The sequence below is a fragment of the Eschrichtius robustus genome, chromosome 2 (genome assembly GCF_028021215.1).
Source record: "Eschrichtius robustus isolate mEscRob2 chromosome 2, mEscRob2.pri, whole genome shotgun sequence".
NCBI lineage: Eukaryota > Metazoa > Chordata > Mammalia > Artiodactyla > Eschrichtiidae > Eschrichtius > Eschrichtius robustus.
Genome location: NC_090825.1, coordinates 101,783,931 through 101,928,109, shown reverse-complemented (window position 1 = coordinate 101,928,109; position 144,179 = coordinate 101,783,931). Strand labels below are relative to the sequence as shown.

At 41.7% G+C, this 144,179-nt stretch overlaps 1 protein-coding gene across 1 annotated transcript; it reads right to left on the bottom strand.

Annotated features, from left to right (window-relative positions):
- Positions 1-40,443: 40,443 nt before the first annotated feature.
- On the bottom strand, positions 40,444-138,475 carry PRDM6 (PR/SET domain 6). The gene is made up of 7 exons (XM_068534350.1): positions 137,845-138,475; positions 128,569-128,876; positions 71,774-71,901; positions 68,109-68,233; positions 56,703-57,045; positions 48,017-48,193; positions 40,444-41,331 (listed from the first exon to the last, which is right to left on the bottom strand). The coding sequence occupies exons 1-7, from the start codon at positions 138,449-138,451 to the stop codon at positions 41,217-41,219; spliced, it is 1,803 nt and encodes a 600-aa protein (XP_068390451.1). The 5' UTR covers positions 138,452-138,475; the 3' UTR covers positions 40,444-41,216.
- Positions 138,476-144,179: the final 5,704 nt, after the last annotated feature.

The window sequence follows — 144,179 nt, the reverse complement described above, 5'->3', positions numbered from 1 at the left end:
CCATGTACCCCTATATCTTCATCAATCTGACTCATAATTCTTTTTTAATGTGGTCACTTATTAAAACCAAATATGTTCTGCTTCTATCATGTAGTAACAGTGTGTGTTTGGATTACATTCATGCATGTTATTGAGAAAAAACTGGATAGTGTCATTACAAATGAAATTCCTCTGGAAGCTGATAACTTGCACACTGTGATTTCATCTTTCCACCTACAAATGGGACCAGTTCTAAAGATCTGTGACATTAAGTGAGGAGTTGTACAGAAATTGCTTGGGGATCATCTGGTTAATAGCAACTAGCATTTGGGGGTTTGTTTCTTTTTTTTGTTATGATTTTATTATAATTATTTTGGCTGAATTTGTTTCTTCAATTTATAAACTAGACACTAGACAAAGCAACCCAGACAGGAAATTCTCCACCAGTGAATGTGCAATTCAGATTCATTACCCTAGGTTTAAACTACCAATAAGATTTTTCTTCTCCCGAAAAATAAATGGGTATGTACTATTTCATCCAGGGCAGCAGGAAGAGAAGTTGGTCTTTCATCATTTTTATATAATTAATGTGGTACTCTCTAACTATAACTAAATAACAATATATGGCAGATGAGTGGTCAAAATCATTCATCCAATTTGCTTTAAGAGTTAAGTATGGGGCTTCCCTGGTGGAGCAGTGGTTAAGAATCCGCCTGCCAATGCAAGGGACACCGGTTCGAGCCCTGGTCCGGGAAGATCCCACATGCCGCGGACCCACTAGGCCCGTGCGCCACAACGACTGAGCCTGTGCTCTAGAGCCCACGAGCCACGACTACTGAGCCCGCGCACCACAACTACTGAAGCCTGCGCGCCTAGAGCCCGTGCACCGCAACAAGAGAAGCCACCGCAATGAGAAGCCCGTGCACCGCAACGAAGAGTAGCCCCCGCTCACCACAACTAGAGAAAGCCTGCGCGCAGCAACGAAGACCCAGCGCAGCCAAAAATAAAAAAATGTTTAAAAAGATAAAAAAAATTAAAAAATAAATTAATTAATTAAAAGAAAGAAAAAGAGTCAAGTACATACATTGTTTGAGTGGAAGAAAAGCTTAGGCTAAGATAATTCTTTGTTGGAAAAATAAAGTTTTTTTTTCCTTCACTGTAAACATTACATACTTTACATACTTAGACAGGAAAGTAAAAGGAAAAACCACCCATAATCCAAACACCCAAAGAGCAACAAATCACAAGTGTTGGTAAATTATGTCCGTTCTTTTCTCTATTCATGGCTATTGAGTTGAATGTTTGTGGTCACACTGTATTTAAAATTTTACATTATAAGTTAACATGACAACATGACAACTTTCTAAGCATTTATTAATTCTTTGTACACCTTATTTTAAAAGGCTGCATAATATTGCATTAAGCAAATAATTAATTTAAAGGTATTAGATTGTTTTCCTCTTTTAAATAAAATTACATTGGACGTCTTTGTGCATGAAGCTTTCTCCATCATTAGGATTAATTTTCACTGGATAAATTTTCAGAAGCGAAAGTACAATACCAGTATGTTTTTCATCTTTATTTATAAGACTGTTTGAGGTCTACAATTATTTTAGTTAAGTAGAATTTTTTCCCCTGCCCTAGGGAGCACTCACTTGTCTGCCATAAGAGAAGTGATCTCAAGTTTGCAATAAATAATTTCATAATTTCAGAGGATTCCCTTTTCAAAATGTCCCTGTTTTTAGGAAAATCATATCTTGATATGATCGCACTGTTTTTTTTCAAAGTCAGGATTTCAAAGCTCCGTTTTGCAAATATCTAGGGCTTGATTCAGTGCTTAGTATAGAGAAGGGAACTCATTAAAGATTGGAAGGAAAAAAAAGAGAGACAACTTCTTTTGGCAATATTAAAGTCTTATTTATGTGGCGGGACCAGACTAATTTTCTTTTGTTTTTGCACCATTATGTTATATAGTCCCTGGAAGGGTGTGACACCAGGGTATGGGAATGTCCCCACGCACACAATTCACATCTGCTTAGCCATGTGAATATCACTGTGCCAGGAGGCCGGGATGTCAGTTGCAGCACAGAAATCATGCTGTTGAGATTTAGTTCCTGAGCAACTGGAAGAGAGATTCCAGAGGGCCAAGTTCAAGAATGACTTAGAAATTATAGACCAGATCACACAACTGTCATAAAGCTATCATCAGTTAATAAAACAGGGTTTTCTTTTCATCAAAAAAAAATTGGCTTTTGTTCCCCCCTTTAAAGAAATTATTGATGTTGGAGGCTTTGGGAACTTTGTCTGACCTTCTTTCTGCTGACTTTTTCATTTCCTGTTTCTCTTTTTTTTTTCTTTTTTGCATAGCGTGGAGATCTCTGAAACAAGCTCCCAATGTGTTAAAAACAAACATACATTCCCTAAAAATAATTGAGCTTCAATGTCCTCGCTCCCAGAGCCCTGCTATTCTAGGGTCCATTGCTTCTGTGAACAAAAATGCAGTCTCCCTCCCCTCCCTCTCTTATCCTCCCCTCCTCCCCTTTGCTCCCACAGAAACCAGGCTGTGCAGACATTTGTAGGAGGAAGTCCAAGAAAAAGTATGAGAATCTTCTGAATGAAAAGCAAATCTCTAGTAAGGATGAATATAAGTGTCTGTAAAATGTTTCATAGATGAGCTTGGTTTAAATTCAAATCCTTACTCATAGCTCCACAGGGGGAAAGGAGGGCACAGATAAGCCAGAACAGAAAATCACAAACATACTCGCTCCAGTTCTGCAGTGCATCAAGTTAACTAGTAGTAAGATGGCATTCTAGGGCCTTCTCCGAAGCACTGAGAAAGTGCTTCTCAAGTAGCCAGGCCCCTTGCTCAGCAATGGGAATAGAGCAGTCAATATGGCAGACACCATCAGCACCCTTGTGGGCCTTCCAGACACTGAACAAGCACACAGCCCAGCCAGGGAAGGAGCCGTACAGGTGCTGCTGTGAGATCCCAGAACAACGGATCAAACCTTGTCAGTGCAGGGCAGCCTCCCTGAGGAACATGTGTCTTGGCCCAGATCTGGAGCTTGCTAAGCAGAGAGCCAGGTGGGGAGAGGGGCAAGCAAACAACATTCCAAGCCCAGGACCCATGTATTTGGAGACTCCACACCTGGTTTACTGCAGGCAGAGAGGGCTGTCCAGAGTGTCTGAGAAAAAGGAAGAGGGGGATTAGAGAAGTTGCAGGGGGCGGGGGCAGGGATGCTATCATGCAAAAGCCCCCAAGACTGTGAGATCCATTTGAACTTGATGCCAAGGGCAGTAAGGAGCAATTAAGTGGGGATGCAACACAAGCAGATTTGTACATGGGGCCAGAGAGTATTTTGAAATAGTAGTTTAGGCTTTTTTTCTTCTGTCCACCATTTTCTTCTTTATCTTTTTCGTTTTTAAACAAATATCTGACTGTGCTTTCCAGTATTTGGGGGAGGTGTGCTACTTGCAGGGTAGTAAGAAGATACACCATGCAAGAATTTCTGCTTTAATTTTTAAAGCCTAAGCACTTAGGGAACTTGGAGATCTGCAAAGGAAGTAGGAAGGCATTGTAGGGTGAAGGAGGATGGAGATAGGGGCTTCCTTGCAGGTTAGAAAAATCGATTCCTTTGCACTTGGGGAAGAAGAGAGTGATTAGTAGGTTCTGGAGTGGTGGGTGTATGGAGACAACCTCTTAGCAGCAGTGAGACACCAGGGGGCTCCTAAAAAAGAAACAGAGATGTGGGCGATGGTCATCCCAGAGGACATCTGTTGGCTGCCCCTAAACCTTGATCATACAAGAACCTGGAAGACTGACACAATTCCAGGGAGCCAGAGAAATCTCAAGAATGCCTGGGGATAACATTTCTATCGGCCTGGAAGGATTGGCCTTCAAAATTAAGAGAAGGGTGATCCATGAAAAATAAAGTCCCGTGATATTTCTTACACAGCTGACGTTGTGGGCCACAATTCATACCATTTATGCATATCGAAAGGCAAAAGGCTCAGTCTGGCTCCTGTGTGAAAAATGGATCGGAAGGAGGCAGGTGAAAGATAATAGCGGCCTGTCCTGGAGAGAAAAATGTGGGAATGAAAAGAAGTGGATAGATTTGCAAAATATTTAGGAAACAGAAGAGCAAGTACTTGGTGATGGGTCAGATGTGGCAGTGAGTGAGATGGGGGAGTCAAGGATAACTCCCAGGTTTCAGGCCTGAACAATTAGGTGGGTGGTAGAATAATATATGAGTCCATTTCCTTCAGTGACTAACTGTGCAGTGGGGCTGAAGAAGGTCTTTTGGAGATTTTATTGGGTCAGATGCAGCAATGAGATAGGGAGGACGTAACATTTTACCAATAGCGTATGAACAAAGACGTAGTAAATGCTCCCAAAGGCAGAAGATGCAGTTATTAGCTAAGGAGAAATAATCTCAGAGGTCAACACATTGCTGGAGATATCACCAATCAAAATCCTTTCTGTCCACTGTCTCAAATACAGAAAATGAAATATTAATGCTGAAAGAGGACTCAGGAGTCCTCTGGCTGGAAGTGTTCCCTAAAGCAGGAATCTTCTCTCGAAGGATTTTGACAGCAGTCTCTGCTTCTGCCCTCCCAGTGTCCCAGCACTTGCTATCTTTCAAGCAAGACCACATTTGGGATTCATTCCTAATTATAAGAAAGTTCTCCTTACCTTACATGGAAAACTGCCTCATTCTCCTGCTGCTCCCAGTTTTGCCCTCTGGAGCTACGCTTAAGTCCAATTCCTCTTTTACATGACATTTGAAAGCTGTTATCATGTTTCCTCTAAGTTTTCTTTACTCCAGGCTAAAACTATACATCATTTCCTTCATCTGTTCTTTTCAACGGACGTGTAGTAACAGAAACAGCAACTAATATTTATTGTGTGTTGAGAATGTGGTAGGGGCAGGAATGTCTTCCCTGCTGTAGCAGGATGTCTTTGTCTTCTGCCTGCTGAATAGAGAGGATTCTGAAGCCCAAGAGGTGGGTGGAGGCAAAAAAGAGCATGGGAGCCTGGGTGCCTGTTCGCGGACAGCCACTCCACCATGATACTTGCGTTAGACTGTGATGTGAATACAAAATAAATTTTCCTGCATTAAGCCATTGACAATGTGAAGTTTCACTGTTACAGCAACCAGCGTAACCTTAACTAATACAGAGATTTGTAGGGGAAGTCAGATGCCATAACAAAAACCTAAAATGTGTGGCAATGGCTTAGCAGCTAGTTCCAGAAGTTCTAGAAATCGTAGAAAGGGTCCAGAGTGCTGGTGCAGGTTGGCTACTAGCTGGCTTTAGCAAGGTATCACAAGAAAGAGATGAGCTTGGGAAAGAATTGGCCAATTTTCAAGCAAGATTGGAATGAACAGAGAAAGTCTAGGGATCAAGGATCTTACAAGGTTGGAAAGATCAATCACTTCTGGACCCCAAAGGTTAAGAGATGAAATTGAAGAATGCTTTGGGCATAATGGCTCAGTAAGACTTCTCAGTTGAACAAAGTGACTCAGTCCTGGAGCAAAAACCAGATTAAAGGTATATTACCCTACACATAACGACCTCAAAGAAGCTGTCATTTAATTGAGAGAGATGGAGACAAGAAAGCAAAGAAATATGAATGCTGGAGAATAATATCTGACAAAGAACTTTGTGTATGGTTACTAGCACAAGGAATTCACAGAAGCAAATAGATCAGAAGGCTTCCAAGCTTCTGAGAATATTCTCTTGCCAGAGAAACCCTGAGCCTGAACCAAAACACAAAAACAAAAACACTTTTGACTGTTTAAATGATAAACATCCTTCAGGTCCCTGAACTTACAGCATCAGAAAGCTGAACAGACTGAAAGGGACACTCCTCAATATCCAGCTTAGGTGTACTTACGGGGATAATGGAGGAATTTTCAGAGGGTGGAGCCAGATCCTCAGGTGGAGGGCAATGGGCAGAGGGTTTCTCGTAGAGAGTAGGACCATGAGCAGCCTCTTCTAGACCTGATAGAAAGGGTTATATATTTCAGAGATCCTGGACTCTGAGCCAGATGCAGTAACTGGATGGGTTTCAGAGCTGTCTCCTTTGGGAAAGAGGTAAGTGTAGAGGAAGAAGGAAGTGGGTAACTGGTGACCAGAATGCTGGACTGTGGCAGAGACTGCTATGTGTTCACCAAAACTCATTTCCTTTCTTCTTGGGCACTTGCATTTAGTATACTTCCCAGAAACCCTTGCACTTAGGTATGGCCACAGGATTGAATTCTTGACAATGGAATGTGAGTGGAAATGATTTGTCACTTCCCTGCTGATGAGGTTAAGAAGAAAGTAGTCTCTCACCTCATCTGCAGGTACAACCATGAGATAGAAGGATCTTGGGTCCCTTGAATGACCTCATGGAAGGCCATCTGATGAGATGAACCCCATTGGACTGTGATATGGGCAAGACATAAACTGTAATTACATTGGGTCACTGAGAAGTCAGAGTTTTTTCTGTTCCAGCAGTAGGTCTTACCTTAATAAATACAATGCATTATCTCACTTAATATCCATTTTATAGATGAAGAAATTAGAGAAGTTAAATGACGTGTTCAGGATGACTCATTTAATAAGAAGGACATCCAATGCTAGAACATCAGTCTGTCAGGTCCCAAAGCCCGTACTTTTAATCAATGTGCTATACTGTTTCCCAGGAGAGCAGGCTTCTAGATCCTGTACCCCCTGGCTCACGATCCCTGGATGTTCTGAGTTTGTCCACCTTTTTTCAGAACTGAGCACAATAATTTACTTAATAATTTAGGGGGATGTGGCTTAAATTACTTCTCTCTTCTGGAATCATCATCTATGAATGAAGCCCAGGAGCCCTCTAGTTATGTTAGTGGCCAAGCCTCATCCTAGGACCACTGACTTTAATCAACCAACACTCCTAGACCTTCTCACCACTGCTAAGCCCCTGCCCCAGGTGGAACTTAAATAATTACTTTTAATCTAAGGGCAGATTTTAGAATCCATCCTGTTTAATTTCTTCTTGATAATTTCAACCCAGTGTTCTAGCCTGTCCACATTTTCCTTCAATCATCCAGATGACTATCCCATCTGGGACTAGCCCATACTGGGATGGAATCAGCCCCGTGGGAGGAACAGTGTCTTAGGATTCATACTATGATGAGTCATTGTACTAAGGACTTTATGTGCTTACTTCCTTTAATCTTTTCCTCCTGCCCATTTTAGAGATGAGAAAAGCAAGTTTTAGAGAGGTTAAGGTTTCACAGTTAGTAAGTGGAGCCCATCATCAGCCCTAATCACTGAGCGATCTGAACTGGTAGTTAATGTACTATAATGACTTTTTCCCCTGAAAGGGGAAGAGAACAAATATTTACTAAGCACAAACTTTGTGTAAGGTGCTTTACTCACCCTACCACACTTAATCCTCACAATGATCCATGGCATGGTGGAACGTGGAATAATTTTAAGAGATTTTAAACACAAAATAGAATTATTTGGGGAGGTTCCCTATGTAGTAAAAGAGTCTATATAAATAAATAATGGCAGCAGAAAGAAGTCACCAAGTAGATACCTTGGGACCAAGCTAGCTAGAGTGGAATTCTGTGAAAGCAGAGATTTTTTTCTCCTGAACACTGCCTGGCACAAAGTAAGCGCCCGATAATGTTTGTTAAAATGAATACATGAATGTGGACCTTAGTGGGCACATATAAAATTCTTCCTGAGACAAAAGCTTCACTCATACAACAATTATTTATCAGGCAGCTACTGTATATGAGACAGTTTGTGGGGCGGGGGATGGCTTAGGGAAAAAAGAAATAATCCAAATACACACACACACACACACACACTCACCCTGACGCTACATAGATATTGATTATCCCTGACTAATTTCCTTGGAGGTTGTGGAGCTGAGCTATACCCAGGCCAGCAGCGTCGTGAAGTAGATATGCAGATTACTGTTCAAGAAGCCCTGCATTTAAACTCAATACAAACACCCAGACTTAGCATGGTGTTGGGTGTTGATCCTCTTAAATCAACATTGGCAGATGTTCCATTGGATTGGAATAATTTAAGCATAACCATACCAGGGAGTGGGTCAGAAGACAATCCAGCTAGCCAGGCTTTCTCAATGCCATGGAATGTTTGAGCTCTCCAAAGTTCCCCTGAAACAGACACTAGGGGATGGATTCCACATACACCAGGCCTTGTTTGACTCTCCTAAGTGTCAGCCCTTGTCTGCAGGGGTTTTCCTCCATCCTGCTCCTATCTGTGTCCTTTCTTGTTCTGCTCCAGTCTCCTCCTCCCCACCCCCACCCCCGCTACCATTCTATTTCCTTCTTTCTGAGTCTCTTTTTCTCTTTTCTTCCTTCCCCCTTCTCCCTCCCTCTCTTCCCCCCTTCCTTCCCTCCTTCCTTATTTCTTTTCTATATCTTCTTTTTTAGTCTCTTCTCTTTTCTATCACACTATTCTTTACCAGTCTCTCTCTAGAAGACACTGGAATTTAGAAGCTCCAAAGAGGAGTTAAGAACCTCCTTGTCCTTGCTTTGGAGGCTGAGATTAAAGCTGGCAGGGAACAATCAGAATGCGATTTTAGCAGCAGCCATTCACAGGCTACATCATACTTCCCGCTGAAAATCTACCAGCTGAGCTATTCACATGCTGTCATTTCAGGCAAAATTGTTTATGCATCGCATAATGCTGGTCTATGTTGTGTCTGTTCAAGCCCTGGCCAGGGCTCTGTCCTGGATTGGGTAGTTGGACCGAGACACATGGTCCACACAAAACATAAGCGATCCATATTTGGTCATGAGTATGCCTTAAACACAAATGGAGTTTGGCACGACCGTGGCTCTGCAAATCCAGCCCACAGATCAAGTCACACATCAGGGAAAATCAAAACAGAATTAAGTTGGCCACTTTTTCTTTGCACAGACACGAGAGGTATTTTGAGTTAAGTCTGTGAAACCTTGTTTTTCATGTTCAAGTCAGCCTTTGGGCATGGCCAAATGTTATCAGTGCCCTTTCTTTATACAACTTTTTCCCATACATAGATGAAGGAGGCCTGGACCCAGACTCAAAGCATGGATTCAAAAGCAGCCCATGATCAAATGGTAGTTTCTTTCTGAAAGAGTTTTGAGATAACCGGATAAACACCCATTTGCCCAGGACAGTTTGCATATGTTCCTGCTCAATGGATGGGGAATAAACAGGGTCTGGCCCATGATCCTCAGAAATGAAAACACTTCTCAGAATAGAACACAGGTTATGGACTCTCCATTGTCCTTGGCCTAGCCTTCCATGGACCTTGATTGACATTTGGAAAATTTTTGGACTTACCGTCCATAATTCTTTTCTAGGCACTCAAAATTTCAGTCACATTGGGTAACTCTTTGTTTGCCTGATTCTCTTTCCTTCCAGGTCTTAGCTAATGTGATCCTTTCTCCTTGCACTTTCAACATTTCCAAACTGTAGTCATCCTTCAAGTCCCAGATCAAATGTTAGTTCCAAATGGAAGTAATCACTCCTCTCTGTAACCTTGTAGCACCTTATGCCTCTTTAAAGATGCTTGTCATTTTCTATGTCCAATTGTAACCTCAGAGAATTCTGGTGTCACTAGAGGGAGTGCTAGGCAAAAAGAATGGACAACTCCAGGACCTGCTGGTGACTCTGATTCCAGAGATAGGAGTTTGTGTTTCTTGGTGCTCCCAACACCCCACTCCACTCCAGCATCTACTCTGTACCTCTCTTTCGTAAAACACACATTTTTCCTTCTTAGTATTTTGGAAGGTGGGAGAGACAAATTGCCTGAACTGCAAAGGAAAAAAAATAGCAGCAGCTCAGGAATGAAGCTACAACGGAGTTTTCCCCCTACCGTACGTTCAACGTGAGGGCTTGCCTAGTAACCAATTTAGAAAATTAAAAGATCAAGGTCACCAGTGAGGGAGAGAAGTACAGATATTAGATGAGACCAACACTGAGTCTTTAAGCATTCCAGGCAACCTAGAAAACTGGGGACTCAGCTACCCAACCACTAGTCACAGTCAATACACTGGAGGTGGTCTTGAACGAGAACCCTGGATGGGAAGACTCCCCCTCCCCCCCCCTCCCCCTGCCCAGATATGGGGAACAAGGCTGATGGACACAAAGTACAAGATCTCCGGCTTCTCATGAAATCCAAAGACGTGGTGTCAGTTAAATGCATTTCTTTACCCAGTGTTAAAAGTTTACTTTGGAGGTACAGGCATGGTGATAGGAAAAAAATGGTACTCATGCAGGTCCAATATAATAAGGAATTTGGCTAACTTTTGTTCCTGGTTCCTGGGAGGAAGCCTCTAATCCCTTAGACTTTCTGGATTGACAGTGGTATCTTTGTTATTCACAGTGCCCCCCTTTCCCATCACAACCCTGTTTATGCCAATGGGATGACTCAGGATGGGGCTGCTTCTGTCAGAAAGACCAACCATGTGATTCAAGGGTTGGGGCTTTGAGCCATGTGATGTCAGCACCATCTATGAGGACGGGGACTGTGGACAAAGATTCACTCATTCATACCTGCATAACCAAACCCTAATAACAACTCTGAACATTGGCGCTGGGGTGAACTTCCCTGGTTGTCCTACATCGATGTGCCAGGAAGGTGATGCTCACTGAGAGCTCAGAAGCTTTGTGTCTGGGAACCTCCCAGACCTCCTCCTGTGTGTCTTTTCTTTCTGATTCTGATTTGTATCCTTTCACCCTATGAAACTGTAATCATAAGTAAAGCAGCTTTCTCAGTTCTGTGAGGCATCCTAGTAAATTATCACACCTGAGGGGGTAGTGGGAACCCTCAAATTTGTAACCAGTTGGTCAGAAGTGCAGGTGGCCCGGGGGCCCTGCGTTTGTGGCTGGTGTTTGAAGTGAAGGTGGTCTTGTGGAGGACTAACTGTGCCCTCAACCTGCGAAATCTAACTCTGGGGAGTTGGTGTCAGAAGTCTTTGCAGCAAGGGAGTAAATATCCACAGAACAAGATTTGTGACAGAAAGATACTATTCCTAAATCTAGAGACCTGAGTTTCCCATGCAAGAATCAGGACCCAAATAAGATCTCTATGTTAATGCATGCAAGAGGCAGGGCTGTGCCTAAATAGCCCTGTGGTTCCCTAAATAACCAGAGCAAAGTCTTAATCTGTTTGCTGAATGAAGTAAAGAAGTCTCAAAAGAATAGACTAATTCTATCACTGTCACCAATTTTAATGGGATCAAAGTTTTGTAAAAAGTCATATGCCTTCTTTGCCCAGGTTAAAAACAGAGAGTGGAAGTATATGCATCAAAATGTTAACCATAGTTATTTCTGAGTAGAGGAGAGGGAATTTTCCAAAATATATATTACTTTCTGCTTGCTGGTTTGTTTGTTTACATTACGTTTTGCTTTTATAACCTATTAAATAATGTGGGTTGGGGGGTGTGTGTGGCAAGCTTCTGGGAACAGAAGGATGTCTTCCAAGGGCTAGATAAAACATTGGGTTCTTTCTAGCACTGCTGATGCAGAACCTATGTAATAACAATTTTTTCCTGTTGGTGTCACTTTGGCTCTGTGATCTTGGACAAGTCATTTCACCTCAACTTCACCATATGTTAAATTGGGGCTTAAATAAGATGGTGGCTAATACTTCTTCCCATTCTAAAATTCGAAGTGTACATCTAAAAACTTAAGGTTATGTGCCCATAGCTCCAAAACATCCACAGATGCTGGAGATGAGGAAGAGGAGTTTCTGAATAGGTGAGCTCCGCTAGGGGAATGAATATTTGCATAAAGCTGATTTAGCAAGTGAAAATTGGACTGTGACAGATTAATGCTGGGAGGCTTGATCTGCTCAGTGTCTGGCCCACACAGCCTGGGTCTGATCAGATCTTCAAAGTCACATGGTCCCTACTGGGTTTTACAATAAATAACTCAGACTTATGAGTTAGACACCAATTAATGAAATCGTCCAAGCCAGAGGAGAGCAATCCTCTTGGGCAGTCATTTTGGAAGCACAGACCATCCACTCGGTTTGCCAAGCCTGGGGTTTTTATTCCTGCCGGTGATAGAAATGGTAGGATTCCTCTTAATTCCAGATGATCTTTGCTCTGAAATACACCATTGGTTACCATGGAGGTCCATGAGGGACTGACTCCCACAGGCTTTACTGATGATGAAAAGCCATTCTAATTCTACTCGGAGTTTGGACTCATTACTGGGAAGTACTGGGGGTCTGTATAAGAAGGACAAGAAACTTCTGATAAAACTACGTTTACTTACTTTTTTGTTTATATCCATCCTGAAAGGATATAGGAATGACTCCAGGTAGCGTTGTCTTGGAAAGTACTGGACGCAGCGTCTTGAGGCATCATGTTTCTGGTTGAGAAAGAAAACTATTGACGTGTTCATATATATCGAGAACTAAACCCACCACGGGTCCTCAACAAATATCAAGCAATCAGTCAATTCTCCAGCACAGAGAATCTTTCTGTTCCAAACATGCAGTCATGGAAGGGAGCTTGGCCCAAGACCTATCTCTCTTTTCCAAATGATGTGGCTTCCATCTCCAGGAAAAGTTCTGGGTGTTTTTTGTTTGTTTGTTTGTTTGTTTGTTTGTTTTCGTCCCACAGCAACTGACAGCGCAATCCTTGGCAGCCCTGGAAACAGTGATTTCCAGATCAAGACACCAAAGGAGTGAGATTCTGCTGTGTGTTGGTCAAACTTTTACAACTTAATGGAAAGAGAATCTTAAATTATCACCAGGCAGCTGATTGGAAGTGGCTGTACTTGTTTTCAGAAATGTTCTAAGTAAAAATTGATGTGATTTTTATAATGGAGATCTATTGTATGGAACTCTTTAGCATGGAAAGCACTTGCTGGAAGATAGCCATAAGCTACATTTATTTGATTCAATTTTGCATCAATCAGTATGCCTCAAAGATGACATTCTGCATTTTTTATTTAATGATATGTATATTATATTATAAATTTTACCTCTAAGTGTGGGGCAAGAGAATGTTAAAAATCCACTGTAATGTTTGACAAGCTCCTAACAATTGTTAAACACTGCTACTGCAAAAACGATTACCAGTGAAGCTTGAACATTTGCAGTTACCCACTTTTCGACTTATAATACTGAGGTTTCACCAAATGTGAAATTCACTTCTGAGGGTTCCGCTTTTACATTGCCCTTTAAAATGATGCATGTTTTAATGGTTCCTTGGGCACATATGATTTGCAAGACTGTTTCAGCTGTAACTTTAGAGACCTTTTGATGGACCATTTGTCTTTGCCTTTTGGAGAAGAGAACTAAAGTTATGTGTTCATGTATGTTTTCTATTTAATAGCCATGTATCAAATCCCTACATACTTTTTAGTGTGGTGGGATAATAATTTGATATATTAACCATGTGAGGCTTTTTTTGTTTGCATTTTTTTAGCACTGTGACCCCGTGAGCATCTCCCATTAGGGCCATTAGCCATATGGCCTCCACTGGAGGGCAATTTCAGAGGGGATAGGTGAACAAAGGGGTAAATCATGAGTTTTTAAATTCAAAAGCTGCTTATCCTTGAGTCTGACAGAGGAAGCGATGAGACCTAATTAATCTCTGTGGGGTTCCACAACTCACCCTCACCCAAAATAGCGATCCTGAGAGCTGGTGAGCAAAACAGAGCTGAGAGGATTTGTGATTGGCCATAAGATGGGGTGGACACTTTGCCCAGGTTGGGGGGTGAGTAATTAGATATGGAGAATTGGGCATGTTTTCCACTGTGGGTACTGAGAGGTGGCCAAGCCCCTTAGAATTCCTTTGTCATCGTGCCCCTGGAAAGCAAGCTAATGGCGTGCAGCAGTGGGAACACAGGGAAGAGAAAGGCAGTGTTCAGGAGGTCCTGAGGCCAGGGTAACCAGCCCCTGCAAAAGGAGATACGGCCTGGGGCTTCCAGCCAGGGCTCTGATGAAGCATCATTCACTGTAGCAGATGCCAGCATGGAGAGGTGAAGACCAGCTAAGACCCAAAATACATGGCATCTCTTAGCAGAAGCCAGATCTTTTGCACAGATATGAAGAAGCCCGAGCACTTTTCACCCTCACAATCTCATGCACCACCCTAAACTCACCCCAGACACCCTATCGCTAAGGAAGACTCTCTCAAATCAACTGAGATGATTCGTTGCTAAGGAAGACCTTCTGAACCCATAATCCCTCACTGGACAAGGAAAGAAAAAGGAAACCTTTAAGTGACTGAATCTGCCCTTAAAATTACGGATCAAATGTTAGAATTGACTAGATTGTATTCCGGCTGTCAGATGAAGGCAGAAATGAAATGTAAGGAATGGAGCCACAATTCTTACAAGTCTGTGGCCTGAGAACTCTATCTTCCACAAGTGTAGTGTGAAACAAATATTCTCCTTATCGCCTGCACAAACAGCAACAACGTACTGTGCAGAAAACAGAGAGGCCAAGTAAACTTTGACTTAGTAAGATCATAAATGAAAGTTTCCCTGGTGAGTGGAAAGTCACCAGAAGACTGGAGTTCCAGTCTCAGCCCTGCCACTCACTAGCCGTGTAAGCTTCAGTGAGTCATCTGGTCTTTCCCAGACTCTGTTTTCTCATCTGTAGAGTGGGGATAACACTGCTGTATCTCACAATGACTTGCACAGGGTCATGGTGAAGGTCAAATAAGAAAGTATGTGCCTCTTAGGCTACAAAACACTGCATAAATGTAAGGTATCTCAACTATGTCTTTCTGAGGAACAGAAACACGGGGAGATCAGTTCCAAGAGGCAATAAGAGCATTCGACTGCGTGTATGTAGGTCATTCAAATGGTCTGCCCTCAAGATCTAAGAAGCAAAAGCTTACTTGGGATTTTAAATAATTCTTCTTCACTGGTATATTAGGAGAATGATTGGTAGTCTGACTATTTTTCAACACTATGATTTTAATCACATCTAAATCAGGTAAGTGTGGAAAGCATTACATCTCCCTACCTGACCTTCATCCAACATGTAGGGGGAAAGCCCTTGAAGTTGATTTGGTCCAAACATGTATTCCTCTTTCTTTTACAAGGCTGATTTCTGACTCCCCCTATCAGACTAGTTCTTCATATCAGAAGAATGTATTACAAAGTTAACAACTAATATGAATAAGAAACGTCAATCCTCTCATGCTTCATCTCAAGGAAAGTAAATCAGATGCCAAGAAGCTACGAGATACTGCAAAGAAATGGGACCATAAAAAACAGGGCTGGGTGATGGATAAACAAAGTCAGGGAGTGGCGGTCGGTGAATACAGAGGAATTATTCAGCGATGGCCCCAGTGCCTGTGTGGCCCCCACACACGGATGCCAGCAAAAGGCCATACACACACCAGGTTAACTTACAACAGCGCACCCACACATACTCAGGCGGGTCTGTCTTTCTGTGCAGCTAAAAATAGTATAAAATTATTTCTTGCACAAGTAATATTTATTATATATTGCTTTACTATATAATGAAACTTTTATACATATACATTTCTGTACTTTACATGCATTATAAGGGGTTTTCAAGGATGACTGGACTACGCACATTTCTTGCCTTAAATAATACTGACTTTGGAGTCAAATCTCCATATAAAATGGAACTTCTTTACATAGCTTAGTAGTCAATTCTTGCTAAGTTGACAAAATTTTAAACACAAAAGAATCATGCAACTCTCTAAGGCAGAGTCATCTTATCCATATATACCTACCTTTGGAGAAACAAATTGATTCCAAATTTATTTGGAAGTGAATATCCTTACTAGATTTACAGACCTCTAGATAAGATTTGCACCTCCTCTGCTAACCTGTTTATTTCACTCCCAGTTAACCCAATTCCAGGGCTGACAATGTATTTTCAAAATCCTCAGGAATTTGGCTCCCAGAAGCACTGACTTCACAAGTGGAACAGAAGGTAGGGTGAGTAAGGCATCACATGCACAACCAAGGCTTGAGGTAGGGCAGAGATATCTGATTTGAAAACCAATCCATTTTAATCACATCCCAAATTAAGAAGATGGACTTGCAATCCTCAGGAAGGGATAGTACAGGCAGGAAGTCAGAAAACAATCTTCAATGTCCTCTTTTGCTTTTGTTAACAGTCTCTGGAGATCTACATGAATTTTTGGTGAGAATATTTCTGCAGTACAGTGATAGGAAATTATTATTGACCTTTTCAATAGGCAAAGTTGTGATAAAATCTGTTTTTCTGATGCCTTTCAGACTGGTTACTTCTAAACACCAGCAAAATCCAGAAGTAGAGCGTGACTGTAACAGGTATTGCCAGCCCAGGAAAGACTCAAGAGGATGGATACCCTACGTTTTTCATATCCAAGGGAGGCAAGTGGAAAATAATGGCAGCAAGCAGCATTAATTCTGTCCCTAACAGCATCATTCATGGCAAAACTAAGCCTAGAAGCTTCAGCTCCAGAAATACTGGGGCTATAAGCTTTGCCAGCCATTGCCGCTAGGGAACTGGTTTGTTGAGGATACCTGGGTCAATGCTTGCCCACTGGTTAGGTTTTAAAAAGAATCACCTAAAACGCAAAATTTCACACTCTTTTCTATGGAGCCATGAGTATTTCAAGGGACAAAGAAGAGGCCAGTGGGTCCTCCTCCACCCAAAACATCTCCACTGTTTTATATTTGGGGAGTTTGTTTAAGATTTCATTTTTTTAAAGTTCCACTGTTTTAAAAAAAAAAAAAAAAAAAAGCTTAAAAATTACTGCTCTAAACTGCGCTTCCAACTAGTAATCTTTTCTACTTCACTTGGACAGAAATGATACCCCCAGGTGATGACTTTCATAGGCTGATGATGCATCGATGTAAAGAGTATATCCTTGAATCAATTTTCAATGGAAGCCTTTTGACTTAATTTTAATTGAATACTGTCTGGGCCTTGAATTATGAGAGAACAAACCAGAAACACCTGTGTGACCATGCATTATTTCAATGTCTGTCATTTTTCCCCTGATATGCCTCATTCTGTCCAAATACTATATACCAGTGACTTCTGATTGGTTTTCTGCATCATTTCCATAACTTTATATTTTAGTTTCCTTCTAATAAATCTTGGCAAAATGCAAAGTTAGCCTCCTACTGCTCTCCAACCCAAGAGTTTCTTAGCCTTCCCTCCTCTTCTTGCTGGTCAGTCTTGCTGGTTGCAAACGTCTTTGTCAGCCCATTTCGAGATTTGAGAACAATCTTCACAGTTTTTCTAACTAAGAGTGAAACCAAAGTGTCCTTCCAAAGTCAGAGTAAAGTCCCACAGTTTTGCACTTTCCCTGGCAGCAGGAAAAGATAAAGGTTTTCCATGCATGCATACATCACTCTGACACGTGGCTACTGGAGCTCATCAATTGCTGGCCAATTTTTACACCACTTTTGGCCTTCAGCTCCTAACACATAGCTCTTTGCATAGGAGGACTCATGTTCAATGCAGAGAGACTTATTGTTCTACCGAGTGACCCCATAAGAGGCAAAAATTTCATGCTTGTTTTGAGGGAAGAGCTTCGTTTGGAGGAGACCAGTTCTCATCAAGGAAATGCTCTTCGGCTTTAGTGAGGGACATTTGCAGTCCCCTTGGAGCCAAGTCATTTACAAGATCCCCCACCAGCCCTGTGTGAGAAGGTTCCATGCCAACCACCACACACCTGGGCAAAGAGGCATATATAACTCCACAGCAGGTCATTCTGAAGACCCATTTTCTGAAGAGGAAAATGTAGTCGGGCAGAGAAGGAGGGGCATCTCCTTATCACAAAGCCTCCTTTGATAGAATCAAGCACACTTGACTGGCTGATGAACCCCAGGCCTCCCGGGGTAACCCTCAGCACAGACCAGCACTGATTCCCGCTCTCTGTGCATTCCTGCGCTCTGAGGAATGGTTGTCTGAGACAGCTTCACGAAGCTGGAGCTTATAACTTCCCTCTGGAACATTCTTCTGGGGCTCTGCCAGCTAGAGCATTGCTTAGGGCCCCTGGCTCTGCAAGGGCCACAGAAGACAGGCCTCTAGAATAGCAAAGCCTCAAACAACAACAAAAATGCCCCCAAGACCCAGCTTCTGACCCTGTCAGTGATGGAGCCAACCAAGCTGTTTCCACCCACCAGGCCAAACCCAGAAGAAAGGGTTTGGCTGGACATGGTATTGAGTTTTTCTGTTGGCTTCTCAGGTTGACCCACTGACCAAATATGATACCCTACAACTGCTTGGGATTTTGCAAGTTTATAATCCACATAGAAGAAACATTGTCATGTAAACCTTGCCAAGACTCTAGGCCCTTTAAATTCCCAACTAAGAAGCCGAGGAAATTTATGGCAGTGTTGCTAGATGGGGAGGCCAAGTAAACGCACAATGTTGATCTTAGGTCTGTTTAAATTCCTCTTGCCTCTGGCACTTTAAGAAGTAGTGGAAAGAAATCATTTACTCATAGGTGCATTAAGCGTTTGGAAACACAGGGGTACCGGGGAAGAGCATTAGGAATGTAACTGATGGGACACATGTGGTCCTGGCCTGCGGAGGGCAGGATTTCACTCCAACACTGTAGCCATTCCTGTCCCGGGTGGCACAAAAACCTAACAGTACCTTCATGCAATAAGTAGAGTGAATTATGTGGACGCTCGGTTTCCCTACCAGTGATGTCTTGGTAATTAACCAGCCCTCCCCTGCGTCCCCATAAAAGGACACGCTGCTTGGAAATGGAGCTAGTCATCATACAAGGAAGATCCAGTTGGCCTCAAAATATAAGGTCGTGGCTTTTTCATGCAGGTTTCCTCTGTTCCTTTGTAATTAGTTCTGGGTCTCTCCTCTGTCTTTTGGGTCTGTAATGATTGCAGGATTAGCAACAGGAGTCACTCAATTTCAGGTCCTTTTAGGACTGTAGGTGGAGGAGAGTGAGTTGAACCCTAAAGAGAAAAATCAGCATTTAGCACACACGGTTCGGCCTTCATTTGCGCATTGCACGTCTTTGTGGGAGAATCTGGGATTCAATCAACAATGAATGCTTTCGGCAAAAGGCTGTGCTTCTTTCTGCATGTCTCATGGAGGAGGGTGAGGCAAAATGCCACGGAATCTCCAAGTCTTGTCCAGAGTTGGAAGTGACATGAAGGAGGCTATTTTTACATGCCAGATTACCTTGATTTAATACAAGATGAAATGCAATCTGATATGAGAACTGGTAATGGACTAACAAATGACTCAAGTAAAAAGTCATTTTAATGTAAAGGCCTGGACATGATGTATAACCTTCCCGGGAAGCCTGCTAATTGCGCGCCCCTAAGGTTCATGGCTATAGGAATTTTCTGGATGTGACGCCTAACCCTTATCTACCCTCCTCCCGCAGTCTCCACTTTAGTGCTCACTTGTGTGTAATCTGAGGATTTGATACTGGGAAAACTTGCTGGAGTTGAAAGTGGAAGAAAATATGCCTTAATAGAATTTATAATTTAACAACCCAATAAGTCAGACTAGAATTTATTGGAACAACATCTCCTAAGAATCTTCCATATCCCAACTTCCACAATCAGTGACCTGGATCTTTAAAAGAAAGAGAAAAGAAAGGCATGCCTTAGAATTTTTTTTTTTCCAGATGAAGAAAGCTGAACTTAAGTCCATAGGGTTATTTATAGATGGAGGGGATAGTGAAAGAAAGAAAGAGAAAGAAAGGAAGAAAGAAAAGAAAAGAAAACAAAACAAAGGTCTTGGTTTCTAATTTCCCTGCAGCAGGAATGACTTACTTCTGTTTTCATTCCCTCTAGTCTCCACCCTCCTCCCATTAAGTTCTCGGATTTGTGTATCTTTAGATGCAGGAACTCGAATGCTTTCTTCACTCAGGAAGTTATTCTCCTCACGCCTTGTGAGGTCTTGGAATAAAAATTAGTTGAGAGAGAAACAACCGCTGCTTCACTGTTCAGAAAAAAAAAAATTACATTGCATCATGTAGCTCAAAAAAGTGTGGTGGGTTGTGTTTTTTTTTTTTTCTTGGTTGGGGAGGGGAGGGTGGGAAGGGGATAGCATTGAGTGGGGGGCAGGGAGGAAGGCAGAGGGGAGGAGAAGCTCATTTCCCACATGTGTAATTTTCTACTCAGGGGAACACATGAGCCAACAGTCACTGTCTGCAAACATGGTTTGTAGGGGAACAAAACGAAGAGCCGTTTGGATATAACCACCTAAGTCAGAATGTGCGGCGTTTGTGCCTGTGAGGATTTGGAGTCTCTGTTTTGTCTAATTTCTTCACGTATCCCTCACTCTCGCTCCCACTAATCCCCTACCCCACCCCCAATACTAAGGCTTTTCTCAATAACAAACAAAAATATTTTACGAAAACTAGGCTTTATACTCACAACGTTCATTGCTTGCTCCCTTAAAGGAGGAGAAACATGGTTTGGAGAGGCTTTGTTTATTGGTCTATAAATCATGATCACCATGTCTGACCCAGCTGCTGGGGTGCCTGGGGTCACCGGACCCTTTCAGAACTTAGAAGCTCTAAAGCTCCTCTTTTTGCTGGGCTCTTAATCAACCCTCCAAAGGCAGAAAGAACATCAAACAACTAAGACCTTGGAGAAGGATTGGTGGTTTAAGTGACTCAGCCTCTGCTGAGAGAAAGAATTTCTTAGCGATTCGACCTCATCGTAAGTGTGTTTTCTGATTATTTGGAGGCAGATGAGGGATGGACAAGGGAGAAAGAAGAGATCATTCCAAATAATAAAAATGATTTAAAACCAAGAGCAAAGACAATAAATATCAACCCCTCTGACTGAGTTCCCTCCTCTTGATACTAAAGATAATAGTAACTGCTTCCCAGTGACACTGAGAGGACTCAAGGGTGATGCTTGGTCTCCCAGTCAGCGTGCCCAGGTCAGATTCTGGCTCTTTGTGCCTAGATTTTTCTCATCTGTAAAATGGTGATAATTATAGTGTCTACCTTATACGGCTGTTGTGAGAATTCAGTGAGAAAAGACAGGCAATGTGTTTAGTAATAGGCTGGTATATAGTAAGTGCTCAGTGAAAGTTAGCTATTATCAGAAGACAGTCAAGCTCCTCGCATGATATCTAGGCCCTCAATGAAAGCTGGTTTCCCTACCCACAATTCTGAATTACCGGGGCAAAATGAAGCAGCACGAAGTAATTACAAGTCATATCTGGGTTCACATCTTGATTTCTTTACTCACTAGCCATGTGACCTTGGACAAATTACTTTCTATGAGCCCTGGTTTTCTCCTCTAAACCCGATAACAACGGCTATCTCACAAGGTAGCTATGAGGACAAAATCAGAGGCTCCACACAGGAAAATGTTTCATTTGGTGGTGAGATCTGGCTTAGAAGCTGTCAGAAACCACAGATACACGCTCAGTGTTCATGGGTCTGATGAAATAAGCACGTACTGAACTCCCACTGTGGGCAGGTGCTTCAACAATACATACTGAAGATACAAAGGTGAATATCACACAGTCCTCCCTCAAGGAACTTCAAGTCTAGGGAAGGAGACACATAAGGAAACATCATTTTAATTCTCTGTGGCTCTTGGTCTTGTCAAAGCATATTCAGAAGACCAGAAAAGACCTGATAGCATACTGTTCCCTTGCCTGAGACATCTTTCTCCAACTCTTCACCGAAGTAACTCCTATTGTCCTTCACTTTTTAAAAAATTTTATTTATTTATTTATTTTTTATACAGCAGGTTCTTATTAGTTATCTATTTTATACATATTAGTATATATATATATGTCAATCCCAATCTCCCACTGTCCTTCACTTTTAAGACTGAACTTCACTTGGTCAAGGAAGCTTTCCCGAACTCCAAGCTGCTACACAATACAAAGGCACCCCATGTTTCCCATTTTCTACTCTCATCACATATATAGTGGCTTGTTCATTACACTCCCTACTACCTCAGCCTACTAGCATTTTCAGGGCTGTGTTAAACTCATTCACTTGGAAAATGCACTATAAATCTTTTACACACAAAGAACTGATATGCCCCCCCAAAGTGGCTCATGGATGAATGAACTAATTATGAGGTGAATCAACTTTCTAGGACATCCAGGGGGCCTCAGTGTCTAGCATCTGGTCTGAAGGACCTGGAAGCAATTCTGTGATCATTAACAGAATCCAATGAGTCAAGAATTACTTTGAGAATCCAGAAATAAATCCTCCCATAGATGGTCAAATAATTTTCAGCAAGGGTACCAAGACCATTCAGTGGGGAAAGGACTGTCTTCTCAACAGATGGTGTTGAGAAAACTGAATATCCCCATGTGAAAGTGTGAAGTTGGCCCCTCACCTTATACCCTATATCAAAATTAACTCAAAATGGATCAAAGACCAAAATGTAAGAGCTAAAACTATAAAACTCTTAGGAGAAAATACAGGGAAAGCTTCATGACATTAGATTTGGCAATCATTTCTTGGATATGACACCAAAGGCAGAGGCAACAAAGGGAAAAAATAGATAAATTGGACTTCAATGAAAATTTTAAAATTTTGTGCATCAAAACACACTATCAACAGAGTGAAAAGGCAACTCAAGGAATGGGAAAAAATATTTGCAAATCATATAATTCCTGGCTAAAGGGTTAATATCCAGAATATATTAAACCCTACAACTCAGTAACAACAACAAAAACTAACCTGATTTTAAAATGGGCAAAGACTTGAACAGACATTTCTTCAAAGAAGGTATAACAAATGGCCAATAAGCACATGAAAAGATACTCAACATCACTAATCATTAGGGAAATAAATGCAAATCAGAACCATGAGGTACTACTTCACACCACTAAGATGGCCATTATTAAACAAACAAACAAACAAAAAACAGAATATAACAATTGTTGATGAGGATGTGAAAAATTGGAAAGCTTGTGTATTGTTGGTAGGAGTGTAAAATGGTACAGCCACTATGGAAAACAGTATGACAGTTTCTCAAAAAGTTCAAACTAGAACTGCCATATGATCCAGCAATTCCAACTCTAGGAATATGCCCAAAAGAATTCAAAGCAGGATCTTGAAGAGATATTTGTACACCCATGTTCATATCAGCATTATTCACAATAGCCAAAAGGTGGAAGCAACCCAAATGTCCACTGGTGGATGAATGGATAAAGAGAACATAGTATGTACATACAGTGAATATTATTAGTCTTAAAAAGGAAGGAAATTCTGACATGATACAACATGAATGAAACTTGAAGACACTAAGCTAAGTGAAATAAGCCAGTCACAAAAAGACAAATACTGTATGATTCTATTCATGTGGGTACCGAGAACAGTCAAATTCATAGAGATAGAAAGTGGAAGAGTCTTTGCCAGGGAGAGGAATATGGGGAGTTATTGTTTAAGGGGTATAGGGTTCCAGTTTTATTGTTTAAGGGGTATAGAGTTCCAGTTTGGGAAGATGAAAAAAGTTCTCGTGATGGATGGTAGTGATGGACGCACAACAATGTGAATGTACCTAATGCCTCTGAACTGTACAGTTAAAAATGGTTAAAATGGTAGAATACTATGTTATGTATTTTTTACCACAATTTAAAAAATAAAACATTTACTGTGAACTAAAAGCATTTTGGTAATGAAAGGAATCTGAGAATCCTACCCAAGGTTTGAAGTCTGAGGTTTTTCTCCTTATGGGTTAAGTCAGTTTCCTTTGAAAGGCTGAAGGGCAGTGTCAATTCAAGTAGACAGGTGAGAAGAGAAGGCAGGATGCAGCTCGATGGTATTTGGAAAGAGGCTGGAGTTTGGAAAATCCAAAAAACACTGATCGTCCCAAGCTTCACTTCCTGCTTCTTTAGATATTCTTGTCTTTTTCAGGGAAATGGATTCCATTTGGTCTGAGTCATTAGCACTTCTTGAAATGTTGCTTTGAAGAGCTTGTTGATGTGCAAGAAAACCTTAGCCTCTTCTTATCTCCTTTGTTTTTAATGAAAGAGGCTCTGTGATTGGCCAGAAGATCATAAAACCAGTAAGGCTCAAATTCATATCCAAAGCTGTGGCCTGTGGAGTTTGAGCACTTCCAAAACTTGGCTCAAAGGGAAACGGTTGGAAGGAAATCCTGCAGAATGAAAGTTGCAGTAGGCTGGGTACCTGAAGAATGAGCTGGGGATGGACCCTAGCTCCTTAAGCAGGGGGAGGGCAGGAGGCCAGGACCCAAGTCTTGCCTCTTGGTTGCCTGGCTCATGTAGGCACAGCTGACAGAAGGGTAACCCACCAGGCTAAAGCTCAGGAAGCACATGAAAACAACTCAATCTAGGAAAGCCATCTTAAACTGAAAAAAGGCTGGAAAGGAGGAGAAAGACCAGGGTGCTGGCAGGAAGCTCTTAACTGTGGGAAATGGTCTTTTAAAAGAAAATGAGCCAAACCTATCAGTGATTCTTCAAACCTCACCTTGTGAGACTCAAGGAACCTCCACACTGAATCCAGTGTATTTGCCTCATCAGAGGGACTGTGGCCTTTTGTTATCTGGCCGAAAGTAAATGTATCAAAGTTGCCCCCAGTGAGTAGCAATGGGAGATACTAAATATATTTGTCCCATGGACAATGTCAACTTTTAGAAAGCAAACTATTTCTAAACCTGAAAACAGAATTCATCCAGCTGTGGCTTTTGGCCTATTTCCATTAAGGATTCACCTAAGAATAATTTCTCCTAGAGCAGTTACTTTTGGGTCTGTTTTACGCGGGTGCTGCCCTCATATTTGGGACTCAGTGGATCAGGTCCCTTCCTGCTCCTAAAGAGGAGGGCCTAGTCAAGAGGCTTTTTTAAGACTCAGAGCCAGGGAAACTCTTCACATAGGAGATGCATGGAGGAGTGGGCAGTGTGTGAAGGGGGACAAATGGAGCATAGTGTGAAGAAGGGATTTTTTTTTTTTCCAGAGTCATGTCCAAAATTTGCTTGGAGAAGCAGCAGGGCCAGGAAATAGTGATTCACTTCCCAAGCCTCAGGAAAAGTGACTTTTAGACACTGCTGAGTCAGTGTGACTTGGCCCATAAAGAGAGCTATTTAAATGCCCGTTGGTTGCAGAATAGTGAGATCTCCAAGCTCTGAGAGAGATGAGCACTGCTATGAATGACCTTCAAGGAACTTCACAGGATTCTCCTCACTCTTTCAAAGTTTTAGCTGATTTCCAAGTTCTCTTTGTCCTGGTCCTGGGCTATTTCTGTTATGAAAGTCCCAGAATCAATCTCTGTGAATGGCTCAAAGATGAAAACATTAGACCTTTAAGAAAAAATAAACTGGTATTGAATAATCTAGATATACACACTGCAGACGAATGGTTCTGCAGATCTTTGATAGCTACTAGAATTCTGTTAAGTGGTCTTTAGCAGTTTAAAATCATGGCCCAGAACTTCCCTGGTGGTGCAGTGGTTAAGAATCTGCCTGCCAGTGCAGGGGACACGGGTTCGAGCCCTGGTCCGGGAAGATCTCGCATGCCGCAGAGCAACTAAGCCCGTGTGCTGCAACTACTGAGCCTGCGCTCTAGAGCCCACGAGCCACAACTACCGAGCCCATGTGCCACAACTACTGAAGCCCGAGTGCCTAGACCCCATGCTCCGCAACAAGAGAAGCCACTGCCATGAGAAGCCCACACACTGCAACAAAGAGTAGCCCACGCTCGACACAACTAGAGAAAGCCCGCACGCAGCAACGAAGACCCAACACAGCCAAAGATTAATTAATTAATTAATCTATTTATTTATAAAAAAGAAAAAATCATGGTCCTCAAATTCTTTGGTATTCCTTGCGTAGAGAAGTGGGGGTCAATGTCTCCTCTTTTGAATCTGGGCAGGTTTGTAACAGCTTCACCCAGTGGAACATGATAGAAGTGATGCTATGTGACTTCCAAGCCTGGTCCTCTTGGGATGTTCACTCTGGGGGAAGCCAGCCACCATGTAACACGTTAAACTCCCCTAAGACTGCCATGCTAGGGAGGCCATGTCCAGGCACTCTTGTCAACCGCCCCAGCTGAGCTCCCAGCTGACAGCCAGCATCAACTGCCAGCCACACCAGAGAGCCATCTTGGATTGTAGCCCAGTAGAGCTTTTCACAGATGATCCAGCCCCATCCAACTGCTGGCTGGAGAGTTTCTAAACAAGAATCATCACCCAGCTGAGCCCTTCCTGGATTCCTTAGCCACAAAATTGTGAGCAAAATAAAAAGGCTGTTTTAAGTCACTAAATTTTGGGGTAACTAGTTATGCAGCAGTGGTAGTCTGAATGTGTCCCTTGGTAGTTTTAGTGGTTTCAGTGGGAACGGTGAGGAGGCAAGTTTATTTCCACACATGTAACACATTTGCAATGTATGGCTGAGTAGTGTTTTTACAAAAATCCCATTCTGTTCTCAGTAACCATTATATTCTTAAGTGATACATGCACTATTAGGATTACATGGAGTCAGTTTTTCATGGCTAACTTTCAATTAACAGGCTACAGTTCTTCATTATATTTGCATGTTATTACCAACAACAGTTAAATTTGTATTTTTCATTCTTGTTATCCATACATTTTTATTTGCTAGATGGAAGATATATACAAACCACTTATCTGTGCCAGATACTGTTTCAAGAGAACACATTTAATCTTCAGAATGATCCCATATGGTAGTTATTATTATTACTATCCCCATTTTATAGATGAGAGAACTGAGTCACAGAGACATTAAGTACCTAGCTCATGGTCACATAATTTTTAAGTGTTGGATTTGAAACATGACCCCAGGCAATCTAGCTTGAGTTAATAAACTTTGACCCTCTGCTGCCTCTCAATTATCGATCATTTTATTCCCAATTCACACACACACACACACGAATTCCAAAGTGATACACTGAAATGCAAAAGAAGTCATAAAAATAGTACTAAAAATATACATCTCAGGATGATGTCATAAATGTAAATGATCACCAGAACTCAAATGCAAATATATAAAATACGTATCTACATAGGCTGGGATGAGTGAATCCTAGTATATGATATCTGAAAAATAGATTTTATAAGATCCCCTCTCCATTTACCCCTGGTCTCTAGTATGTTTTCTGTTAAAAAACTTTGTCCTGTAGTGTCATAAAGCAACTCGAGTCTTCCCCTTATTTTTAAACACAGCACAACAACCTTCCTGATAAACCAACAGTTTTTCTAGAACAAGCTCAAAATAATACTTTTCAGCAAGAAATTTACAAATTATGCTGCTAAGGCATACAAGAAACCAAAAGTACAGAGGCATCATTTAAAGTGACATTCTCTACAGCAAAACAAGCCACACTATTGCCCATAAGCTTGAAAAGCCAGCTAAATATTTACTGATTGATATCATGGTTGGCAAGAAAGCAGAACAAGCTATTGGAGAAGCTCCCTTTTCAGATGGCACTGTGGGTGCCACTTCATGACAATGACATAAAGAGGAGCAATTTCCATCATGTGTAGTGATTAAGAACATGGACTCCAGAGCCAGAATACCTCAATCCACATAGCTACTCTGCCACTTGTTAACAGTGTGACCTTGGACAAGTTCCCTACCCCCTGCCCCGAGCCTCAATGTCCTTGTGTATAAAATAGGACAACAATAGTACCGCCTCAGAGCTGCTAGGAGGATGAAGTAAATCAATAATGTAAAGCACTTAGGACAGTGCCTGGCACAGAGTACCTGCTATATAAATGTTTGTCAAACAAGTAAATAAAACATGTGCTAACAGACATTCCACCCTGGAGCTGGACAAAACCACTGATGTACAGTGTACACATTCAGCATACATGAATATGAGGGAGAAACGTGTGATGACTCTTGTTCTAATTAACACTGAAATCTAATACTACAGAAGAAGAGACTTTTGGGGTTACCTTAATAATTATTTTGTGAGCTATAATAGAAAAGGTGAGTCAGTTTGAGTATTGTTGGGGTACTTAATATGTATGCACTAAGAATAAAAGAATAAAATAATTGTCAATTATTAAATAAGTGTCAATCCATAGCCAGCTTTATTCACAAAGAACAGTGGGTGGCCAAAAAACTGCCTCCAAATCTTAATTAGATGTTGAAGGAAATACTGAAAATTGTAAATATAATGGACTCACAGCCACTGATCGTCTTTTTGATGTGCTGTATGAAAAAAGCAGCGGGAACACAAGCTCTCAGATCCTTTACACTGAGCTATGTTGGTTATTGTATTGATTATCTATTGCCACAGTTATTCCATGTAACTAAGAATCACCAGATCTTTGTGGCATGCAACGGTACTGCTCATGTAGTCAGAATCATTTGGGAATTCGCTTGGCAGTGCTGTTGAATTTGGTGGGGCTCACACACATCCAGGGGTTGGCTGGCTCTCAGCGTGGGGCTACTGGGGCAACGAGGCTCAGTTCCAAGGGCCTGGCATCCTCCAGCAGACGACCCCAGACATGTTCTCTTGGTAACGAAGAAATACAAGAGCGCAAGCAGAAACACACAAAACCTCTTGCGGGCTAGGCTCAGAGCTAGCCACAGTCACTTCTACACACACTACTGACCAACAAGCTAAAAGCCAGCCCCTATTTGAGGTGTGGGGAAATAGACTCCACCTCTTCGGTAACCAAAACTACAAGCTCAACTTGGCAAAGGGAATGAATCCACAGAAGCAAAGGGAAAGGCCATTTCAATGATTCAAAATGTTCTCCCCTCAAGATTTATTTTTCAGTGGATGTATTTTTAAATTTTACCTAAAATCGGTGGGCTGTGTGTCTATGAACTGCTGACAATGTGCTCTACAGTTTGAGAGCACGCTGATTCTACAATCAGCCCTAAGATATCATGATTTTAAGTTAAAGTTGTACTTTCTTATAAGACCAAACTGGAATACAAATGTCTAACTGCTAAGGGCTTTTTGATACTTGATTATTTTTATTATTTGTTGGAAAGAAATCAGTGATTTTGGACACTTTTTAAAACCATAAACAAACACTACAACAGAACTGGAAGAAATACTTTCCACAGCCATATGCAATCAGAGTGGTTTAGGAAACCATTTGCCTTTAACTCTCAGGTTGAAATTTCAAATTTCCAGCTTTGAAACAGTGTATGTTCTTCAGGGTAGACTCTGACACACAGCTGAAAGTAATTTTCAGTGATAAAATTCTCCTTAATTCCTGGGCTTGTGGCTAACCTGAATGTTGACCACTCTGAATGGACCATCAAATACCTGCTGCCATTGCCAATAATATAATTGGGAATTGTGTTTCTAAATTAAAAGAAATAAAGAAAAAGAAAAGAAACTGCCAAGCCATGGAAACAGACCTATGGCTCAAGCTGTCCCTCATGGAACACAGGCCAGATTACCTTTCAGGAAGACAATTTGGGGAAAGATAACGGACGCTATCATTCCTACTGTTTACATGAAAAAATTTATGATTTATTTTTAAATGTTTTATTATTTAAAAACTTATGACAACTCTTTATACCTAAAATTGGTGGACTACATATATGTTCTTTGCCATTATATGTTCTGTAGACGATAAAAGTTTGAAAAACAAACAATGGTCAGCAAATTATAAAAAAGAGCTTGCCAACCCTGAGAATCAGCAGAATAGATTCTGTATAGATCCAGGCACTTGGAGTTAGATTCAAGAATACTTATCATTAGAGAATGTTGTCATTCTGCATTGCAAAAGTGACATGGTAAGCCTCATTGACCAACGAGGAAAAGAGCAAATGAAATCACCTTAATGGAGAAAATTTCCCAAAAGTGAATTTGACTGCCACTCACTAGTTGCAAGATGTTGGGTTATGAACTACAACAGTGCATTAGTTTCCTATAGCTGCTATAACAAATTACCACAAACTTGGAGGCTTAAAACAACAGAAGTTTATTCTCTCTCAAATCTGGAGTCTCTAGGGGTCTGAAATCATGGCGTCAGCAGGGCCATGTTCCCTCCAACGGCTCTAGGGGAAAGTCTTTTCCTCTTTCCATTTCTGATGGCTCCAGGCATTCCTTGGCTTGTGGCTGCAGCACTCCAATCTCTGTCTCCATCTTCACATGGCCTTCTCCTGTGTGTGTCTTCTCTTCTTTTGTCTCTTATAAAGACGCATCACTGGATTTAGGACCCACCTGGATAATCCAGGATCATCTCAAGATCCTTAGCTTAATTATATCTGCAATGACCGTTTCGCAAAATAAGGCATATCTACCTAGATATGCAAAATATTCTTGCATATCTGGGTGGATATGTCTACCCAGAAAGATATGTTCTGGGTAGACATATCTTTGTGTCTGTGTTGGGGGGGTGTACCATTCAACCTGCTACAAATAGGAAAGAGGATGGTAAAACTCAGAAGAGAATACAAATGGAAGCTTGAAAGTCTTGTTAAGGATGTTAAAGATAAAATGGATTGTTATCTCTTATAAAACGTGTGTGTATGTATGTGTGTGTACTAGTTACCTGAAAGCAGGGAAAATTGACAGAAAGGCCCTGTAAGATCACTCCTCATTTTATTATATGGTGAGTTTGGGACTAAAAGTTCAATTTTACCTGCTCTGATAGGTATTAAAGAATTGATTTTGGTTGTGACTGGGATTCTAAATAATTAGTATTCCCTCACAATTGTATGCATGTCATGCATAATTTCTGTACACTCAGATTTGCTTTCAATTTGGGGATCAGAAAGGGGAATAATCCGGGATAACAGATGGGAAAAATCTCTGCCTGGCTGTGAGTTCCCCTTTTCATGAATAAGAAAATGACCTCTCTGACTTGTTGATTTGGCCTGGCTTCCTTTCTGGGTCTGTGTGGGCCTCATACTACATCATAAACAGGGAGAGAAGTTCTTGGTCTCAGAAGCAGGCACCCAGGCCTCTTGTCACTCTTGCTAGAAGAGGGAGCCAATCCACCCTGCTTGTTCTTCCTCATTACTTAGAATCTTCATGTAGAGAATGAAGAAATGCACATCTTTTGATGAACTACTATATCTACTATTACCTATTATTTTCATTTCCATTCAAACTTCTGAAGCTCTAACTGACAACTGAAGGGCACCATTCGAAATGCAAGACCTTAGAGAGTCAGGGTTCTTTTTTTTTTTTTAACATCTTTATTGGAGTATAATTGCTTTACAATGGTGTGTGAGTTTCTGCTGTATAACAAAGTGAATCAGCTATACGTATACATATATCCCCATATCCCCTCCCTCTTGCGCCTCCCTCCCACCCTCCCTATCCCCCCCCCAGGTGGTCACAAAGTACCGCTCTGATCTCCCTGTGCTATGCAGCTGCTTCCCACTAGCTATCTATTTTACATTTGGTAGTGTATATATGTCAATGCCACTCTCTCACTTCGTCCCAGCTTATCCTTCCCCCTCCCTGTGTCCTCAAGTCCATTCTCTAGTAGGTCTGCGTCTTTATTCCTGTCCTGCTCCTAGGTTCTTCAGAACCATGTTTTTTTGTTTTGTTTTTTTTAGATTCCATATATATGTGTTAGCATACGGTATTTGTTTTTCTCTTTCTGACTTACTTCACTCTGTATGACAGACTCTAGGTCCATCCACCTCACTACAAATAACTCAATTTCATTTCTTTTTATGGCTGAGTAATATTCCATTGTATATATGTGCCACACCTTCTTTATCCATTCATCTGTCAATGGACACTTAGGTTGCTTCCATGTCCTGGCTATTGTAAATAGAGCTGCAATGAACATTGTGGTACATGACTCTTGAATCAGGGGTTCTTAAGTTGAAATCCAGGATCCCTCCCTGAAGTTCAATGTAAAGTTGGGTGCGTTTGTAAATTTTTCTGTGGAGCAGTCACATTCTCAAAGAAGTCCATCACCCCCAAAAGGTAAGAATATCCACAGGTTGACTCAATGCTATGAACCATCAGTTGGTTATTGACCTTTGGCAAGTTCTTTAGTTTCCATGTGCAAACTTATTATCCACATGGTGGATGACAGCAATGATACAATTTCAATAAAACAAAAAAACTTGGATTCAAATATAATACAAATTTCCTAGGGAAGGGCATACTGGGTAGCCTTCAACATAGGTGGCAAATTCTTCCAAAAGAGCCCACATGGACAGTTCACTGTGGTATCTATTTAGTAGGGAATACAAACACTTGTCTCTGTTCATTTTGACTCACATCTCAGAAGGCAGCTCTGTGGACTTTCCTGAACTCTGCCTGCAGGGAGAACTGACTATTCTCTCAAATCTGCCCCACTGCTTCTTGTACAGTCTCCTACAACCTCTGTATTTTACTTGATTACATGTCTTTCTCTTGCTTCCAAATTTCATCACCCACTAGTGATTTTTGTATTAAGCAAAATGGAATCTTAGCACATAGATTTTAACAAATATTTGTTAAGTGGATGTATGAATGAATGGATGAATGACAAACACGAGTTGTCTAAGGACTAGAAGTCTCATTAAACCTGCTTAGAACTGTACCAACCAGGAGGCTGAAAACCACAAATACCCTTCTGGCTGGCCCTGCCTTCCCTCCACCCAAGCATGGAGACTGACCAGAGAAACAAGCTACACAGGAAAACAGTCTCATGTGTATTCCCAGAGCACCCTTTCCTTAAAGAATCTCCAGAATGAAACGCAGGTGCCTGGTGGCTGCTGAGTACTACTATTTTGAAAGTAGATCCTCACTTCTGATGTAATCTTTTACTTGAGAAATTTTTGCATGTTGTTCCTGGACAATGGGATATCCATTTGGTATGACAGAAGAAGCAGCCTGAAAACTCCTTGTTTCCAGGTTGGGGTTCACTGCTGAGCTTGGCCACTCAGGAGAGTCAACAACCTTGTCAGGCAGCTGCCTGTTGGCAGGATCGTTTTCACATTTATTACACTGCAATCATCCTGGTGCTTATGGAAAGGACAAGCAACCGAAAAATGGAGTGTCAACTCCCAAACAGAAACAGTGCATCTTCCAGTTGCTTAGACCAAAATACCTTGGAGTCATCCTCGACTCCTCTCTTTATCTAACAGCCCGCATCCGACCCATTAGCAAATCCTGACAATCTTCAAACTATGCCCAGAAGTTAACCACTTCGGGCCACCTTGACCACTTCCACCCTAGCAGAAGACATTATCATCTCCATCTGTATTGAGATACCCTCCTAACCATCTCCCATCTTCAGCCCACATTCCCCTACAGTCTATTCTCAACAAATCAGCCAGAATGAGCCTTTTCAGTCAGCCCATGCCCCATCTCTGCTCAGAGCCAGTTTTACCCCATCTCACTCAGAGGAAACAGCCAAGTTCTCACAATGGCCACCCAGGCTCTAAATGGTCCACCCCACATAATGGACCTTGGACCATTTCCTTGGACCTTTCCATACCTCTCCAACCTCACCACCTACAATCTCTGGCTCTTTCCACCCACTCCAGCCTCAGTGTCCTTGCTAATCCTTGATGCTCATATATTTCTTTCTCAGATACAAGTGGAATTTTATTTCCTAACAGAATAAGAGATAAATCAAACAGCTGACTTTAGCTTTCTGACTGAGAGCCTCACGGCCTTGGACATTGAGAAGAGTCACAGATCCAGGTTACTCACAGAGCAAGTAAACTTCTTGAAGTTTTATGAAGGCCAGAGATCAAATATCAAATCCATCCTGCCACAGAATTGTGGCTGGGCCTCTGTGTATGAGTTTCGTTGAGAGGGGACCCAACTTGGTTTAGCAAACGGGCATGAGAGCACAGGAGTGAAGAAAAGAGCAATCTTGAATATATCTAATAAACCACAGGCATGAATTTTAACAACCTTTCTGCTAGCAAGTTCTACAAGCTTTCTCATTCCATTTTCTAGCTAATACTTTCCCCCAAAGAGTTTGTTGACTGCCTGCTAGGTCCCTAAGCTGCATGCTAGAATTGAACGGTTTGCACTTGGGAAAAGGACCAATGTGGGACTAGAAAGAAACCAAGGGCGGATCAAGTCATCATAGGGATGTTTTATTAATCAAATATATTTACACTTCTTGGCCAATTATCTCTAAATGTGTGCCTGTTTTTCATTTAAACACAATCGAATCCTGGTAGATTCTATCATAAGAGTACAGCTGCATGCATCATTGCATTGGTTCTTTGTGGTTTTTTTAAGATGTGAGTTTAATAAGTTAAAAAAACATAAGCAAGTTGTTTACCATTCTAATTGCAGAATACTTGTTCTTGTCACATCAGTGGTCTTTACAGCAAGGGATCCTCACTACCCACGGTGAGATTCTCCTCATTCTCTTGACTGACTTATTTAAACTTTCCAAACCTCAAAAATCAAGAACAGAAACTGAGCCCTAACTCTAGCCATTTTCTTTGCGGGGAAGTTGAAGAGAGACATATTTCTATTTCAATGGGGAACATTTACAGTAAATTTTAAATTAGCATATGAGGGAAATTTATACAGTGCCTTGATAGCATCTAAATATCACATTTCTGTTAGCATATTACAAAGCTGGATGCCCTCCCCTTGATATAACAAAATAAATTAAGGGGACATCAGGTTTCCAAACTAATTTTGCTGATCTAAGCCAAAGTTTTCCTCGATATCTGAGTCACCAACTTGGCATTTGCATTCGTACCAGGGGAAACCTCTTTCATAGAGTACTTAGAACTTCCCAGGAGAGAAATTTTGCCTGTTCTTTGCTATTTTATTCTCTCCAAGTTGGGAGAAGCTTGAGTATGTGTACTAAATTATTCAGAGAAAGTGAGTCTACCAGGGTTGATTTTTAGCGCTAGACAACGCTTGAATGGGGATCAACAGGGACGGTACGCTGGTGGACACTTGGTCTGAAATGGCCGCTCTCCCCAACATGCGGGGATCACCTATCATCTGTGGTGATAGGAGCTTTTAAAAACATGAATGAGTCGTGCTATAGAAAAATATCTCCAAGTTGTTGAAGTCTATATCAAGATTGTTCTCAGTCAGGAGTGAGGTGCCAAGCTTTGGGGAGAAAAGCAGCAACAGGGATGTTCTGCAAGGCAGGAAACAGGAAATACCAACTGGAGCCCACCGTGTTTGACTGACGGGGAAAACACGTTCATCGTTTTGACAACCATTGCGCCTGTTAGAATCCATATTTGGAAAAAAGTAACATAGATTGTAATTTCAGGACCATGGTAAAGAACTGCCCTGTAATTAAGTCAGTTTATGAAGAAGTTTTGTAAACTTCCTTCTTGAATACCTCTCACAAATAGTCTCATCTAGATTGTTTCTAAGAACTTGAACTGGTTCCTTGAGTACCTCACGCATAGAACTACATTATCTGTGCCTTTGACAAACCAAACCTGTAATGACTCCAGTCTTTCTACCTCAGTGCTTTAAATCAACAGCCTAACCACAGAAGCTCATATTCTTAATGGACACAAGTGCATAATTACTCCATTGACGCCTGAAAAGTAACTCACTTAGCATTTAGTCAGAACAAAGAAAGAAAACTAGATTTCACTTAGCCCCGTTCAGGATGTGCTTTCACTTGTCAATAGCGTTCAAGCCTAGTTCTTTTTTGGCCAGTGTCCAACATAACCTGCCTTCCTGCCCGTTGCCATTTGTCCTAATGTGTATCACACACTTGAGAGGATTTTTTTTCTTTTACTGTGGAATTTTAGCTGCATGTTTAGGAAAATAAAACAATACCTGCCAGCAGTGGGATATTTGAAATTCTGCTGTCCAGAGGCACAGATTTAGAGATACAAAATCAGCAACTATAATAATGCATATTTTGAGAATATTTTAGCATTGTTTCCACAAATGCATTTGATAAATAAACTATACTTGTGTTTGTTTATTTTAAAAAGCTCATATGCTTAAAAAGAGTTTGAATTAAGAGATATTTTCCCTTTTAAAAAATTACTGTCGTGTGGTTTTGGAGGGTGAAAATGTAAAGCTGCTAAGATAAGATTAAGTATATAGGAGAAAAGGATAATGATAGTACCTATGTTACAAGGATTAAATCAGATAATCCATGTTAAGCAGTTAGAACAGTGCCTGACAGTGATTGCACAATATAAATTGCTATCATTATTATTATTCCCGTCGACATCTGAGGGAATAAGCTCAGATTTTATTTTTCCATTAAAATATACACAGCAGATTCTTTTGTAATCCTAAGTACAATGGTAGCATCTCAGTATACAGGGCAGACAATTCAATGGTTTTATGTCTTTGCCCTGTTTTATGGCATATTTTTGTTTTTTTATCATTTTTCATATTGATTTGATGAAACATCTGACATACATTACTTAAAAGAATAAATCAAATAAATATTTTAAATGTTAAACACAACCGTGGATTACAGGCTAAACATCTGTGGCAAGGCTTCCATAGATAAAGCAATATTCTTTTCAGTTTGGCTCTCTTTGGCCAGTTGTATGTGACAGGTGATTGCTGGGTTTGTAGAATTTAATCTTGAGAAGGCTTGAAATATGTGGCTTTTCCTGGGACTCTGTTGTTATTTTGTGGTAGTTCAGATAAGTGCTAGTGATGGGGAAAGCCTCAAACTCTTGGGTGGATAAGGACCTAAACATCTTGTCACTTCATAAAATGTCCCCGAACCTCTTCACCTTGAAAGGAACTTGACAAATCAGTGACATTTCTGAAACCTATTGTTATCATTTAAAGAAGCATATCTCTTAGTATCTTTCAGGATTTGGTGTCAGGAATTGGTAAAGGCTATGGGAAATAAAATTAAATTCACGTCAAGGAAGGAAAATTGAAACCAACTTTTTTGAAAATGTGTTTATTTAGTTTATTTGTTGTTCCTGGCCTGGTTTCTGTAGACATATGTAGCCTTAATATGAGAATGATGGATTTGCTTCTCAACACAGGCTCCTGGGCCTGCTCGGAGGACCCATGACCCCATGCTGTTCTGGAAATGCCCTGCTTTGTGAGATGTGCCACGTTTCCCATTTTAAACGACTCAACAGACACTTGCATTTGATTTTTAAAATCAGTGCAAAACAAATAACAGTAATCATGCTACTTCTACTATGAAAAGCAATGAAACATCAGTTTCTTAAATGCACAACTCAGAGCCAATTATTAGCAATTAGTTCTGCAATGATGTGCCAGGTACCTGGGGCCTTGGAGGCGGTGCCACTGAAGAGGAAGATCCTCCAGCTTTAGCGCATAAAGAGCTTGACAGTGAGGTTCGAAAACAAACTTAACCAAGCAACTGCTACCTTTCAACCAGCAGTGAATATCCACCCTGATGGTGCTCTCTGAAACCTCTCAGAGTGCCACAGCCCACACACTGGGGACAAGGGCTGCATTGCCAAGGCTTGACACTCACAAGGCCACTCAGACCCACACAGGGTCTGCAGAGCTCCTGCCCTGAGTAACTCCAGCCCTGTCCGCATTTGTTACCTTATCACTGGAATAGGGTCATAAAAATCTTAAGACCCAGACCCTAATCCTGGTATCTTGAGATTGTTGCTAAGAACCAACAGCCGGGTTGATCAGCCAAAGACATCCAAGTTGTGTATCTTAATTTGTTTTGAAATTTGCTACCTTCTGGTCCCCAGCTGAGTTTACATCTCTCTGATTCTCCCAGTTGTAGCAATCTCTGTAACTTCACTGAGACAATGGTCTGAAGGCCTAAAAGGCCCATGCTATTAGCCAGACGCTTAGGAGGAGAATATTATTTTCTCTCCAGTATTCAATTAAGTAAAACTCCTTACGGTGAACACCTAAAATGGGGTCTGTATACAAAATAAGAGTTCAGTAAATACTTGATGAATAAATGAATGAAACAATGAACCAATCAATTGACAAAAAAAATTTGATGAGTTGGTAAATGTTAGTAAATCTTTGTTTATCTCGACTAGAATGAACTTTTCCCAAAGTATGATCCAATAAATTGTTAAGCCCTGTGAGGACACTTCTCTATTATACACAGTTTTCCCCCATAAGGCTACACTTGAATGGACGTTCAATAAATATTCACTAATTGAATCAAATTATATAAATTACACAAGATTTAGTTTTATAGTTTTAACTATCCACACAACTCTATAAAAGCATATCTCTTCCCCAAAAAAGTTATTTTTAAAGATAAAGACAACCAAAACGCAAAGCTTATCTTAAAAATATTTATGCACATTTCCTGGGGAAAATATTCAGCTTTACCTAAAGTTACTGAGATTTTTCTAGAAATATGATGTCTGCACACCCACCTGGAATCACTCCCATTAGCTTAGGCTCTTAGCTAGACAAACGGGCATGTGCTAGGATGGCATGTCTTATTCTGGGAAAAATAAAAAAAAAAAAAAATTCAGTCCCCACTGATAGAAAGGGGCAAAAAAGGATTGCTCCAAAAGCCAAACACTGATTCAGCTCTTAGAGTCTCCCTTTCTCATCTTAGATATCCTCCCCTCTCCTCAATGACTCAGAGTTTTTCTTTTTTTCTTTTTATACCACGATTAATTAGGAAGTTGCTAATAAAGAAAACTGACAGATCTTGACGACTGCAGTGTTTACCACCCACTTGCAGTGTCCCTAGGAAATATCTGTCAATTTTAAATAGAAAAGGCTAAAGCAATTGTTGGGAGGTTTTAAGGAGAACCGCCCCCCCGCCTCCAGCTTCAATTAAGAGCATTTGGGACCCAAGTGATGGCGGTACCCGCTTCAGGGCTCCAAGTCAGTTGGCAGGTATAGGCTTATCTTCCCAGTAGACTGATGGCCAAGGCCGGTCTGCTATAAGTCAGCAATGGCTCAGCAATGTGAAAATTGTGAATGTCCCCAATTTTCTATTTGTTCAGTAGCAAATATTTTCGGACCAAACTTGGTAGAAAAGACATGCTGAAAGTTTCCCTTACAAATAAAGGAGAAAAGGGGGCTTAAATGAGCAGAAGACTAGAAGAATCTTTCAGTATAGAGGTTACCGCCATATTAAGTGGGACTTTGTGATCAGCTGGCAAAGCCACTAGAGTGGTAGAGACCATTGTTAACGGAGACTCTGCCCACGCGGGGTATCAAGGGAGGAGTGAAGGCTTCTCATACTCGCGTGGGAGCTCACGAGCACAGGGTGGGATGCGCTGCGTAAAACTGTGAAATGAGGCAAAAGGCAGAACTGGTTTTTCTCACTGAAAACAGTATTAGAAACATACAGATGAGTCCCTTATCATTTTGAAAAAGTACAACCAAATGTTTCAACTTGAATAAATGGAGCAGCTTGCTTGCCTGTATAGCCAGTCTGTCACTTTCGTGCAGATCTGGGCAGCTACATATTCTTTCCACCCTTCGTGGGCAGAGTTTTGCAGCTACATATTCTTTCCACCCTTCCCAATGGCTCACACGTTTGTCAAACGTCTCTGTCACTTAGGGCAAGAAACTATAAAAGCACAACACATTCCAATCTACCAAAGAAAATATTTTCCATCAGAAACAGTTACACAGCAGCACAGAGTGCTTACTACTTCCATGACAAGGAGACAGCAAGAAATGGGGGAACATCCGAGCGACTTCAGATTGGGCAACGGAGGTCAGAATTAGCCAGATTCCTCTGTGAGACATTATTTTGAGACATACATAAATAAGTTACAAACACAGTTAGTGAGGCCCCGTTTCACTCCATTTTAAATGTGGCAGATGGGTGCTAAGGGATGAGGAGGTGAAATGAAAAGAAGAGGAAGATTTCTGAGAACAAAATACATGACGGTAGATTAAACCAAACCACAGCTATCCTTGCCTTTCAGCGGCCAGTTCAGTTACGTGTCTCACATTTTTGCTAAGAGAAGACAATGGCAAGGCTAAAAAGACAAGGAGTTCCTTAAAGGGCTGTGTCCTGCTATCAGGTGACCAAGAAATCTACAAACAAGAGATGGCTGCTAAGTGCTCTAAACTGTTCAGATTTACACCGGCCATCAAGGTAGACTCGGTCTTCGTGATGCTGCTGGGAGTGACTGGCTAATATGCAAGAGCCGTCAGTTCTTCCTGATGTGGGATTATTGTGTGGAATGCGACACAATTTGATTGAGCACCATTGCTGAATTGCCCAAAGGGTAGCTGAAGTGACACCCATTTTCCTGGCACTCAATCAAAGATCAGTGAAACTGTGTACATACTCCTTTCTCTTTCAGTGGATCAGTGTTGAAAGAAGAATATTATCAAGGGCCAGAGGGGATGAGAAGGTAACTCCTCCTGATAAAATTAGCTGTTCAGGGCGGTCTTTTCTAACCACAACCTCTCCGTGGCCCCTCCTCTCCAGGTTTCCTTGTCTGGGCTATTTTCACCTATTTTTGCGGAAATGCCCCACACTCAGGAGGGCCTCCCAGGCTTCCCCTGGAGGTACGAGGAAGGAAGATGAAAGTGCCTAGAATGGTCTTTTGACAGTGGGGCTTGGCACTGTTTTTGCTCACATATTCAACACTTTCATAGACACAACAAAAAATTACTGGAAGCCTAATACCTTATATTCAGCCTCATACTGAAGAACTTTATTTTCGTGTTTGTTTTTTTTTTAAGCTAAAATGTTATTGAAAACAAAACTTTCTCACTAGCTGCTTCAGAACAATATACTGTATTATGAAGCTCCGTACATTTTAAATGTTTTTGAAATCTTGACAGGACACAGTAAGTCCCCATTTTTTTTTTTCCCCCCTTGAATTTTGAATTTTAAACCATCTTCTTCCACTTCCAGGCTCTTCTGCATCAAGACCAGGCTGCTGGACGGAAGGAGCCGTGAGAAAAGTGCATGAGAAATAGTAAGTGTGGAAAACACAGAAATGGAGCACCCGTGGGGCTGAAGATGGCCTGGACTCAGCGAAGGCTCTGGCTCCCGAATCTGTGGTCCCTGCTGGGCAGCCTGAGGCAGGCCAGGCCAAACTGAAACAGCAGGAAGAGGGCTGTACAATGGGTCCCCTTGAATCATGCTACTAAAAAAGGTGCAACGAGAAACAAGTCCCTGTGCATTCTTAGTCACAACTGTGGGCAGAAGAACCCATCTGATTCCTCCCTTTGGTATTAAATAACAGTTTAAAAAAGCTTTTTAGAAACAAAGCAAATACACGGTGGGACTGGAAATGTGAGCCATCCCAGGTGAGTTGTCCACTGAAATGAGTCTCATCCCTAGTCATAAATAAATAATCTCTCTCCTGGTCTGACTTCCACGCCAGGATCAATAGCTCTTAACATCTTACTTATTTTATTACTGCTTTTGGTTTTCCGGGACTGATTGAAAGTTGCTCAGAGGAAATCTTTGGTTTTGCTTAAGTGTCCGTGACATTTAATCATGACTTTCCTTGAAGTTTAATTCCAACCAGTCAATCAGTTAATCCACTTCGATTGATTCTGGGCTCTCGGTTATTGGCTTGCACTCATTGGGCATCCGCTGGTGTCGGCTCAGCTGGGTGGCCTGCGTGAAGCTCCTCTCACACCTCTCGCACCTGGTGGAGGCAAGAGAGAAAATTGAGACCAGGGAGCGGGGCCTGCAGGTTGATGGACTTCCTCTCATCCTGCCTAATCAGAACAGACACTCCAAAGTGGCTTCAGATTTTACCGGCTCAAGAGGTTTAATTGGTGGCTCCTTCCAAGGCCTGGATGCCTGTGATGGGACAAAGCCCGGCTGACGCAGAACAGAGGGATCTGTCAATAGGCAGAGGGAAGGTGATTTCTCCAGAGAGCCCTGTCCTGCTGCAGCTCTGATCACTGTCAGTTCAAATAGATGAGGAACAAAAAGAGATTTTCAGGAGTGAGCCATCAAAGCAGCAGCTTGTCTGCAGTTTTCTGCTCCGTAACCCCAAAGAGAAATTGATGACAAATAGAAGTTCACCTGCTGCTAATTTAAAATCGGGAATTCTACTCCCCTCAGCACAGCAGCCAGAGAGCCATCGTCTTTGAATTCGGAAACTGGAAGAAGCAGTGCATTAGTTTTCAGTGACTGTGGCGGGTGGGTGTGGGTGACCGCTTTGGGGCAAAAGCTAGAGTATCACAGCTCCACCAAAGTCAGGCTTAAAAAATGTTTGCATTGGGATAGGGGACTCGGAAAAACCCGAAATCAACCAATGTTTTGTGTGCTTCAAATTCACCTCTACAAGGTACAGCAGGAAGAATGTACACGTGGGCTGTAATTAAGGGTTGGTGTGTCTGATAAGGAGAAAACTGGCATCGCACTTCAGGAATATCTCCTCCTCTCCTTAACTTAAAAAAAAATGCTAACCTAGAGACCCTGGGCCTAAGCCATCTTCCCTGTGACACACACCGACTAGCTTGATGGCTACACAACCTTCAAAACACACACACACACACTCACACACACGCACACACGCACATTGCTGCAGCAGGCTGGGCACGGACAGTGGCTTCCCTGTCACTATTCCACTTGTCTGGGCCGCCTGGAGCACTGGCCAAGCACCCATCAGGGCACGGCAGCCACCTCAGCGCTCCCCCTAATGTCCTCTCCTGAAACCTTAAAAGGAAAAGATATTCAGGAGAGCTGCAGACAGTTGTTCTTCTTTTAAATAGTGCAACCTTCGGTCTCAGGTCCCTGCACTAGTAGGGCTGTGGTAAAGCCATCAGAAGAAAATCCGCACACGCCCAATCAGATGCCACGTGCCCCACTACCCGGTAGGCAGCCTTGTCTTTTTCCTTTTGAGTAAATTATACAAAGTGCCTTGCCAGGGAAATAATTGCCTATAAAAATAAAACACATCTATCCCTACTAGGGAGTCTTGCGTATGTTTTATCGTTGGGAGGCTGGAGCTTGACTATCACGCTTGGATTTTTCAGGGATCCTGTACCAGCTGAATGTGTCAGCATGAGGCAGTTGTGTTTCTTTCATTGTCTTTCGGGGGATATTTTTAGCAGCCTGTTCCACTGTTAAAAACTGCACTGTGATCTTGACAAATGTATAACGTCAGCTTTAATGTATCAGACCTATCAGCTCAATGAAAATAACTCAGAAGTATTGATCAGCTAATGATTTTTGGTGTATTCATTAACATCCATGGGCAGCTCATCCCCTCTCCAGAGCTCCTGAAGTGCTGATGACATGCTAGTGAATTGCTGACTGTTTATTAGAAAACTGATTAGTTCCTAGATTAGTGTGTCAAAATATACTACCTTTCACTGCTTGACAAACTTTCAAATTATTATATTCCTTTTCTAAAATTATGAAGCTCTAGAATCAAAGACAGCAGAATAGTTTCAAAAATCGTAAGTTAAGACTAGTTACCTAGGTCATGTTTTTGCACCTTTGATCTTGTGTATCAGAATATAAAGAATTCAGAAGTGGGAAGTGTAGTACTTCGTATAAGGCAAATGTGTATGTCTACATGTAATATTAAACACCCAGATTGGGCAGAGACAGTAAGAGGGGAGTTAACATTTTTCTCCTGTGTTTGCCTAACTGCCTCACAGATATTTACACTCATGGAACCATGTGTTGTCATAGTCAGGAAATGTACTAAGTCTATAGGGCTCTCCTGAGATCATCACTGAAAAATCATCTCTAGGGCCATCTGCTCACCAACTGTGAGTAAAAACACATGCAGATGTGTAGAAAATTACCTTAACTTGGATCCTGTTCCTAGGAATCTCCCCTTCTTGAGGAAAGTGGGCTACTAGAAATAACACCTATGTGTGTTGGTAATTATAAGAACGTAATTTGTATAATTAAGGATGTAAAGAGAACTTGACATAAAAATATTTTTAAATAAGGGGAGAGCCTCAGTTTTATGTTCATCATCTTTAATTTTAGAACAAAAATCCCTTCACAAATCATTTACATGGCTTAATGGAACACATCAGAAGGACAGACTCAATGCAAATACTTAGGTTCTGGCAGGTCAGAGTTGGACTTCAGCTGTGTTGGCACTGAATTAACCCTGAACTACAATCCCAGCCAAGTGACTGGCCATGGGCACCTCCAAGCCTGGATTTCATGTGGTTTAGCAGAATAAGAAAGAAAGAAAGATGCGGGTAATGATCCAGGAGACTAAAACTGCTCTGGCACCCAGGGTCTTCCTCTCAGTGCTGACGTCACAGCCTTTAAGGAAACATTGCAGGAACAGTGAAGTGGAAAGCCATCCAAATATCTCAGCAAAGAGAAATTCCCCAACTTTCTGCCAGTGTGGGCACCTTAATTAGACTTGAGTTCCTTTTAGATTTGAGATCATTCTTTACTTAATGTGATAGTTGACTGGCTTATAGGTACAGAGGGAGCTTAACAATTGTCATCTGAAACTGACAGATGTGCAAAACGATGTCAAGTTCTGTTCACAGAAAACCTACAGGAAGCTTTCTTTCTGGTCCTCTATAGCCTGTCACCAAATATTTCCTGAATTAAACCAAATTGCTTCGTACGTATGATGTGCTTAATGCATTTTACTGATGTGTTTTTTTGGTTTGCTTTGATTTTGCCTAGATCTTGTTAAAATATCAGATGCTCTTTGGAATATCCTTTGATTATTTTTTATACTAAGCCAAACTGTCTTCACTTAAGGCAAAAACTTAGTGGTATTTCCCCTGCTTCTAATGAAGAGGGAGAAAAGAAACTCTCCTATGGAAAGTCCTGGTCTTCCCAGCCGCAGGGCCCAGGCATCAAGCAGCTCACATGGACCCGGGGCAGAGCGGCCTCTCTGAGATCTTGAGAGATTATGTTTAGTAACAGAGAAGGAGGAGGGGTTCTCACTGTAAAGAGTAAGTTTGAGACTGACAACTTCCTTCCTTCCCTCCTTCCTTCTTTCCTCTTTTCGATAAAGTGCTTGGCAATTGCTGTGAGATGAAATGATGTCTTGATTTTGTTCCTTGTTCTCCACAACTTCCAGTCTCACAGTACAAACGGAAAGTACAAACTTCAATATGATCCTTTGATGTGTGCTTTTCCTATGATCTCCTTCACCTTATAAATTCTGCATCCACAGCCTAGGTTAGCTGCTGACAAACCCATGATCTACCTAGAGCATGGGGGATGGAGTCTTTCAGTGCCATTTCAGCCAATCAGATTGTGAGACAAAGCCTGGAGTGAAACTCTCATCTCTTACTGCCAAATCTTCTCCAGGCTTCTTGTATGGCAATAATCTTGATCTGTCTTGAAAAATCACTTTTCAGCAGAAGATTTTAGAAGCTAGAAAAGGCTTTCCCCGGTTGTGGCCTGGGCCCTAAGAATCTTGCGAAGGCATCCCAGGCCCTGGGTGGGTAGGACAATGTGGGGACTGAGCCATTTGGGGCATGGGTTGTGTATCTTTACAAGATTCTTTTCTTTCTTTGCAACATTGTTTCAGCCAATACCCATTAGTTGAAGTAGTAAAATTAACCATTGTGGCAAAATCCATTTTATTGACTAATCTGCAACAAACTTTTTTTGAATGTTTGTTTTATAGGCTTGTAAAAGGATATCCTCATAATATTTACAAATGTCCATGGGATGGATATCCATGAGCTATGGTTGGAAGATTCCCAAAATTCCCTTGGGGTAGTTCAATCCTGAATGATCTGGTTGTATACACTGAAGGATTTAGCTTTCCATTTCCTAGAAGACGTTTAAATCTTGCACTTATAAAATAAGCGTACACTCAGTTCTCCCCTGGCAATATGTTTAACATTTGATAAATTAAAAAAACAAACCCTACAGCATATGGCTATCTTAATATGAGAAGAAGCAGGAGGAACTAAAACAGGCGCAGTGAATCTAATTCAACCAACTCTGGTGTTTCCTTTTTTGTTTTTCCAGATGAAATTAGGTTATGGTCCCCAAAAATACTTTGAGAAAGGGAAAACATACAAGTACCAAAGCCCTTCAAATATTAATCTGATGAATTAAAATTAAGTTAAAATGGCACCTCTATTGGAAACAGGACAAAAACAGGATGTTAAAGAAAAAAAACTGACTGGAGTCAACGAGGTTATACTTAAGTAACACCTTAACATTAATAGAAATCTATTTCCCATTCTGACCCGGAAACCTCTTCAATTAATTACTAAAATCTATTTACACAGCAACAAGATAAAAATCAATCTGATTCCTGGCACTGTATCCATCTGGCTACCCTCTCTAATATAAGGGGCCAGGAGGATTGTCAGTCCTCCTGCATCTCTGATTTTGAAGAGCTCTCTTGCTCAAAGGCACAGGGAATGTGCCATTGCCATCTTCTACATCTAGAACAGTGGTGAAACCAGAATCTGTGAACCCCCGAGGGCCTGGGGGAAATGACAAAGCCCACTGTGCAGACACAGACACCTGCCATAGGGAACTCGAGGACTGTGCTAACCTACACGGCCCTTAAGGGTGGATTTAGAAAAAGGGCCCCTTGGGGCTATGGCAGCCCCAGAGGGCACAGCTTGGCTGGCGTAGTGCAGGCTGGATTTTTAGACCCCATCCAGTGCCCTCAGCCAGATGCCTTTATGCAGTAAATAAGCCCCACCTGTGTACACAGACAAACATTAAAACTTTTCATTATTAGTTAATATCATAAATTAAACCACAATGGAAAACAGTTAAGAATAATGAATAAAGGTAACTAATTCATGGGGAGGTGGGTAAAGATGACAGCCTTTTTGTGAGCCTCTCCCTCGCCTGGCAGACACCGAGGCAGGCAGGGCCCAGACCAGCAGGACTCTGCCACCCCAAGCTGAGCCCAGCCTCAGGCCGAGCACCATGGCAACTGCATGCTACGCCAGCAGGTCCAGAGGGAAAAGCATGGGTAATGAGACTCTGGGAAGACTCCTTGGCTGAGACCAAGAAAGAGGATTCATCTCCTACTGCCTGAATCATTTCCTTTCTTGATTGATCTTGTCCTACAGAAGGTAAATAGGCCGTTCGTCCATGCCCTTTTCATGTTCCTCCTTAATCAAGGAAAGTCATTATGGCAAATGAGGAAAGAGAGATATAAGAGGGTTGAACCAAAAAGAGTCTACCACACAGACAGTAAAATCTGCTCTGAGATGACCAACCACTCACACAAGCTGGCTTACCCTCCCAAGCCTTTCCATGTCCCACATGGGCTACCAGAAAGCCTCCTTTCCTTTGTATGCCTGGAAAACTCCTACTCATCATTCAAAACACATCTTAAACATCATCTTCTCCAGATAGCATTGATTACTCCACTTTCATGCTACCCCGAAACACTGTACATACATGCCTTATTGTTTTTCACTTTTGCACCCTTCACCCTATGTGGTAATACTTGCTTATTAATTGGGCTTCCCCATAAACTATGAGGTCTTCAAAGACTAGGGGGCTGAGTTTCATTCACCTTTATATCTCTTGTGCCTAGCAGGGTGCCTAGTACAAAAGAAGGTGTTCAATAAATATTTGCTGAATGAATGAACACATATATACATGAATGAATGAATGAGTGAGCGAGTGAATGAATAGCCCATCTTGCAGGATTCAGATGTCCACCGTTTTCATGACTGTGCTATATCTAGAAAACATAGTCTCTCGCTCAGGTGCCCTTACCTTGCCAAAGCCCTTGGAATTCCGTTCTCTTTCCACATTCCTTGAATCCTCAAGGACTCAGACATGCCCTATGTTTGGTTTGGTTTTTCTTTTTTTCATTAACATGATAAGTCTGAGATCCAAAGGGCATGCTGAAAAGCTACCAATTGGCTGCTATAATAGATTCAACCCCCCCTTAACAAATATAAAAGTGGAGGAAATCGTTCATCAGAATCCTAAAGGGTTCAGATTTCCCAAGAGACGATTCATTCAGCTGTCCTCGATTGTGGCCACCTTGCTGATGGTCAGGGGACTTGCTTGCTGATGGCCAGAGATGGCATTCTGCATGCCTCCTAGCTCAAATTCTAGAAGCACAGACCCTCAGAAACCAGAAAGAATCTTAAAATTACTTACTCCTACTTCCTGATTTTACTGGTGAGAAAACAGACCACGAAGAACGTCTCACGTCCAAGGTTGCACAGCTCAACCCAGGATCAGTGTATACATTTCCTGACTTCATTTTCCCAGCATCGACCACTAAACAAGCGGGGCCCTTCTGCAGCCTGGACGCTGACTTTCTAAACAGCTTTCTCCACCAGCGGGCTGAGCCAGGCAGTGCTGGGGCCACCTTGTCTGCCGGCTCTCGGGAAAGGCTCAGAGAGAGAAGGGGTACAGTGCGAGCCGCTACTTACTTGAAGGGCTTTTCTCCAGTGTGGGTTCGGATGTGGTTGTTGAGCGTGGTGGCCCCGGCAAAGGCACGACCACAGTAGCCACATTTGAAAGGCCGGTCACTGGAGTGAGTGACCACGTGGTTCCTCAGTTCTGAAGGCTGGGAAAAGGACTGGGAGCAGTGGCCGCATTGGTATGGTCTGAAACAAACGAAGACACTGCCTGGTCATTACGTTCCATGTCAGTCAGTAGACGTCAGCATCATGAGGCAAGGGCCAAAACGTTTTGGTGACGTTCTCTCAGTTTCTGGAACAAAGCATAGCGCTGGGGCTGCTAGGTTCTCATTACTATACGTGTTGCCACACGAACAAAATTAACAGAGCTGATGAGACCCGTTCATATTCCCCACAGAATATTCCTTTCCGGTATTAGCCATACCATTTCAAGAACTCCTATTTCTTGTTTTGAGCCACCCCCGGGCAAATACTGGAGCGTTGAGAGTACAGACTTGATGAAGCAGAATAGTACAAGAGAAGATATGTAATTGTCTCTCGTAATTCTGTGGCCCTTTAACTTTTCAAAGGGCTTTAACATCAATTATCTAGTTTAATCTTTACAATAATCCTCTCAGGGAAAGCAGATGTTATGATCTCTGTCAGTTCAGAAAAGTGAGGATAAACTGTCCTCCAAGGAAATAAGCTCTTGATGCCAAGGTCACTCTAGGGTGACTGGACCTTATTCTAAGTCCCAGGTAAAGATGCAGGCAAGTCAGCAAGCTGCATGTGTGTTTTAATAGATACTAGACTGTCCTGTGGTCTGTCTATAGCACATCCCCAACTTGGGGTTGTCTGATAGTGCACAGACCAACACAGGCGTGCACCCAGATTTGTTTCTTTGTAAAAGAAATCCTGACTTCTACTTACTCTCTCCCCGCCCCAACCTATCCACTGGGTCTTTTTTCGTGAACTTCGGCTCCCCAGTTTAATCTGGTAGCAAGCAATGATTTATAGCAGCACAGAAATGACAGGATGTCACTATGTTTGCAGGAGGAGTACTGGGATGCAAAAGCAAATGGAAGGAAGTTGTGACAAATACCTGATAATTAGCAAGATTATCAGAGCGCATTCTTTTCAGCTCATGAGAAGGAAATCAATTTTTGGTTTTCATAAAATAAATTAAAATTCTGTCCTCTCTACAGAAGTTCTTCTGCTTACTTAAGCAGAATCTGGTGAGTGATATAAAACCTGGGGAGTTTTCCCTATTCGAGGCTATTTCATATCATTCCTTGACAGGGCTCTAATTTGTTTATCAAAATTTTTCTTGAGAAAATTAATAATCTGTCATGAGCGATATCAACAGAGCTCAGGAAGCCTTGGCTTGTGGCTCAGACATTTCTGGCTGCGTTTAGAAAGCCAATGACAAAAGCAGACTTAATTGCTCTACCTTTAGCAAATGCATAAGCTCCAATGACCAGAAACCAAAATGAAGGGCTAGGAAACAATGGTGACCGAGCATGTACAACAATTCAATTACGTGCAAAATAAAGTGTACCCTTCTCATTTGTCAAGTGAAGTGCTTAATTGTGGCTACTTGCCTCACTGAACACAAATACGATTATTTTACCAGGCTTCAGCGCACTGAGCACTGATTGTAGAATTTTTTAGCTTGATGAATAGTCTGGGATTGGTCAATAACTCAATACTATACAATTTTAATTACTTACATTTAGAAATCTATCTAACTGCTCTCAAACAAGTTTCAAAGAAATATATAAGAGTCCTTGGTAAGGACTTTATCAAACTTGACAAATTGCACATGCATTCTACTACAATCATGAAATAAAGCTTTGAAGCCATTAAAATCATATGTAGATGAAAATATCCTTTTGCCAAATTTATTCTTTGTAGTAACCATTAACCTTAAAGGGGTCCTCAAGAAATCATTCTCTCAGGGGTGAATTTTTTAAACGTATTGAAGATTATAAACAAAATAATATATTAATATATGCTATATCCACTGACAATTGATTTTTTCTAATAGTGAAGGACCATTAACATTTATTAGCCTCTGGTTATCTATTTTTAATAGCTATCAAAATAAACAATAATCCACTAAATAAAACCAATTAATCTTTTTTTTTTTCTAACTCTGCTGTCAAAAGTTGGGGTGATTTATTTCCTATAGTCAGAAGTCATTCCATCCTTTTTATGCTAATAGTCAAGGTGGCAAAGATTTACACACAAAAGAGATGACCACAGAGAGGCTTATGCTGAATTCTTATATCAAGGTAACACCAATGAAAGGCAGATCAGATTATAAAAAATCACCTTGGCCAGTACCAGTCTGAGCGGTATTTGCTAGGTATCCCGTGACCTACGGCACAGCTTTTAAAACTTTGCAGAATTCAGCTGACTGAATGGAACAGCCTCGAATGGGCGAGATGGGAGAGGTGAGTTCTGCTTCAGCCTCTGACCCCAATCAGCTGTGGGACTTGACAAGTCGCCCAACGTCCCTGACTCTCCATCTCCTCATCTCTCTGGTAAGCAGGATGGACGGAACTAGATGCCCTCTCGCATCCCATCATGTTCTGCTCCTGCTTTCAGATAATCAACAAGCACGTGCCACCTAAGGATCTGTCCAAGACACGGCCTCACAGTAGACAGCATTGACGATGCGACCTCCCTCCTCCATCGTGTGTACCAGCCAGTGCCCTGCAGGGAGAGCTTTCCACGGTTTTGTGTGTCTAGTCATGCTAACTAGAATATAGACCATTTAAACTTACTTGGTGCAACAGTTAAGAATTCAGAGCAAGAAGAAAATCTAGTACCAAAATATAGGACCCAACTTTAGTTGATCTCAAAAAACAAAGTGATATCCCTTTAAGTCTGGTACCTTAAAGAGTAAGATTTTAGAGCATATGGTCATATTCACCGCTGCAGAAACTGATTTCATGTAGAATTTAGAACTAAAATGTGTACTCTATTTGCCACTGTGTTAACAGATTCTCTCTCTCAGCCTAGAAATATATGGAAAGTTAGCCCTCAGGAAATACAGACAAGATACTGCTTTCCCTAGATTTTCAATATTTCCTAAAAATGAATAAAAGGAAATGATCAAAAAGTAATTTTAACATTAATTGTATCCTAGAGTTCATCTAAGGGCATAGGAATACATTCAAGACAGAATGAAATCTTCAAGCCCAAGAGCAGGGCTTACTTAGAAATCATCATCATCACCATAGAATCTCAGACATCACAACTTCTTTTGGGACAACTGACCACAGGATTTAAGACTCTGTATGGATGCTTTTAGTAGCACACCCTGACTCCTCACCTCTCAGATTACAGCTAAAGGGCTTTGGGGGCACAGAATCAGTTGCCATTACTCAGCTTTTTATTGTGATGACTAACATTCCCATTAACTTTTCAAGGTCTGGTCAAAGGGGCAATACCGTGGTGGGGGAGTGGCAGGTACAAACTACTGGGTGTGAGACAGGCTCCAGGATGCATTGTACAACACGGGGAACAGAGCCAATATTTTGTAATAACTGTAAACGGAGTGTAACCTTTAAAAACTGGATATTAAAAAAAAGACTCATAGAATAAAGGGTGGGGTTTGAAAAGTTCTACAAATACTAAAGGGATAAAAAAGTGAAAAAAAGAAAAGAAAAGAAAATATCATCATCGACCAAAAAAAATTAAAAGGTAAGCCTTAATTTATTAAACTTTTGGATACAATCAGTTTCAAATCCCAAGTTCTGCTCCCTTTGATGTGTCATACCAGAAGCAGCCCAGGAGGACTGGCATAGTCAAGAGCTGTGTTCAGCTTCACTCTTTGTAGGATCTCATGTCATTCAGCAGCTAAATGGGACTCTCCTTTCTAAAGCACTTTGATTCTTTCCAAGTCATCATACACACACAGCATTTTATTATTCTCAAAACAAATGCAATGAGCATTCTTCACAAAGAGATAACATTTCGTAACCAGTAAAAGCTTTTGGCGGTTTTTTTTGTTTTTTTGTTTTTTTAACACTACTTGAGACATCCAGCAGTGCTGTCAATGACGGAAGTGTTCTATATCTACGCTATCCAATACGGGAACCACTAGCCACAAGCAGCTACTGAGCACTGGAAATGCGGCTAGGGTGACTGAGAAACTGAAGTATTATTTTACTTAACTTTGATTAATTTAAATTTAAATAGCCTTGTGTGGCTTGTTCCAACACAGAAATATCAAGCTTCATGAAAAACTAGAATGTGCTCTGTCCTCAACAATGAAATATTTAAAAAACAGACAAAGCCTGGGTCGATTTAGTTAGCGTATATCAATGCCGGTAGATTTTTAAGCAAAAAGAAAGCAGCAAGACAATTTTGTATGTCCCCTGGCATTCTCTGCAACTGGCGGCTCCTCTGCTAAAGATGACTCCAGTAAAATGTGCAATTCATTTACTTGGAGTCTGTAATTGGTTTGTTGTACACATAGGAAAAGGATGAAACATTTAACAAAATTAAGTGTGGTTTGGTTTAAAATATTATTAATCCTTCTTTGATTTTTTTTTTTTTTTTCATGGCATGAAAGCCTCCAGGACAAAAGTTGTTCAGTTGGGCCCACAACTGAACAACAAGCAAGGAATGTCTCCTTGCTCCCCGTCAGTCAAGCCCAAGTGCACATCGCCCGAGACTTCATACGGGGCGCTACTTAGGTCACTGCTAGCTGTGTGGAGTGAGAAAAGAACTAAGCTCTATGTAAGGAGAAAAAGATTTCAGGAAAGTGGCTTAAGTATGGAGCCGAAACCCTGGGAGAACATGGAAAGAAGGTAACCTTCACACTTGGGGGAGGGGGAAACAGTGGAACACCAGAACACTGACACATTCCAAAGAAACTATTATGGTGATGGATTATCTCCAGGCTCCTCCCACCAAACAGCTCCTTCTAGAGTTATCTTCCCCTCTGGTACCACCACACCCAATTATAAACAAGGATACTCAAAACATAAATGTGAACGGCTGACAGTATGCCCAGGAGGCTAAAGGCAAACTTTCCCCAGGTAGCACAATCAGAAAGTAAGGAAAAGGATGCAAAATAAAGATAAGCACTAAAAAGACATTCTGCAGAAAATAAAAGAGAACATATTAATCAGAAAATAATCCACTCTGATTGAAGGCATTGCTTACCCCTTTCTGGACTCCCCCTGCCCCCAAATGGGACTGTTGAACCTTTCTGTAGTGGAGAAACAGAAGAGAAAAGGGATTTCTAATTCCTGTTTCAGGCACAAGTCAGTCAAGCTGCCCTGGCCCAGGTAATAAGCTTATGCCAAACCTCAAATGTTTACGAGGTCCCTAAGTCCCTCGTCCTTAGTCTAGATCTAGATTCCGACAGCTTCTTCCCTTTGAATTCACTCAGGAAAGAAAAAGTCAGTAGCTTGAGAAAAAAGAAGAAGAGACTTTTGGTTTTGTACGTTTAATATTAACAGAATAAAATAAAGAAATAACAATTCTGTGGCTGCTGGGCCCTCATACGGGTGTATTTTTATCTTGAATGCTAATTCCTACTAAGAAAGGTCAAACGGAATTTTCTTCTGCGTTCAATGTAAATAACACGGTAGTGAAAAATGGTACTGCTGACAACCCCGGGTATCCTCGGACCTCCTTCCTTTATATCGAGGCATAGACTCACTGATGGTCCCTCACATGCAGAACCTCACAAATAAAGACACACACAGTCTCTTTCATGAAGGTTCAAATGTCTTGGGTTTCATGGCCAAATATTCAGTGTGTTGAGTGAAAAATCTTTTGGACCTAAGATTCGGGGGCCTGTTTCAAATTTGGACGTGTTTGAAACTCTAACCTGTTTACTTTCTGACTTTGTCTTCTGTGTCTCCCTTTCTTGCCTCTAGTTCTAGCAAGATTTTCCTATCAAAATAAAACGTTTGAGTTTTTCAAATAGAAGGGAAATGGTTTCTCACTGGCAGGTTCTAAGCTTTTTCACTGTATATGGCTGAACGGGCACAAACTGCCAAAGACTAAAAGCCACCTAATTTAGGGAGTCAATCACTAAAGAAAATATGTATATTCAGCAGCTGTAAGTCTCCACATGGAAAATAAGAGGAAAGACTCCAAATTTCACAACCGTGCACAAATTGATGTTCCATTTTAGTTCTGCATATTTCTCCTCTTTAGCAATTCACCTTGTGTGGTTAAGAATTAGGGAGAGTATCTTCTACTTCAAAACTTGCCGGTACCAGGAGAGCATGCTAGGTTCTAGAACACCATACAGAACCTATATGCTGAAAGCAAATTATGTATCTCAATGAAATTATGTATCTCAATGAAACTAGTGGGTCAAAGAGACTGGGCATCTCTATTTCCCTTATCTCCAATAATCATCTCAGATGTGATGGAGTAATTCAAGCATCTCCCCATTACTAGTAAGAAACATTGTACTTTCTTACTTTGCCTATAAAGGGACTAATTCTTTGAACTCATAATTCTTAGTTTTAACTTATTCATGAATGATGGTGAATCATACCACCTCTCAAGTCTTCACCAACAAAGCACAGGGAAGAGAGAAGTAGGAACCCACTGCTTTAATAATTTGATTTCCACCCTGGTGATCTACCTGAATATCAAGCACATTACTTCACCTCATCTGGGAACCTGGCCAAACGACACCTGGGCATCTGCATCAAATAAGCCCACCAGGGTCTCGCACTGGATGGGAGTCTCAAGCCACTTGGATTTTTGCCAGTAACTCTAGATTAGCTTGGAATCAGCGATGACCTAACAGTCTCTCGTGGAAGTCTATTTTGTACATGTAAGTTTTCTAATTTGTAGGGCACTTTTCTGACAGATTACATAGATGCTTTACAAATTCTGACACTATTATTTGACAGAACAGACTTCATAGGGACTTAAACCATAATCCACATAGGGTTTTCAAAGCGTAACTGGCGTCAGACAAAACAGTCTGTTTTGCTAACTTTCTATTTACCAAGACATACTTTCATTGTTTTATATGACATTCAGCATGAAGACTGTATCATACCCAAAGCTAAGCTTTCAGTTCCTGTATCCAGAAACTTTCAACTATCATTTCATCTTACCTTGTATGTTCAGTTATTACGACCACAATGAACCTGTGCATATAACAGATCCACACACCTAAACTCATTCAATTCAAAAAGCAAGTTTATAATAACAAAATTTTAATGCATTTTTATATTTAAAAAAATAAAATGCTTTGCAAACTCTGAATAGATGTATCTTGAGGCTATTCTGTATACTTGCAAGGAAGGCAGACTTTAAAAAAAAAAAACCTGTTGGAGTAAGGAAAACATTTTCAAAACTTTTGTGTCCCTTCTAAAGCCAGTAGTACTAAGATATGCAGAAGTCTGTGGATATTTTCACCAGGGGGCTCTCCTACTGAAGGTAAAAGATTATAAAGACACAGCCACCTTAACAGCTGTAATACAAATGCTTCAACATCAGTCAGTCACAGCAATGCTTGATGCCAAGCAAGTGGTTTCTAGAATGGCACAAATAAAAATATATACACATGTAAATGTGCACATGTACCCTAAAATGGATCATTATTATTTCTGAAAAGATTCACCCCCTCTCCACCACACTTCTATCCTCCCTGCCTGCTTGGGTTCGAGTACACTGTCGTATCCTGCAGAGCTGGGAGGGGAGAGTTGGGTGTGTATCATAAGGCAAGGAGAGCTGAGTGGCTTAAGGTTAATCATCGGTGGCCAAATTAAGAAAATAATTCCGGAGTCCTGCTTTCGAGTCTCCTATCCTACTTCCAAAATTTACTTTCTGCTTTTATATTCAAAATATTCTTAGATACTTGGGGTTTAATCAAATTTTCATAGGATGTGAAGGGGAGATAAAACATTGTCCTTTCTCACTGAATTAATTTGATTTTTGTCTTTTGCACTCCCAGCTATCAAGACTGTCGACTAAACCAGTTTTGATTCATAAATAATAGTTCCATTATATCTACTGTGCCACTCGCCAGAGTACCTGAAATTTTAATTCACTTGTTCAGCTAAATTTCATCCTCAGTTCATGGCCATAAAATTCTTTATTGACAAACTTTCAAAGCAACTTTGACTCTGAGGTATCTAGTCAACATTTTTCTTCTGTGTGGATATTAGTTTATTGAATAAGTGGCATCTGTTTTCCTCCACATCACTAGCAGAGTAGGTATTTCCTTTTGACAGCTTTGCAGGATTTATGGGTTTGCATGCTCTGAAGAAAAATAGTACTAAGCAAAAAATTCCAATTCATTACCTCTTAGTACTTAATTAAGTTCATACCCACGGCACACTGGAGGTGAACCCTGAGACGACTGAACAGCAGCAGAGCGGCCAGCTATATTATCTTTGGAAGACAGAGAGGATTCTAATTATCCTGACCTCATTTTTCCATCTATGATATTCATCAATGTGCCTTCTATTTTGCCTCCCGTTAGACCCGGGCAGAGCTGTTTGGAAAGCGACAGCAGATCCCTTTCTGCAGCCACTGTTCATGCAGCCCTTCTACACAATAAAGCCAAAGAGGGGCCCAACATTACTCTCTGACCTTCCAGAATGCAGACCTCTGATCACAGAGTTTTCCCCGAGGTGTGACTGGAGGAGGCGACAGGAAGGCAAGCAGTGAGTCTCAGAAGCAAACACAGCCGGCGAGCAACGAGAGGTGGGGTTACCTGTCGGGGTTCTGTGTGCACACGTGCATCTGTAACAGGATCCTCTGTGTGAAAGTCTTAAAGCACTGCCCGCACTTCCAAAGATGCCAGTCACTGAACTCCGAGTGCAGCTGGCTGGTGGAGGTCGGGCTTGCAAGGACTCGCTGGTTTTTCACGTTGATTTGATTAAATCCCGATTCCATGGGCCCAGACTTATCCAGGAGGGAGAAGTTCCTGCCGCACGGAGTCTGTGGGAAGACGACGGAGCGCTGCTGGGCGGCAGGGGAGAGTTTGCTGCTCTTGTTGAAGGGCTGCAGGGGGTCCTGTCTGCACATGGCTTCCATGACCGTCGAGGGGACATTTACTGGGAGAACAGCAAGGGGTTGAGAAGATCAGTTTTATTAGCCCTTCAAACAAGCATGATAACACACACTTCTAAAAAATTCCTATAAGTCAACAGTTTAAAAATTGGTTTTTCTGGACTCAGAATGGACATAGAGCAGACAATTTGATTTAAGGGGGCAAGCACAATTACCACAAATGAACTCATTCAATGCCTATATTTATTAAGTACCTATTTTCTGCTTGAGATTTTTCATACATGGTCTTTGCCCTCACAGAGCTCACTTATGACTTGAGATAAAATGACTCCATAACGAGGCTCCACGCTGCAGCCTAGATTTGGGGGTTCTCAGACGGGAAGTACAGCAAGAGACAGGGAGAGAAAGGTGGGGCTCCCCAGAGAGGGTGGCCTTGAGCAGAGAAGGTAGATTCAGGCCTTCAGGATTTCAGGCCTTCCATCCAACCCTGTCAGCACAAAACAGGTTTTCAAGAAAAACTGGCTGAAGAGATGAAGGCAACCCTATGAAAGACGCCTGGAGACAGAAGTCTGGCACGCTGGTGGGATGGCACGGGAATCGAGCTGACCGAGCACAGCATGGGCTTTCGGGGAGCAGATCTCAGAGGGCCTTTAATGTCCAAATAAATAAACAGAAGACTTCAGGCCTAAGAAATAGACACTGACCGTTTCTGACCAGAGGAACAGCAAGAAAAGAATCAGTGTTCAGGAAGGGCCCGAGTGAGGCACGATGCACAGACAGGGTGCGGTGTGTAAGGTAAGAGTGGGAGGCGACAGAGTGTGCAATCTTGGAGCGCGGTGCTTGACACTTGGGCTTTGGAATCAGAAAGATCTATGTTCAAATCCTGACTCTGCCTTTTATCAGCTTGGTGACCTTAGGCAAGTTATGCAATCTCCCTGTGCCTTTGTTTCCTCATCTGTAAAATGAGGACAATGGAAGTAATCATCTTAACAGTAATAGCAGCATGGCTTAGCGGTCGAGATGGCCTAAATTTAAACTCCACTATTCACAGCTGTCCCTTGGTATCCAATGGGGGTTGGTTCCAGGACCCTCGCGGATACCAAAATCTGTAGATGCTCAAGTCCCCTGTATAAAATGGCACGGTTATTTGCATATAATCTACTCATATCTTGCCGGATACTTTAAATCATCTCTAGATCAGTTATAATACCTAATACCATGTAAATGCTATGTAAATAGTTGCCAGCATGCAGCAAATTCAAGTTTTGCTTTGTGGCACTTTCTGGAATTTTTTTCCCAAATATTTTCCATCTGTGGTTGGTTGAATCTGCGGATGCAGACCCTTGCATACAGAAGGCTGACTGTAATACCTTTGTGACTGTGGGCAAATATAGAACATCTGAATCCACAATTTAGTCCTTGGTAAAATGTAAAGTGGTTACTGGAAGGATTGGGTGCGATAATGCATAGACAGCTGCTTGTAAATGCTATGGTTGCCACTCGGTAGATGTTGAGCTCTAGGAGCCCTGGCTTCCTTATCTTTAAACCCCCTTTTATGAGGTTTAAATGAGATACTGAAAGTACTCATCACAGGGCCTACCATCAACAACAGCCACCATTCTTATTCTAGAAGAAGAGTCTGGAATGAAGGGAGATGGATTCAAGCACGGGTGGTGGCAGTGGGAGTGGGGAAAGAATTAAAAGCAACATTTTTGAGGAGGGAACCCTCACATACTTGAAATTTTTCTTTCTTTCTTTTTTTTAAGTTGTCATTGTGTTAATAATATATATCATGTATTCACTGGTCAACCCACAGGTTCAGAGGTAATTAGAACCTAATATGCTTAAAAACTGTTATTCTTTTTTTAAGTAACCACTCTGTCAATAAAATGTATTTCTTGGTATTTCAGAGATCACAGAGATGAAAGGTTACAGGGTGGTCAAGAGAAGGAAATTAGAGACCAAAAAGTTTAAAAAGGATGACTGGCAAAAAGGTTAGTGATGGGAAGTAAACTATGGCTGTTGGCCACTAGTTCAAGGCCACGTGGAGGAAATACATGAACTGGGAGCTCTCATTCGTCCGACACGGACCATCTCTGAAAGTCCTACGAAGCACAAAGACTCAGGCGTCCTCAACTATAAAAAGAGAGTGGTAGGGGACCGTGACCGCCAGGAGGCTCCACGCTTGAGTGGACAGGTAGACACCACGTGTGGAGGCTAATGGGTCGCCACTAAGGACCCTTCATCTCTGAGTGTTCTACATAATCACATGTACTTGATGAATCCAGCAAAAGGAATAGCTCATCCTACAGGGTTCTGTTGGCCTGGCCCATCCTGTCTTAGGAAGGAGAAATAAAACAAGAGACTCACAGACCAGGGGAGAGCCTAGAGTTTGTCTAGTTGGCAGTTCTTTACCCTGAATGCATATTAGACTCACAGGGGAGATTTTTTTTTTACATACCAGAATCTCTTGGTAGGGCCTAGGCGTCTGAATTTTTTAAAAATTCCCCAAGTACTTCTAATACACAATCAGAGATGAGAACTGCTGATCTAATCCTACCCTCTCTTATTACCAAAAAAAGAAAGAAGGAAAAAAATGCTACAGACCAAGCAGGTCTAATAATTTGCCCATGGTCATACATTCGGTTAAGGATACCGCTAAGTTGGAAGCTTTAGCTTTCTGATTTCCAAGGCACTTTTTTCTGACCACACTCCTATTCTGTGTCTGCTCAATAGCTGTGTTGCAAAAAAAAAGGACATTTTACAGCTAGTACAGAGTTCTGTGTGTGTGTGTATATATATACCCGTGCATAAACATATGTTATATATGCACCTATATACACATGCATAGACATATTTATGTATATATTTCACATATAAAATTTATGTATAATTTCAACTTCTGGGACAAAAGTGTATAACCAATATGAAATGTGTGCACACATTTCAGACTCTCAAAAAATCTTTGTACACAGACTGTGACTTTTAAAATACATACTGAAAGAAAAGGAGAAATGTTTTATGTTTTGGCTCTTTCGTAATTAAAAAAAAAAAAACACAGCAGCATTGTCAGAGATTAGGGTAAAATTCATCTTATTTAGCCTGTTTATAACTAATCCGGAAGAGACAAAGCACAGGGAAACCCGCAAGTCTTCAGGCAACACTAAGCTCTTGCGGACTGGGAAGGCCAGACTAGCAGGAAGGAAGGCGGGGTGCGGAGACTGTGGAATGAAGATGTCATCAACATGCAAGAGAGCAGGAAAACCAGCCAGAAGCTCACTGCTGGAAAGAGGAATATGATGCCTCTGGGGGAAATCATACAAATAATACTCTAAGTATAGATTATAAATGCTGACGTCTCGCTTAAGCTCCTAGAAAGTAACCCAATAAATTCATTTTGAAAAATTGTTAAGGTCGCACCACCTTTCTATTAAACAAAAGAATGTGTGGGCCAATGGATTTTTCTAAGTTTAATAATCAATGCCAAAATAGTAATAAAGAAAAGTTTATACCAGTGTGTGTAATGATTTGGGATAAACGGGATCTGAGTTAATGATAATAATAGCATTTGGGTAATAAGAGTTGGGATGGTTACTCTCTGTCTTATTTCATCCTATGGGACACCTCAAAACAAACATACTATGTTTTCAAGATATAGAAGCAACACCTGCACTCTATATTCTGCTTTGGGCATGATCTTTTCTTGTACTTGTGAATAAATTCAATCCTGCTGAATGAAATGAGCATATAATTTAGAGAGGAAATAAAAAAAGTAAGGCTAGGAATGGATAAGTTTCATGAAAGGAGCCATATTTGCTCTCAAAGCTGTCCTGCAGAGCTCCTGCACACTTCCACAGGACCCTAGAGGTCTAGATACAAAGCACACTTTTTTAAGCAGGACTTAAAAGGACACAGAGGATCATTCTTCCTAATACCAGTCTGACTGGCCCAACAAACAAAAGTATTAACAAAACACAGGGAATTATAAGATGAAAAGAAATGAATCGGAAAACACTATGTTATCCCAAGCCATGACAGTCCAGACCACTGCAAAAGGCCCAGAAACGACTAAGGCAATTCCCCAAAAGGATGAAGGGGTTTCTACATGAAGACACAGTGAGCAAGTAAAATCTCTTCGGTCTATAAGACAAAGGTTAAGGGAAAGAGGGCAAACTTTCAAAGCCCTAAAGGATTTAGTCAGGAAAGAACATGAACGCATCAAATCCTGCAAAATTAAACCCCTGAGAGGATGCAATGCAGGATCTATACAACAAAGTCCTACTTTACACCCTCATCCATTCATTCAGTCCACAAGTGCTTACAGAGCATCAGTGACAAGCCTGACATGGCTGGCACTGAGGATACAGGGGAACAAGAGAGCCACAGCCCCGGCTCTCAGGCCACGTAAACTGTAGTGACAGAGACAGATATTATACAAATGTCCTTACAGGTGAATATTTACTCGGTTTCATCAAATCTAAAATTCCATTGATTGCAAGCCACACCGTTAATTGTAAGTCACTGATCATTATAACACACTTACCAGGTTCAGAAAGATTAAAATGTGAAAAATATATGAATTTTAGAATTGACGATATACAGTTGCTACAAGTGTAATAAGTGCTATGACAGAGAAGAAAGGAGGCCAAGAAAATGTCTAACAGGGATGGCTAAACTTAGGGTGGGAATGACGGCTTCCCTGAGGCAGTGACCTTGAATGTGAGTCCTGAAGGGTACACAGCATCAGACAGGTGCAAAGGGAGGAAAAAGGTGATGAGAGGAGATGACACGTTGGCAGCTGTGCCACTGAGTCTGCATGACGTGCTGAGGTGAGGAGCTCAGGGCATGGAAGGAATGGAAAGCAGACTCATGTGGCCAGAGAACGAGGCAGAGATGGGCTGTAGCCGAGGCTGGAGAAGAAGGCAGCACAATTCCCAATGCCCATGGCGGCAGGGCACATAGCAGACATAAGTGCTGGGAGGCAGGTTAACACAACAGAGGATGGTGGGGTCTTCAGCAAAGTAAATAGGGTATGGCCAGCGTAAAGATGTTTGAATTCGAATTTTGCAAAACACTATGTGAGCCATAAAAAACATTTCTGGAAACTATATGTAGCCCATGGGCTGTCATATTAAAGAACCAGGGATTGATTATAAGAGTAATGGCTAGCCAAAAAAGGGTTTTAAGCTAGGGTATAAGGTTATTAGATTTATGCTTTAAATGCATCATCACTCTGTATCATTAAATGAAAAAGCGAGGTGCAGAACAAAGAATATGTAGTATGCTGCTATTTGCATACAAGGGGAGGGGTAGAGTGAGAGCCAGAGAAAGAGAGGGAGAATATGCCCAAATGAGAGAACGGGCAAAAAGTACATCTGGAAGGACACCTAAGAATGTTTCAACTGATTGCCTTTTGGAAGAAGAATTATATGCCCATATTACTTTCTGGATTTTGATCTATGGAACCGAGCTACCTATTAACAAAACAAGTGGATAAGCTGAAACAATAAAATCAACAAATCAGTGAATTTTCACTTTGGCTGCTGTGATACTAAAAGGGAAAATGTGACATGCAGGTGGCTACCGCAGGGGTCCAGGCCAAAGCTGATGGTGAGGCTGATCGGGAGGTGGCAGCAGAAATGAAAAGAAACTCATTTAAGAATACACAATCAACAGGGATTTATGAATGACTGGATAGAAGGGGTAAGAAAGAACAAGGCGTCAAGGTTTCTAGAAAGAACAATTGGATGAATGGGAGTGAGAGGTACTGAACTGGGGGAGAGGCAGCTTGCAGGACAGAGTAGGATGGTTTCACTTTACCATGTTTAGTTTGAGACACCTGTGAGACAGGCAAGTGCAGGTGGGAATTCGACAGGTGGACAAGAGCCTGGGCTCCGGTGAGAGGTCTGGGTTGGCAGTATAAATCCGGGAGCACCTTTCAGCCCTCTACACCCCCAGAAATGGGGGAATGAGGGCCTGAATCCTAAAGCAAGGCTGGGATCAAGGAGCCCAAGAGGTCAAATCTCTCATGACAACAGGTTTCCTTGTGTCTTTTGCCACTTCCTTCTGTGAAGGTGTTTTCAGTGGCTGTTGCTTTGACTCCTGTGCAGATACCAAGACATCCCTCTGGGGTGACTTCTCCTCTGTTTGCTCTAGGACCCTACAGGTTCCTCCAGTTCTGAGCCAAGTTTTATATTACTTCTTGGCCCAGGGTTTCCACAGCTGGCAGGTAATGCAAAATCCAACCCTGTACCCTCCCATAGCTGGGGCTGGTTTTTTGGAGCATGACATACAGTTTTTTTCACCAATGGCCTATTGGCTTGAGGGTAGCACATTTCTAGTCCCATTAAGGGACAAGACAGTGACTTCTGGTTCTTGGATTTATGTGAGGATCCAGTCCCAGCTGCTCACCGTGTACAAGGAGCCTAGAACCGGGCCCCTCGCAACTGCAGTAAGACTGGGCCTAACACCCACCTAGCCCAGGCTCGCTGCTACGGCCATCTCACATGGCACCTGCGTTAGGTTTGGTGTTGTAGTTTTTGCTTACGTGCCTTCTCCTACACGGAGTTCCTTGAGGACAGGGTCTGAGGTTTTGTACCCCATCACGATGCTTCCCACAGGGCCTTGCACACAGATGTTCTCATTGGACTGAACTATACTGTAATCGCCTCAATGTTCATAAGTAGAAGGCTTGAGCAGGGCCTTTCTATCCGGGGCCTAGTTCCTTATTGTTGGTGGGATGGTGGGGTCAGGGCGCCGTGCAGAGGTGCCCATTTTTATTTTCTGCTCATTAAAATCAAAGGAAAAAGGCAGGCCTCTTGCGGGCAGAGTTTACTCCAGTGCAGCGAACCTCTGCGCTGCCATCAAGTGTCACATTCTGCTACCTCAGCTTCACATGCCAAGACAGAAAAAGCAGCAGGAAGACGTGTTTAACATTTATTCCCAGGTTTCTTTTTCCAATTTCCTCTGAAATGAATATGAATACACTATGGTCTTTACACTCTGCAGGAGCTAATCCCCCACTGGAAGCTTTGGGGAACCTCATTCCTTCTTGCGGACACAATCTGTCGACACAGGCGTTCCTTCAGGCTCTTCTGAAAGGCCCATAGTGGACAGAGCTGTGCTCTCTTTGGAGCTCTATTACACTTATAACTATGGGGTTTTTTTGTTTTTTTTTTTAAGAAAATAACATAGGAATTGCTTCCAGAACCCAAATGCCTGTGTGAAACGCTGCCTTCTCTTTGAGGCAAGGCTGCTTTCAGTGGCTCCTCCAGGCAGTGAGTGTGTCCCACTGCTTCGTGGCCGCTGCCAGAGGGCCCAGTGACTGAAGCCTGAACCCGCCCACATGCTCAATAGGAAATGTGTACTTTCGACGTTGAAAGAACCATGAGAAGAAAATGATATTTTTATAAATGAAAGTGCTTAATAAGTATTATTCACTAAGTAAAATCATATTTTCCTTGAATGTCTTGGACCATGCATCAATTTCATTAACCAAGAAAAAAATCTAGCTGAACTATGTACCCCTTCGAGTAATGGCAACAAAATTCTCAATATGTATCCAGTGAGCACGTATTAATTGTTTACTGTGTGCATAGCACTATAAGGAGGCTCTGTGGAAGCATTCTGTCAAATAAGTCTTTGATCTCAAGAAGCTCCTTTTTAGGGTACCTAATTTATTTTGTGGCTAACTCGGTAGGATAAAAATTGCCTTCAAACTGCTAATCCCATTGAGATGATTTCAATTACTCAGGGTTGCAGAAGGCTATCTGTTAAATTATCTGTCCATGCCCTTTCACACATTTGTGCTTTTAAATCACACAGAGTATTTTCTCAGTACAGAATAAGGATCCCTCATTATAAAGCATCCCTAGGTCTCTCCGTGAATCATGTGGAATGACAATCCATCTTCGAGTTAGAGTCAAAGTCATATATCTCCCCCCACGCCATCTGATGAAGCTTTCCGCTGGTTTCCTGGGTGGCCAATCACATGACAGATATATGACTTTGAGACAAGAACTGAAATAAAATTCCTGTAATACCCTTAGGGGGGAGGGGGATGGTCACTGCTGAGCACTTTAGTCAATGACTTAATTCCCTTTAAACTTCCCTCCACCCTTACTTAGAGTTCTGAACTCAACCCAAAAGAGCTGCATAGTTTACCTACTGAATCCATAATACTTCGAGGTGCGTTAGCTTTGTGAATTTTCTTCCAAGGATTTCAGGTGCTAAATGATACATAACATGTGCCCCGGGAGAGTTTATTCAATACTCTAATCAGCAACCTCAAGAATGCTTCACACAGGTTGGACAATGGGAGAAAGAAGGCCTCAGAAGCAAAGCACCTGGTGTTGCCAGAAAGTACATTTTTGATGGCACTATCACACTGAAACTGGAGACCAGCTGGTACACTCTTAGACACCATCGTCAGGTGGCTGTGAATGGCACATACAACCCCCAATCCTCCAGCCCAGCCCCTAAATCCCTCTCGTCCATGTAATAGCATCATGAGGTGGAAGCAATGTCGTAGATGTGAGACTTCCACCCCAGAGACACACATTCCCTGAGCAGTCGTTCCACAGTTCCCATGTCTGACTCATAACTCAGTAAATGGCTATTCCAGCCATCCAGCTCCTCAGACCAAAGCCCTGGAGTTATCTTTGACTCCTTTCTCTCGCTCAGCATCCAATGTGTCAGCAAATGCTGTTGACTTTACTTTCAAAATATATCGGGAATCCAACCACTTCTCACCACCTCCACCACTTTTACACTGGTCCAAACCACGATTACCTCCCCCCACTGAATTCCAGCAAGAGCCTCTAACTGGCTCCTGCTCCATCCCCACCCTCACTGTCAGGTCCCCACTCAGTAGCCAGAGTAATCCTGTTACAACTTCACTCAGATCATATCACTCTTCTGCTCAAAACTCTGCAATACCCCCTTTGTCCAATGCACACAGAGTAAAAGCCAGGGTCCTGACAGTGACCTCCTGGGCCCTACAAGATTCCTGCCCCCAAATCTAAGGTAACTCCTCCCCACTTCAACCAATACACTCCAGCCAACACACCTATGTCAATCTTTGTGATGCTCTTCCGACAGTCCAGTAGCATTTCCATCTTGGGTCTTTACACTTGGAGTCCAGCTGCCTGCAACACTCTGTTCCCAAAGAACACATGGCCTGTTCCTTCATCTCCTTAAGTCTTTGCCCAAAGGCCACCTTCCTAGTAGGGCCCACCCCGATCATCTCTAAAACTGCAACTCCCAACTCCTGGCACTCCTCACCCCTTCTCTGCTTTGTTAACGCTATGACACTTATCATCACCTGACAAACTATTTATTTACTCATATACAGGTTGATAATCCATCTCCCTCTACTAGACTCTGTGCTCTAGGAGGGCAAGAATTCTTGTCTGTTTTGTTCACTGCTGTATTGGTAGCACCCAGCAATGACGCTGGTCCTTAGTAAGTATTCAACAAATACCAATGAATGAATGAATGAATGAATTTATTTTTGGACTGTGTGCTGTGTACTTTACAACTCTAGACTTTGATATGTTTACTCCCAGACATTCCTTGATACACATAACCGCAATATTTTCAGAGTCTGGAGCAGGCTGTACTAAAGGAGGAAACAGAAGGCCTTGTAAAATTTCTGGAATCTTTTTGGATCAGATTCCATCCTTTAGAAGGTGAAGTTACACCAAGGCTCTAATGTATAGACAGGCCCATGTCAGCAGATCAGGGGAGTTGATACTGGTGCTTTTCCGTGTGTGGATCTACATCTAGTTTTAGGGGAGCTGGGCATGGAGCCGTTGTGGGAAGACAAAGCACACTGGCCGCCATGGCCATTTCTGCCTGTAATACCAACCACACACTCATGTCCAACACTGAGATTTTCTCCTATGAAACAGACACTCCCTCAAACAGGAGTATGACTGCAGAAAAGAAACTTTCCAATGGAAACTTGGGAAGTAAGAAGAATGTACTTACATGTCCAAAGATTCATTTTTTGATCTGAGATTGGTTTGGGGTTAGGGTAAAGTAGAAAAGGAAAGTTGAGAGTAATATGCTTTTTGAGGATTCTATTTTTTACAAAGAAAATAAGGATAACATGGAAAAGAAATATCTGATGAGCATTTCGATCAGTAGTATTATAAACATTTTTTTGGAGTTTATATGTGTGTGAGAGAAAGTAAGTAGAGAAGGAAAAATTAAAATAACACATTTTTTTTCCAAAATGAAGTTTCTTAAATAGATCTGTTCTCTCTGCTTCTTTTTCTACTGTATAATCCCAAATTATCAGTTCACAGATTAGTCAATTTGATGACAAGAAAAAACAGTGTCATTAAAACCAGTGTTTCTCACTGAAGCACATCAGAATCACTTAATTCTGTTCCAAATACTAGAAATCACTTTATAACATTTTCCCAAAGAACTGATAAAAACAAATATAGAAAGTTTAGGTGAAAACTGCTGCAAAAGTTTGCATCTGCCTAGGCATTAGATTATTTTTTAAACATAATGATTGCCATGGTAAGAAAGATAGAGAAAATTACATGGTTCACTTTTAGACTAAGTTGTTTAGAGAGAGACAAATTCCTCAATCATACATCTATGATTTTTCCTACCATTTCTCATTCCAACGACTACTTAAGAGGAAGCAAAGCCAATCGACTGGAGGGGTGTTACTCCTGATTAAACAGCAGTGTTTTCTCATTATTTCATTTTTGCAAATAATGCGACTCCAGCAAGACTGTGCATCCCTTCAGAGGAGAAGTTGTATCTTATGCTGCTCTTGTAAACAAGCACATAGTAGGTGCTCAGTAAATACCAACTGCCTTAACATTTCTGCTGGCAATGATTTAAAACCAGGACAAAGGTTTTAAAATCATAAGCAGGCGAAGAAAAATTGGCCTGTACAAGTCAAGACTCCCTGTGAAAAAGCAAAGGACATACAAGGAAAAGAAAATGATGGAACAGACTCGTGCACATTTGTGTTACACAGCAGAGTGAACCGCATTTCAGGAGTTTCAAACAACACTCTTAAAAAGTTAGCTTTGAAATAGGTATTTGGAAATGTGAATTCAGAGCTAAAATAAATTCTTACAGTTTTCATCCTGGGCAATGCATTGTAAAGGGATCCCAAAGAAAGACGTATAGCTGTCATTGTACCACACCAGAAGCTCGGTACCCCTGGGAATATCTATACAGGCTCGGTAGAATATATTCGACCTATTCAAAACAAAAGAAAACCCAGCTTAGTAATCGGTAGGACTCATGTGCCCCATCCACACTTTTATTGCCCCGAAAAAGTTCTGCCCGGCTTTCCACCTAAACAGTTTCTGTTTGTAATAAAATCTGCACCCACCTTATCGTTCCCAACAACCAATTAGAGCCTGTAACCTGGTATGATAAATAGCTCACAGTTTATTTCCACAGTGTCCCTCCACAGAACCTCTTGGCTGAAGAGACAGATATTTGGCCCGGGAGACAGCAGAAAGGAAGAGTTCATTAAAAAAAAAAAAAAAAAAAAAATTCCATCTCATACTAATGAGAAAATTCTCTCTAGTGGCAAATTGCAGACTCCGGTGCCTTAACCTCACATATAAATGAATACTACTGATTTCTTATTTGAAGGGAAAGCATTGCGTATATTCTTAGAACTTGGCATTGGGAGTTCTCAAATTTGTAATAAAATTAAGCAGCTTTGTGATATAAGGACTGAAAGAAATAAAAATCTTCCCCATTGCCTTTTTTCTAAAGTTTGATACAGGAGAAGAGAAAAATCCTCTTATGTGAGATGGATGGAAATTCAGTAAATACAAGAGGAGCACTGTACTCTGGCTGAAAGATTACACTCTGAAATGATGGAGTGAAGGTACCAAGAAATAACCATTTTTTTTATAGCAGCTGTGGCACTGTAAAGAAAAATCTACAGATTAAAAGAAAGAGGAGCCTGCCACCGGTTTTCTCAAAGAAGAATTGCTACAAATATTAGCCTCAAGTTCAAGATAAAAGTGTTTAGGGTTGGTGGACCTTAAATTTAGCCTTTCTGTAAGGAATTGGCCATAGCAGGGCAATTTGTTCCTTGTATAACACTGCAGACATAAGGCGAAGCCTTCACCACATTTTTCATGGCAGTGAGATATGCACTTGTCAACATATTTTGTCACCACAAAGTGGCTCTTGGCAATAGTATCATAAAGATCAATAAAAAAAGTGCAGATTCTCAATATTTTACTTGCAGCTGCAAAAATTTCATTTATCTTGTTATTTTCCTTACTTGCTGCCATTCTGTCTCACGAGGGCACTGCTAGCTAAGCAGAATGTTTTTTCCCAACATTCTATGAATATCTGAGAAAAACTCCAGCCAGCTGTCCGGACCTCTCTCCCCTTCCTCCCTCCGCACCTCCAAGAGCTGTGCATTTTATTAATTCTTTCCACTGCTACATAAAAAAATCAAAATTGGAGCCGGGCTATAAATCACTGGCATCTCCTAACTTGAGAAAAATTGAGTCGACTTTGTACTTCACCCTTGTAACATTTCATCTCTCGGTTTGGCTTCCCTTAATATAAACACAGCGCCCGGCAAATGAATGTGCTAAAACCAAATGACACACTTTGCCGCTGAAAGAGCAGAACTGTTTTCGAGCAATGGGTGGTCTTTTGAGGCACAGAGTGGGCCGAAAGGGGGAAAAAAATGTGTAAGCGTACACCGTTCCTTACAAGCGGGCAGAGCTTCCAAAACTCGCAGAAATCTCTGCATGTTGAAGCACATCAAAGGGATTTTTCCCTTTTCAGATAATATTTCCTTTGCTGACATGTATTTAGTATTGTGGTTGGATGACTCATAAAGATAGCTTCATGGCGTCCCAACGCAGCTGAAGCAGAACACACGCCAACAAACATTATTGTCAGCCTCAAAATAAAAACAAAACGTTCAGCTAAGGGTCAATCAATCAAGGGCGCTTTGAAGAAAATTCCATTTAGATATTACAAATCATAACAGAATGAATCTAAACCAGCTGACTTTTTGTGAAGAGGACATTCATGTACAATAAAAATTAGGCTGGCTCTTCGGGGTCCAACTTTTCTATTTTCTTACTCTTGGACGTGGTCACCGGTGATGGATGCCAGTTTTTAAATTGTGTTTTTGTAGTTCATTTTATAAAGATCTGAAGTAATCGAAAACAGATCGGCAGAGAGAACTTGATGTGTAAGTGCCATCAGGAAAGGGAGCAATAAAACCCACTTAATATTGACAGAAAGGTAACGACTTGCTCATACCCACCTTCCTCGTAGGGGTTTCTTATTTTCCCAAAGTCAGAATTTGCCTCAAGAGCTCCCTGGGTGCCCATGACAGAACCAGCCAATCTATCTCTTGCCAAATGGACAAGCAGAACCTTTACTAATTTTCTAGCTCCGAGGTTTATAAAAACTTCATGACAGAGATGCAGCTGCAGGGAAGGTGGGTGAAGCCCATATACAGACTGTAACCAGATCCTGTCGTGCACAAGTTCGTTTAAACCCTTATGTAATGAAAGATAACTGCCTAGGAAACCAAGGCAGTGAGTCACATGCTGCCCAAATATGTTCCTTTTGAATTTGGAGGCCTTTGGAGAGCAAGCCAGATTTGTGCAGCCTTTAACCTATAAGGGGAATGAAGCTTTTTTTTTTTTTTTTAAGTCTTCATTTAAAAAAAAAAAAAATGAAAATGAAAATAAATCGTCATAGGCAGGACTCCAAGTTGCCGAGCAAGGGCCCTTCTGCTTTGATGTGTCTGTGGTGCCTGGTAAAGCTAAACAGTTGCTTCTGATTCGAAAGGGAACACGGCTGTTTATAACTGAGGTCATATATTTACATGGCACATGTTTTCGAGGGATTTTGAGAAAAGAAGGCTTAGTGGCAGGGCTTTTTTCCTATGGGATCTGTCTTTGCCTTTTTGTCTCCACTCCAGCTTTTAGCAGTAAATGGAAATGCCTGACCAACAGGTGCACTGGGCAGGTGTGGCTTAGGATCTGGGAATCCACCTTGCTTCTATGCCCCTACCCCACCCCAGGCCTCCCTATGAGACTCTGGGCAATGGGGGTGGCTCCACCTCATCTCTGTTACCCTTTGGGCTTTGCCCAAATATCTCAGGAGACCAGAGCCTTCTCTATGCTCTGGAACCACCTCATCCCCTGAAACGTACTCTGAATTGTCTCAGGACCAAAGCCAAACGCTTTGGCACCTTTCAAGGGATCAGAAGAGGCTGCTCTGACTCAGCCAAGGCTGCCGAGCATAACGGTTTTAGACAAGCAGCTTTGGGAGGGTTGAGAGTTCCTGATTTCCCATGCCTTTGTACAAATCAAACTGTTCTCTCTAGGAGACAGCCAGACTGAAGGGGACTGAAGGCAAGCGACCTGGGGCTGAATCTCTAAACTCCTGTTTACATGTGGACACGTCTGCTGGGGGGGAAATCCCTCCGAGTCAGTGAGTTCGCTGGGCTCACTCAGGCCATCGTGATAGTTCAGGTGATGATGCGGAAGTAACTTTATCACATGCAGTGAGTGAAAAAGGCCTTCTCCTAGCATCTTTCTTCCTGAATTCTCAAGAAATTACTGTTACGAGAACTAAGGAGATATCACAAACCTAGCAAAAAAATTCCTGCCAGTCCTTGCAGAGTTCTTCAGGACTCTGCAGGATTTTTTCAAAACTAGCAGCAAGCCTGAATTTATATACGCAAGGCAAAGGGCTTCGGCTTTGTAAGCGGTAAATCAAGGTATACTTTACCTGTACTGAACTACTGTTAGATTCTGTTCTCCGCAGTGCCTTGCACATCGGATATACCTCATCCAGCTCGACTTACTAGGTTCCCCACCATCAATAAAGTGCTGTAGTGTCCCATCTTGGTCATATATCTAGAGAAGAGGTCAGAAGGTCAAGTAGTTAGAACGACTCATCAGCAATCATTTTCCCTGCTTCCCTTGGTGTCTTTATGTGTCGGCTGCAGCAATTTATTGCCCGTAGGTTTGCTAGTGCTTCTGAATGCTTGTGGAAGCTCAGCTGGAATAACAGAAGAAAAACATTTTCTGGTGATGCAAGTTAATCACGTTTTTCTTATCAAGCCAATCTTCCCTTTATTAAATATATTTGTGGCATCTCAAGGATGTGAGTGACCATGTTTCCCAAAGAATATTTAACCTCTTTTGACAGGCTACTCTTAAGTAATGAGCTGCTGGGTAAACAAAGCAAGCTGAGAGGCGAGGCCACGCTGACATGGCTGGAACATCCACATGAGAGGCCCTGCTCTCAAACGCGTAACTGTTCGAAGGCATTCGGGAGGCAGGGACCGTCTGCTTAACAAGCTGGGTGACACCTAGCAGAGGTTGGAGCGTTGTAGAGCTGTATCACACTGATAAAACAGACTCTGATTCAGATGAAATAAACGGACTCTCACCTCGCAGAAGGTGTAGGACTTCAGCTGTCAGGACCTGAAACTATTAGGAGAGGAGTCATGAAAAAAGAGAGACCCTCACAAAGGGAAAGAAAAAATAATAATAACTGTTTCCTATGGATTTTTAATGTCTTAGCTAAGGTTGGTCTAAGGATTATTGCCTTAGGTCACCTGAAGCAGATTTTCTGTCAAGATCACATTCAAGGAAATGAAATCTGCTTCAAACCAGGCAATAAGTGTGGGACGAAAAGTCTTCTGCGAAACAACTAGCCAGCCTAGGACATGCGGAGTCAGTGCTGACAGCAGAGACAATCGGCTCTCACTTCCAGAAACCAGGTCAGCCCTGGGTACCTTGAAGGCTGTGGTATCTAGAGGAGTGGGAGATCTGGGGTTATATATGTACGGCAATTCTCAAAGGTCATCTTCAGCCCTGGGGGCAGCCAGGAAGCAAGGGGTACAGTTCTCAGAAGGACCATGGCAAAATTGGACCTTTTCAAATAAAATCAGCAGTAAGATTCTGTTCCCCAGAGCATCCTGAGAAAATATGTTTTACCTTTGCTAATCAGCCTTTCCACTTTTCCTTTCCAAGTAGACACAGAGATAAGTCTCACAGAGAGGCTCACTGGTTACATTTCGGCCCTAAAATTAGTAGGGTCATTCATATTAATTTAGCTCAGTATTTCTATTCTGGAGGCCAAAGGGCTTAGTGATGACAGTTCTTTTTATCATCACCAGTCATTTTAAAATAGCTGATTTTTTTCTTTTTTTTGGCTTTCCTTGAACTCATTTGTCTTCACCCCCAATCTTTCCACTAACCCTCAGAAACAGAAGAGAGACACCAATCTAACCAATACAATTGTTGGAGAAGTTATAACTGGGTAGCAGGCCAGAGTGATCACAGCTGATAGTCAATGTAGCCTGAGAAGAATGAAGAGATTCCTGGATTATATTATATTTAAGATTAATGACTTTAAATTCCTAGTTCGGGGATGATGGCAGGGAATGGAAACATTTCATGCAGTGGATGCATCTGCTCTGCGAGCAACCTAATGACAGATTTCATATTTAGGTTAGGTTATTACACTGTACTTATTTCGTTGTTGTTGCCTTTGTTTTCGTTTTAGGAAACTGGTTCAAAGGCTCAAAGTCTCAACCCTGAGTCTGCTGTTGACCACCCACGCGACACTGAACAAAGCCATCAGTTCTTTGAATGCCACTGTTTATCTATAATGGAGCTCAAAATGTTGATGATCCAGCCCCCTGCCCTGTCCTTCCCCCATGAACAAACCACCCATGACAGGTGCTAGTGAAAATAATGACACATTTGGAGAAGCGCCGTTCTCCTTTGTGCTTGTAGCTAATGTCCTCAACAGCAAGTAAAACTCTCTAACGTCTGTATGTAGTCGTGGGTGCTGTCTTGAGCGTTGGCTCATTTGAACACCAGACACTAGCCAGTCAGTCTTGAAAATGAGTATAAAAAAGTGTTTCCTTCTTTATCCATTCATGTATACGTATAGCTGATTCACTTTGTTATAAAGCAGAAACTAACACACCATTGTAAACAATTATACTCCAATAAAGATGTTAAAAAAAAAAAACAAGTGTTTCCTCCCACACTGTTTCAACAATAGGCTCCTTAAACTAAGTATATTGTGATTACAGGAATCCTACAATTTTTGCCTACCTGGTGAAACTCCTCTCGCCTTGAGGAAAGTAGATGGCTATTCGTCAGGCTTTCCCCAAATATCACACAATGAGCGCATAGCACGAGGTTGAGCCTCCCTGGCTTCAGCCTGATACCGATACCACACGATTTCACATGAAACTGATGAAAATCCCATGTACCTAGTTGGATCGCACAAGTGTGCATCCAGCCAGAGTTGAGGAAACTCCTTCAACCTTGACACTGTTCTTTCCCTCAACCCCCCAGAGCCCAGCTATCACCAGATCCAGCTGAATCTGCCTCCTAAACATCTCTCCCTCTCCACTGTCACCATCCTGCCCAAACCAGTTTCCTCTCTTGCCTGAAGGACTACAAAAGTCCCTTAACTGATCTTCCTGCAGCTTCTTCAGGCCCTTCCAACCTAGTCTCTAAAGTATAGCCAGAGTGATCTTTCAAAACACGAATCTGATGATATGTTTTTCAACCCCCGCCCCAAAATAAAAGCTTCATAAATGTCATAAAATGTCAAGTCATAACAACATATATTCACAGCATGTGAAATTTCCTCAAGGGTGCCCATCACGCTAATACGGGCAGCAACTCCAACCTAAGTTATTTAGGGAGGTGGGTCGAAAACACGTGCCTTTGCAGTTGGCTCAAGACCATCCTGGAGCACTTTCTGGCTTCTGCTGTTAGGAGTTAACATTTAAACTGTGTTTCTTGAAAGAGAAACAATGGGCCAGAAGGCAGTGATGCCTATTTCTGTTCATTTTCCTAATAGAAGTAGAATAAAATTGGGAAAACCAAGATACCCACATGTGCACGCTAAAGAGGAACTAAAAGACGACTTCTCAGAAAAGCTCTGGGTCCTAATTTGAGTCTTATTATTACTCTCCATCATTAGCTCAAGTTTGCTTCCATTTAAGAGCTTAGTTAAAAAAAAATTTTTTTAAAGATGGCGATAAAATTCTGCATGTATCCGAACTATACAAGAACGCTGTCCCTGTATCCAGATGGGCTGACATTAGTCCTTCTAGGAGAGGAGGAACCACGAGTGGGGAAATGTTTCAGCAGATTTCAGTCTAGAGCAGCTGCAACAATTTCAAGGTCGGCAAGTTGTTCTTGGAAGCCGCATTAACATCTACATTTGTGTGACGCTAAAATGTAATTTTAAGCTAGATACCTAATAGGTCTAAAAATTTTAAGGAATCTAAGGAGATGTATTAATGCCAAGACCAAGAGTTATTTTGTTTTCATTACCTTTCAAAAGATTTAAAATAAGCAGAAAAATATCAAAAATCATGCATAAAGTGTTTAGACAATCTCCTCAGGACTGATGAAAATGTCGAAAAGGTCAGAAATTGTATTCATTCAAATGGTTAGAATGAAGGTAAGAGTTAAATTTAGATTAGGAAAAAAATTCCTTGAAAGAACCCTTGAATCAAGCACAGTTTTGCTGGAAACTGTGCACTTTATTCTGAATGAATATGAACCACCAAAGTTTTAATATTTGCTCTGTTTTTTCTAAGGAAGCTGAACAAATGACCCTCTGGAGCTAGGGGAAACACATGTAAAGAAACACACAGGATACTTGGTAGGAAAAGGGTTAAATTTTGTAATGGTAACCCCTCAAAGCTGTAGAAAGTATATTCGTTTTACAAAGCTAATCCTAGCATTGCTGAAAAGGAATATAAAATGGCACAGTCACATTGGAGAACATTTTGGCAATATTGAAATAAAGTTGACAATGCATATTTCCTGTGACTCAGCAATTTCACTTCTAGGAAATTACTCCAGTGAAACTCTGATACATGTGCCTAAGGAGATGAGTTCAAGGGCATTCACTGAAGCACAGCTTATAACAGTAAATAATTAGAAATAAGAGAAATATCCATCATCAGAAGAATAAATTCATTGTGGTTTATTTATTCAACAAAAAAGTACAAAACACTTAAAATGAATGAACTAGACCTGTTTGCATTAAGATCTAGTTGATATAAACATCAAAAACATAATGTTGATTGAGAAAATCAGGTTGCAGATTAAAGTATATGATATCATTTGTCAACATTGCAAAATATACAAAATAACACCCTAATAGTATCTTTTATAAGAGTGTATATTATAATATACATATAGCAATATGCCTATCTATACATATAGTACAATTCTGAACAGACACATAGGAAGGATTCATGATAACTTCATCAGAGTCCTGGCTTTGGAAAGAAAGGGATGGAAGGAAAACAAAGGGAACTCACATGTATCTGAAATGCTTCATTTAAAAAAAAAAAAAAAAAAAAAGATTCTGAAGCAAATATGGCAAAGTGTTAACACTCACGTTTTTGGTGGCTTGTATATGGCATTTATATATTATTATACTTTGGACTTTCCTGATTTTTTTTTAAATCAAAGAGAGAAAAATAAATGAAAAGAAAGCCTAGCCATTTATTTCTCTGTACTTCAATTTTTGCATGTGTTGTTAAAATACAGAAGCCTACTATCTTACCCAAGGTTAAAAACTGTATCTGTGTTATCCTCCTGGGAAACTCTTGGTAATATGTATCACTACATTATCAGCCACTGATTTCCTTCCTGATTGTTTTGTTGCTATTTTAAAACCACTGGTTTTGGTCTGTACTTTTTCTTTTATCCTGTATCAGCGGGAGTAGAAAGATAAGTAAGGGGGAGAGCTCGTTCTTACCTTTTTAAGGAAATTTTTATAGTTTTCAACCCAATAATATTTACTTAAATGCCACACATGTGGTTGAGATAATGATCACACAAATTGTCGCTCATTATAAACCACGCATAGATTAACTGAAAACCACCATGTGAAAGGCATTTCATGCAATCCTGAAGATCAGGAAACTGCATTCTCTCCTATGATCTTATTTTCCTAGAACAAGAATCTATTTTAAATGAGAACAACATGAGTAAAAACTGCACCAGTGTTGCGTCCTAAAAACACTGGTCGTGAGTGGCTTGTCCACAGCTTTGTCATTTATGAATGCTGCCAACTAACATTAACAATAATAATAATCATAGAAACAATGTAAGCCAGTGACTGACTTGGGCCCATTTTAACATAATAGCAAGAAAACCATCTTCTGAATGATAAGAATTTGTGTATATTGGTGGCTCTGAGCAATCTGTTTCTCTAAAGCAACATTTGCAAACTGGTGGCCCTCCGGCTGAATTCACGTAATTGACCAATTTTGTTTTCTCTCCGGTGTTTTAAAATTTTGGAAATTTTATCTAATTTCTAATTTTTCTTGAGAAAAAAAAAATCAGAAGATGGGTCCCCAATCTCTGGCACTAATCCACAGAAACTGAGGCCCCTTCAAAGTGGCCCCTTTAGATTAGCCATGGGCTTTTCTCCTTCTCCATACTCCCTACTACTCCCTATCCTTAAGTGTTCCTTACTTCACTCATTTACTTAGCTGCTTGGCCTCATAAAGCATTTAAGTTGGTAATTCCAGCTGTAAAGGAATTATTGCTACCCTGTGAAAATCAGTCTGCTACCACTGCGGGCACTTTCAAGAAAACCTGTTTGAACTGATAGCCTGGAAACACTGCAAACATTGATCCCTTGGGTGCTGCCCAGAAGCCATCATCTGACCAAGATCCAAGCATCTGTGCTGTAGTTTTCCAGGGAGTGGGAGTGCAGAGAAGAGAGTTAATTTCTTTTATTTTTACCAGAAGAGGCTTTCAATAATCTTTTTAAGCAAGGGGTCCGTTTTAAGTCAAAGAAGTCATAAATGTAATTACACTATAAAAACAGATAAAAGTTGCTGTGGTCTACTATAAGAACAGATAAAAAGCAAGTCCACCAGGAAGCACCCCACCAGCTCAGCGAACCTCACCTTTGCTGTCTGCCGCAGTCACTGGGACATCACCAAGGGCCCACAGTGAAGCGGGGACCCTGTTTGAAAAATCACAGGCAGAGCACTTCCTCCACTAGATAGGCTTCAGTCACCAACTCTGCTAGACAGCTGAGTACCTTGGCTAAGTTTAGAGGCCAGGGAAATGAGATTTGGAAGAAATCTCAGAGATGGCCTGTTCTAACCTGATCAGTTTGCAGTCAGTCCTTGGTTCTCGTGCAAGTTCCGCATCCACGTATTCAGCCAATCGCGGAGGGCACACAGACACAAGGGCAGAGGGCCGAATGCACCATGCTGGCTTATACAGGGCAGCGGTCCCCAACCTTTTTGGCACCGGGACCAGTTTCATAGAAGACAATTTTTCCACGGACCGGGATAGGGGGTGGGAATGGTTTCGGGATGATTCAAGCGCATTACATGAATTGTGCACTTTGTTTCTATTATTATTACAGTGTAATATATAATGAAATAATTATACAACTCACCATAACTACTCACTCACATGCAGAATCAGTGGGAGCCCTGAGTTTGTTTTCACTTGCCACTCACTGATAGAGTTTTGATATGAGTCTGCAAGCAATTGATTTATTATGGTCTCTGTGCAGTCAAACCTCTCTGCTAATGATAATCTGTATTTGCAGCTGCTCCCCAGCGCCCAGCCTCAGCTCTACCTCAGATCATCAGGCATTAGATTCTCTTAAGGAGCGTGCAACCTAGATCCCTCGCATGCGCAGTTCACAGTAGGGTTCGTGCTCCTCTGAGAATCTAACGCCACCACTGATCTGACAGGAGGCGGAGCTCAGGCGGTAATGCGAGCGATGGGGTGCAGCTGTAAATACGGATGAAGCTCGCTCGCTCGCTCACCCACCACTCACTTCCTGCTGCGCGGCCCGGTTCCTAACAGGCCACAGACCAGTAGCGGTCTGTGGCCCAGGGGTTGGGGACCCCCGATACAGGGGACTTGAGCATCCACAGAATGGGGTATCCGTGGTGGGTCCTGGAACTGATCCCCTACAGATACCAAGGGACGACTATATACATAAGGAAAAGGGGTCTCCAAAAGTGAGTGACTTAGACAAACTGAGACTCTAGTCAATGGCAGAATGAGGCCTCCTCACACCTCATTTAATCCTACAGATACTCTAAAGAGAGCCACGGACCTTAAACAAAAGGAACTTGAATTATAACTTAAACATTAATCTGCTGCTCCCAGAACTGGGGTCTCTGAATTTTGGCATGGAAAAAAGGAAATAGAAAATGTCCAAAGGTTTTATTTGATAGTATTAGCCAATTTTCAGAGAGTAGGGAGACATCTCAGGCTCCCTCTCCTATGATTCCACACTGTGGCATGTCCCCGTGCCTAGGCCCAAGCAGCAGCATTTGGTCATGTGCTGAAACACCAGTCTCCTTCAGTTTTCCCCCAAAATTCGAGGTGAGGGTGCATATTTTATGTCCAAACATCTAACACAAGGCCTAACACGTTGGCGGAACTCAAAACATGCTGAAGTGAACTGAAATGAATCCTCACAATAATTCTATAGCTTCTTAAAGATCTCAGATTTTATTCAAAGCTTGAGAAGAAATCGCCACTAAATGCAATTAAAACTTCATTCTAAGCGCTGACAACCAGGGCTTTTTAAAGAAAATATTACATCCTTTTTGAACCTAACTTCTTTCAATTCTATGAAATGCAAAGGTGGTTTTCATATGATGATTAAAATGTAATAAACAATTACCATAGAAATGGGTCAAGAAGAGGTCTTGGGGAGTTTTCCAGTTTAGACCTGAGAACCCAGCACTGTTTTAAGTCCCTTCACAGCACATGGAAGATCCAGGGAAGAACAGATACAAAGAGGGTTTCTCAGATCTCCTCCACCTATTCTCTACACACTACCTTTAGACGACCCCATCTTTCTGTAAAATTCAGAAAACAAGGGCTTCAATAATCAAGTGTATTAGTCATTTGAGAAACTGAATTGAAAACTATACTGTTTGGCAAGATGGATAAAAATGTTTTACTGTGAGATTCCTTTGTATCAGAAGATAGAGGTGCAATATTTTGTTATACAACTGTTTACACAAAAGAATAATTCTTGACTGTTTGGACTGAAAAGTTAAAAAACACAATACCTTTGTTGCTCAATAAAATATTTTACTTTTAATCGTATGGTTGTTAGAGGAGAATTTCTAAAGTATTACCAATGAAAACATGCAATAGGAGCCACCCCAGTCAGGAGGAACTGGAGAGGGTAGAGGGCAGAGGTTAAGAGCACGCGTGTGGGTGTCAGCTCCAATGTGTGTGAGTTACAATCATAGCTTCACCTCGGATGGCCAAGTGACTTTGGGCAGTTACTTAACCTCCTGAGGAAGCTGAGACCTTCTTTGAAAAAAAGGGTGTTAATGACAGTCCCAGTCAAAGGGCTGATATGAAAATCAAATGAGCTAGTATATGTAAAGGACTTAAATCAGCGCTGGGCACACGGTAAGAGTCCAAAAAGCATTAGCTATCCTTAGGCCATCACTATAATTAGATGGGAAATGTCAGCCTGGACTTCATCTACTAACCTGCTCGTGGACACTGACCACAAGATAATACATGTGGCATTTGCAAACTCATTACTGCTAAGATTACAAGACCGGGACATTACAAGCTCATTGAGGGCAGGAATGCATTTTAAATATTTTAAGATTTTAACCATCGGTACCTTACACAAAGCTTTGTACATACCAGGAAATCAACTTTTGTTCAAAGAGAGAGAAGGAAAAATTGGGAATAACATAAAGGGGGTATAGGAATAAACCAGTCGTTCTAGTTTATGTTTTTGCCCCCCCAATGAGTCTATCCAAAAAGAAAACAAAATATAAAAAATGCTGGATGAATGTGAATACTATCTAGAAAACAGTAAGGAAGCATTTCTTCAGTTCTACATTTTCCATTTCTTAAAGTTAACACAGTGTTACAAACATGTAACCCAAAAGACACAGGCACCCACCACACCTTTAAGAGCATTCCTGGAGTATCTCTGTAACTAACAGGTTGTTACAAGCATTTTAATTAACTGTGGCTTCAGCCCTCTTACTGAACATCCCCTACCATGTAGGACTGCTTGACCTCTGAAGACACTGACATTTCTGGCCAGAGGAGGCTCCAACTCACAGTGCCTCATGTCTACATGAGCACTGAACATGGTCAAGGTAGGTGAGCTGTCTGTGCAGTCAAATGCACCTGGGTGAGGAGCAGGGGACATTTGTGGATGGCAGCCTTGAGCATCAGGTCGACAGGGAGCACTGCCAGCCATGGTTTCTGGGCACTGCTTCCCAATCTAGAGAGGAAGACAGCAAGAACCACACCACTGTGGTCTCCTAAAAGCTTTTCTTGTAGACTTTCAACTCAAGCTAAGTCAAACCTTGAGAAGAGAGACCACAAAACAATACTTTAGAAATGAGTTAAGCAGGAACTCCCTGGCGGTCCGGTGGTTAGGACTCTGTGTTTTCACTGCCGAGGGTACGGGTCTGATCCCTGGTCAGGGAACTAAGATCCTGCAAGCTGTGTGGCTCCACCAAAAAAAAAAAAAAGAGTGAAGCATCTGCCTCCACCTTAACACAAAGAAAGAACAGGAGCTAATAACCAGGTCATACACATCTGAGCGAGATTTTAGTTTATAAAATACTTTCCCAAGCTTAATTGATCCTTACAACTGACCTAGAAGGTAGGCTGGAACATTTATTCCATTTTACAGATCAGAAACTTTGGGCTGAGAAAGGTGAAATGACTTGCCCACAGTCATATAGTGGGTCTGTGAGTGTGACAAGGATGAAACCCTCCTGAATCATGGGCCACCATGTGACTGTTGTTTTTATCACATCCCATTTGTCTTATCAGAGAGAACTAGCCGAGCTTTTTCATTAAAAGCACCTGAAACTCTTCAAAGGAAGGACTGAGGGCCATGAAAATGTCCATAATGATTAATAATGTCATTATCAAACTCCTATTTTCAGAGCAAATGAAAATTTAGTGAGAATTACTTAACCTCTTAGTCAAATTTACACAAAGCAACCATGCAATGGACAAAGACACCACTCCCCCACTCTGTAAAACCCACTCTCCTTCCACTGGCAATGTGTCATAATGACCAAGACCACCAAAAAAACAGCCAAAGCGTAAGTCTGTGGATGAAGATGCATATTCTAAAATGAAAGTTCCTTCATTAAAGCAAATACTCGTTAGTGTGGCCAGATTTATTTGTGTTCAGTTTTTCCACTTTTTTCTCAAATATATAATACTATACATGTTTTTTCATTTCAAAAATTTCTCCCTCCATTAGAATTAACTTATTTTGTTGTTATTTTTCATAAGAAAACTCTTCCCTCTCATTTTGGTTTGGAGTATTTTGGAATATCTGGAATGCCAAGGTTTTGAGTTGAGGCTTCAAAGGTCAAGAAATGAGTAATGGTTATATACACCGTTGCCGTATTTTCAGTAATGCCGATATAAAGCTATATACTGTACTTTGTCAATTCACATTCATCAAGTTCCAGAAATATTAGAAAATCATTAGAGGTTTATGTTGACTTTGCAGATAATACTAACACATAAGTCAAGACTGAAATATGGTAATCAGAAAAACAGTTGAAAAGTGTCAATAAACCGTAAAACACCGGTGGTGGTATCCGTGAAGCCTGCCTCAGAGAGCCAGGCGTGGGAAGAGATGAGATGGGTGTTTTGGTCACACTGTGGGGTAGCAGCTGTGAGGCTGCAGGCTGGCAGAGGAGAGTGGGTGACTAAGGATTCCAGCATGGAGATCGGGAGCTCCCGAGAGCCTCTGAGCATTTGGTGAATCCCTTTATCTCCGAGGATGGCGGTGGTCATCCATACAAAGTCTGCCATCCATCAATCCAGATTCTTCTTCAGACATCCTCTGTCTGTTGATCAGAGGGAAGACTTTGGGGATCAGGCCTGCATTATCAGGACTTTGTCTGTGATCCGAACAAGCCTCTGAACCTTTAACTTTTCACTTGGCAGAAGCATATATGCTGAAAAAGTCCTGACAGTTCATTCATTTTGCTCCATCTTGGAGCCCGCTGATGCCTGACTGGGGAGACCCACCCTCTTTGATGTTGTCCTCTTTTTAGAGTGCCCTGCTGTGAAAAAAGTTTTATCCATCCAAATTAAAGAGAAATATTTCTGCATCCAGCTGTGAGCTGTGACACATTTGCCATTTTTCAGGGCACTGGCTTGGTGCCATCTGCAGGCTCGGTTGCAAACTTATCTTTTCCCCTCTCCTCTGTCACAGCAGTAATACCCACAGTGCACAACTGTCTCCAGTATCCATACAACATCTACACTGAAAAGGAAAATACCACTAATCCTATATTGCTAAGAACAGCCTTGGAAATATTTTCATGCAGCAATTTATCTTTCATTTCTTTCCTTTTTTTTTTTTGTATCAGCACTAATGTCTTTCACAAACTGTAAAATCTTTGATGTAAGCCACCCATTCAAAGACTGCTTTTACTCTTTTTTTAAAAAATCCAGTTTTAATTAAAGTAACCAGCAAGAAGTCCTGACCAAATGAAATGAATTTGAATCCTGTGAAAACTTGTTTCATATGTACTGGGTCCACACTTAAAAATGGACATTTGTTCAGTGGAGAGAGCTCTGTGTAAATGAAGAAAAACTCTCATGAAAGCTTGAATAAACATTCAGATCTAAGTAATCAAGAAAGCCTGTATCTTCTCATATTTGTTAAATGCCACTGGGGCTTATAAAGACTGCTGCCACGAACTGTATGTATTATAAACAAAGGGCAGCTCACAGTATTACCACGTTTTCCTCTATCTACTGAGATGAACGAGCGAAACACCACAGCTTCCAGCCACCCTCCCATTCTGGCCCTTCTTGATCTTCTCTCATTTGCACTTTGGCTGAGGTGGAAAGGGATCTGTGGAACCAGATCTCAGCACTGAGCATCAGAGAATCCCGCCTTATGACTGATCTCAGACTCCGACTAGTGAACACGCACAGCTACGCTCCATCCTTTCTCAAATCAGTGAGAGGTGGGTTTTGAAAAAATTAAACAACAACGTGCTCCTTGTGAGAAAGCATCAGTTTTGGAAAATTAAACCACAGGGAAATTTGAATGAACATACTCCTACAGTTGGAAAAACAAAGCCTTAGTTTTCTACCAAATAGGAAAGGGGACCATTATTTTGTTAAAATAATCCTAGAAATATTACCAGTGTGAACTGCTGGGATTTGCACATTATCTATGATAGTGTAGCAAATAGTTCCACACTTGAAAGCTACGAAAGAACACAGTAGAGTGAGTGCATTGTGGTAAGCACTTGAATTCTCCATATGGTTCATGCACTGTATCTCATGGGGTACTATTTAACCCTTACTGTAGTAGAAATTACTGGTTTATAAATTCCACGGGGTATGATACTATACAGACCTTTAGACCTTGATGAAAATGATTAGCGATTTTATACTTCAGCATGGTAGCTATGATTTCCAAGAAGCAGCTTGGACCAAAGCCTAGGTGCAAACTGCTATGTTAGTGATAATATTAAAAAACTTACAAGGTACTAAGTGGGGAATGTTTGCAAAGAGAATGTCCCTAAAAAATCAGAGCGAGGCTACTTCCATGTATGTGTAGACACACACACACCATGCCCTAGAGGTCACCCTCCTTTTTTTAGTAAGAACTTTCTGAAGACACAGAACGTTTGTTCCAATGAAATCATGGTTTCCTATGGTTTTAACTTCTTTTCAAAGTAGTCTACAGCTTTATTTCTTCACTGCAATGTGTCACTCTCTAAATTATTATGTTTTCTCAAGTCTACGACATTCTTTTCCTAACCACACCAATAAAGTGTGATTGTCAGACACGCTTTATTAAGGGGAAAGTGACCATCTGTCGAGCGTAGAAAACATATTTTCAGATCTTAAATAATTTAGGAGACATTCCTTACAACAAGTTGGGACAGTACCAAGCATGCCCTCAATTCCCAATTTACACCATCATGCCTTGGATCACAGGAGAATGGAAGAAACAAAATAAATCCTAGATTCAGGGTGCTCAAGAAAGTGAGAGTGTGGAGGCTAAAGCAGGCCTAAACCAGGTGGTCTCAAGGGAGAGCCCTCTGAGCTTGCTGTCCTCCCAAGATAACTGCTTACAGGCAAAACCAAGTGAAATTCCAAGTTTGTCCTGGAGCAACAAACATGGGAGAGGGATGAAATTTGGCTTCTCAGAACCATTCTTCTTGAAGGAAGGTTTGCACAGTTGTGCAGAGGACTGAATGAACACATCGGTTTGCCATAGATCTCCTCCCCATCAAGATCCAGGAGACGAGGCAGCAAGGACAGAGGGTCATGGCAGTAATGGTGAGCCTTGAATGGAGACTTCTGACTTCCCAGACAGCATTCTTTCAACAAACATTTAGAAAGCAGCTACTATGTGCCAGCCACCGTGCTTAGTGCAGGGCATTAAAAACTTAAGACCCGGTCCCTACCCTCAAGCAATTTACAGTTCAATAGGAGAGATACACACTTAAACAAATCAGAAGACATTTATTCTGGCATGACCATCTGTAGATTTTCCCATCCAATCTTTGAACATTTGTCTAGAATGGGGTTCCTAGGTGTGTAGGAAGGGTAATCCATTACAATTCTGTAAAAAGGACATCGGGACTTAAAGAGTTAAAGCTAGCTATTTAAACAAATTGTAGACTGTGAAGGCAGCATTAAACAAACATTTAATTAAAATCTGCCAGACTATAACCTCAATGAGGGCAAAGGTAAAATGTCTTGTTTGCTATAGTTTCCCTAACGGTTAACAGAGAGCTCAGCATACTGTAGTGCTTGGTGTTCAATAAATGTCTGTTGGTTAGTTGGTTTAGTGGGTGGATGGATGGATGAGTGGGTGGGTGGATGGGTGGGTGAATGGGTGGATGGGTGGGTGGATGGATGGGTGGATGGGTGGGTGGGTGGATGGGAGGGTGGATGGATAGGAGGGTGGATGGGTGGATGGGAGGGTGGATGGGAAGGTGGATGGGAGGGGGGATGGGAAGGTGGATGGGAGGGGGGATGGGAAGGTGGATGGGAGGGGGGATGGGAAGGTGGATGGGAGGGGGGATGGGAAGGTGGACGGGTGGGTGAATGGGTGGATGGGTGGGTGGATGGGTGGGTGGATGGATGGGAGGGTGGATGGGTGGGTGAATGGGTGGGTGAATGGGTGGATGGGTGGGTGGATGGGTGGGTGGATGGATGGGAGGGTGGATGGGTGGGTGAATGGGTGGATGGGTGGGTGGATGGGTGGGTGGATGGATGGGAGGGTGGATGGGTGGGTGGGAGGGTGGATGGGTGGGTGGATGGGTGGGTGGCTGGGTAGATAAATGAATGAATGGAGAGTCAGAAGGATACAGGTGATAGGATAAGGTGCCTTCTAGGTACCCAAGCACTAAAGGCTGGACCATGTCTCTCTGCCCTCTGGGCAGGCCAACACATCTAAGGCAGAATTGAATATCCAACTGGGAAAATTTTAAGGAATGCAACATTGCCGAAAAAGTGTACTTTTCCCTACTAATTAAAATTAACAGTACTTTTATTATTTCCCCCCTAGTTCTTTGTTCCTTTTTTAAATTTCAGTTTTACTGAAGTATAACTGACAAATAAAATTGTAAGACATTTAAAGTGTACATGGTGATAATTTGATATACACTGTAAAAGGATTTCCTCCCCTTCTAGTTACTTAACACATCCATCACTTCACAGACTTCACAGACTTATTCTTTTTTTTTTTTTTTTTTTTTTTTTTTGGTAAGAACATTTAAGTTCCTTTAAAAATGTTCAATTGTCTCTGCAGAGCAGAGGTCACTGCAAAGCAGCTGGATGGAGACTTCAGTCAACGGCAAGGCCAGAGCCTGGCACATACCTGCCTCTCTGCAGTTGTCCCCTCTCATCCCCCCACCCCACCCCCGCCAAATCTGCCCCCTGCTGTGGGTCACTGTTACTATCCCTAGTCTTCTCTTTAGGTGGCTCATTTTCTACCTTCCATCATCCTTCCAGCCCTCTCTTCTGGGCCCAGTGCTTGCCCTCATCAGGCTCCCAGTAACTGAGACTTACACCCAGTTTTGAGTGTAGGTCAACATGCTGCTCCTGGAAAGAATTTTTGCATTTAGAGCTTTATCTTCAAGTGAGGCTTGAAAGGGGGTCTGCCTTTTGAAAGGAATTTGAAGTACCATAATAAGGGCTGAGGTCATCCTGGGGAGGACAAATGACCATCCCTGGGACCCTTCTATTGCACAGATAGATGGTCCGTTTTGGTCCTCAGTAGAGGTGCAGGGTGAGGCCACTGACTGTACTGCTACAGCTCCAGGTCAAGGACACAGGTATCTTTGGAAGTGTTGGGGGCCTGGAGGAGAAGGTCAGGGACTCTGGGCAACCCCAGCTCCTCCTGCAGAAGCATTTTCTGCAGATCTTCTCCAGGGGGTGCCGGCAGTGCCACTCAGCCTCACTTACATAAAGAGCCTCAAATTTAGACCTTTGAAGTCATTTCCAAATGAGGTTATACCTACAATCAGGAGACAGACTGACAGGATTAAAAGAAGGCAGCCTTTGCAAACTCTGAACTTGGGTCCTTTGACCAGACCACACTGCCTGAAGTAAACCATAAATTAACATTTTTATGAATCCTGTAATTAACTTATGAATAGCTCAATTATATGTTTCTGGTATTAAAAGCATTAAGTTGTTAAAGATAAACATTTAAAGTATACCACTGTTTTTGTAACCCTGTTTCGGCATTTTTTCATTTTTCCATATATCAAGGACCTCAAAAACTGGAAGTTGCCCAGGTCTCTAAACAGCCCTGGTTAGGGCTTGTTAATAAAGCTCCTTTTACACAGTCAGGCCAGAGGGCTGGCCAGTGTGTAGCCGACATGGTATTTTCCCACAGAGAGACAGTCCTGTGTTCCTGGATCTGCAGTCAAGTCCTCAAGGCATGATTCCCCAGAAATCCAACCAAGAAAAGTAGTAAACCTGAACGTCTGAGGCACAAGGTTTGCAAATCTCTGGCTAGCGGAGGTGTGACTAATGTCAACACCCAAAGAAAACCAACACCTAGTTATCACATTGTTAGAACACGCATGCTTCCTAACTTTTAGACAAGACTTAGGATTCCTTTCTTTCCACAGGAAGCATCTGTGGGCTGAAAGGAAAGAATGGAAAGAGATCTCTCACACCGGGGTCCATAGCGAGGTTTCAGGCAAGGCTACAAATACCTTGAATCTCAAGAAAATGACATATGTGCATATGGGTAATCTTCTGGGAAGAAGTTCTGTAGATTTAGTGGATTCTCAAAGGGGGTGTGTTTACACACACACACACACACACGAAACTACTGCCAGATTCTACACATTCAGATAGGAGAAAGTACTGAATGAAGAAATGGAAATGAGACCATCTGTGGATGAGCTAGAATCCTTGAAGTGTTTTATGTACTTTTGGTGAGGTTCTCTTTAAGGACTGATAAGCTTCTTTGGGTCTCTGAATTATCTGATCTCATTCTCATTTCCTCTTCTCTGAAGCTAGGGACTCTGAGCTTTCCGTGATCCCTTTACTGGATCATTTTGTATTTGATTACAATTGTGTTTTGTTGTATTGGTTTTGTCTAAAACTCTGACCACATTTTCATGACCATTAGAAAAGTAAACTGGAATAGTAAACCTTTGGTTGGTTTATTTCATAAGACATATTTTTAGCTTAGAGATCACGTGAGTGGGCCAGATTACACTGGATGGCTCAGTGTTTCAGCTCGGTGGACGTTAAGCATTCTGGATTTAGTGAGTCAATGGTTATTAATACTCCAAAGCATTCCCTTTCAACTTTGATCAAACCCTTTGATGCCACCATTTTTTCCTACTAAAAAGAAAGTATATAGTCACACTAAATCAGCCCACCCTATAGAACTGCTTGCTTTGTAAACTGTAAAGTTTTTCTAAATTAAGGCATTATTTACCTTCTTCGGCCTTATGCCTTTATATTTCCTAATTAATTCATTGGTAGATGAGCTACAAAATAGGAATCCTGGGTTCTAATTCTGACCTGGCCAGTACTAACTTTGTGATGTAGATAAGTCACTTAACCTGACTTTTCAAGTCCTCCAATGTGAAGTATGGATGTTAAATTAGATGATTTTCGGGATCCTCCAGCTCAACTTCCATGATCCTATGAATTGATGACTATGTAAATATGTCTTAAATATAAGTACTTGGTTGCTGGAACTCGGAAGGATAAAAGCTATAACAACCATTTCGAGTACACATAAAAATATTTTGATGTCCAATAAGGGGGGGGGGGGAGAATAACAACCTTAAGTCACATACTTTTTCATTAGATCTGTGCCAATTTAATTATAATTCATACCTTCCAAGCTGTCGAGTATACCTAAGTCAAAAATAAACTCTTCAACAGTTATATATTTTTTAATTCCATGTAATTGAAAGTGAATTCAATTATGCAAATATGTAATGGATACATTCAGATTTCAGTGAAAAGTAGATACAGTCATGGAATAGAATCAGACAGCCTGGGTCTGAATCTTGGATTCAGCAATTAGGAGCTGTGTCATCTTGGGCAAAACACTTATCTCATTTGTAAGACGAGGAAGATGTTAGTGCAACTTCAAAAGGGTTTGGTTAGGATGAAATGAGATGATCCATATAAGTGCCTGACACATAGTAAGTGCTCAATAAATAGCACCAATTATCATTGCTTTTTACTGGTGGGTTTGAGTTTTCCTTTCCAAAACAAATTTCCCTTTACTTCAATATTTCTGAAAAACTAATTACAGAAGAAAATGACAGAGAATTTTCATCCCTTGGGTGTTGTGTGTTCAATGGAATTGGGCAGAATAGGAATCAAATCTCAGCTGTGTGACTTTGAGTTGTGGGTGACTTTGAGCAAATTGCTTAATATTTCCAAGTTCATTTTTTCATGTGTAAAAAGAGAATAATAGGCTGTGCTAGGAATGAGAAAAATAAGGCACATAACAAAGGCTAAGAATAGTGGCGGACACACAGCTACAAAAAAGAATTACTAGAAAAATTAAAAATTTTTCTGTATTTTTCCCCATTATCTTAAATACTAAGAGAGCCAAATAATAACAAATTCTGAAAAAAACTCTATACAATTATTTTTAATTAAAAACATAAATGCCACGGTACTCAATGTTTAAAATATTAACTGAGGCACAATCCAACTTGAAAATAAATTTCCACGTCATTTCAGTTTTATCTCATTTTATTGTAACACATCGTATTTCTTTTTAGGTTAAAATAATAGTTTAGAGGGGGAAAATAATACTACTTCTATGTCCTCAAAAGAATTAGAATTTGATATATTTATTTTACAGAACAATTCTGAGCTTGGGATATAATTACTCAAAACTGGGTTATAAGACCAAGGAAGTATAATCACAAGAAGCTTCAAAGAATTTATATTTTTCTGTGGTGAACTAAATGGGAAGGAAATCCAAAAAAGAGGGGATATATTTGTACATATAGCTGATTCGCTTTGTTGTATGGTAGAAACTGATACAACATTGTAAAACGACTATACTCCAATAAAAATTAATTTTTTAAAAAATTGTATTTTTCTCTATCTCAATAGAAATATTTAGTTTCTATAATCACCCTTGCAACAACTACCATAATTAACCCTAAAAAATAACTGACTTCATTTAAAAATTTTTTTTACCTTAGAACCTGAGGTTCAATTTAAATGGGAGGACATGACTGATGAAATAATAGGTCAATAAAAAAAGTTAAAAACAGTAATACCTATAATTTATTTAAGAATTAACAACTTACCTTCTCTTGATCAGTAAACCATTTACAAACCAGCAACAAGAGTAAATATGTATAACAATTTCACGCACCAGAGGGAAGACTGAATACAAAGATTCTCTCATTCATAACACCCATTTCTCAGACCTCTGCTTTCATTAGACAGCAAAATAATATAGTCTTACCAAGATATGTTAAATTATATAGTCTTACCAAGTCATTATTTAATTGATTTTTTTTCCTATAACCGTCTTTACATTTCTTTTGTCATAAATTAAATACATGTCAAATTCTAAATGGCATAATTAAAATCCAACAAATATACATTTTTCCTTTAAGTTGAATAATTTTGTCCTGCTAAGAAGCTGCATAAATCTTGACTAGTTTGTACATTTTTGCTTTCAAGGATGTAATGTGACCATTGGAGCTGTTACATCATATAAATAAATTTCAAAGATGGTATTAATATAAGAACTATATCACATAACCCTAAAAATTTAATATAGCTGCCATGGCAATAACCAGATCATTTTTCCAAACAAATATATATTTCATCATGTCATTTTGAACTTTTTCTGACCTTTTTTTTTTTTTAAAGAAAGAAATCTACAATTGAGACCAAATGTTTTGTGAAAGAAAATACAGGCAAGCTGATCTGGCCAAGCACGGATAATTTCAGATTAAAGATGTTCTTATATCTTAGAACTTAACCCATTTTTTTCATAAGCATGGTAATTATGATATAATTATGATCTGAAATTATGATGTCACTTAGGAAATCTTTGACCTTGCAGTTGTGCTTAGAGTATTTTTTGAATGGTTTGATACAAAATGTGACTATCAAATACACAGCTCTTTTTTAAAAAAAAATCAAATGCAGGGCTTACTACGGTTTGAAATAAATTATACAATTATGTCAACATCTTTTTACAAATAAATTACAAAAAACATTTGCATCAAATAGAGGCCATTCCTGCAGCATCCTTTTTGCCACCCATCCTTCCCTGTTCCTGGTCATCCTCCCCCATCACTCAGCCCAACCTTCGTACTCCTCCCTCCCCTATTTAGTTCAACTCAATGAGCAAGAGGTTCTGCCTTCTTTCAATTCAACCCTGCCTCTGTAATAAACCCAAAGTCCCCAAATTCCCACATTTTAAGCATTGGTTGGATCAGTCAATGGAATCAAAACAGTAGGTGCAGTGACTTTATAGAAATAAGGCACCAGGGTCCAGCACAGCCTGCACACACCAAGGGAAGACTGTGACCTCAAGGATGGGCTCAGCATATACCAGTAAGGAAATGACTCTCCAAAGATCCCTTCAAGAACAGCAAAGACCCTGTGGCCCACACTGTCCTGTATCCTCCTCTCTCTCAAGCGCACTATCCCAAACTACACACAAAAGAAATTACCCAAAAAATGGGTGCTAACTTTAACACAACAGCAAGACCTAACTTTCACTAAATATTACCTGTAAATGACCAGCTGTGCTTCTGAATCATCCATATGAGGAGATTAGTTCACAAACCACCTAAAAAAGAACTGGCTTTCAGAATCTACCAAGATTCCAAGTTATACTTTAAAGCTGATTTGAGCCAGGCCAGCTCCCTAGTTGGAGGGATAATAAGCAACTTCTCCTTTTTCTTATTTGTCAAAGAACAGCCAATTTAATATTAGAATTTCATTCATTTAAAAAATGACCTAGTGCACTTTCCTGGAGGGAGAGATAGAGAAATGGTGCTTAACAAGGGTGGCTGAAGAAACATGGATGGAGCTAGAGATTGTCATACCGAGTAAAGTAAGTCAGACTGAGAAAGAAATATCGTATGATATGGCTTATATGCAGAATCTTTAAAAAAAATTATACAAATGAACTTATTTATAAAACACAAACAGACTCACAGACTTAGAGAACGAACTTATGGTTACCAGGGGGAGAGGGATAGTTAGGGAGTTTGGGATTGACACAGACACACTGCTATATTTAAAATAGATAACCAACAAGGACCTACTGTATAGCACAGGGAACTCTGCTCAATATTGTAACAACCTAAATGGGAAAAGAATTTGAAAAAGAATAGATACATATGTAAAACATCACCTGAACTATCACAACATTGTTAATCAACTGTACTCCAATATCAAATAAAAAGTTAAAAAAAAACAAACAAGGGTGGGTAAGAGCCCTGTCACTCCTCTCCATGAACCCGGCTGACATTTCCAAGGGCTTCCCTCCATGTCTTCAAAAACAATCAACAAACAGCACAAATAACTGAAACAAAACCAAGTATTTGTTACCTAATATGCTCAAATCTTGAACATTCTAATTATGTCTGCTTTGCTTTAAAAAAAAATGTGATATATAAATATCCAAATTTATACGAGATAAAGGGGTGATTTTGTTTGACAAAAAGCTTTACTAGCTTTCCTTAGAATATTCAACTTCTGCAGAGCCCTAAGGGATAACCCAAATAAAGCAAATTCAAAGTATTTATAACATTTCAAAAATATAGCTACTGTGTGAAAGAGGGTTTACCTGTGTGTGCACATACAGCTACAGAGAAGGGAAGATATGGGCGCTTCACAATCTTTGTGGAACGTGAATGAGTAAATATGCATCTGTGTGTGATAAGATAACCCACTATCAGAACCATTCCTGACATTTGGGTTTTCATATCTGCCTTTTCCCTCTAAAGTGCATCTCACACTTCCCTCAGCTCGGTGCCAGTGCCAACAACTACTGCTTCCCTTTGCACTTAGGATTCTAGAACAGGATGTCATACGGTTAACCAATATCCATTTATCCGTTTTTTAAGTTACTAGAACAGGAAATACTCCTCGGGCCAAAGAAGTCTCTTTGGGCATATAATCATGAATAAAAAAAAGATCTTAAATCATAGAAAACTGTGTGGGCTGTCACATAGTTCTGGCCTCTGTCAGTATCTGAAGGGACAGGGGTGAACCTGGAATAGCAGGATTTCCCATACCTCAGCGTCGGCATTAATGATTTTTGCTTTATCTTTACACTATCTATACCATTACCTACTTGATGCCCTTTTTTAAATGACTTTAATTCAATTTGTTCACATAACTTAGCCTTGACGTAATCAACACTATTTATAAAATTGTGGGTTTGCTGTACACTACTAATGCTACTACTTTAATACTACTAATCCTGTAGTAAGTTTAATACTACTTTAATACCACTAATACGGTAGTAGTGAAAACATTTTTCTGTATACTACCTAAAATTATTTTAACTACAACAACATACACACTTTGGCAAACACTGACTTCAGAAATAAGAACACTGCATTGGCTTCCAAGGCCAGCTCTGCCCTAGTTGTATGTGGCACGCAGGGAGTAATTACAGGCTCTGTGGATCTCCTGGTTTGCTCGGCCGTAAGTAATGTCAGGGTAACCTTAAGTCTCTTCTAAATTCTAAAATGTGATGATCCCAGGACTCCTAGAATGATCTGCACCATCACCGCACACAGAAAGCCAGAGCAGAACCAGATCCAGACCTCGGGTTTCTTGACTCCCAATTTAGTGCTCCTTCATCCTCATCTTACCTTGCACACAAATTTGCAAGTGGCTTGGAAATGAGCATATTGGGAAACGACAGCAAACATCTACCTAGTGCTTACCTTGTTTCAGGGATGGTGCCATGGATGCACCAAATATTATCTCACTTAATCCTCACAACCATTCTTTAGCCTATTTCACAGATAGGAAACTGAGGCATGAAGAGAAGGAACTTGCGCAAGATTATAGGGTTAGGTAGGAGGTGATGTAGCTGGGAACTGGAGCCCCAGAAGCCTGCCGGCAGTGTGGACTTTTAGGTTCCCATGCACACTGTGCTGACAGAACTCTGAGGACGTGAGGAGAGCAGTAGGTGAGGCAGAGAGAGAACCAAAAAGTAATATGGAAAGCGAATGACAGCTGGAAAATGAAAATGAAACTGAAAAGAAATACACTGCAACATATATTCTTTAGACTAAATTTAGCTTAAATGACATCAGTAATATTAAACCTGTTAATAGCACTACAATCAACTGAGAAGTAAAAAACCCAAATAATCCATACCCAGCAACTCCCTGCCCCTCCCCCGCAAAAGGATTCATATTAAAAAGAAAAATTGTGGCCTAAAATGTACTTGCAGTCTCTTAGATTCACTGGCTAATTAAATAATTTGTAATTAGGTTTTTTTTTTCTTTTTACATGTTCATTCTTTCTACAAAAGAGCAGAAAATAATAACGATTGGAAACACTTTGGCCTCTTGGGTATCTACTTTGTGAAACAGTCTACTGTATTGGGCGAATAACGTCATATATCTCACTGCCATTCTTGGCCAACACGAACCCTATAAACACATTAAAACAATTAGAGCAGAAATAAAATAGAAGTGGTATGGCTCGTCTTAGGCCTACATAGTTCACATTACACCATGCAACATGCCACAGAATACATTCAGAGTTGCAGTCATATGATCACAGCTCTAAAACTTAAATGGAACGATTTCCAAAAGGAGATAAAGGTCTGACTTCATAGTATGATGAGGCTTAAAATACAGCCTTATAATTTAACTCTTCCCCAAAAGTTCTCATAAGAAACCTGGTCGCTCTCTAGTCACAGAGACCTCTGAAAACCCATGAACGTCAGCAGAACAGCGAGACTTGGCCTAACAAGAAAGTTTCATTTTTATTGTAAGATCTAAGACCATCTGCAAATATAATTTTGATACTTTCCTTCACTTAGTGAGAGTGAAAAAGTAATAAAAAATTGAAAAAAATATCCCAGGGCAATGTGACAGTTAACAAAACAAACTAATGAAATTCTTAAATAATTATGTTGTACTCTGCTGTCCAAATAGATTGGTCTGGTTATTTTAATATTTGTGTAACATGGATAAATATGTGTGTGTGTGTGTGTGTGTGTGTGTGTGTGTGTGTGTTGGGGGGTGATGGTGCATGAATAGATTCTAAGGAATTCAGAAATTCATCCAAAATCCAGCAGTTTGAGATGACTTAATGAGTTTGATAATAGGCTACAGAAACTTTAATTCTTAAATCATTTGTCTTATTTCAAAGCAGTCAGGGGTAATTAATCAGCTTTAGTAATAGTTTAGTGGCTTAGATATAGTTCCTGGGGGCTCTGGGCTAGGAAGATGAGGGTGATTTGGGGTAATGTTGCATTACCAACATCTTATCTATAGTGACCATTCAAGGACACACCCTCAAGTTTTATTAAATCCACAGGTCTTTAATACGAAGCTGAAATACAGCCTTCAGACGTGAACACAGAGTGGAGCCACATCAGTGGAGAAACTCCTGCATTCACTCTTGGAGCCAGGGATGGCGTTCTGGTTTGTTGTGTTTTGTTTGGGGGAATGGCCTTAGCTTTTTCAGCGTGGTGAGTTTCACAATCCTACATGGCCTTAAAGATGTTCCACGAACACTTTTATCTGAACTGCTGACTTCTAACCCTCCCTCTGTTAGGATGAGTAAAACGTTTTCAATGCTTATAGTTTCATCCAAGTTTATCCGACATCACGGTGCATTTGTGTAGAACTTTATTGTTCTCAAAACACTCTCATACATTTTACCTCACTGTAGTTTCCAGCCTGTGTAAACCATCCAATAATTGCTAACTCTGGGATGACCATGATCTTTTAAATCAAGACAGCCATACAGATTGATTTTCAGCAAAAGTTTCTAATTACTTAAGGAGAACAGGGATCCATGAGCTTTTCTTAAAGAATATTTTGCCTCTTTTTATGCATTTATTTGGTACGATCTGGGTGTCCTCATATCCTGCAGAGGCTGAATGTGTCAACCACTGCAGGTTAAACGTTCCTGCACTGCAATGTGATCAGTTTCTTAAAACACTGACATCTTCTCTAACGTTCTATTACACATCTCTGCATGCTGAGCAGTAACTGGAGATGAACCAGTCTATTGAAATGTACTCAAAGAACTAATTCCTGCAAGCTAAACCACATAGACCGTTTAGCAGAAATCTTAACTAAAAATGATTGGTGGAGATGTGAGGTTAATAATTTTTATATGTCTGTTTACAGTTATTCCGTCTTAATTTCATTTAATGACTCCATTTTATGACAAACACATGAACAAGTTCAGGTCCTTCCAAAAATAAATTAAAATATGCCCGTAAATTAGTTTTCTGTGTGCTACAATAATTTAAAATACATAAAAATTAAAAAGCTTTCTAAATAGATGGAGGGGATCGAACATCTAAATCTATTTCCTTATACCAATTCATATTTTGTTAACAGACTGTACCAACCCTCTTCATTAAAGTAAGCTTAATCTATTACTTTGAAATTAACATGTACAATTTTTACTATGTTTCTTCTAGATGCTCATTTGAAGTACCAAAATAAGATCTCTTTAAAAACTTACTGATTTTGAATGCATCGGCATTCTTTTTGGTGTTACATTTTAGAGTTAACGTTTCCAATAATTAAAGCCATTACAACTGTTAAGAAAAAGAAAACAAGGAACCCAAATGCAGTGGTAAAATCATGCTAGGAAAATATTATGTAAACCTCACATTTATTTTTCAGATACATTCTGAGTTTTTTACAAGGGGAAAAGAACTACAACTTGGCTGACAATTAGAGAAAGCTCTTTGTAAAAAGACAAAGTGACTCCGTTGCTGGAACTATTTATACAGAAGTAACCCAAAAGTTTATAAAGTGATCCTTAACCGGTTTGATTAAAAGAGGGTAATTAATAAATGACAAGACAGAATGAAAAGTTCAGTGTGGCATTTGATAAACCACCCAAGAAGTTAAATCAATGCTTTTCTGTTTAATTTCACTATTTGTTTTTCCATTTGAGCTGCCAATTTTTTAACATGCTACAGAAGGAAGAGAAACTTTCCATTTTATTTTTTTGATTGATAAACATCACAGATTTTTGTTTCAAATCAATTGAACTTCTTCAAGATGATCCTTGTATTTGCTGTCACACTTCTGGTGAAGCCATTATTCCATCAAAACTCTTTAAATAGCCCCCCTTTCTTAGCTACTTTGACAAGAACACCATAACAGTTCACATCACCCTTGACCTTCAGGGTGTATATCATCTTGTCAACATATAAACAAACATACTATTGGTTGTGTTTTAATAGATTCTGTAAATATCAAGATTCAATTTATCAAAAGGTTCACCCTATGTGACAGCGCTGAAGTTCTGGCTTGTATCTGCAATGCTAATTATGACTTTTAATGAAAAAAGATATTTTGGTTGTGTTTTGTTCTTTTGTCTTTTTTTTTTTTTTCTTTTTAAGAAGGTGTAATAAGCTACCAGAACATTTTTCTTTTTTTTTGTCCTTTGCTATGATGGAAGCTTTGACTCTGATTCCACTTCAAAAGGAGAAAACTACCAGTACTATCAAAGGTGGTTATTTCTCTCAGTTATAGGAGGAACATACATGTTTGAACAGGAAGAATTTATATGAGATTCCTACTCTCTCCTCAGTTTGGCAAAATGCATAACCTATGATAATAAGAATACTTTGTTTTAAATGGAAAAGGAGATTATAACAAAGGTAATTAACACCATTTCTGCAATCAAGTCATTCTTCTCTTTTTACTTCCATATTTATAGCCATCTCACACTAGGTGTCGCTGACTTTGTATCTTCTTTCCAAAACTTAAAATGTGTTATCAATATCAATGTGTCCTTTCTCCTTACAAGGCCCTTCACTAGGAGATACTGTACATTTCCAGGGCTTGGAGAATTGGATGGACAATATGTCCTGTTCGTCAGAAAATAGCCTTCTAGATACTATTTGCCAAAGATAATATGTAGGAGTTTATCAAAGTTCAATTGTAAAGATATAATATCTACATGCTGGAAAAATAGAAAAAAATTAACAAAACCTAACACATCTGAGAGAGTAAATGTTTAATAAATAATTAAAACCTCTAAAATAATGACGATAAGAGAAAGGCAGCGGTCTGGAAGAGATATCAACCTGTATAATACATATGTGTGTACAACCAAAATTCTACCATGTTAGAAATCATCTTGGAAACTATCTTGTGTAGGCACATTTCTCTGGGTCTGGGCCAACCACTCAGCCCAAAACACCGATGCATTTAGAAACATTCAAAGCTTCCTGAAATGTCAACACACTTTAAGAGTGCTCCACCAGAGATATGGGGATGTTATACCTGCTCTTGTGGAAAACTAAACAAGGAAACCCATTAGAAAGTACTTACAGAACATCCAGGATTTGGAAACTTCTCTTTGATAAGTTAGGAAGAGGAAACAAAAAACCCCACATAACTCGTTGTTACTTGGACAGAGGAATGTGTTTATCCCGCTCTGTGAAGGTTGAGCCAGTAATAATTCTAATTTTGAAAGGCCTGAGGTGTTTCTCCACATTTATGTATCCTGTGTGTTAACAGATGGGCTTCTCAGTGCTGAAAAGACCACAATGTAGGAATTTAGCTTGAGTAACAGACAAAGGAAGTCTGGATCTCTCTACATGAACATTTCTAAGTGTAACAGCAAGAAAGCTAATGTACAGGCATGATAACTATACTTAATAACACCATACTGAACAGTAGAAATATGCTAAAATATAGATTTCAAGTGCACGACCACATACCAAAAAACAGTAACTATGCGAGGAGATGACTTGTTAATTAGCTTGACTATGTAATCATTTCACTATATCTATATTATATATATATATATATATATATCTCAAAATCCTCAAGCTGTCACCTTACATATACACGATTTTTATTTAAAGATATGTAAATAATTTTTAAAAAAGAAATATAGGTGTTTTTATAAAAAGAGCACATACTTTGGAATGAGACATGCCCGGGTTGGAAATAATAATGATAGTTAATATTTACAGGCTGCTTGCTCTGTCCCAGGCACTAAAAGCTTTATATGTTAACTCATTCACTCCTCAAGCTGCATTACAGAAAAGATACTATTATTACGCCCAGTTTGCCTTTGATGCACCTGAGGCACAGAAAGGCTAAGCAACCTACCCAAGGACACACTCCTATTAGAGGACTAAGCTGAGACACAAACCTAGATCATTCTAGATGCAAAACATCTCGGCACAGAGTAAGCACTCAAAATGATAACTCTTATCATCATTGTTCATCCACCAAATATTTAGCAAAACTGAAAATATACAGTCGACCCTTGAACAACATCAGTTTGAATTGAGCAGGTCCCCATTATACACAAATTTGTTCGATAGTAAATACTATAGTACCACAGATCTGAGGTTGGTTGAAATCTCTGTGCAGAACCGCGATGGGGAGGAACCACAGATACAGAGGAGCGAATGGAAGTTATATGTGGATTTTCAACTGGGCAGAGGGTTGGCACCCCTAACACCCCGCGATGTTCAAGAGTCAGCTGGACACTTGAGTCAGACATGACCTTTGACTTCAAGTTGCTTTTATTCAGTCTACTGAGAAATACAGACATTAAACTTTATGACTACAATGCACCATGATGTTATGATAGATATAGCTTCCCAAGACCTCAGCTCTTGATGTATAAAATGGGCATAATTAAACCACCCTCAGAGGGATGATTCAAGGATTAAGATGGATAACGTGTGCAAAGTGCACAGAACAATGCCTGGCACATGGTAAACGCTGTTAATATTAATAACGATAACTTTTAACATAATGAACAGAATGTAGTAGCCTGGAATACTGTGCGCTGTCAAGAATATAAGTGGAATTGCAGCTGTATTAACTTCTCAGACCATCTCTTGAGAGAATTCATAACTGCTTATTGACTATCATTTGGCTCAAATGCAATTTTTAATCTCTTAATACTGGAAACACTTTAATGGAACACATGGACTTTATCATGTAAAAAAAAAAATCCCTAAATAAATGAGAGTATTTAAACAAAGTCATTACAAAAGAGATCCTCTGTGTCTGATCCTAATCCAAAAATATACGTGCATTGTTGCATGTATTAAGAAATGAGTTATTCCCCACGGTTGAAGATTTCCTGATTCTTCAAGATGTGTTTCAGGGCTAACCGCTGTTGAGAAAAAGATAAAGAGAGAAGGGAAGGAAGGAAGGAGGGAGGGAGAAAGGGAGGGAGGAAGGAAAGAGGGAAGGAGGGAGGGAGGGAGGAAGAAAGGGTGCCAGCCCTTTCAGACGCTATTTTTATAAACAGGAATTGCTTAGGTCTGACATAGTAGATTTGCTGATTCTCTCTGGCTTAGATGTTAAATGGAGCAGAACTTCATACTCTAGATGTTTTTTGAAAATGCAGTGAAGGGAAGGAAACATTTACTGAGAACTGACTATGTGACAAGCAGCATGCTTCATTTATATAACTTAGTTGTATTTAATTCTTATCAAAGTTAGATAAGACTGGTATTCCTCATTTGACAAATGAGAAACCTGAGGCTAAGAAAAGTTAAAAGTGACTTGTCCCAAATCACATGAAGTGGGGTCAGGGTTTGAACAACCTGCATGATTAGCAAGGCCTTGTTCGTTACATCACCCCACGTAGCTCCTTTCACATAAAGGCTCATTCTTCATACAGCACTGGAAGGAAGGAAGATGCTTGGGAAGATCACACAACAACCTTTACTTAACGTCCTCAAATGGTGTTGTGCTTGTTTACAATGCAAAGTGTTTTTCAGACACTTTGAATCAGTATATTCAGGGTAGAACTAAAGCTTAATGAACACCCAGGAGTTTCTTACTATGCTTAGATTTTGGAGATGTTGTTTGTTAATAATAATCCATATACTAAGTCCTGAATTCCATATAATCTTAAATGACTTCAAAATACTAACATATTATCCCAGAAATCCCTTAGAATATCATTCCTCTAAAAGTTCTGTTTTAGGCTCAAAATCCTTTGCTTTATTTTCATCCACAGATCTTGCCAAGGCATGGATTTAAAAGTTAACAAACCTTGAAAAGGGTTAAGACTCATTACTAACAGTGTTTTCATTTTTTTCAACCCCAAATATGTAGTCACTTCTCCATTTACTTCTCTCAATGGTGCTGCATACAGAGACCACATCTTTTACCCTCAAACTTACAATTCTAAGGATTAGAAATGAGAACTTTTTCCCAACCTCTTGATTTTTTTCCCCTTCCACCTCAACTATCAGATTTCCCCAGTGCTTCTGATTAATAGGAGTAAAAGGAAGTAAGTGTTGGGAGTGGGGTGCGGTCTTTGTCTAAGTTTTGGGAGTCTGGCTTTTCAGTTAAATTTACTGCTAAGTCATTTGTACCAAAACAACAAAAACATTTATCAACTTTCCTTACACCAACAGAAGAAACCACTTTGTATCACATTATAAGACAAAAAGTCTTATTAATAATTATGATTATGATAAAAAAAAAATCTTTGGAGACTGGGATCAGGTGAGTATCTGGAAGATTTCTTTTGTGTAAAACCTTTGGATATTCCTGTCATTGGCAAGGAATTGTCTCCTTAAAATTAATCTTATTTCCTACATTCTAAGAAAATGTAGGAATATATATGACCTGTTGTCTAGGAAATATATCTTGCTTAAACAAACAAAACTTGGTTAAAACAGAATCTAAGAAATCGGTAATGTCTTAAAAAGAACTGGACTGGTTCTGAGAATGTTTCAGAACCCGGGTATGGTGGTGGCTGGTATGAGACCATTTCCATAACTAATTAGCTAAGCCCAGAGAAAATGCTCTTCCCAAACAGAACTAGTTCACTGGTCACTGCCAGGGGTCTCAGATCTACAGAGATCCACTACAGAGAAGCTACATTCGAAACTTCACTACGAAAATCATCATCAATTATAGTCAACAATCCCTACTGGACCTAGAGTCTGTCACACAGAGTGAAGTAAGTCAGAAAGAGAAAACAAATACCGTATGCTAACACATATATACGGAATCTAAAAAAAAAGGTTCTGAAGAACCTAGGGGCAGGACAGGAATAAAGACGCAGAGGTAGAGAATGGACTTGAGGACACGGGGAGGGGGAAGGGTAAGCTGGGATGAAGGGAGAGAGTAACACCGACATATATACACTACCAAATGTAAAATAGATAGCTAGTAGGAAGCAGCTGCATAGCACAGGGAGATCACCTGGTGCTTTGTGACCACCTAGAGGGGTGGGATAGGGATGGTGGGAGGGAGATGCAAGAGGGAGGAGAAATGAGGATATACGTATATGTATGGCTGATTCGCTTTGTTATAGAGCAGAAACTAACACACCGTTGTAAAGCAATTATACTCCAATAAAGATGTTAAAAAAAACAAAAAAAACAATCCCTTCTTTCAGACTTCAAAGCAGTCACCTAAGGACAAAGGAGGTGTCCTTTGACATTTCATTCCAAGCATGAGATATAGTGATTGTTACGAATGTGACATAACTCATGGACTCCTACTCCCTTCTCTTTGCCTTTATTGATACGACCCAATACCCTCTCAGATTAATGAGGGATTGGGCCTAGTTAGGCATGAACAAGAGTGAGAAGCTGAAATGAATTGGGGAGAATTCCTGACAGGTTGGTTCCTCATTCCCAGAACTTGTCTGCTGTGCCAACTTAGTCCCTATTTCCTAACTGTTAAAAAGTAAGTAATTACAACCTTAAAGTAACATCTGTAAAGCCATAAATGAACGACTATATCTCTATCCCTCCCTCCATTCACATAAGCACAACAGAATGAACGTAGAGAGAGAAGGACAGGACCCTATATGGGCTTGACAAGGACTTGGAAAAGAGAGCGTGCACACTGTTCTCCATGATCTCTGAGAAAGGACATTCTATGGTTTCTCTCCAAAAGCCTGAATGTTAGGGCTCAGTGTCCTTCAGACCACGAAACTCTTCAATGAGAACACTTTGGGAAACGGCCTCTTTTTCAGACATCTGAAACCAAAAATATTTTTTTTTCTAACTTTCAAGTCTCTCCCACTACAAGTCACCAAAAAACGCCGAAGAAATGCAGGAGGAAGTGTTCCATTTTGAGTATCAGGTAGTTTCTTTCCTAAGCCTAATTACAATGTCCCCCACCCAAGAGTATTCATCTAGCTTACATTCTGCTGTAAACTTATCAAGCACACAGGAGGAGTAAGATTGGAGGAGGGACCATGTCAAGTTGACTTTGAATTTCTGGCAAATGGCTCACTGCATATTTCATTTCAAAGGCCCAATTATGTCTGCATAAATAAACTGTGCTACGCAGCTTGATGCATGGCCATTTGTCATATTAAAACAATAGCAGCCAAAGTAAATCCCCATTAACATTGTTTAATTTTAATGCTTTGGGGTGTCTGCTACTCAAATGATTTTTAAAAAATGGAGTGATTTATGACACCGCAATTTAAATGAGGCAAAAAAAAAAACCCAAATAGACTGTGAGTCACCAGACTTAAAATGTACTACAAGTCTAGCTGGGTTAGCAGCACGAAAGGCACCCACAGCTGAAGAGTCCCTGGGGGTGTGTGTGTGTGTGTGTGTGTGTGTGTATGTGTGTTTATGTGCACTGAGCAGGGTACTACTGGGAGAGTTTTCAGGAAAACACAAGGTTCAAAAAAAAATGTTTTATAAGTTGCCCACACTATACGTCTCCAGGGAAATATCTGTAATGATGAGGTCCTAGCATCAAATCTTAGGGGTACACAATATGGGACTAGAGAGAAAGCAGTTTTTTCACAGATCTGGATGCGAAAGCATGGATGGTTTTTCCCTTTATTTTACTTTTTTAGAAAACTTTTAAGTAGAGTATCTTTATTTTATATGAAGAGAAAAAATACAGAGGTAGAAGACATATCCTTTCAGAGGCCATAGATGAGTCTTCTAAAGTAAAGCATGATGCAAAGGCTAATAAATTAATAAATGACAGAGTTGTCTAACTTTCCAGACTTCCCTGGTCTTAACCATAAATATTCCGGATGTGGCAATGTCTTAGTTTTCACTGCTGTCAAACTTGGCCACTTTGCTCCTGGGTGGAGTCATTTTATTCCCTGATCCCTGTCCCACCTAAATCAAGGCAGTGTGATTGCCAAAAACAGCAGAGTTTCTGAATTAGACACTGTATCTGTGAAAGGCCAGAATCATTCCATTTAATGCCAGCTCTATTAGGCTATTGTCTTAAAAAGCAGATTTGGATAAATACATTTACCAATGAACTAATAATATTTTTGCCTTAGCCCTTGAGAACCAAAGTTCCTGTAAATACTTCCATAAAAATACTCTGAGGTCTTTTAAAACAAAGCACCATATGAAGTGTGTATAAACAGCACAAAAGTACGCTAAAATTTGGCAACATTCATTGTACCAATGTGAGTGGCTACACTGGACAATTTAAGATAAAATCATTTCCATTGGAGTCTAAGTTATCCCACTAGCCATCTAGACTAAAATAATTATTCAGAAAATCACCAGATTGACTCTTCCTGTTGTGCTGCATAAAAAGTCACAAATGCAAAGTATTTTGGTGTGGCTGCTCAGGACAGTTGCCGCACACAACAGAGATGCACAACCAACTTGCCTTCAACACAAAAGTAACAGCAGCTCAGCCTGTCTGGTCAGGCTCCAAAGTTGGCCCACCCTGGGCCAAGTTGAAATTTACAAGGGATCCTGTCTTCCCTGACTTTGCTCATTCCACTCTGATGAGCTTTGTTTAAGGACTGTCATCTACTCCAAACCATGGTTTTCAACAGTTTTTAAAAAATATTCAAAGACCCCACGTCTCCCTTTCCCCATCCAAACCTTAGCTGTCTTTCCATGGTATTCCTTTTTCAGTCACCCTGTAATGACAGCCCCTAGAGCTCCCATCAGACACAAGAGACTGGACTGAAGGGGAGCCAGAAAAGCTAGATAAGAAATCAGGTACATTAAGGGTCTATGTCACCCAGGGCTAAAGTTTCAAACTGTATCAGAGTGGTATCAGAGTTTGCATGGGAGGAGAGACAGAACATATGCCTATTATGGCATCAGTATAAATGTCAAAAGGAATGAAGGGTAATAAAAATGGAAACTATACAACCAATTGTAAAATATTTTGTCTGCAAATTTGGTCTCTAAGGTTACTAGAGATAATTGACAAAGTTCATTTATTTTGGATTCATTTTGCTTATCCACAAAATGCAGCTACCTCTAGAACTAGGACATTTCATTATCTATGCCACAATGCAATATTTAAAATGATCAAACTACACAAAAAAACTCAATAGCAGCTACATGATTCTACCATCCTTTATCCCTGTAATGAGAGCTGAGGGTTTTGAACTGACCACAGGTGGAATCCCTGACCCCCGAAGTGTGTTTCCTAATACTCCAAGAGTCAAAAGGATCAAATACTGAATCATCAGGTATCATGTGCTTCAGAAAGCATAACTGAGTGTAAGTGAGGTCCTATATTAAAAACCACTAATATGAAAGAGGGAATGACAAATAAGTGGTTTATAATAGAAGAAGAGCACAATGTAGATATGGGGTCAGGGAAACAAATAGTTTCTCATCCACTCAGAAGAATGTAAACTGATACAACCCTTCCGAAGGCAAATTAGGCAAGATTAAAAGCCTTTAAAGTGTAAAAACATTTTAGCTTAGAAATATAAAAAGTTAAACCAGGAAAACAATCATACATACGTAAAAAAATCTATAATGATTCTATTACAGTATTATCCATACCACGGAAAAAAATTAACAAGACAAATACCCAACATTAGGCCATACCCATATGCTGGAATACTAGGCAGCCATTAAATTTATAGTAAAGAATGTTTAGTCACCGAAAAAAACATTTACAATATATCATGTTAGAAAGTTACCAAAATGCTCATAATAGAACTTAAAACCTTGTTTTTTAAAAATTTGACTGTCATAGGAAAAGACTAGAATGAAATACAGTGAAAATACTATCAGTGATTACCTCTAAACAGAGAGTATAGATAATTTTTATTTTCTTATTTCCCTACACATTCTCATTTAAAAAAATTTTTACAAAGATAGATAACTACATATATGATGCAAATAGACTGAGAAATTTTAGTACTGATTTCTTAACAGGAAACAGTAAAAACACCTATCAGAAGGAACAATCATCAAGAGAAAAAGAAGTTATTGTGAAAAGAAACCATAAATCACCTCAATCATCACCCATACAGGAAGTAATTCTCATTTTGGGAAAATCCAATAAATAAAGGGTTCACATTTATAAAATAAATAAAGCGGGGAATTAGGGGGTAATTATTTTAATATTTCAAAAAGTTTACTCCTCTACTAAAAAATTCACTCCAAAGGTGTCTTACCTATGCTCCTTGATACAGAGATTCTCTAAGCTGTTTCTCCATCAGAATCACTGCTAGAGCTTCTACAAAATGCAGACCGTCAGACTACCTCCCTGATGATTCTGATTCAGTAGGTTAGAGGGGAAGACTCAAGAATTCTCATAAAAGAAAAAAAAAAAAAAAAAAAAAGCTCCACAACTATTCAACAGTTATAGATTAAAAGAGACCTAAGAGAAATTTCAACAAAGTGCAATGTGACGATCTTGTTTTGATCGTTATTCAAACAAACCAACTGTAAAAACAATACTTGGGAGGAAATTATGGAATATGCAAATTAGATAATATTAAGAAATTATTGTTAATATTGCTGAGTGTGATAATGGTATTATGGTTATGTGGGTTTTTAAAATCTGTATCTTTTAGAGAAAGTATCTGTAGGTAAGATGCTATGGTGCCTGGGATTTACTTTAAAATATTCGAACAATAACAAAAAATACAAAACAAAATTAAAACAAGCAAAAAAAAAAAAAAAAAAAAAAAAAAAGGCAGGATAGAACAGAAGGAAGAGAATGGAAAGAAAAATTATTCAAAACAGATGCTGGGTACAAGAGGACTTATACTAGCTCTCCCTTCCTTTGGGTAGATTTTAAATTTCTATAGAAAGTTAGGGAAAAAGCTTCCCAGTGGCTTGGGAACCACTGCCCTAGTGATTTAAAAATATTCAGTTTGCAAAACTGAACCTAAAGCAACTTTTCAGAACTCTCTCTTGTATAAAGTTAGGAATTTTACATTTTTGTAATTATCATTTTCAAAATATCAGTAAGTTAATGTTTATAAACATCAACTCACAGATCTTAAGACAGCCCTATTCAGGCCAAAGGTAAAGAAAATGGGGGCCCATATTTAATAAGAACCTACTATTTGTCATATATTACCTTATTCATTATTATCAATAACCCTGTAAGAGAGAAATAATTCCCAATATACAGAGGTCAAAAGCATGGTAAGTAACATGTCTAAATATGTTCATAAAAATAATGAAAGCCTGTAAACAACACAGATGCTAAATATCTAACAATAAGGGAGCAGTTAAGCTAATTCTGACTTATCCATTTGCTGGACAATATATTAAATAAAGTGATTACAAGAATATTAATTATACTCCAACACACTTAGGCAATAATTTTAAGTAAAATTTTTTTCAACATAATACACACACACATATATATATCTTTCTTTAAAACTACATTTAAAATTTAGAGTTTGTAAAATAAAATAAAATAAAATAAAATAAAATAAAATAAAATAAAATAAAATTTAGAGTTTGTTGCCAGGTGGTGGGCTATGAGAATTTAATTTTTTTTTTAATTTTTGATAATAAACATCAATTCCTTGTTTTATAAGCAAAAAAAAAAAAAAAATTTAATAAAGAAACACAGCATTGCACAGCTACAGTCAGCTACACCCCACAGACAGATTTCAGCCTGCCCAACTCTGCATGTGTTGCTCTGTTGCCTCCAGATGATGGTAACATCATACCCATTCTACAAGCAAATAAACAACAGAACACTTGGAGGGGGAGTAAATCAGGTAACCATGTCAAGACAACACTATTTGGATATAACACATTCTAGCACCAAAACAATACCTAGAATATTTTTAAGCTATGCACATTTGTTGCTATTTTCCATTTTCGTATCCCTAAAATATTTATCAGTCTCTAAATGTAGACTTTCTAAGAGCCATTTTAAATCTTTTTGGAACAAGGTAAAATGAGAATAAATAAACACCTTGAAAAAATGAAAGATGTTAAAAACTAAGCAATAACTCTTTACAAAATAGCTAATATATACTGGGCACTGTAGAAGACATGATGAAGGAAAAACCTGTAAAAATAATTTTTAACTTAAAATGTTCAGATTAAAGAAATTTAAAAATATAAATTAAAATATAAATTTTCAACCTTGTTTAAAGCTCTGGAATAAAACTGACCTGACTTAACTTGGTAGTATAAGCAGAGACATATTTTAATTTAAAATGTCTTTATTTAGCTTGCCCCCTTGAAGTCCTTTCTGTTGCTTAATTTCCAAACAAGAGATATTACTGCTAGTCTTAAATGGATGGATCATCTGAGAAGGGTCTCTCTGACATCGCTGACAATGTAGTTCTAAAAACAGAAAATTATAGATTATCAGAGAAGGAAGTTCAGAAGTATCAGCTTCGGGTCTGAAGCATGTCTTGTGAGGCCACCCAAAAAGACAGCTTTCCTTGTAGTCCCCCACCCGAAACTCTAATCTCCAGCCCACAAACAGATGCATTCCTCTAATTCCAAGAGGGGGCAGGGCTAGGCATCACAGGCAGAAGCTGCCGGTCACGGTAGCAGGAATGGAGAGGAGCAGTTATAGCCAAGCTATAACAGTTTCTGCCTGGTCATCGAAGAAACATGTGCTCTTCCGTTATCCTAATGGAAGATTATGTGTTTTCTGTTGACTAATTCCGGACGCTTTTCGTCGAGTGCTGCTTTCAGTTGGTCTAATTGGGAGCAGTACTTGTTGGAATTAATCATTCGGCTTTCCAGAAGGAGCTCATAATAGAGGACTCCCTTCCAATTGCACCATATACACAACATCACCTTCTTTGGATGAAGACCGGCCTTTGGTGTGGTTGGTGGTGGTTCATTTCACCTGCCCCACAATCTCTTCCGTTCCACATTATTGTACAGCATCCACTTTTCATCGCCCGTCACAATTTGTTTTAAAAACGGAACATTTTCATTACGTTTAAGTAGAGAATCACATGCAGAAATACGATCAAGAAGGTTTTTTTTCCGCTTAACTTGTGTAGAACCCAAACATCAGAGTGATGAACATAACCAAGCTGGTGCAAATGATTTTCAACTCTTGATTTGGATATTTGGAGTATGTCGGTTATCTCCCGGGTGGTATAATGCTGATTGTTCTCAATTAATGTCTCGATTTGGTCGCTATCAACTTCAACTGGTCCACCCAACCGTGGAGCATTGCCCAACGAGAAGTCTCCAGCACAAAACTTCGCAAACCACTTTTGACACGTTCAATCAGTCACAACACTTTCTCCATATACTGCACAAATCTTCTTTTGTGTTTCAGTTGCATTTTTACCTTTCTTGAAATAATAAAGCATAATATGCCGAAAATGTTGCTTTTTTCCTTCCATCTTCAATATTAAAATGGCTACACAAAAATTCACCGATTTTGATAAGTTTTTTTTTACTTCCACGCTGATATGACAGCTGTCACAACACAACCTAACAAGATTGTTTTGAATGAAGTTAAAGACAACTAAGTGCTACTAGAGCCATCTTACGGAAGAAAACGAACGAACATTTTTGGCCAGCCCCAGTATACAGACTGACTGGTTGAGCGGCTCTCCTCGGTCACAGTGTGAACTCTTCCAGATCTGGGACTGCCTCTGTTAACACTTCACACATCTCCACAACTTCTGCTCCAGTTTTCAGCGTGCTAGTCATCATGCATGCAAAGCAACTGCTACTTGGATTTTACATTCATTCCTATGTGACACTCTCCACAGTTGCTTTGAGTGATGCTCTCTGCTCTGGTAACTTCAGCAAGATTTAAATAGAACTTCCATCATTAGACATCTTATGCCAGTGGGGTAAATCTGAGCAAAACCCATCGGTGACTCTAGCCAAACAGGAGAGGTGATAAGACACCAAAATGAAACCCACCTTATTTCCTACTGGTTACCTAGTCCTTTAGAATGTGTTCCTAAAACAGCCATTTTAAACTTTCCAGACACAAACTTGCTGCGATCCAAAGTTAAGAGCGTGAAAATTTCCATCATGCCAGGCTACTAAACAGTTTTCAGAAGTCACTACCGTTCCTCTTCCTTGGCCAGGAAAAAAAAAAAAAAAAAGCCAAAAACCCAACGTACCTCAAATGACCCACTGCCTTCTAGGGCAGTCCAACCTTGGCTGTGACCACTTAGCTATAAGCCCCCTAGCAGAGACTGCTGGGTGTGTTCACTGCCCTCTCCCAGTACCCACACCCCTTATTAGGAGCCCTAAGACTGTTAAAAGTTGCATAACTCTAGAATTACTCTGGACCTGGGTCCAAAATTAAATGAACTGTTGGGATATCGGGCATCCTTGGAAGCCCCATGGGGAAAGTCATCAGAAAGCCCAGAGCTTTCAGGGCTCCATAGCTCCCTGGCAGGGTGGCGGGAACCAGTTTGTGCATAAAAGCAGGAGGTAACACAAGAGTCTCACAACAGAACTTGGTAGCTGGAAAGTCGGTTTATTTGAGGTACAGAACACAGGAATTTGTCAGCTACAGAAAAGTGAAGTAAATTAGGGAGAACAAGGAAATTACTGGCTGGGAGACAGAGTTATTATGAAAAGCTGATTTCACTGTCCAAAAATGTTAGCCTGCATTTATTCTCAAAATTATCCAAATATTTCAGCAATTACCTATTTATATGGCTGTTTTCTGAATATATCCTTACTGTTTCTCTCCAGTCTTTTACACAGTGTGAAAGTGATTTGCTTTTGAAACCATTTCCCCACTTTTCGTCACAACCTATAAGGCCTAATCTATCCACCCCTCTAGATCCCAGAAGGTCCGGACTTGGAAAAGGGTTTCAACTGGCCTGAAACGAAATGTCCTGAAATAAAGAATTTTCATTTTGCTACACAGTTAAGTTTGATTTGCATATTTATCCCCTCCAAGAGCCACTGTGGACAGTGATCGAAGTGTGCTTTTAAAAGGTATTTCTGGAGGGGATGTGGGGATACATGTATGCATATAGCTGATTCACTTTGTTATACAGCAGAAACTAACACAGCATTGTAAAGCAATTATACTCCAATAAAGATGTTAAAAAAAATTAAATTAAATTAAAAAATAAAAGATATTTCTGTTTTCTTGTAGAACTCCAGGCCTGGAATACAAGATGTGCAAAGACGTAAAACAATCTTCTCAGTTGGAAACCAGTTCAATACTACCTTGGCAATGCAGACTTTGCAAACCAACTTCTCCTGTTTTGTACATTTTCAAAAACAAAGCTCATAATAATGAGTGCGTGAGTCATTCACGTGGAGGTGACTTATAATTCAAATTGAATTAACGGTAAATGCAAGCAATTTGAAAAAAATGAAGCCCTTATGTTCAGTGTTGTCACTGCATTTGTTAGGGATTTCAACACGGTATGGAGGCGTTTAGTTCCAGGCTAACATTTGGACAGATGGAAAGCTCCCCTGGAGCAGTCGGGTCAAAAGAGCCAGCTCCACCCGCCAGGCCTTCTGAAGCGCAGAGCAGGCAGCCCCCAGGACCCAGCTTCCCCATCTCACTCGTACCAGGCAGGAGAGAGCACTCCCTGCATTTGCGAGGCTGCAGCAGCAACAAAAATCAGTGAGCCGGTTGTGAAATCTCGAATAAATTAGAAAGTGCAGGACAAATGTCTCCTGTTGTTCTTAATGTTATTTTTGTTAGTATAAACAGAGTTTTTCTGTGTGTGTTTTTTCCTGCAGGTATTTTGGCAAGCATGATCCAATACACTCAGAATATCAAATGATTAGTAATACTTTCGAGGTAAGGAGAGGGGGTGGAAGGAAGGAAGGAAGGGAGGAAAGGAGGTAGGGAAGGAGGGAGGGAGGGCCAACACAAGTACTCAACAACCGGATTCAGCCATATTAAGAGTATATAGCCAATCAACATCACTGGCTATATACTCAAAGAATTTTCAGAATGGGGAAAATGCTTATTGATTTTATGATAAAAGGCAAACAGCATGTTTTTGTCTGTATAGGAAATGAAAAAAACTCACTGCAGTAAGAATGACACCAAATTAAGTACAGCTCATGCTTCTTTTCTTTTAAACATATTTTTCTGCATTTTCCAAATTCCCTTTCATAAATATGTTTAGCACTTATAATCGTAAAAAATAAAATAAAATAAATAAAGACCTCGCAAGAAGTATGGTGAAAAATGCAAGGGAACATGGGGATGACTCACTACGAATAGAGGACATGCAGGAGATTTTCCACAGAACGTGTAGGTGAGTCAGATTAAGCAGCCTCTCCTTGGGGAAGGATCCTGGTATAGACCGCATCGAGGACATATAATGGCTTCATGGTTCACAGATGCCAACACCTTTCAGAGCGGCAGCATCATTCTAAGTCGCTGTATTACTGCCTCACTGCCACTCAACCACAGAGGCAAGAGCGAGGACAGTTCCCATTTCTGGCGCAGGAGGGAAACGAGGTGAGGCATCCACAGCTATACCTAACTACATGGTCCTTCATCCACATTCAACCTGCAGATCCAATTCACAGAGGTTTCTAGAACTAGAGACATCGTAGCTCTCCTCTAGTCAAAGCTCTGCCTACCCACACTGCCCAGCTGACCTCAAGTAGTCCTATGGATTTAAGTAACAGCCAAATGCTCACGACTCCTATTTCCTTCTCCAGTCACATCCTGTCCTCTGAGTTCCTCCTACCAGCATCCACCCTTGTCCCACCACAGACTTGTTTTCCACACAGCACCCCAGAGTGATCCTTTTAAAACAGAGGTTGGGACTTCCCTGGTGGCGCAGGGGTTAAGAATCCGCCTGCCAATACCAGGGTTCGAGCCCTGGTCCGGGAAGATCCCACATGCCGCGGAGCAGCTGAGGCCATGCACTGCAACTACTGAGCCTGCGCTCTAGAGCCACGAGCCACAACTATTGAGCCCACGTGCTGCAACTACTGAAGCCCGCACACCTAGAGCCCACGCTCCGCAACAAGAGAAGCTGCCACGAGAAGCCTGCACACCACAACAGAGTAGACCCCGCTCACCGTAACTAGAGAAAGCCTGCACGCAGCAATGAAGACCCAATGCAGCCAAAAATAAATTAATTAATTTTTAAAAAAAACCAAAAAACATAAGTTGGCCTGTGCTACTCCTCTCTCAAGATCTACTTCGCTCAGGATAAAATGCAGTCTTTCCCATGGTCTAATTTACCTGATCCCAGATACCTCTGACCTTCTCTCCCACCAAGCTCCTCTGAATTCACTGGGCTACCAGCACACTGGCCTCCCTGACAGTTCATTCCTTTTTTCATCAGGTCTCTCCTCAACTGTCACCTTAATAGGACTGCACATTTCACACATAAAAATACAGGACACTCAGTCAAAGCTGAATCACAGACAAACAACAAGCAATTTTTTGGTCAAAGTACGTCCCCAAAATGAGCTTACCAAACCGAGGCTGCAAGCAATATCAGGCGAAAGAGCAAAACTTTAACAACTGTCAAGGACAGGGTTGAAGGAAAGAGAATGTGGAAAGGGTGGTGGAGACCTGGGATTAACCCCCAATGAATTCTTGGAAGATATGACTCTAAAAAAGTAAAAGATATAGGTTGACCAGAATAAGAAGCAAAAACCTTCTAGGTGAAGTAATAGCTTAGGCAAAAGCACAGCAGTGGAAATTAGCAAGACATTGACAAAGAACAGGAAGCAGTTCACTTAGAATGAAGGAGCAGAGGGAGAAAGCTGGGCTTCTAAGGACTATGAGGGGATGGCTGAGCTTCCCCTAGAAGCATCTTTCCTCCCAATCCCTGACTCTCTGAGTATTAACTATCTATGTCCCGAGGTCAAATTCCTCCTCCTTCCCTGATCTCAGCAGGAACCTCTTCCCTCTGTGCACCTCAAAAAGCACCTTCTGGACACTGTTTTCAACTGGAATTACTTGCAATCCTACTACTCTACAGTACTTGAGGGCAGAGTTGGTCTTGCCCATCTCTGTGACATGCACAACACCTCATGCACAGTAGTTTCTCCATAAATGTGCTTCTCTGAATGCTGGGGAGTTTACATTTTCTGGGATGATAAATGTGGAGCCCATGATCCTGGAACACAAGGTGGACTAATCTCAAGGGCCTGAGCTATGGGGTCTCTGTGAAGCTGGCTGGGCTGTGTCTGAGAAACCAAAGCAGTGCCCACCAAGGAGGGAGTGTTCCCAGCCAGGTCCAGAGACCAGGTTGGATGCACAGAGAAGTCTGTGGCAGAGACTGGAGTCCTGTAATATGATGGGAGTTCAGGTCTGAGAGTGCAAAGGGCAGGCAGCACAGCAACAGATGGGTTCAGAGCAAAAACTCTGCAGCTCACACAACTCAGTGGAAATCCTACCTTTACTACCTACTACCTTGGGCAAGTTACTTAAGTTCTCTCTGCCTTCACCCAAAAACTTGCTTCATCTGAAAAATACTGTGGTAGTCTTTACCTTATTGGGTTATTCTGAGGGTGGATTAAGATAACTCCTATAAAGCTCTCAGCAGAACGCCTGGCACAAAGTCTCAGCTTAAATGTATTAGTTGTTATTACTGCTGTCAGATCAACAGCGTTTCCAGTGTCAGATTATTACCTCCTTACTTTTTACAGAAGTAGGCTCTGAAAGTGGCTCTTAGCACCAATTGCAGCTTGTGTCTAAGATGTCCCACTGCAATTTTTAATACCTTGTTTATAAAAGTGTCACAGATAAGATTTCTTTAGACATCTTTAATAATGTCAAATGAGTTCTCAAATTTCAAGAATAAAAAGAAATCTTCTTTTATTTTTTATTAGCAACAGAGGATATTTGCCTTTCAGTAATGGATACTTCTGGCCAGAAGCAAGGATGTAATTTAGGATTCATATTTGGACTTTGATTATTTTTTTTTACAAAATAATTTATATGCACTATTAACTTTTACTTGAGTGATCCTCAAATTTATTTTTTTTCAAATTTGTTCATATAACAACTCCAACTCTAAAAAAAAAAAAAGATCAACAGTGTTTATTAAGTGCTTTTTGTGTGCTAGATACTCTGTTAGTTGCCAGAAATACAAATATTTTAAAAAGCCATTACAGTAACGCCAAAAATGTTAGGCTCATAGGCCAAAAAGGAGAATGAGAGAACGGTAAGTTAAGGATAAGTGGATTCCTATTTGAGGAGGTGTGAGGTGGCCGCCATGAGTGAACTCAATTTGAAACAATGTCAGGATACCTAAATGGAGATGTCCCACAGACAAGCGAGGATAGAGGACTTCAGACCCAGTGTGGGAAACGGAGTCTGAGAGCCACCTCTCACAGGGAACAACTGAAACAGTAAGAGCAGGTACGGTACGCTGTGATCAGAATACAGGCTGCATGCTCCCTCAACGGGCAGAAATGGGAACCCGAAGAGGAAGACAGAAAACAACCAGCACATTTGCAGATAAAGTTAGCATATGGAAAATTTACAGACTGCAAATCACAAATATCATGCAAGGAGTATATGGCCTCTCTACGATACAGGGTTGCACAGAAGGGGCTGGCAGGAGACATGGAAAGGACAGTGCCATCAGATGTAGTGCTGGTAAGAGCCGAGGGAGTGAAAGTGTCTGCTTGCAGTCACACAGCTCACACCCAGTGAGGGCTGGAACTCAGGCCCTGTGAACGCCACCAAATGCCTTCCAGAGGGCCACCTCCTCCTGAAGCACACCTTGATTGCTAAGGGGCTAATTACACACTGCAGCTGACACGCAGTGGAAAGCTTTCTGCCTTTTTGGCTGCTTCCTTATACCTGGCCAGATGGACTTCAGAAAGACAGAAAATATGAAAGTCAGGGAAGTCCATTTTGCTATCTGTTAGTAGTTCTTTAATATTTATATCTATTTTTATCTGTCTATTTACTTATCTTGGGGTGTGGGTGGTAAGGGAGGAGATTGGAAATGCCCAGAGATTAGCAAGGTGTAGCAGGAATGAAAGCAAAGGGTGAGACTAGAATTAACATAGGAACAGACGAGACCAGATATAGAAGGGAAACCGAAGAGATGCCAGGTTTGCTCAAGATCAGCCAAGACAAGGGAAGAAGCACGAAGGGAAGCTGACAACCTCAGGAGTAAGGCCGAGAAAGGTGGAGCTTGGCATTTCGTTTCTCAAAGTGCAGTTCTAGCACCACGTGGGACATTGGTTCAGAAAATTGATTCCTGGGTCTCAATGCAGGACCACTGACTGAATCAGAATCTTTTGGGGGCAGGTCTCCAGATTGAATTTTGCTGGGCTCCCTGCACCTGGAGATTCTTGTCTCCAGGATGTGAGAGTTTAAGAATCACTGAGCTAGAAGAAAAATCACTGAAAATATAGTTATTATTCTTTTCTTATTGTGGTAAAATACACATAAAAGTTACCATATAGTTTAGTAGTGTTAAGAATATCCACAATATTGTACAATCAATCTCCAGAACTTTTTCATCTTGCAAAACTGAAACTTATACCCATTACAGACTATTTGTTTAATGGCTTTGCTAAACCTCTGCTAACTATCCTAGCTTTGGAGCTGATATGTAGCCCATGGAGCACAGATACAACTGTAGGCATCCAGGTTTATGAGGCAGGGTCTAAGCTGGATTGGTTGTCAAATATTTTGACTATCACCCCTGATTAGATTATCATCAAAGTAAAAACTCCAGATAACATAAGAGATATGGTTAATATTCAATAAATATATATTAGAAAAATATTAATTTCAGTTTAATTTTTGTTCTCTATGACAAGTTTTGGTATTTATGTTTATTTTTTCATTTAAAATTTTCTGTCACTTGGAATTCTTGCTTTGCATATGATCAACACTGACACATATTCATAAGTTGTATAATGTACTATTATGTAGGTATTCACTGGTACACACATAGCTGCACACACAGTTTTATGGACAGTGGCAAAAGTGCCACTATGTTGATTTGTTGTCATTTAATATTTATTGACAAGTCACGATATGCTGGGCATTGAGATGTTTTTCTATTCAGAATTCAATATCCAGGGTCAAACGTACCTAATGAATTGCTCCTGATTCAAGGTCCATGGTCAAAAGACCTTCAGGTTTAGGGCTGCTTGGTGATTTTACTAAGTCCTTCCCCTTGCATGTTCATATTGCAAGTCAGTTCTCTGTTGTGAGGATTATGAGTGACCATTTCACTTACTGAAATCATGTACCTCTAGGAAATGTTCTTTATGTGTCTAATATTTGTAGTCACCCTGTTGCCTTCCATTAGGAATGTTCTTTTAAAAATTAAAGCCAGCGATGATTTTTTGTACATCCATGTTGTATGGTATCCCCATAATACATAATCCTTTCTTACTTGTAAGCAGTGCTAAATAAATTTGCATTTAACTATTAAGCCTGATTTTATAGTAAGTAATTAAATCCAAACTGTGTATCATGGGCTACCATGTACAATCTTTTGTTTCCACAGACAAATAATGAGATTCTTTATTACTATATGCAAGTCCACTACAGAGTTAAAAATTATTATTAAAACCCCAATTGAAAAAGGGAAAATCTCTTTTGTTAAACAAGCATCATAAATATTGTCACTCTAATGTGTGTAATAGTACAATATGGCTCTCTTTTACATATGGAGAAATAAGAGGTACAAAGAAATTAAGTAGTTTCCCCCAAGTCTCACACACAGCTACATAAATCAAGGAGTCTTCTTACTTAGAAAAGCATTTCAAAGAGATTTGATTCTTTTTTGTTAATACCTTGATGTATTAAAAGAAACACAAAAATTTTTTCCTTCCTCCCTGAGGACTATGAAAATCTCCCTATAGATCTCAGAAAGGCTCTGGTCTTATTAAAGATGTGCTATAAAACATGAAAATATCAGTAGAAATGCTTCTATAGTATCAGTAGGGTCTGCAGACTGTTAATGAAATTTCCCACCAGGAAAGATACAGAGAGCGGAGGGTGGGACTAGACACAAAATCAAAATCTATTCATGGGTGAGCCAAATTTAACCATCTGCAGGAGATCCTATGAAAACAGTGTCATTAGTTGCTGCTTTTAAAATGTGTTTTGCAGTATCAAGGAGATAGCACAAGTATCTTTTAGCAAAACTGTGATTCAATGTATATACAATGCGTATACAAACAAAGGTATATTACATTACATAGTCATCTCTCAAAAGACCATTATAAAAATTGTCAATAATGGTTACCACTGGTTTATACTTTCATATAGTTTAAATTTCTTATGTTAAGAATTATTTTTAATAGAAAAGTTCATTTCTACCATTTTAAAGTTTAGCAATTAGATTTTCTACTTTGTAGATTATCCAGGTCACATTTTAAATTGTAATTAATTGCAATAAATTGAAATTAAGTGTTTTCCTCAGTAGACCAATATTTTTCAGGACTCTCTCTCCCAGGAACTATTTGTGCATTTTGTATATCAAAAATAAATTTTAATATTAGTGTGGGACAAACACAACAGGTTCTAAAAACATTATATTCTAACCTAGAATTTATTTACGGGTTATCTACCATTTTGGAGTTTGCAAGGATATCTAGGAATTTAGTACTGTTGCTTTTGCGATAAACATTAATATTCCCAAGTGTGCTAACAACACTTGAGGCCCTGGTTTTTTACAAGATACTGAAAACATGACTTGATTACATTTAATTTGATTCCAATTATAAAAAGCACTTAAGAACTTTCTACTGAATTAGATTACACCGAATGTTTCTACAGACACTTCATTATCTGAGGCAGGTTTAATTTAAAATGATCACAGAGAGTGAAAAACACTGTTCATTTTAATAAAATGGGCTTAATCCCATATCATTATTTCACAATGGCATGCTGTAGGTGTTGGTTTATTAAATAAATTTACAAGGGGACTGGCAAAAACACCTATAAAACTGCGTGCTTCGTTCAGAGTTCCCCCGAGACAGATCTAGTCACACGGCTTTTAAGTCTTAACAGAAACCAGAATACTGTGTAAAAAAAAATTTAAATAAAAATGAAGAGATCATATCAAGACACTGAACTGAAACACTGCCTTTTTTACTCAATTTTTAAGTAGTGAATTTTACAACTAATCAAAAATGAAAATGAACTTCTGACTTACAGTATTAAATAACAGTAGCCAAATAAGTGCAAAGTGCCCCCAAGCCACAGGACTTCCCAAAAAATATATATTCAATTTAAAACAAAGAACTACCTTGAGATCAAATTATTACATATTCAAATCAGGACAAACTGAAAATTTTTTGCCTTCCCAACAGTGTTAAACAATTTTCTAAAGTGTTATTGTTTTACAAGCCCCAGTTTGTGTTAGAGTTCCAAAAGGGGAAAATTATGATTAAAAACAAAATGATGATTGAAAACAAATGTCTAAAGTTAGTTATTCTGTACTAAGCATAAACTGCACGGCCAGCTTTCATTGGACAGAGCTCTGCAGACACATTTGGCATGCCCATCTCTGATATTTCAGAAATAAAGACAACTTTGTGGTTTGTGGTTAATGATTAAACACCAAGTGAACTTGTGTGCATTCTTATCTAGGAAAATCTGCAGCATTTTGAGCATTTCACACTTGTAACAATGTCTTTATTAGGCTTTCCAGAATTAATTGACCTAAAATCCAGTGACTCTCTGATATATCTATTGGGTAATTAGAACTCTAAGGACCAACAAATAAAACACATTATTGACTTTTAGATCTTCAATCAAACAAATATTTACAGATGCAATTTGCAAAAATTATTTCCTTTTAAGTTGGAAACATCTCAAAATCTGTGCTACTGATCTGAAGCATATCGGGATCATCAATATCCTCCCCACAAAGTATGATTAAAATATAAAAACAGTGCTCCAACCTTTTTTTTTTTCCTTAACATTTTTATTGGAGTATAATTGCTTTACAATGGTGTGTTAGTTTCTGCTTTATAATAAAGTGAATCAGTTATACATATACATATATCCCCATATCTCTTCCCTCTTGCATCTCCCTCCCTCCCACCCTTCTAGGTGGTCACAAAGCAGTGAGCTGATCTCCCTGTGCTATGCGGCTGCTTCCCACTAGCTATCTCTTTTACATTTGGTAGTGTATATATGTCCATATATACACTACCACTCTCTCTTTGTCCCCACTTACCCTTCCCCCTCCCCGTGTCCTCAAGTCCATTCTCTAGTAGGTCTGCGTCTTTATTCCCGTCTTGCCCCTAGGTTCTTCATGACCTTTTTTTTTTTTTTTTTTTAGATTCCACATATATATGTTTGCATACGGTATTTGTTTTTCTCTTTCTGACTTACTTCACTCTGTATGACAGACTCTATGTCCATCCACCTCACTACAAATAACTCAATTTTGTTTCTTTTTATGGCTGAGTAATATTCCATTGTATATATGTGCCACATCTTCTTTATCCATTCATCTGTCGATGGACACTTAGGTTGCTTCCATGTCCTGGCTATTGTAAATAGAATGCTACAACCTTTAAGAGCAACCCACACCTACCCTCACAGCCTAGGTGAGTCTCCTCTGAAGACAAATGAAACTTCATAATTATAAGCTTCTTTGAAATCAGTCTGCCTGACCTTGAGACCAAGAACAGAAGGGGGGTGAGGAATACTGACCTGGTTTAGTGACCAGTAGCTACAGATATCAGAATGTGCTTGTTGTCAATGATCGTTGCTGAAATCTGCCTGTACCACACTGGAACAATCAATTTTGTAAATGACTGCAATAATCAAGGAAATTGCCTAATTTATAAATCCTTGCATACAGCATTTTAATGGATTCTTCCATTTTAATGCTGATGCCTTCAGAGTTAAATGAATTGTTGTCCAGGCTGTCATTACACAAAATGATAAAAACATTTGTCTGGTGGGGAAACCACATTTCATGGATATTCAGACCCTCAACCCATAATCACTCATTAGTGACTTCCATGAAAGTTTCACCCTGCTGAGCCCCAGGAAGAGCAAAAGAACAGGCTTATCTGTCTCTCTGCCTTGGTAGAAAGCCCTGTTACAGTTTTGCAATTTAAACAAATTACCTTTCACTGAACTGTAACGCACTGGATGTGTCTCCCAGTTCCGACAGCCCCATATTTTAATAGCTTTTTTCTCTCTCTCTCCTTTCTAATGCTAGGGGCATTTTTTACCACCCAACTCAGAATCAGCAGGCTCTGCCGCTCTGAACTCCCAGATCGTGAAGCATATCGACACGATGATGCTGGATGCACCGCAGCTAATGGGTGGCATCCCAACCCTTACAGGTAAATTTACAGACTCCACCTGGAAACCCAGACTGCACACTTAGCTCTTTCCCTAAGCCCACCACACAGAGATTGCTCTTCTCAGTTAAACCTTGGCCAATTGATTCCAGCCAATAGTGTGCTGTCAGTACTTTACTTACTGCTCAATCTCACTAACCTGACATTTATGGTGCACTGATTGGCCTCTGTCAGTGGTGCTGGTTGTAAATTCACTTTGAAAAGCTTTGTGTTAACAGCCTTCAACCAGGCTCCAAGAAGAGTACGAACAGGCAGCCTGACAATTGCTCGACCTCCTGCCCTTATTACAGTGAGTAAATCAGGGTTTGAGCCATTAGGCTGGAGCCTGGGGCCTACACAAAAAGGACTGACATGACGAAAGGTCAACCTCTGTCACACATGTGTAACAATTTGGATAATGGAATTCTGTAACTTATCTGAGCGAGGTGGCAAATGCTTACAAGGAAAAGTATACACTGTTCTGGCTGCTCTGGCTTTTATGCTAAGTAGTTATACGGGAGTCTGTATTTCTTGTGTAAATACACAAGGAATGTCTGAACTCATGAAATTGTGGAGTATATATGACTCTAAAAAAGAAAAAGAAAAAAGGAGAGCAAGGCAGTCTCATAGTGGTCCCACGCACAGCACTTTTTAGAAAAGCCAAACACCAACGTATCACATCCACCCTCTGAGAAAAGAGGATTTTGATACTGTGGACATGATTCCTCAGCTGAGTAATGGGCGGTTTTCCATATTCAACCAAAAATGTTTAAAACTCATAATATTATACGACAACTACAAGTGGTTTCTGGGTAACACAGTAGATTTCCTTGAATAATTAAAACTGCCTTAATTGGCACAGTGAAATTAAAAGGCTCCCCTGCAGGTTTCTCTGACCCAGTGTTACCAAAATCACATTTTCATCAGATCACTTGCTGCCACGCAGTGACTGGGGACGGCAGATTTCATCTGTCCAGTAACCTCTGCAATTCTGATTTTAATTTCCATACCCTATTTTTAAGGCAGTGTGGAAAAAGGAAAAAAATTATACAATGTAAGAAAATATGCAGTTATGGACCAAGAAATACTTGTGAATTACTTTCTTCACATGGACAAAATGCTATCAAAAGAAGCAATCTGTAAACAATAGATAAACTGAACTGACCAATGAGAAAAATAGTCCTGCAGATACAGAACACATCATTCTTTATAAAGTATTTGCAACTAAAATACTGTAGTGTCACATGCATATTTGGATTAAACTTCACTAACGAGAATTTCCAAATGGCTGTTATAATTTTTTTTAAAGCAGAGTCATTTTTGGACTTAGAAAACCAAGGGTGGCATTTGGTACATAAACCAAGAGGACCAGGACTTTAAATAGACCTTTTCAAAGCCAACTTTAAGTACTAAGTTTTGACTTTTAACACAGTTCTGGAAACCATTTCAAGAGGCGGCAGATGGTTTTACAGTTTATGTAAAACTACAAAATGCTCACACTCGATCAAGTGGGCACCACTATAAAAGATATCTTCAAATCAAATGAGGCAAAGCCAAAGAGATGCACCAGCTGTTACTCTGCATAATTAAAAACATAATAGTAACATGACTATGGTTTATTTTGAAGGAGACATTATTTGGATTTCATGGAGTCGATATATTCAAAACTAAAATGACAAGCACTCTGCTATATTAAATGATAAATTGCTAAGAAACACAATTTTTACTTCAATATAGCTGCGACAGCCACATAATTCTGTCCCCTGGCGTTTTGGTGAACAAGGCCAAAATGAGCCCAGGTCTATAAAGCAAAATATGGAGTATACAGTTACAGCACTATCACTGGAACAATTTTTAAGTGATTTTAATTGAATTTAAAAATGATTTTTATTGAATTTAAAATTATTATTTTCAAGTGATTTTTTTCAACATCTAAATATATACAAATGGGTACAGTACTATAGATGGAGTTGGGTCACTTATGGAAACATACAGAATACACTTAAAATACGAAATCAATTCATTTCCTTCTAGCACCAATTACCTGTGATGGCTTTGAAATATAAACATTTAGCAGCATGTAATATATTTTTAAAATTGGTTTTCATTAATGTCTTTTGACCTAAGCTAAATAGTAATGATGAAAAATAGACCATTTGCTTCAAAGTAAAACTCTTATTAAATCTAAAATATTATGGCACAAAATCAAACCACAAAAAGGACCACATTATGTTATACCCCTTGATTTTCTGAAGAAAAATAATGAAGCTTTCTACGTAGTGCAATTGAAAATGAGACACTCAAATTTTACTCAGGCAAAGAGAAATTCTGTAAAATTAGTACCTTGACTGTAATCCTAACAAGTTACTGCATTATTTCAATTAACAGAAGAACTTTTCTAGGGTGAAAATAAGTGCAATTTATTTTGTCAATGTTGGTAAAATTTCTTGTCAAATCAGACTTTGAGTTGAAAGGTTTGAGTAATTCTAGGCTATCTTAAACTGTAACTTAATTTTAAATTTCCGTATTTTCTTCCAGTAGAATTTAAAGTATACACCGTGTACATTCCTCAGGTCCAGTCGTATTAAATTCTGATGTTAAGCAGAAAGGGGAAACCATGTACGACTAGATTAATTTATCTCAAGGGAAAAGGGGCACATTAATAATTGAGATAATGTTTTCATAAATGTTGGAATCAAATGTGCCTTTTCACTTCTTTATTAGAAAACACATTAGGACAAAATTATCTCACTCTCATCAATAAGACCTAATTGCTGAGAAAGACTATGTTTTCTTTGCAAAACATTCAGAAAGATCTTTCCCGTTATGGCCAAATAGCTAGAAATATATCATGCATTCAAGTCTTGCTGGAATACAGGTATTTAAGCAAGGCAAGTGATTGCTTAATCCATCCTGTAATATTTCTGTTTTAAAGTATCTGAACTTATTATTTTTTTGTAAAACACATTAGAATTCTGATTCTAAAAGAAATTGGCCCAAAAAAGGACTAATAATTTGGCTTTTAGCTTGTTAACCTCCTTAAACTACAAATACCCAAAAGAGTCAAAACATAATGAAGGTAGTGGAATGATATTTAACTTTCTTTAAATTGTATTTTTATGAACCAGGATTTTACATAAAGAAAATATTAACTAAAAGATGATAGCACACTTACAAACCAATCAAACAAGCTCTCCGTAAATGATATATGTTAAATATTTAAAAATCATTTTTCTACAAAAAAAAAAAGAGCTTTTAATGATTCAACAAAAGGAGTAACTAAAGTGAATCTGATTGTTTCTGTAATAAGCCTTCATGTGTATAATAAAGTACAACCTTACTAAAAACAATGAACTGTAAACTGAAACAAAAATCCATCATCTACTTGGAAACAGTGACGGGATTAGCAATCCATTTATTGTACTGAAATAAAGATAAGTAACCTTGGTAAGATCCATCAGGACCTGAGTATTGAACTCTAAATATAAAGACATTTCTTCACCTGCAAGTGACTTGAAATAAAATGTGAGAAAGAGAAACAATTCCAGTTGACTTTTTAAATGAAATAGTCATGATCGATTGCTTTTAATTTTTTCAAGATCTGCTTTATGTCGATCTGATAGTCTGGAAGATATCTTTAAAAGTATGTTTTCAAAATGGATAATTATTACATGAGTCATTAAACAATTATTGCCAAAAGTTTCCTATAGACCTACAGTGTATTCCAATTACTGATTCTTTCTAATATAATAATTAAAAATTTTTCACAATAAAATTTAGATTTGAAAGGAAAGACTAAAATCTGAGGAACAATCCAACATTTAGAATTTTCCGTTATAAATGTAACAATTCAAATAGTCACATTTTATAAAAATAATAAATCATAATGCTTAAAAATTAAAAATAAACTTACACTTCACATCTTAAAAATAATTATACTAGTAAAACTCTGAAACCTATTAAATAAGTATTTTATCTTACACATGGACATTGGCACTAAGTTACCTGACCCTGGCTGGTCACATTTATATGATCTCCCAGGAGTCTGAAACATATTACATGGCCTCAGTTTTAATATCCCTTCAATCCCCTAAATGCATGTTATTGTAACTATTCTTACATATGATAAAAATAAATAGATTATGTCCTTTTTAGAAGCAGATCATTCAAGCATAAACTCAGCAAGTCTTTTTTTGTAACACAGAACCAAGTCTATGTACCACCCCCCAACACACTCAACCCACATACCCTAAACAGCAGGTAAAACTCACTTTATATCCACCAAAGTATCATCAACAACAACAAACTAATTAAATTCCCCAGTCTCTTTGCTACAACAGAATTTTAACTTCATCAAGTACAAGTAAAGGTGCAGAAAAAAGGCTCCATAGTTTTCAGTATTGATATACAGCATCATATTCTATCTGTATAGTGGTCTCCTGCCAACATCCCAATCATTCAAAGCCTTTTAGGAAAACAAAAACCAACAACTACAATAAGCTATGGGATTTTTTTCATATTTATGGCTTTGTCCCCTGGCACTCTAAAAATAGACAGGCACTAAACCCAAGGCATCAGAGGGCAATGTAATAGTGCTCAGTTTTAACATTTTCAGATAGAACAAATCTGTACCACTAAGCAATTGCTTTACGATTTCCTCAGAAAAGTATTGGCAGATCTTTAACTGTATGGTATAGAGTTCCTAATATCACTGGAACACGAAAAGTGACTGGAATTGTTTTATAAACTTGAAACCACAGTGGAGGTAACAACTAATTAGTCAAAAACAAAAACCAACTAGAAAATATTTCAAAACCAGATGCTTTATTTCCCACATGTCAGTTTTTCCTATCCAAAAGCTCTGAAGTCTAACTTGACTCAATGTATTGACCATTTTCTCCTGGCCCATTTCCCTATATAAAATTTCTGTTTAAAAAAAAAAAGCACTATTTGGCAACATAAATATGCCTCTTTTTTTCCTCACTCAAGAATTCTATTCTGAAAGATTAAAAATGTATAATTGTTTTCCAGTAATAATTTCACAATAGTTTGGGTGTGAAATGGAACCTGGGAGCCTGGGCACAGTGCAGTGCACCAGTGTATAACTGTAGGTTACACAGCCCATTGGCCACCATGTGGTTATCTTGGGCTGCTTGGCTATGAGCTCATAAATTTAGTTCCTCCCCTTTAATCAAAGGCAGCTCTGCAGACACAGGCCTTAGTACCCCACTGCCAATAGTCATACAAGCGTTCTGGAGACCAAGTCATAGTGCTGGCCAGAGTGGGTGCTCAGCAAAAATCTGAGTGGATTATTGAATCGCATGAGTTTAGTTAGTGACTATAAGGCAACTTGCAGTGGAAAATGATCATCTTGCAGGCTACTGAGCCAAGAGTGGGGGGCAAGCTGTTGCAGAAATGAGCCATTAATGGAGCCTTAAGGTCCATGCCAACTTGGCCCCTGGCATTTAAAAAAGTTTGTCTTCTGGCAAATCCCACTCCATTATATTGCCTGGCCTCAGTCAGATGTACATATTGCTTAAGAGTAAGACTTCTGGCACCTTATTTTCATAAATAACTCTCCATGGTGGGAGTATCTAAAACTGGTGTGGGGAAAACCTACATTAAGGGTCTGTCTCTTCCAGAATGGACCTCAATAATCAACCATGAAGCTTTGAGACAAATCTCAGGTTAATAGTTTTCAAATACGTTGCTGACTTTTAAGTAATAGCATCAGGTAAGATTGTACCATTGAAGTACTATCAATTGGGTTACACCAAACTGCTCAGAGTTTTCCTGCAGTACCTTGTTGAAGACTGAATAACTGTACTTTGTCAGAAAAAGCATAATTTGTGGTATCTGATTCACAGTATGATTTTGCTTTACTTTGGGCACTGTGAAAGTTGTGAAAGATGTTACAGTCTCTCACATTCAGCGTTTATCAAATTGTTTTTATCTGAGAAAATGAACCTGACTCTCCTTCCTCCTGTTGATGCTTATGTTCTTTCTTGCCCAGTGGGCAAAAACAAAAACAACATGTTGGAAGAGCTTAAAATAGGGCACAAAATTCACCTAGCTCACATCCCAATGCCCAATCTCCTCTGTTCTATCTCCTCAGGTGTTTTCTCTTTTTCTCAAGACCAAGGGAGACAACAGTCAAATCTATCACAGCTAGAATGGAAGCTTGTTATGGTGATTCCATCTTCAGAAACCTGTAAGCCCTGTCTTCCTGGCTGGGTTGCTGTAGTGCGGGGCCTGGCTCTGCACCTCTTCACTGCAGGTGCTGCAAATACCAGGCATTTGCGTGACCAGAGAAATCGAGCCTCCACTACCCTCTGGGGAACAAGGGGGGCTCTCTGCCGGCCAAACCTCCGGCTGGGTGGCAAGGTTCTCGGTGGCGGCCGACTTACCTCCCAGAGATGCTGCGTGCTCCTCACGGCGCCGGCCTGCACCTTCTCCGGGGGCAGGAGCACGCCCTGGAAGGGCCCAATCCAGGTGCCCTGCTGGATCCTCTGCGCCGCGCAGATGCCGTAGGCCAGGCCGGGCACGGTGCTGGTGCACAGACACACCTCCCGTGGCAGGTCCCGAAGCCACTCGGGCAGCTCCGGAGGGGGCGCGGCGGCCGCGGCGCTGCTGGTACCCACGAGCCGGCGCAGCGAGTGCAGCGGCCCGTGCATGGGGCACTCGCCGTTGCGGTTGTCCGCGCACATGTCGCAACCTGCCAGAGACACGCGAGAGGGAGGGAGGAAAGGGAGAGGGTTAACCCCGGGTAAACCCCGCGCCAACAGCATCCCCGCCCGGGTGAGCCACCTGCGAGGGAGGTGACGCCGGAGGGCGCCGAGGCCACTGGGAGCAGGGGGAGAGGTGACCCGACGCGCTCCCTTGGAATTCGTCGCACCCAAATCCACCTGGCACAGGGTCGAGGCCCCGGGCGCCTCCAAAAGCCTCCCTAGTTGGGTGCGGACGGCGTTGTCGTCTCCAAGGAACCGATGGCTCTCGGCTTTCCTCCCCGGCCTCTGCCCCTTTCTCTCCCTCTTCCCTTCTGCCTCTAGCTCCCTCCGACCCTCTCCCCTGTTCCCTCGGGTTCTCTCTCTCAGCGGTGTTTCAAAGTGTATTTATCGTTGTACCAAGAGAAAAGGCGGTCTCTCGACCAATCTGGTATCTCGGAGAGGTTCTACCTTGGTCGCCAGGGTATGTCTGGTTTTCCTTTCTTTACAGTTATAGAAGAGACTTTCAAGATCACCAGAGCAGGTGGGCGACCGGTCCGGCGCTGCACGCCACCCCCACTCCTCGACCCACGCTCCCCTCCCGCGAGAACGTCCACGCGAGTGGGCGGAGCCGGCCTTGGCCTCGCGGAGCCCCAGTTCTAGACCCCGGCCACAGAGGGCGCACTGGCGCTAGGGTCTCTCGAGCGCCCCGGCAGCGCCCGCTCCGGGCACTCCAGCCAGGTGGGGACGGGTAGGGAAAGGGGGGGGCTGTTCTGTCGGGTTTGGGGTGCCCTGTGCTTGCGTGCAAGCTCTTCCCGGAAGCCCGCCCCCCAAAAAACCAACAGCAAATTTAACGATCAAGATAATGGGTCTTTAATGATGAGGATAAAGGTTCAATGGAGAGGGCCCCAAATCCTGCCCAGACGGTTGAGCCCGAGGCTAAATGCGATTATTTTGCGTTATAAATTAAGTGAGAGCTGTAGTAAAGCCTACTCTCTCCTATGTTCCTCAGAGCAGCCGGCGCGCGAGGGGACCCCCACCCTCTTGGGCGGCCGGCCGTGGACCTCCAGTGTCCCTCGACTCAAACTGGGCAGGAACAGGTCAAGCAGCCGCGGGAAGCAGGCCTGCGGCGACCATGCTGTCGGATCGCAGCGCCCTCCGGGTTATTAATGGGCCTGGCGGAGCCGCCGTGTCTGCGCCCTGGCCTGGCGGACCTGCCTCTGGAAGGCGGCCTCGGCGCCCGCCGGCGAAACCGGCCTCCCTGGCCCAGCTTCCCTGGGGAGCCACGGCGCCCCTGCGCAACAGAGCCCTGTGGCACTGGGCCTGATATCGGGCGAGCCCCGACTGGCGGAGATGGCAAGAGCTGGGCACCAGCGGATGCGCCAGCGCTAGGCGGCGGGTCGCCCTCTGGGCACCTAGGCCCAGCCTTGGTCACAGCCAGTCCTGGTGCATCGCCCTGGGTGTGCCCTATCCGTGCTTGAACAATTGAAATGCCCAAAGAACTTGTGACAAGTGAGTCACTGAGGAACCTTCGAGGAACACCTAATCGCAACCCAGCATGGTGTGCGATCCCATTTTGCCATTCGCTTCACGGCGAACTGAAGGTTGACTAGGTGAGTATCCTATTTCATGGAAGAAGGGCTGCAGCCTACGGCGCCTTCCCCTCCAGCAGCTACTCCTCCACTTCCCCCAAAAGAGCCCAGGGAATGAGCGGACCTTTGACCTCAGCTTCTTGAGGGTGTCCCCAGGCCTCTCAAGTGAAAAGTAGCAACCTGTTTCTGCAGGTAGTGAAGTGGCCATGCCTCCTGGACCTCCATCACACAAAGGACCCCTCTTTCAGCAACACAAACTAATGTCAAAACTGTGCCAGGCTCTGCTTTTGACCCTAGAGCTAGATGGAGGGAGGTAGTCTCACCCTTACCCTAAGTCAACTCCTCCAGAATGCAGACACTTCACACACCCTCTCAAGCTTCTGATTGTGAAAACAAAAACTTTAAGATAAAGGGGGGATAGAAGGAAAAGACAATAAAAACTCACAATTACCAAGTGCCTACTATGTGCCAGACACCTACCTTCAACCAAACAACCACCATATTATCTAAATACCACATTCCCATTTTGCAGATGAGGCAACTGAGGCTTCATGAGCAATGTAACTTGACCAAGGACCAGAAACTAGAAAGTGGCTGAGAAGGATTCACAATCAAGTCTGCCTGACTCCAAAGCCTCCAAACCTAGAGATCTAAGATTAATGAAAACTAGGAGAATTTTATATCCAAACTCATAACTCAATCAATATAATTGAAATATTTCACTGAAGTCACTATTTTGGGGCTGCAAAACTGTTGTAGCATGATTGAATTAAAGAGATTTCTCTCTTTTTCCCACACTCTTGGGTTTGGGGAGGTTAACGTAAGAGGATGATTTGAAAAGTAAGTAGATAATGTCCATAATTTTGAATTTTAGTGCCTAACTTCAGAAATGGGCTTTCAGCACCTTAGCAAAAATAGCTTAAAACAAATGACAATAAGCAAAGGCAATATGCCCATAAAAATAAAAATAAATCACCCCAGGGAGTTAACAGACTTTCCCTTTCTGGTTGGCTCAGTGAAACAAAGGGTGAGAAGAAAGAGTATCTGGTATTTCCTCCCTAACAGTCCATACCAGAGATGCCGTCAACGTACAAGATCTCCACAACCTGTAACATCACACCCACTACATCAGCAATAAAATAAGGAGGAAAGGTGCCAACTCCGGCCACCACCCACACAGACAACAAGCACACTCCTGTTATTTGTTATGCATGATAGAGTATGGCTACTCCTTTCTCTAAGAAGTCCTCTAAAGTACTTCTTCAACTTATTAAATTTCATTTGTCTCCATGAAGTGCTGAAATACTTAATAGTAGCATTCTGCAGAGTGACAAGCTGAGGCTCTCCCAATATGTAGAAGAATACCTGCAGGGTAGGCAAGGCCAACCCACCATCATTTGTCCATCCAGTATAAGTTTTCTTCATTTATAAACCATTTCATGCTATTTCAAAATACTCTACCTGAAAGCCTACGTCAAAATACATGTTATATCCTAATGTTACTGTTCCTTAATACACAAAACTTCCGCCACTGAAAACATGTGGCTTCTGACATGTCTTGGAGTCCCAAAGGAGCTTGAGGATGACTAAAACAAGTAACTGATTAGCTGGGGTTGACAAATGTGGCCCAAGTGGACAAACATTCTAGCAGAGTGTTTTCTAGACAGCAAGCCACTAACACCTACATGAAAAGATTTGAGGAAAAAAGTGGGCTAGATGCCTAAACTACACATAAAAAATATATATGTATTATATATATGATACAGCATTCCAGGCCAAACAATACATAGTATGTCTATTTGTATTCATAAAGAATAGGCAAATAAATGTTCCTATTTTCTCTTAAAATCAGGGTAAGTTTTTTCACAACTTCATAATTATTATTCATAAAGCGTTGTCTGTATCTGTGAGAGATATTATATTCCCCAAGCAAGATACTTCAAAATGCCATTTTAGCATTAGGGAATGTAAGAGATCATGGTCTCTTCTCTCTCTTGAATAGATCTGTTAATACTCTTGTTTATGGGTCTCTAAGTAAGAGAAGGAGGTATCATTAAGTTATAGACTTGTTCACCCACTGGCTTCAGAAGGCCAGGCCAAGTGGAGTGAAGACCAGACTTTCACTCTTCCCTCCTTATCCTTCTGTATTGTTTGAATGTTTTTACAAGGGCACGTGCGACTTGTGTAATTGAAAATGGATCTATTTTAAGGTAAAAGGGGCAAAGCAAGCCAGAGTTCTCTGGTATCTCATTTCTCGTTCTAGGAAAGGTGAAATATAAAACGTCTCAGGGCTCTTTCGCCTTCTCGAGAGGTGGGCAGGAGCGCGTGGGCGCAGGCGGAGCGGGGACCCTCGGGACGCGCCTGCCGCGCTGGGCCTTCGCTCCCCAAAGCCTCTCCGCCGCTTTCGCCTGCCCTCACGTGTCCTCCGGGAAGGGAACCGAGGAGCAGCTGAAAAGCCTGTCTCCCCGCCTGGGCGGCGGTAACCGCCCGGCTATAAATTCTCAGCGACCGCCGCCGAGGTCGCGGCCCTCTGTCCCGCAGGCCGAGCCCGGTGGGGGCCGGCGCCCATCGATCGCCGCCCGGTGACGGCGACGCGGCCCCGGGAGTGCCGCCTGCTGGCAGCTCCGCGTGCTTCGTGGTGGGGGCACTGGGCCTTGGGGTCGCCGAGGGCGCCGGCCGACGGGGCCGAGGGCAGGCGGAGCGCTGTGGCTGGGAGTCTCTCGCGCCACAGTTCCACGTCCCCCTCCAGCCCGCACTCCCTGCTTAGCCCTCCCCGCGCCAAGCCACTGGCTGGCTGGGATGGCGGTGGACCGTGCACGGGGTGGGCGCCAGGCCCCCCAGCACTTAATCTGTATGTTGAAGGCCTTGCCCCTTTCCTGCCAGCGGGAGGGGTCTTCTAGGCTCCCGGGAGCGGGTCTAGGAGCAGATCCAGAGGCGAGGCAGGCCCGCTAGGGGAACCGATTGTGGTCTCGCCCCCCGCGGGGCGGCCCAGCTCCCAGGAACCTTCTGGGAGCCTCTCTCTAGGCGAGTTTAAGGCTTCCCTACGAATTGCCTACGCGCTGGGCTTTCCCTGCTCTGCCTGGCTGCCGGCTTGGCCCTGGGATCAAGAGGGAGAGACAAAAGGGGGAGGGAAAGAAAGAGGGAGGAAATGTGGGTTTTATTTGTCTCCTGATGACTGTATTAATAAATTAAATGGCAGCGCCAGTGTGTGAGGGTGAGAGAATATTGCGCCGAGATAAACCTCGCCGGCCCCTGCCCCTGCGAGGCCGCCATATACATTGCGGAGATGATGAATAGGAGACGCGAGAGGAGATCGAAGCGGGTCTGGGCTGGCTCCACTCTCTCCGACAAAACTATAGGGCAATTAATTGTGGCTTGTCCCCTCATCCTTCATCTTCTGGTGGCACATATCGATGGAGATTACTGCTGATGAACCGTTTTATCACCTTAAATAAACAGTCGCCACCTCTTCTAACCTCAATCTAATATATGGCTCTATGTTCAGTTTCAGGGCGCTAGATAACGAATGATGTAAAATAGCTAAATTATGTGTGTTACGGGATGGGGCTGGGCGTGCACACAAAAAGAGAGCAAAGAGAAGAAGAAAAAGAGGACAACACAAAAGCCCACACAGTGAGGCCGAGCCTCCCTCCCACCGGGGACCAGGTCTGAAATCTCAGTCGCTTGCTGGCCATTGACAGCGGGGAGTAGCGCAGCGAGTGTGCCTTGGCGTCAGGAGAATCCCACTGGTGGGTTACTGGGTTCGGGAGCTTCCCAAACAGGACCTGCGTTTTCCAACTGGGTGGGAAGAGATTAGGGAGGGTCAGAAAACACTCGCCCTCCTTTTCTCTCTTCCCCTGACCTCTCAACCAAACAAACCCCAGATTTCCTTCTCTCCCCAGTATCTCTCCTCAAACCCTTGGAAAGGATGGCGCTACCAACAGGGGAGCCTCGGGCCCAACTCCAACACCTGCGCACACGCCGGTGCTGTTCCCTGCGCAGCAGGCCTCCCCGAAATACGGAGGAGATAGAGACCTGCAGCTGGGGAAGTTGTGGACTGCCCCGACTCAGTTCTCCGCAGAGAGACCCAGGGCGGGATTAGTCCCCTGCTCTCTCCCAGGTACGAGGGAGGAATGTCTTAACCAAAAAAAAAAAAAAGGTATGAAAAGCTAACTGGCTCGGCCGGCTGTCTCCGAACAAACACAAACGTCCGGCGCCCCTCTTGGCCGCTGCTCAATACCTTCCAAGAGTAGTGACAGGGTCTCAAACAACGCACCAACTCCCGGAACCCGAGAAGAGGCCACCGCAACGGAGCCTGACGGAATCAATGGCTTCAGGCAAACCGGCAGCAAATGAGGCAAGTAATACAGGAGGAAGAAAGGTCCCCATCCCCCATTTACATTACACAAGCTCCACCTGACTTTAGAGATAAAGGAAGAGGCAACTAAGCATTGAGAGCCTCAGTGGAAAGCGTACTTCAATCATAGAATAACTTCATACACAGAGTTAGTTAGATATATACTGGAAGAGCTCACCCGGGCCAGCTTGTATAGTTTCTGCTGGTTTTAAATCTTTTTATGTGTGAAAGAGAGCTACAACACCCTTCACTTATGGCATTTGCCATAGATGGCAATAAAGTTTCAAGGTGAAGGTGACACTGATTCACAGGTGTTACTGGGTTGCTGATCTCAGGCAAAAAGTTACTCTTCTAAAAGGAGAAGTATGGAGGCCCCTTTCTTTGCCTTGTAAGAAAAAGAGAATACGACTCAATACGTTTTTAAATACAAAGTAATAAAACGAAGCAATGCTGAGTGGTCACTTCACAGAATTCTTTTAGAGGGAAAGGGCAATAGACTAAAAGGAAAACTAGGAAGATCTGTGACTGATAAATTAATAGGTGCTTCCCTTCTGCCCGCCTCTCACCCCACCCCCGGCCCACATACAACCTGGGAATGGGGAGAAGCTGTTATTCACCATCTTTCAAGTGATATATCAACTTTCCCTGCCAAGGGAAAAAAACAGTTTCGCACTGTTTGCATTTCTGAGTTGTTCTGATCCCCTAGTCAGATTAAACTCAATCGCTTCTCACTTCATCTTTGTAAAACACATCTCATGGTTTCAAATGAGTGCCTACTCTTGCCCAGAGAAGTTCCTGGAAGCATGGCAGACCTAGTCTCCCAGCATCACATGGAGAGCCACCTCAGCTTTCTATTTTCTTTCTCAGTTGCCCTTTAATTAGAGAGCAATGTGAAGTGTAACTCTAATGGGACAATCTGACTTCCCTTCTCTCCTGTCCTTGCCCCTGCACTTTGCACACTGAAGCAGTCCAGTCGACTCAAAAGGAGATATCAGAAGGTTAACACAATAGGAAGAATTTGAATAAATCATAATTCATTTCCTCCAGCCACGGAAAAAGGGTACCTAGACAATAAACTAGTTCAATAGCCAAATATTAATTAGGAATCTGTCCCAATTCTTTCTCTGATTAGTCTAGGTTTTTCTCTGGTGAAAATGTATTGAACCTCAAGATTGCACTGTAAACAACACATTTAGCTCAGCACACAGCCAGGGCTTTGGGGTGCACTGCTGGTGTCTTTTCCAGCACTAATTTAATTCAGAAGAAAGACTGCAAGTCTGCTGAAGCACTCTCAGTCCACAGTGACTATATTTCACTTAGGGGTAAGAAATACCTTTTATGAAAGCATATCTTATTTTTTTAGTTTACATTTTTAAAGAACTGCTTTGAAAACAACACAATCAAGAAATTCAGTAGGAGATAAGTATTTTTTGAAATCCATTAAGACAACATAGTTTTATAAAATTTTCTGGAACTCTGAAATATAGGAATTTTCTTAACTGCAGAGCAAATCTGAGTTGAAACCCTCATTTTAAGCCAAATACTTTACCCTCAGACTCTAGAAAGGAAAAAAGTAAATACAACTACTCTTTTTATTAATAATAATTATCTCCATTAGAACAATTATCTCCAACCATTATGAAAAGATTAATACACCTCAATCACTAGGGTCATGCTCAGTGTTTTTAATCAAAGTAATAAATTTGGGAGTCCTTTAAATAACTACAACCTGTAGTTATTTTGCTTTTACAACGAATTAAGAAGCTCACGGATTAGTAGACATTCTGCAAGAAGGGACTTGTTCAAAATAGAAGGATCATATACATTTACAATTAACTTTCCTCATACAGAAGCTAGATGAAGGAATGAGACGAGGAAAGAAGCGGAGCGCTGTTTCAAATCCCGTATTGCTTTCAACCTAACTCTTGACCTGCTTTAATGTTCTCTCCTGGGGTCTCTGGAAGTATACTTAGCATTTATTTCAACACATTAAGTGTAAACATAGCATAACTTCTGAAATTACCAAAAAGAATTGGATATAAAAAATAAATAACACATCCTTGATCTTCATTTAGAGTTTTGGTTCAAAACCTGAAAATGTAACTACACTTGGGATCAAGAGTTTGAAATTGTGAATACAGGAACGGAAGCTAGAAGAAAACTGATGTTAATTTAGGCATTTTGTCATTTATTTCGGGAAAAGAAGAGCAAGCTTCTTATACTAAATTACTGTTACCCTCATTAAAAACAATACGTAAGCCGACATGCGTGGCTACGGACTGTAAACGTTTGCAGGGTCAAGGGTGCACGGAGAATGCGGGATCCGCAGGGAACGACCCTGCCCTGAAGTCGGAAATGTTTTCTCACTAAGCAACTGGCATTCTTTTTCTTTTCCTTCTTCTCTAAAATAAATAGTAAACCTAAGAATAATGCCTGCCTGCAGGGAGAGACTGACCCAGTGTCATCCAAAACTCCTACTCCAGCGAGGCCGGACCAGCCTGCAGCTCCCGGCCGGTCCCCCGACAACCCCGCGGTCCGAAAATGAGCTGACGCAGTTAACCCCAGAAGTAAGATAGCGAGAAGGAGAAATCAGCTCTGGAATCCACGCTCCCCAGGACCGCTAACAGTCCGTGCCCTGTCCCCTCTAAGGCCAGGCCGGGCCGGTCCCCGGACACTCCCATCGCGCGCCGCAAGTACCCGCCCCGCGCGAGGCGCAGTATGCCGCAGGACAGCTGTGATCTGTACTCCCCGGTCCGCGAGCAACTCGGGTCTTAAAGATTCGGGGCTGGGAAGCAGGGAATGAGCGGAGGGGGAAGAGGTAACCCAGAGGTGTCACCCGGCCGTCCCAACCGTTCTCCTTCCTTCTCTAACCCAGAAAACTTTGGCTACAGTGGTCTGAGAGGTGCGGGCCCCGCGGCCTGGAAAGCCCACAAGCCGGTGTCCCCCTCATCCGACCTGCCTCCCGGACCGGCGCCCGCGCTCGACGGAGCCAGCGCCCCGAAAGAGAGCACGCGGGCTGCTGCTACGTACGGTTGTTGGGGTCGCTGGTGTGCTGGTTGAGCGGGATGATCTCCATGCGCTGCTGGCCGTACAGGTAATAGTCCAGCTCCTCCGCGCTGCAGCGGAAGCGCGGGGCGCCCCGGACATCCCCGACGCCGCCGCCGCCGCCGCCGCCGCCTCCGCCTCCGCACTTGGAGGGCCCCGGGCCCGAGGCGGCGCCGAGGCACAGGTCCTTGGGGGGCAGCGGCTCCGAGGCGACGGCGGCGGCGGCCAGAGGCGCGAACACTGGCAGCTGCGCCACGGGCAGGGTCGAGAGACCGGCCAGCGCGGCGGCGGCGGCCGCCGCGGCGGCAGCGGCGCAGGAGGAGGCAGAGGAGGCCGAGGTGGAGGAGGAAGCCGGAGTGGAGGAGGCGGAGGAGAGCGAGGCGGGCCGCGGGCGCAGGCTGTCCGGCTGGGGCTCAGTGCGCTCCGGGGGAGGCGGCGGCTGGAGGGGCTGCGGTGCGCCCAGGGGACCCGCGGCACCGCCGCCCTTGAGCGGGCCGCCGCCGCCGTGCGGGAAGAGTTGCTGCCAGTGCTGCAGATAAGCTGGGTCCACTTTGAGGAATGCCGAGCCGCCGGGGTCTCCGGGCTTCAGCATGTCCGACGCTTCAAGCTGGGGGCAGAGGGCAAAGAGGAGGGTGCGCGTGAGCCGGACTCAGGGCCTGGTGCGAGAGGGGCGGGGAGGACCGCCGCCAAGACCCTGGAGCGAGAGTTTGAGTCCTTGGCTCCGCCGGCGGCAACCCGGTTCGGAGGCTTCCTCCTCCCAATTCGGCTGGGACACAAAGTTTACTCTGAAGCCGCAGCGCCGCGCGGGGGGAGCTGTGTGCACCCTGCCTTGCCTCCCAGCCCGAGGCGCCCAGCGCCCAGCCGGCACTGTTGAAGCCCGGAGAGAGAGCGCTTCCCAGCAGAACTCGGCGGCAGGACGCAGCCCCCACCCTCTGCCCCCGCCCGGAGCCGACCCGAACTGGAGTGGCGCAGCGCCTGAGCCGCGCTGGCCTCCGGCGCCAGGAGGCGGGACAGTCTCGCCCCCCGCCCCCAGCACAGGACCTCCAGCCTCCTATTCCCCGGGTCCAAGACCCTCAGCCACAGCCAAGCCTCGCTTACCTGAAAACTCGGAGCCGCCGGCGGGTGCGTGCGTGCGTGTCTCGGTGAGCGTGCGGGAGAGTGTGCGCCCTGGGTACGCTACATGCCCCTGGGCAGCGCGGGATCAGCGCCCTAGAGATCCGCCCGCCCGGGACCCTCCGGGGCCGCAAGCCAGGGATGTGGAGGCCTGCGGTGGGCGTGAGAACAGTTACGCTGAACGCGGGAGTGCGGGCGGACCCGGGCGCCGGAGCTGCGGCGGGCTGCTGCGCTCGGCCGCTGCCGCGTCCCGGCTCCTCCGCTCCACGCTCTGGCAGGCTCCCCGCTGGACACGTGGGTTTTACGACAGCACAAAATACAAGAGAGTGTGTGTGTGTGTGTGTGTGTGTGTGTGTGTGTGTGTGTGTGTGTGTGTGTGTGTGTGAGAGAGGGAGAGAGGGAGAGAGAGAGCGCGCGATGGGGTTGGGGGTGGGGGGAGGCGGGAGGCAGGCCAGAAGAACGGAGGGGAGGGGAGAGGGGAGAAGGAAGTTCTAACTCGGCTGTATCCACCCACAGCTCGTGCGCCTCTCCTGCACAAAAACCTCCTCCGCCCTCCCACCCCCCACTTTTTTGTTGGCGTGACGTCTCCCGTTCGCCTGTTGTCTCTTTCTGCCCATGATATGTCTTTTCTAGGTGCCGGCTCACCGCCCTGGTCCTGAAAGCAGTGGAAACGCGGAAACCGGAACGCATCTCGGCACGCGCTCGGGTGTCCGCATCCGGGCGGGCGCGCGCGGCCAGGCGAGAGGACCGAGTCCCCGCAGCGGGTTTGCGCTTTTCCCGGGCTCCGTTTTTCCAGGAGTACTGCTGGGTGCCAGAGTCGACTAGCCCTCCACGCAATCTCTCACATAAATCCTGGCGGAGGTGGGGGTGAAGGGGGAGTCGGGGGCGGGGCGGGGCGCGCTCTGGAATGAAACCCTCAGTCGGCGGCGGAGGAGGCAGGCTTTGCGAGCTGGGAGGCGTGAGACCGAGGGTCTCTAAAGGGCGCTGGTCCTGGCGGGACTCAGGCCTGGCCTCGGGGCTGGAAGGCGGCTGCAATGGAGTCTCACACCGCCCAGCGCTGAGCCCACCCACTCTCGAGTTGTCTTCCTGGGGGGCTGGCTCCTTCTCCCTTTTGACATACAAGGCAAATATCCAGAGCTACGTCTGGTGGTACAACTGCTCCCGGACACAGACGAGGCTTATTTGCCTTTGGCTGCCCGGGGCTGCCCCGAAGGGTCATGTATAGGTCTCTCTCCCCAAAACCTGGCGTCCGAGGTGCAGGGTGCGAGCGCAGCCCCACACCCACCTTACCTACTCCTGGCGCCTTGGACCGTGGCAGCCCTTCCAGGCGTGGTCTCACATGAAGGAATTAGACACCCGCCCCCAGTTCTTCAAGGCGTTCACAAGTCGGTGGGCGGAGGGCACCGACCCGCTGTGTGAAATTGACCGGCTCGGGCGCTTTCCCAACGCCGGAGTTCTGTCCACACCTCAAAGAGAAGAAATAACATTTGTCTTTCCCCAAATAAACCAATTCATTTAGCACCTACCACTCCGAACAATTAATAGCCATTCTTTCCTGATTTCTGCTTGTTTCTTTTTGTCTTCCCTCCACTCATTTCGTCTGAGCCTGGGAAACGCACTGTTTAGACTTTGTCCGGGTCTCACTCAGGATGATTCGCGGTGCTGGTTGGAACAGAGTTGGACCGAAAATATTTTGACTGGCGTCGCTGTGACAAGGTCATCAGTCATCCCTGGATAGATTGATAGTACCCAAGTTTAAGGCAAACACCGCGAGGGAAAACCCACGGTGCTTTGGACCCCGAGGCTAACTACGCAGTCTCCTCGGGCTTTGAACAACTCCATGGGAGGACAGGGTGAAGTTCTAGGCCCCTTTCAATTAAGCTGCTCGCAGAACTGCCGAAGAGTAGCTGTCGGGCCACAGTAGAAGAGGCATACTCTCTTTCTCACACTCTTTCTCTGTTCTCCCGGAAAGACAGCACCAAGGCTCGGAGACCGGACACTGCGGCAGCGGCCCCACCGCCTTCTTGTTTTTGCGCAAACCTGCTACTTGCAAGTGCTCGGTCCCCAGAACTGGCCGTCCCGAAGAACTCCTCCCTGAACTGCCCCCCAAACACACTTGAAAATCTCGGGATTTTGAGATGCTAGCTGCAGCAACTGCTCCCGAGGCCTCTTGCCGCCCACACTCTGGGAAGCCCGGGAGTTCCCTTCCTAATAGAACTAGCTGACCGTTTGTGAGAGCTTTCGGCAGGCCAGGTGCGGGTAAAAGCTTCAAGTCCGCCCAGCAACCATGCGGAGAAAGCATTATCATTAAACCCCATATTACAGATGGGGACACTGAGGCTCAGGTTAGGTAGGTTGCCTGGGGTCACGCCATTAATGAGTGATGGAGGCAGATTCAAACCCGGGTCAGTGAGGCACGAAGTGCATTTTCCTGCCCACCCCAGTCCGGAAGGACTGGTATAGGGACACCATGGGGGGGATTTGGCTCGCTTTGCCAAGGGGAGAAGCAGAACTGTAGCGGAGCCCACCTCTCCCTCTATGCCCTTGTGCGGTATCCCTGACCCGCCAGGTTCGAGGACCACCGTCCGCCCCCAGCGGCCCCAGGGTACGCGGGTCTGGAGGAGACAGGACCCCCAGTGCCCAAAGGCCTTAGGGGACTCGCATACAGGAGGTGGGTTAACGTTAGAGGGGGCGCTCAGAGGGCCCGGGAGTCCAGGAGCGCACGAAAAGCTCTCAAGGGGAGTGTCGCGGGGGTCCGAGCATCCCCAGAGCCTACCCTGCAGGCTCACAAGGCGGGGCGGGGCCTTTGCTCCGACCGCGATCTGCAGGAGGCCGGCGGGGCTTGGTTGGGGCAGAGGTCCGCGCAGTCCACCCCGGGGCGCATCACCGCTGCCTAGGCGGGACAGCCGTCGCCCCGGGCCGCTTTCCGCTTACGCAGCTGATCCCGGACGGCTTGGTCACAACCACACTGCCATGCCTCGGAAATTCTCAAAGTGAGCCCGCCGACCTGCGCTCCCTCAAATCCGTGCCCCTCCTCTTCATTATTTAGAAGACCAATGAAACAAATCACTTCGACCACTTAGGAAGCGATCCAATCTTTCTAAAAATCCATCGCTCCCAAATCGATGGGTGAATATTTGCTGGGAATTTGTTCCAGAGGAATAAATAAGGAGCGAGAGTGTATTAAATGCAAACGGGGGGACACGGTGGTGTTTTTCTTCATTGATTAATGACCTCTAAAATAAAACATGTGGGAAGAGGAGCCAGGATCGATAAATTAACTACCCAAATTCATCATTTTCTCGAGCAATTTTTTTTCCAGAAAATTATCCTTAGGAAGCACTGTACCCTTAGCTCGGAGGGGAAGTGGTGGGTGGGAGTAGGGGGCAGGGCAGAGAGGGAGAGGCCAGAAGGGGCAGGAAAGAAAGAAGAGGCTTCTGTCTGGGAGACTCTCTATCTGATTTCGTTTGACATACATTTTTAAAGTTTACCTTTCATATTAATTATTTTTTCCTGATGGAGGAGGGGAACAAATGGCCGGTTGCCTTTGACAGGACTCCAATAAAGAATTCAGCAGCTCTCCTCTCTGCCCTCGGCGCTCCCTCTTCTAGGTTTAAGGTCATGGGTGGCTGAGTTAATAATTCATTAATATAGACGTTTATTCAGAAGCATTCTCTGAGATCCACTCTCCTGATCTCCTCCCAGAGATTTATTTTCCTGGGAAATGGATGGGACAGGACGGGGTGGGGTGGGGGGACTGCAGGTGAAAGAAGGGGAGGAGAAAAAGGAAAATGAAAAGGGAGGTTGGACACAGGAAGAATCTTTGTTTAGCCAGATTAGTGGACAGATCCCTCTAGCCTGCCATTAAAAACGTGGCTGAAAACGTGGCATCCAAACAGCACAGGGCTCTGCCTCCGGTACTGCTTTCCCTATTTCCACATCTGTTCATTCACGCTTGTTCTGACAGCTCCACCCCTCCATTCTTTAGGATCGGGGAGAGCCACCTAACTGAGAACTTTGGAATGCAGGCAAAAGGGGGAAACCCCTGAAAAAAGATTACCCTACTCCCCATCCCTATGACGTTCCCAACGGAGGAGGTTTGCCACTTGCCCAGACCTGGGATCTCAAGGAGGCTGCCCTCCTAAGGGGACAGCAGCTTCTGGTGGCCACTCTGTCTCTTCAGAAAGGGGCTGTAGGGGCTTTAAAGCAGAACAAGACCGAACCAAATGTCCAGATCCCCATGAAGCTTACACTGTGGGGCATAGAGACAGAGAGTAAACAATAAACAAGTAATTGTCAGGTGGTAGTAAGTGCTATGGAGAGCAGAGGGGAAAGATGAGAGCAGCAGTTGGAGTGTGTTACTATTTTAAATATAGTGGCCAGAGAAGGCTTCTCTCATAAGGTGAAATTTGGGTAGAGACTTAAAGCAAAAGAATGCCAGTTTTGTGCCTGGAGTGGAGACAGTCCCTGCCCTAACCTGTGGCTCAGGGGCAAACACAGTGAAAGGGGCTTCCCCTGAAGAACCCCCAAGGCACTGGGGAAGGCTCCTGCATCCTCAGCCTCTGGCCACACTTGGCTCCCGCTCCTACCTGTTCCCACGTGGTTCCCACAAGATGCTGTGAGCTACTCGATATCCTTTCAAATACATCTGTTCGCTGTTTACATCAGCTGAAGTCACCTGTGCTGCTGGTGACTTAAACTTTACGCAGTGATCTGTTCCAAACTGTCTGAGCCTCAGTTTCTTCCATGGCCAAACAAAAGGATGGGACTAATGTAGCTTTCTACTCTAAGCTCTTTCTGAAGCAACTACCAAATTCTGCCCTCCCTCTCCACCACCCGTTTTCTACCCCACCTCCCAGACGCCATGAGTCTAAGGCGAGTGGTATGTAAAATGTATTTGAGAAACTGAAAACAAGAAAACCCACACCATTTACTTGAATCACTGCCTTCTTCCCATTGATCCCTTTGCATCTTCACTCGTTTGTCCTTACTCCGTTTTAGAAAACAGTGCCAGCTACCTTCGGAAAGCAAGAGTGTGAGAAATAAGAAACAGGCGGGGAAGCCACTTTAGAGCTTAGCCGGGAGAAGTCAGCCCTTCCTCTGATGATGTTTCCTGAGCCTCGCTGTGCTTCTGAGGCCTTGGCAGTTTTGTACGTGTAGTCTCCTCAGCTTTCCTCCTGTCACAACAGTACTGGAAAGGCAAGCTC

Coding starts and splice junctions, on each gene's coding strand:
- PRDM6 (XM_068534350.1), bottom strand. CDS start 138,451: ATGCTGAAGCCCGGAGACCCCGGCGGCTCGGCATTCCTCAAAGTGGAC. Junction 128,877..137,844: donor CACCAGCGACCCCAACAACC/GTACGTAGCAGC, acceptor TGTCTCTGGCAG/GTTGCGACATGTGCGCGGAC. Junction 57,046..68,108: donor CATTGCCCAGGATGAAAACT/GTAAGAATTTAT, acceptor CTGTTCTCCCAG/TAAATGTCCCCTCGACGGTC.